Here is a 144,179-nt window from a genome sequence, read left to right as displayed (position 1 = left end):
CCCAAGAGTAAGGCAGACCTGTTAGCCTGCCAGGAGATTCCACTGCTGTAGTCTGGAGCCCATCAGGGAAAATGGAGCCCATCGATGCTTGCAGACTATTGCTGGACATTGACAAGAGATGCTCCATTTAATGAATACAAGAGACAAGCCAAGAAGAGCCGAGTAGACACTGAATAGGACTAAACTATGTACATAATAGTTTTTTGCCTTTTGTTTCATAATAAATTTTATTTCTATAACCCTTTTGCTGATTTTTAAAGTGTTACATAAATAGGACAGGTGAAATATTATCATGTAAAGCAACCATAAACACATGTATGATTAAAACTCTACTATCTACACAATATACATAGACATAAAACGTAAAAACTTAAATATCTTAGAAACAGCAGCCAATCAGTTGTTTTAATTGTCATGTTTGAATTCAGCACATCAAAATACATAATAAATATCACATTTTATCTCTGAAGCAGATGACTTCTCAAAAATTGTAGACCAGTGTAATTAACCCCCTGACACCTGGTTCATAGGGATGTAATGTATACACCACAATGCACAGAATCCTATCAGTTTAAAAATGTAGATTTCTAATGGAGTCAATGAGGGTGTCTGCCCTGCAATTCTGCCTTCCCAAACAGGTCAACTATGCACGCTTTTATTTACCTAGCAGTGATAGACATGCTGTAAATACTCAAATCATCTGGATTTGGCCTTTCTGAAGTAAACTATTATACTATTTTAGATTATAATGCATAACACTCACCAGACTGACAGATGTGCCCTATCTAGGGTAGCATACATACTTGCATATACCAGACTAACTACACAGAGTGTATATAAAGAGTTTGCTTTTTCATTTCAGCTGGAAAGGTGGCTTTATAAAGTTATTCATCAATTCCTCTAATCCCTTTCCAGTCAGGGTAGCAGCACATTGTTCCTATGTTTGAGAAGCATATATCTGAGCCATAACTGAGCTAGCATTACAGTAATACCAGATCCTTGAAATAGGCTTAAAAACCAAGAAAAATGTGGGGAAAAATTATATGTAAAGATGAAATACACAATGCAGACCTCTTGCAGTGAATTTATTAGGTTTTTAGAAAGAAATAGAAGATACAGGATAATAGATGGCCCCAGAGTGACTACAAAAGCAGTAATCCATATGAGGGGCTCTGCTGATGTCATGAACAGTGAAAGTGCAGGTCAAGGGGTTTATGGACAGTGTAGAGCTTTGCAAGTGAATTCAGCCACATAGCCATTCAAGCCAAGATCATCTAGTGGATTTTTCAAATTACATGCACTTATTTCTTTATGTGAACTATGCAGAGAAATCAGAACCATGAAGCAAGAGAAAAATGTACATAAAGAAATGTAATTAGAAAAAATGAAGCTGTTGTGCTATTCTCTTCTTTATCATTCAGATACACCATGATGCACATGTACCTTAGTGCCACAGCTTAGCAACTACTGTGTGGGAAATCAAAGCACTTGGCCATACTCCAGAAGCAAATCTATATGACCTGAGATACCTAAACAACCTCATTGACTTATATAATTTAGGACTGATTCATCCCTACTGGCATAAGGAGGTGGAATTTGCTAATAGTGGCTAGTGCAGATGGTGGGGGGGAAGTAAGTACTATTTATATTAAATTGTGTTTGAGGCTCCATAGCCCCACTATGGGAGGTGCCTGGGGATTCACTGAATCAGCACATCCTTGGACACACACACCCCACCCTCTAACCAGCACTCTTATGGCTGTGCTGATTGACTGCCCTGCTTCCTTCCTGTAAAAAGGAAGTCGTGGACATGTTACACAACTTCCCACTTTCTTTGGACAGACTTTGTCATCAAAAGCCCTTCCATTTGGGTTATCCAGCTTCTGCCAGAGTAACTTGGGGCTGCACCTAACCCACAGTTCTCTACATTAGGACCTTTAAAGTCACAGTTTTTAAAAGTCATGTGATATGCATGCCTATAGTTGGAGATACTCATCTAACTTGCATGCCTCTGTAGGAACACAACTGTAGCCTTCTTAGAGAAAAACCATTCCTCAGCTCATACCACAAGTGTATGGTATAAACACACCTAATACACTAACTCCAGCATGTTATCATACATTCCACCTGTAAAAGATATGGCAAGTACAGTAACAATTGCTGGCAGAAGCCAGTAATTTTAGTACCAGGAGATGGGTCCGTATGTTAAAATGCAAGACCCAATTCACTTCCTTGGAACTTGCAATCTACCTTGAGTAAGGAGCACAACAGAGACTGAATTTCACTCAGTCACAATTTAGTCTCTGGTTAGTGTAGTGTGGGGATGAAACCAAGGATCTGACCACTTCCTGAACGTGCCCACCTACTTTCCAGCCATCTGTGTGGAAGGGAAATAGTAGATAAATACCTGTGCAGAGGAGTCGGGCACCATATACTCTCTATGCAGGTGCATAGACTGGTTCATGAGTGAGCCCTTGTGTATCAGTGATCCACAAAAAATAGGCAGTAAACTTTATTTAGGGCTAGAATAAAAGAGAGTCTCATAAAAGATCTGACAGACAGGCATATACTGCGCTCTGTGCTCTATGTGCAGTTTCACATTTGGTGACCATTGGTTGATTTTGATCATCTGGACAGTTCAGCTGGTTGAAAAAACGCAAATGATTTAATCCAAAAAAATGTTAAAATTGTTTCCATTTTTCCAGGTTCAAAATGAACCCACTTGACATTTTTGCTACATTTTCTGAGATTTTTTTAAACCAAAACATTAAGATTCACCCTCCCCGGGCCATTTTTCTACTAAAACCTTTTGATCACAAAAAATTTTTACACACTACACCCCCTTGTGGGCAGGGAGTAGATTATTACTGTAGTGGTTGCAGTGCAATGTCTTTGTGACCTTACAAAAGCAGAGAGGGGTGGCAAAAAGTTTATCTACTCATAAGAAGCAATATTATCCTCACTTAGGAAAGGGAAAGGGGTTGGCTTATTATTGCCTTAATGCAGCAGTTTTATTACCAAATGTATGTACTTCTTTGGGAGACGTAAACACTGAGACTGAGCTTTTCATAACAGTCTAGGAGCTTTAGACAAGTATCTTCCCCTTAAATTAACAGAAAATGTCTGTTAATCACTTACTGCTTTGAAAAGTTCAGGCTGAAGCCATATCCATCTATCAGTCTTTTCATGCACATCTGAACACAATTGGAAGGTCATGATTTGGTGGATGTGAAGCACTTGTTTTAATGTATAACTATGTCAATATTTTTTGTAGTCAAGTGTCCCTCCCCCACCCACCCACACAAAGCCCCATGGTCGGAACAATGGAAGTATTAAAGTAGTGGAAGGAGGAACAGCCTGAAAGACACCCTCATTAGAACAATGGACTACAATACCATTCACTAATCAAAGTGTCCCAATAATCAAATCATGCACCAACACTGCAAAACATAAAAGATCACTGTATTAAACCAACACACCCACACAGCATTCACACTGCAAAACAAAACAAAACCCACCCACCATATTAAAAGTCTACTCCCACATGGATGAACATCCACCAAAGGTAATGCTGAAGGAATGTGTAGCAAAGTAAGAGGAGAACCAGGAGAAGACAGAGGCCAGAATCTCACACCAGCTGAGAATCTGTCCCAGATTCATGAAAGCTTGAGATCCTCTTTCTTAACAAGATATGTATGGTCAATCTCACATATAATAGAAAGTTCAAGGAGAATGTATGAAATTTTAGATTTGGTAAAGAAGCTATCATTAATGACTTTTGTAAGGGTAGTTTCAGTGGTATGGAAAGGGTGAAAGCCAGACTGGCGGGACCCAAAGAAATGGCTAGAGGTGAGGAAGTCTGGGCATTGGGATTAGAAACCACGCTCCAGGTGTTTGGAGACAAAGGGGTGGAAGGAGACAAGACAGTAAAGAGACATGGACTTCAGTGAGGAGTATTTTTCAGAATACAGCAAACAGTCGCATGTTTGAATGCAGAAAGGAAGAAGCCAGAGAAGAGGATGATTGATAACAGAAAGAGGAGGCATGAGGAAGGAAATAGAGGAAGCTGGGAGACATGAGGGAACCAGGGTCAAGTTGACAAGTGGAGAGACCAGAAGTTTGTAGACCGCAAAGTAGGTAACAGTGTTAGAGAACAAGATTGAAAAGTGTAGAGGATGATGGCAAAAGAGAGATGGGGTGAAGGGAGAAAAAAAGGAATTAAAAAAGGAAAATTTGAGGGTTTAAACAATGTTAAAAGTGGCAAAGAGTTTTTGAGGGTTAGAAGCCTGGGAACAGACAAATGAGGGGAAACAGAATGACTTGTCCAAGAATTGGGCAGCACTGAAGAAAGAAAGGTCAAACTTACATTTAAGAGAGTTGGCAAGATGTCACAGTGCACATCACTCATCACCAGACTGGCACTGCCTCCTGGTCATTCAGGGAATTAGCTCAAGACCAGCACTGCCACATTCTGCACACCATCATTCGATTTCTACCATCTACCTGCAGCCCTTCTTGCAGCCTCAGGAACCATAGCATCCTCTTCATGGCTCAGCCCTCCAGCTGTGTCACTATCTGTGGGAGTTTAGCTCCCAGTCCAGCCACTTCCCCAGCAGCAACTGTAGTCAATTATCCTATCACTGCCCCAGCAGCAAGTGGGGGCAGGACCAAGGCCCACCCATTACTCCACATCCCAGCCAAGGGATCCTCCAGAGTGCAGTCACTTACTACACTCCTTTGGCTCTACTATCGCTATATTTCCCTAGACCACTTCCCCATGGCAACAGCACCCTCCTCAGTCCCAGTAGCCCATCCAAAGCTCCCCCCTCTTCTCCCCAGGTTCCTATCTGCACTGCTTTTCCCAATGTGCTACATGATTACAGCCTATCCCACACACAGTCCTCCCTCCTCAAGCCCCAGACAGCTACTGACCCTGCTCTGCCCCCAAGATTATTTTTATATGGGCCGGTTGGGACCTGACTGGCCACTCCTCACAACCCCTCTTCTATTGGCTTCTTTTCCCCCAGCCTCCCTAGGGCTCTATTAACATGTTACTGGCCTGTGTGGAGTAGATGCCCCATCACACAAGGTCATAGGAGACTTCCTGAAGATGCAGCAGAGCAAGAACAGGAACAAATATAATGAAAGCCAGGAAAAAGTAAAGGATATTGATGCTCTAGGGAGCTCCCCTCCCCATCAGCCTACTATTCCCCAAGGACCTCTGGGGCTCCTGGGCGCTCAGGAGCCCTGCATTTTGCCCTCCTCCTCTCACTCTGGCAGTGGCAGCAGAGGAGCAATGGATGGTTCTGAGAAGAAGTTAAAAGGAAGTGGTCAGTGTGCTGTCTCTCTCCCCTACATACTAGACAGCTGCTGACTGGAAAGGAAAGAAACCAGTGAATATCCTCAGAGGTGGCAGGGGGGAGCCAGGGACTTCAAATTGTGAGGGTATATTCTTGTTCTGAAACCTTCAGTATTGTTTTTGTCTTGATAAGGCAATAATTAACAAATAATGTATTAATTATTAATTATTATTATTATTATTATTATTGTAGAAAGAATAACAAACATCAGAGCCCACTAAACTAGGCAAAGGGCACAAACCAGACATCAAGAACATAGGTCCTTGTGAGTAGCATCAGTCATCAGAAAAAGAAAAATCTTGTGTGTGTGATAACAGGGCATTAAGGCATGACCACTGCACTATATAGAGATTTTCAAAGAAACTCCCACAGAGCTCTGGCAGAAGGTCTTCCTCTCCCACACTAACAAGTTTTTCTTGGTTTGCTTCCTCAACAGTTGCAGAGGACTTTTTTTATAGGTATTACACTGTACATGAATAAAGAAAGCACCATGAAATCTTAAGAAAACTCCATCACCGTGTCAGTGTTAATTCTTAATCCTCAGAATTACTGTGTTCTGACACTGTAAGTGTAACCAGTCCTAAAAACCCTGGAATTCAAACATAATCTTCTGATCTGCCCTAGTGGGCCAGTTTTTGCTCAGCAGTTTGTGCCTTTATAAAAGTAATAAAAAGTGGCATGTTTTAATAACTATTGTAATGATGTGTGCTGCTGGGGAGATGAATCTATAGGTATCGATATCCACATTCTTGAGCTGATATTAGAGTAAACAGCAGAATTTTGGTCTTTTTTTATGTTATTCACTGGGGATGGCTGTTGACATTTTACAAACCAAACTCTAAATGTACTTAAACAGATGAGTAAAACATTAAAATTAAAAATCACCCCACTTTTTCTCCAATGCCTTTTCCAAATGGCACGGAGAACTTTACACAAGCTACAGGAACCTCTACATTTAATTCCTAAGGGCAATGATATTCATCAGTACGTCTAGCAGTCTGGTCAGGTATTGCTGAGTCAACCCAGTTCTGGGACTTTCCTTGCTTGCTAATACAGTGCACAAGCCTTGAGATGTCATTATTTCATTGTTATGATATGGCTTAAACTGCTGCTGGTTTATTGTAACTTGGAGAAAAGATTTAAAAATCCTTAGCATCATCTTCACTATTTTTAAAGTGCAAACCTGAAGTACCAATTCATTTGAGGAAGTAGCTTCCCTTTCATGGTGAGGTGTGTTTTTCTGTTTGATGTAGGCATTTTCAGTTATATAAGGATCCAAAGATACTGAATTTCATAAAACACTGAAATCTAATTTTGTTTTCTGCAGAGCAATTGCGCAGATAATCTCAAGCATGATATGCTGATATTTACCACCACCCATTTTCGAAAAATACCATGCTTATGTTGCAGAGGAATAAGATATACCTTACCACTTCAGCAAGTCTAGCATCCTGCCACCATCAGTAACCGATATTTGAATTTCCAGAAGATAGTGGAAAAAGCATCACCACCACTTGTATAATAATGTACCTTTTCAGTTGTGCAGTGTTGTATATTGGCAAGTAAATAGTAAACAGTTTGTAAAGAGTCATGTTTCCTGTTGTTGCCATAATCTGAATAGAACAGTCTGTATAATCAGTGTGATCCATCTCCTATTAAGACCAGCCACCCACCAGATAAATATTCTGAAGTTCTAGTCAACCCAGTTATACTACTTAGACCATGGACAGAACTCCCAGGGGGAGTGGAAGATGCGAGTGTGGACTGAGGGCAGTACGTGGCCCTGAGTGTCACCTGTTAGAGGTCATTATGCATTATCTCTTATCTTAAGTTCTCTGTCTCTTAATAATAAAGATTATTTTGTGTACATCTATGCAAATTTGACATCTATCTACAGAAATTACTTTCACACTGTAGTGATTGGAACTAGTCACTCCTAGATAACAGTTTCAAATATGCCTAAGTAACTTAGGAAGCTAACTTCTATTTTTACACAAAGTCCTATTGACTTTCAATAAGATTTAGGCTCAGCTACCTAAGTCCTTTTTGAAAATGGGACTTAGGCTCTTAAGTTAGAGAGGTGCTTTTGAAAAGTTTCCTTTGCAGTTTTTCAGAAGATAATTTGTTCTTGGATTTCTGGAACATATAAACAGAAAAGTCATTCTTTGTCTTTTTTGCAAAAAAATGGAATGCCTTTTCTTACTGATTTTTGATGAAACCAAGATAAGGAACTCTGTGTTACAAAGAATGGAATGCATCTGCTGTTCTAAAACCACCTCACCAAAATCATAGTTCATTTGACTCAAGCACTGAAAATAAGGGAAAGCCAAATCAGTTCAGAGCTGACCTGCAACATCACCCAAATGAAACCAAAGCTTTTAAGAAGCCCAGGAAATACAGGTCCATTTCCCCCCTCACCTTTTGATTGCAAGACCTGGCTCATGTGTTGCTAATGAACTCTGGTGCATCTGCAACAGTGATGCCTTTGGATGCACAGCTCTCTTGGGAATTTCCAAATCTCACACAGTTTAGGTCTCCCTAGATACACCGCGTGTTTTAAGGTATCACAGCTAGGAAGCTATAAAGCAAGATATTCAAAAGGAAAGAGAAATCTAGTACTACTGCTGCCTCCTGCTGCTCTTAAGCAAAGGCTGTGAAGCCTTCCTCCTCCCCACATAATAGTGCTGCAAAGGATGGCAAATCTCCCCAGGAGGACTTGTGAATTGTGGTGAAGGCTGTAATTTGCTACTGAAAATTGCTGCTACAATGGAAAGCCCCCCCCAAAACCAAATCCTTCCTATTCTTAATATGGAAGAGGAAGAAGAGGGGTACAGGAAAAGAAGGAACTCAGAAGGCTCTGGAGTCTATCTTTGTTCTGTCATAGATCCACTGTGTGACCTTGGTCAAATTTCTGTGCTCATTTTTCTGCATTGTCAAAGAGGGGTAAGAATATTTACCTCCCAGGATGGTAGATGTGAAAGTTAATTCACCCATGTTAATGTGATTCACTTAGAATTCTTGGGGGGAAGGGACTTATAGAAATGCAAAGATTGCACTGTATGGGGAGGTGAGGGACAGGGAGAGGGAACTTACTGTGGGAAGAAGAAGCAAGAATAACTTCACTGGGGTTTCCAATATCTTCACGCTGGCCCTTGCTTCCACTGTTTTCCTTAATCTTTTTTATTAGTTTCTAAATTATTTTCACATACAGTATTCTCTGCTATTCCCCCTGTGTTTTGTTCATCTAGAGCCACAAAGTGGTTGCTCCCCTGTCACCTCAGACTGCTAGTCTCCCTGGTTCAACAAGTTGATTGCCAGCTCCAATTCTTGCAGCTCTTAAGATCTAATCCTTGGTGTGTAAGGCAAATACGCCCTGTAGCTGTGTGCTTACCAAACCATCCATCATCTCTTGCTTTTTGAACACATAAAGTATAATTGGTGTGTTAGGGGGAAATTAATCTGGTGAAACGGGGGGGAGGTGTCAAGACCATTTCAGAAGAAATCTGCATGCAGATCCGTTCCCTGCAGCAGCAACAGCAACAGCATCCACCCTTTTTCCCCTTGCTCAGCAAGCCACATACTTGACCTTCCAGAGCATTTCAAGGATAGCAACTCTCTAGCTCCCTCCATTCCCTTCCAATAGAGCTGTGCGTTCCTCCTTCGGGGAAATCAGCTCTGGATGGAACCAGCGCTCCAAACCTCGCATGCTGAGACGGGCAGAAACAGGCAAAGGACGGAGGCGGTTTATGAGCATATGCATGACTTTCCTAACGCTGACCTAATCCAAAAGCAGCTGTGGCAAACAGAAAAGGAGACAGGGAGAGACGAGGGGGAGGAGGAGCAGAGGGGTGGGGCGCAGAAATCATGAGCTGAGAAGTGATTTGCATCCCCTCTGATGATTGGCTGCCGGGTGGGGGCGTGTGAGGGAGGTTTTGTCTGACTGGTTTGCGGGGGAAGAAAGGGTGTTAATTCAGCTAAAGAACCGAATGGTACGTGGGGAGGCGAGGGGGTGCACAGTGCTGGCCAGGCCCACTAGGGGGAGCGGTGCCCCATCTTTGCCCTGGATCTTTTTCCTCTCATCCTCCCCAAGCCTCGAGAGTGCCGAGAAACCTGTGATCCTCTCCACCGCGGTCATAACCCCCCTACTTCCTCTCTCCTCTGCCTTCATGGGGGATCCGCTCTTTTCATTACAGGGTATCACCTCAGTAAATATTCTGAGTTTAAAAATAAAAGCATTTCGGCAAAAGGAAGGGCAGGAATATAAGGCGAGTGCATGAAAGAGAATGTGTACGTGGAGAACACGCTTATACATATAGCCACAGACAGACGCACACTCACACCCCACCTGCAGTCACACACACAACATACTAGTCCAATCATATACTCTTCATTGGCAGGACAAGCTTTACAATTGTTCCTACTGTAAAAAAGACAGAATTCCCAGGCTCCTAAGCAGCGACAGTACATCAAGCTTCGTGATCCGGCTTGTCATGCACAACAGCCACACACAAATAGACATACACACACACACAGGCAGTCGGACACTACATTCGGGGCGCAGGTAAATTTGGGAAGAGATCAAAAATAGTATAAACTAATTCACCTCATATGAGCTGTAGCTGTTAAGGATGCTTTCCAGGATGCCCCAGAAAGCTTCACTTGAAAGGCAAAGAAGTCACTTTTTAAAAAAGATCCAGCTAATGTCATTTGGTAAAGAGGAAAGATTCGCTTTAAAAAAAAAAAAGTCTATATGTGCACTGTGGTATGTTTTCCTAGGTCTTTGGGATACACAACTCTTCAGAAGCCCCTCACTTAGCTTGCATGGATTGCACATAATAGGCATAATTAAATATTCTATATGAGAAAAGCTACCTCTGTATTTACTATTCTGTTCAAATATTTGATCTCTTTGCTTGTTGACATTTTAAGGTGGGGAAGGGATGAGGGACACTTTCTAGGAATTCAGTGAAAGAGGAGAACACGAGAGTGATGCTTTAGTTACCTGCCCTCTTTTATATTGCATGTTTCGTTTCGTTTGCTACAGTTAATGTATGAGATCATTAGTATTTATTATCATTATGACGATATCTTACAACTTTGTGTAGGAAAAACTGGTGGGTTTCTAGGTCACATTTTATTCTTTACATGCCAAAGAAATCACTTCCCAAAAGGCATCAAAAGCATTAAATCCGCCTTCACTTTTATTTTGTTCTCATAACTTATTTAATATTTATATTAAGGTCGTTTTCTTCCATTATTTCATCAACTATGGCTTTAGACATATGTTAGAGAAGTAGTAAAATACTAGTTATCTATGACATTTCAAAGCTTGATTTAGTCATTATTAAATTACAAAAATAACCTACCAAGGAATGAGTACTTTCTTTGAAGAGATCATTTGGAACAATTTGCGTACAAATAAAAATGCTTCACATTTTAAAAAGTGCTAATACGTGTGTGTGTAAAGTGCTTTTACGGTCCAACATAAATTAATAGTTCATAGCAGCATATCCATAATGTAGCAGAATTATTCTCACGCTCCCATCATTCCTTACAAACAATAAGCAAGCAATTGTCAAGAAGAACATGTATAAAACTGAAACTGACACCTAAAGTGAATAAGAAGTGTGACAAACTACCTATAAAGTGATTATGTCTGGTTGTTATCTTCAACGCTTTCAAGGAGAAAAGTACAGAATACATCAGACTCCTACCAAAAAAAGAAGAAACTAGATTTCTAAATTATTCCCTTAGGTGCTCTCTGGAATCCAGTTCCCTGATTTATATTATTTTAACGAGGTGCTATGTTTGTCCAGAACAGCCGATCTGGAGTTTAAAACGTGAGGATTTAAGAATATTTCCTTCTGTAGCCGCCCCTCTTCCTCTTCTAAAAAATTAAAGATAAAATTCCGGGCGGGTGGAGGGATCTACTGCTCTACTGACTAGGGGAAAATATAGCTCCAAGTAACAGGATTGCAGCCTGAGACCGCTTTCATTTGTTTTACTTTAGCAAAAACAAATCTCAGCAATCTTCTCTCCGATGTCTTGATTTACACAGATTCAGAGTCATCAGCCATCAAATGCCGCTGGCTATACACACAAGAAACCTCACTTGCACAATATGTAACACCCATGTCCTATAGTTTAAACATAGATTGCATTGCAGATTCCAAATGCATGGAAGTAATTGTAGTAATTTCTAAGGGAGTTGCACGTGACAAGAGCTCATCGTGAGGTGTGGTGTTTTGATGGAGTAATGCAGGTAGCTGTTTTCCATTCTGTGGTGCTGAAGTGAAATCATCACCGTTGCACCTAAACCTTGGGGCTGTTTGTCCCTCTTGCAGGTAAAAATCAAGGAACCTAATTACGGGTTAGGATTTCTCTCTTTAAAATTAACATTCTGCTTATTAGAACCTTATCCGCAGTGAAAGGGGAGAGAAATATAACAATGCAAGTGGTGCTTAAATAAAACATCATCCTGCGGAGGCAGAGGAAAGCGGTCATGAGCTCTCTTTCTTCCCTTAAAACAAACACCCTTCCCTCTATGTTTTGCGACTGCAGAAAAACACGCTGGGGTAATCGAGGACACTTCCCGAGTTCTGTGATACTTTCTCACGGCTCACTCAGATTCAAATTTAGCCACAGACATTTCGTTAAACCCTGCAAAAGAATGAAAGCTACTATCATGCGTCCGCTTCTCGTGCAAGGTTGTTGTAGCCAATTATAAGCAATTGAAGCAATCATCGTTGTTATAGGAGAGGGGGGAGGATTTCAAATAGGAATCCTACGGCTTTAGGACGCTAATTTGGGGAGATTGGGGGAGAAGCAATCTACCGAAGTTATACAAGGGAGAGGAGAGGAGAAATCTATAGCATCAATCCAACTTTGTTTTCAAACCCCCAAATGCAGTTTTGGTTACACCCGTCACATCAAATCCACTCCTTAATTTGTCCAGTGCAAGGTTAAAAATAAGGGCCAAAAGATCCACCCCCTAAAATAGGGGTCACCTGGAAGCTTCGTGGGGCTGGGGTTTTAACCACAGCTGCTAGTTTGCAATTGGAATGAGGCTTACTGGTGCCACGGCTCCAGCAGAGGGTTCGCCTGCTGTCTGTGTGGCGGGGAGGGCCACAGTTCTCAGAAGTGCTCGCTGGACTCCGACTGCTACTATTTTATGAAGTTCTATGTGCACAGTATCATGGAGCCGTAGTGTGTGTCAACGTATCAGACGAATAATGTGCCTACAATGGTAAAGAGGACGGTTTGCCCTTATTCTTCACTTCAGTTTCAGATCTGCTGGCAGGGGGAAGATATCAAAGCACTGACATGTTTCCCCCACACACTTTAAAAAGAAATCTTTTTAGCAAAGGGAAATTTGGAAGAGCGAGGAGGCGATGGCAGTTGTCACAGTATAGCTACAAACAGAACGTGAATTATGCAGAATCAAAACAAGCCAGATCAATATATTTCAATATGTTACCAAATCGCCACCATAGCGACCCCTGTCAACCTCTTCTTCCACTGCGTAGCTAAAGGTTGCAAGGCTTGTCCACAGCCATAGAAATTCCAAGCGTAATTCTCCACGCAAGTGGAACAATCTGCGCTGCATCTGTTCAGGGCCTGATCTGGTCCCATTGAAAACATGGCAGTCTCCTTTGACTTCAAGAAGATAAAGATTAGGCCAAACGTGCACTTAAGCCTTCTTTTTACCTCTCAAGAAAGCTTGTCTGACTCTGTGAAGCGTTTCTACGTCCTGCTGCATCCTCGACACAAAATCTAAGAAACGGTGATATCAGACAAGAGGAAGTTTGGAGAGATATTGTTTATCTGATCATTTAGCAGAACACTTAGGAGCTGATGGGGACGAAAAGCACCCAACAGCTGTGGGGGAAAAAACATTTCCTTGCTACTTCACTATACAGAGTGTGTTACATTACTAACATTTATGCTGCTAGAAGGGAAACAGCCAGTTTCCACAATGAGAAATTTACAGTGTTGGATAAAGAAATAACCTTTGGTTTCTGGGAAATAGTGCTTAACTCAAAGTATTTATGTTCCAAGCTAGCAAAGAAGTTTGGGCTTTAGTTCTGTGTTTTGGTGGGACTTAAACATACATTTAATTAATTCTAGACTGTGTACTAGCAGAGACTTGTCTATTAAATGGATACTTAGATATTTAAAATATTTTACCCTTATACAGTTCCAAAATGTACAAATTGACAGAAATCTGATTGTAAAAAGCTGGCACTAAAGTGTTCTGTTTGTTTTTCCAGCAAAGATATTTCACTGATAATTTTAAATTAAGTTAAAACAACTTTAAGTCTAACAAGCTGCACATTAAGGCTTTTTTTAAAAAAATGTGAAAGATCTTACTATCTGTAAACATGATCTATTTTACTTTATAGAGGAGTTTCTTACATAACTGGATTAAAATAGCTTGAAAAGTCTATGCATAGTGCCTGAATAATTTAACAGATATAACTGTGACACCCAGTGCAAAGTTGTGCTTTGCTGGGTGATATTTAACATCCATACCAAATCATGTTCATCTTGTTTTTCATAATTCTTTCAGTTTATGAATCCTGAAAACTGTCTGTTAGTCTGTAAGGTGCTACAGAATTCTTTGCTGCTTTTACAGATCCAGACTAACACGCCTACCCCTCTGATACCTGAAAACTGTGTAGCCCATAGTTAGTCCAATATTTGCTGTGCTATTGTAAAAAAGCTCACTACCAAATGCAAGGCTTGTAACAATAAATCTTGCAGCATTTATATCAATGAGATGATAAAGCCTGCAGTTTTCCCCTCATTCCATAAATTTTGAGACATCAATTCATTACATTTCAAAAGAAAAACAGATGTAAAAGAAATTATGGCTGATATAAACTTTCAGATAAAGCTGATCTGCTCCCCAAATCTCCTCCCCACACTGTCCTTCAACTATATAGTAAACACTATAATTATCATAATTATCAAACTTTTTCATATTAGATCACATTTCCAAACTGTGCAGCATAATAGACATACGAGCTACACATTTAGAAAGCTGCCAATAAAATGTTTAGCTTTATGATTGAAAATAATATTCCCAGAATAATTTGGAAAGTTTTTGAAGTACATAATAATTAGGTTGGCATAATAAACATTGTAATTTTTTAAAAAAGATGGTAGCAAAAGTACAGAATTTTTTGCAACAGTCACAGTTACAGGGCACAGGGTATATAGGATTGTAAATAGGACTGCAAACTTAGTATTCAGTATTGAAAATTGTTAGCATTGTTGTTGAAACTGCTATTCACAGATGAATTTCATAATCAATGCAATATTCAGAATAATCAGTGCTAAAGATGGTAAGCACAAATCTCCATTTAAATAAAAATGTGTCAAATATGCAGACATTTTGCCACAGTCACATAAAGCACAAAATATTCAGCGTATTTTGTTTTTGCAAAAGCTGTAATTGTTAATACAAAACAAATTAGAGTCTAGAGATTTTTGTTAGTTCTTATGTACCACTCATAACACGTAGATTTTGTGTGTCTGCTGTTAATCATTGTTTCTCTCATAAGTAAGATTTAACAAGCTAGTGTAGGGAAAGCTCTATTCACATCCAGCACTTCTAACAGGTATGGTAACTCCATCTCACATAGATGAAACACTTGATGGAAAAATTCTTTGTAGGACAACAGACACTGTGTGAACTAAAGGAGAGTTGTACTGGCTTCTCCATGCCATTGGAAACGTTTTGTTCCAGGAAACGTAAAGCTCATGGAAGTTCATGGGAAAGGTCTGCCATGTCAGAATCATGTGCTTTTGGTAATGGCCTGAAAGTATTCAGTCAAGGAATACATGGCTGGTTAAGTTGAGTGCATTAATACCATTCATTATTTTGTAATTTTCTCTTGAGAACAGATGGTTCATTTCACAAATAATGCAATCAAGGACTGTCGAAGATGTGGGCTATGATAGTATCATTGCTGTTGTCACTTTCCTCCTGTTGTCTCCATAACTATGAGATTCTTTTCACCCCTTCTTGCACACAGATCATTTAATCTGAGCGACATTTTTAGGTGTCATTTGATTACAATAAAGAACAGTTTGTTTTCACTTCAGCCAAAATTCTGATAAATTCATTCTCAGGTTACTAGGGACAAACATATCCCTTGACAATAATAGTGGCTCTTCTCCTCTCACAATATCTCAGAGTTCCATCATAGGAACCAGAAGATTATTTTCATCTAAAATAGAGCAGGAAATGAGTATACTGCCAGTCTGCCCATTGTTATTTCATCTGATTGCACAAGCTAACTGAAGTCAGGCCCAAGACGTAGCTGGATGGGAGCCTTCATAGACACCCCAGAAAGCTGCAGGAAGTAGTTTAGAGATTCAGTAGGAGGCACTCTGGAACAGTACTGAATTAATTCCCCCCAAATGATGTGGCAGATATTGTTTTGCAACTGAGACATCAAGTGAGGTCATTACTTGTGATCAGTAAAAATTCCATGGCATTTTTCAGGAAGTAAGGGCACATTCAAGTGAGAGTAATTACATTCTATCTAGTAACATTTCCTTTTGCATATGATTGTACTTCTGCAATAAACTGTTGCATACCGTGGCCATCAACTATTACAAAATTGTTGTGTCCCAACCCTGCAGTGGTTGTATTTTAGTGGTGATTCCTTCCTTTCATCCTATATAGTTTGTGAAGTGCTCTGGGTGAAGAGAGCTATAAAAATGTAATAAATACAAAACCCTCACAAAAATACTGAGGACCAGCTGCTTTGAGCTGCTCAGGTACCACAAAAGCTACTAGAAATGCTGCAGATGGCAATTTCCTTAGCATAGTTGAATTCCTTTGGTGGTAAAAGCTGGTGTGCCCAGCTCCAGGTCACCCATTCCCAGCCCACCCAGGCAAAAGAAGCATGTTAGGGATATGCTGAGACAGTAGGGGCCTGGCCAGTGGCCCGGCACTCTGGCAATCCCTGATTAGTCCAGGCTCCTCTAACTGACCCCTCCCTGTCCCACCAGGTGCCCCCATCTTGAGGAAGCAGAAAGATGGCATAGGGCCTGGGTTAAACATAGGTTGGTTGGGTCTAAGAATCAGACTTAGGATATTTGTCACAGATCTGGGAATGCAAACCCTGTGTGTCATTAGGGTTTTTTAATTCATTTATTATTATTATGACGGTGTTTCCAGTGGAAAGGGGCGTGGGGGAGCCTCTCTCTAGCACACCAGCGAATACAATACTAACAGGATACTTAACTATTAAACTTGGGACATTTTGGTGGAATGTTACTTGCAATAAACAGACACCAACATCAACATACAGTAAAAACTTTGTTATCCAGCATGTTGGGGAAATGGGGGATGCTGGTTAGTCAAAAATACTGAGTAAATAAGTTATACTTACCAATGGAATACCAATTTTCAAAGAATTAGAATACAATAAAATGAATAAAGTATAAAATAGTATGCAGGTACTCACCAATCCAGTGAAGTACTGCACTGCAAAGTGATTGATTTCTTGAAGTACTTAGGTGTATACAGGTAAAGTTTTCTATACAGTAGGTTATCTTATGACACTACATATCACTATGGGCAGTGCATGGCATACACCCAGACCACTAAATATACACTTAACTCTAAAACTATATTGAACATAATTTAATCTTTCTTTGATGATTAGGAAGACACTTCAGGATCTGGCAGTGCCTGTGTCATCATTATCAACATCAATTATAACTGTAGATGTAGAAGGTGTAGAAGATTGGGCTGAATCTGTAATGACCCTATGACACACCCTAGAAGATGCTTTTTTGAATAAATCCCTGATATCAGCTTGCTTACTTGTCTTCTGCCTCTTTTGCATAAAAGTACAATGCACAGTGTGCAATTGCATAACCTCCTGGGCAATATACTAGTCCTAGTTACTAGATTGTATTGGGAGATATCAGAAATGCTGGTTCATAGAACTTTCCGATTGATAAAGTGCCAGATAACGAAGGTTTTTGTGAATATAAATGTTGAAATGAATATAAATATACAGCTTTTGGTACTGTAACATCAGGGAATGAAGGTAGTTAGTCAGAACAAGTAAACAAAGACAGCATACTTAGCTGCTGGTGGCTATTAAAGAATGTTTACCACTCACATCAAAAGCTGCATCAAAGACTTGGCCAACACAATCTTGTGTTTGTTGTACAGGCCAAAACAGCTTGTAAGCATCTATTACTACTTGTCTGAGGCTCTCTTCATCCAGCTGTGAAAAGCAAAGAGCTTTTATAAATTGTCCCATTACAGGAGCACCGAAGTATGTGTAAGATCTTTTCTTTCTAATATTGTTTTATCTACAGTAAAAGAAAACTTCATTTTCCTTTAATGATCTGATCTTGAAGCATCTCTGAAATTGTCTGAAGTATTTCATTTGGCATAGTGTTACTCAGTGGCAATTTCAGAAGAGACAATGCTACTTTGCATTATATCACCTTATATTTTTTCATAGAGCCATAGCAGGGCACCCCAAGGACTTCTGGGGACCCTTTGTTAAATTTCCACAGGCAAATTGAAGGGAAGGTTAGGCTGAGTTCCCTGCTTCCAACGGAATTAAGCTCAACTCTGGACTCTGCTAAATAATCCTTGCTAGAGATTAGTTTTATTCCTGGGGTTATAAAAATACTTCAGAAGAACAAAATATTTTCCTTGGGCATACACAAGACTGCAAAAATGGCAAGTATTTTCTGAAAGATCTCCAGTCCCTTTCCCCCTGGCCATCCAAGTTCTCCTCATGGAACACCTCACAAATTCACTAGGCTTTTCTGGAACAAAGTAGAAATATTTCCAGCAAATGCACTTAATATAACCTGATTTGCCAGTTGGTGCTGCTGCTGCTCCCTTATATTATGGGTATGAGGAAGCATTTTTGTTTCAAGGGAAAACAAAAGAATACATTCCTCTGTCCCTCACTCCTCCACACAACAAGCACGTTCACTCTTACCACAGCCTAAGTGGGGAGAAGGAATTTTTGTGGGACCTACTAGTCCAAATATTGGCATCATATCATTGCCCTCCAGTTCTGAGTGGCCCTTTGTACATTATCCATTACTTTTTGTACAGCTCCTTAAGGGTCAAGTGCTTACAAAGACCAATTTATTTTTTTCAAATTAATTTAGTATTCGTGAAAGGTACTAGGACTGACAGCTCTGGATACTGAAACTGTTTATCCCCAGAATGGGTACACCACAGGCAGTGCAACATCCCCCCCACAGCCTACCACTATGCCTGTTTTTTTGACCTGGCAGGAGTACCTCCAGAGATGAGGAGGTAGTTTTAGACTCCATAGGCCAAATTCAATTGCTACTGAAGTTACAGAGCATTTCCATTTACTTGAAGTGGAGTTGGATCATGCCCCATGTCCATTCAGTTCTTAGCCTTTGGCTGAGACTTACATCAGTGCTAATTATTGCCAGATGTGGTATTCATTGTGATATGGTCCCCCATCTCCTAGGAAATGAACTGAGTTCAACCAATGGCCACTGAACAGACATCAGCTGGTGATAGCTGGGCTGCCATGGGTTGGATTTGCACAGACCATCTAGAGGCAAAAGGTGCTGTATTCTAATTCTCCAGGCCAACCAGTCACCTCACCATTCTGAGAGAATCTGGAAACAATCTGTTGTAGCCTAAATCATAATTGAAGGTGAGGGAAAAGGAAAACTTCTATGCCTACCTCTGCCTCATGGAGTAGTTGCAGCATTCAGAGTTCCTGAGCTTATTCATTCACTCACATTCCTGACACAGCTCTTAAAAAAAAACTTGCCACTTATTGCCTGACAGCAAATATGCCAACAGTTAGCTGATAAATAAGAACTTCTGTGAAGAGTGACAAGACACTAACCCTGTTGCAGATTGTCTGCCTGGCAGACAACAGTGAAGCATGTTTTCAGCCAGAGGAATTGGAAGATTTATTTACTTCTTGAAAATCATTCTTGCCTGGTTACCTCAATTCTGAACTAGAACACAGATTTGAAGGCTTTTTCCTAGTTAAGATTTTTATTGACTATCATTTTTAAAAGAACATAAATACATACATGGTACACTGTACTTGAAATTATAAAATTAAAAAACAAAAAGTTTTCTCCCCTGACAAATCATGTCCCAAATGTCCATTTGGTTAAATAGTACAACAATGGGAATAACTAGATCCTAATTATTTCATTGTATGCAAAAAAACCTTTGATCAGTTTGATGAGCAGATATGTATAAGACCATAATTCAGCCAGGTAGTTAGGCATATGCTTAACTGTAAGCATAAGAGTAATGTCATTGACTTCAGTGGGACTCATATGCATGTAAGTACCTTCCTAGAAATACAGGCTTTTATTCAGGAAGAAAAACTAGATGAAAAGCAGAGAGTTGATAATGGGAGATATGATAATTTTAAAATTGAGACTTGTCTAGTGGCTAGAACAGAAGAGTAGGGGTTATACCAACTGAAGATCTGACTCCAAGACTTAGAACTTTTCGTATCTACTTTTGGCTATGTGGCTGGCACACTTTAAAAAAAAGGTTTCTTAGGAAGAGATGTTTCAAAAGTGTAATCAGTTTTGGGGTGTCTAATTTTAGATATTCAGAGCCTGATTTTTCACTTGTAAATCTCATTGACTTTAGTTGCAGTTGTGAGTGTTTAACACCTCTAAAAATCAGATCCTGGGTATCTAAAGTTGGGCATCCAAATTAGAGGAGACTTTGAAAAGTTGTATTTTTTAAACACCTACCTGTACCCTCAGTTTATTCATCTGTAGATAAATAAACATTTCCTTTCAGAAATCCATCAACCGAGGGCTGTTACTGAGATAGGCACCTCAGAGTCCATTGCAGTAACTTGTTGAGTAGAATCTTTAGAATTTAAATTTCTTCCCCCAGCACGTGGCACAGATACAGGTCGCAAAAACTGGATTTGCTTTTTCCTCCAACATGAGTAATAGGATAGACTCAGTTTGGGAAAGAAACTGGGACCCAGCTCAATTGGAGCTAGGTGCCTTAATACTTCTGAGGATCTGAACCTTAGTCCTTATCTCATAATCACCTTTCTTCTCACTTCCACCTCTTCTGCCCCCCACCCCTAAAAATGCTGTTCTCTATATTTGCTCTTTATTTTTTGCATACTCCATTTCCAAAGTAACCTAGAAATAATGGTAATTAGCTGTATAACCAAGCCACAGTATTTTATCTGTAGATTCCATTGTTAAATATCTATTAGCTTGGCTCTTCGGATGAGTTATAGTGGACGGGTAGTTCTGAAAATAAGCATAAGTTTTTTCAGGGGGTGAGGAGTAGAGGGGGACTACTTCTGACTGATGCCACTTTGTAGCCTGATGCCCCATCTCCATGACGTAACGTGAGCAGAGTTACTGTACACTGGTAAACAGCTGCTGCATTCACGGCTGTCCTAAAGCATTGCCAGATCTATATGAAAAGTGAGATCTCTGACATGCTTGTGGATTTCAAGAGAGTCAGTCCTGATTTACGCTGATGTAAAGTGAAAAGCGAATCAGACCCATTATCTTCAATAGATAAGAAAGAAAATATTTTGTTTCAATTCCCATTCTAATAAAAAAATTCACTGCCGTGATTCAATAAAAAGAAGTTGTTACAACAATGTGTGTGAAAACAATTTCGCATCTTTTCTATAAATATGCTAGTTTATTGCATTGTTTGTCTCCATATCTTGGATCCGTGTGGATTGTGACATCAGTAGGCCCAGCTAAATACAAAGGTTATTTCTCCTCACTCCCCGTCCTCTTTTGCTCTCATTCTTGATATCATTGAAAAGTTTTCCTCTCTCCTCCTTTTGCTGCTATTTGTCCACAGCATTTGCTCCTGTTCAATTACTCTGGGTGGGGCTGGCAGGCTAAGGGAAAAGAACAAAAATAAGAGTTGACAATCTTGTGTCCAGGGCCAACATTAGGAATGAGTTAGCTGCTCTGTGACATACAAACCTTAACCCACCGTTCACAATCTTTTAAAATCAGATGGATGGGGGCTGCATGCATGGACTCACACAGGCATGGGGAGTAAGGATCATTAAATAATCTCAACTCCAAAACTGATAGCTTGAGCCTCATACAAGACGACATATTTATCATCTGGGCATCACCACTACCACATACATCAGTACTAAGAGACAAAATATTTGACAGTCTAGTCCTATCTATAAAGGCCACTGTGCCACTTTCCTCCAAAAGACTTCTAGAATGAGAAAAAAGTTAAGAGCAGAAAACGGGGTAAGTTACACAAAAAAAATACATTGGTTTCTCCTCTCAGTACTAGGAGAGTGGGAAGAGAGAGCTACAATAAAAGGTGAGTAACTTTCCTTGTTGGGCTTCTTCTTTTCCCCATCTGATCTATAGGGAAAGTCAATGGCAAACAGCAATACTTAGAGAAGGAAATATCTGATTGTATTGGAGAACCTTGCAACTGAAGAAGGCACTTGCCAAATGAGGGGCAGGCCTCAGGGGCATCACTAGACGAAATAGAGGTCTTTCAAATTCCAACAATAACGAAGGTACCCAATCCTGAGAGACTAGCATTTCTGCTGAAAGAAACCAGGAAATGGCAGGAAAAGTAAAGGACACCTATTGTGATGTGGGATACATTGGACAACAGGACAGGGAGAAAAAGACTGTTGATAGGAGAGAAAAGGTTTCCTCTAAGGAAGAGATAATGCCATCAGGCCAAAAGAAAAGACTTTAGGGGTTCAGAGTGTAGATGGACCTAGAGACTCAAATGAAGCTGAAAAATTGCTCTGACCCAGTGAAGGGAGGAAGCCGAACCAAAGATGTCTGATAGAATCTGAAAATTGTCAAGAGAGAAAAGGGCCTTTGCCATTCTGGTGTCCAGTATTATCCCCAGGTGTGAAAGGACCTGAAAAGGGAAGTAGATGGGAACTGTACTGATTGCAAAGGAAACTGGGATGCTTTATACTTCAGGATCTTGTCCTGTAACCATTTCAGCACATCTGGATCAGGATGTGGTTGCTTTAAGTAGGTCTACGCTTGTGGCAGTGTGTAGAATATAGACACTGCACACCCAGTTAGCATGGGTTTAAATAGTGTGGACCATGAGGCATGACTTAGGTGAGTAGAGCACTTTATTTGCCTGAACCCTAGGGCATATGCCCAATACAGTTCTCTATACTACTGTTTCCCCACTTCAGTTAAAGGCTCTGGCAGCAGGAAAAAGCTCTGACAGAGGGGAGTCATTGGGGAAAGATTTCTGCAACGGAGACCTGCTGGAGTCTCCCCCGTCACGGTATAATTCCCCACTCTGAACCTTAGCGTCCAAAAGATAGGGTACCAGCATGAATTCCTCTAAGCTTAATTACCAGCTTAGTACTTGTAGTGCTGCCACCAACCAGGAATTCCAGTGCCTGGTACACTCTGGTCCCCCCAAAACCTTGCCCAGGGACCCCCAAAACCCAGTCCCTCTGGATCTTAACACAAGGAAAGTAAATCCTTTCCCTCACCGTTGCCTCTCCCAAGCTTCCCCTCCCTGGGTTACCCTAAAAAATCACTGTGATTCAAACTCCTTGAATCTTAAAACAGAGAGGAAAATTCACCTTCTCCCCCTTCTCTCTCCCCCTCCCAGACTCTCCCTGAGAGAGAAAGTAATCCTAACACAGAGAGAAAATTAACCTCTCTCTCTCTCTCTTCCCTCCTTTCTCCCCACCAATTCCCTGGTGGATCCAGACCCAGTCCCCTGGGGTCTCACCAGAATAAAAAAACAATCAGGTTCTTAAAGAAGAAAAGCTTTTAATTAAAGAAAGAAAAAATAGTAAAAATTATCTTTGTAAATTTAAGATAGAATATGTTACAGGGTCTTTTAGCTATAGACACTGGGAATATCCTCCCAGCCTAAGTATACAAGTACAAATTAAAATCCTTTCAGCAAAATACAAATTTCAACTCCTTCCCACCAAATACACATTTGCAAATAAAGAAAACAAACATAAGCCTAACTCGCCTTATCTACCTAGTACTCACTATTTTGGACATATAAGACACTGTATCAAAGAGGTTGGAGAGAAACCCTGGTTGCATGTCTGGTCACTCTCAGAACCCAGAGAGAACCACCACCAAACACTAACAGCACACACAAAAACTTCCCTCCCTCAAGATTTGAAAGTATCCTGTCCCCGATTGGTCCTCTGGTCAGGTGACAGCCAGACTCACTGATCTTGTTAACCCTTTACAGTCAAAAGAGACATGAAATACTCCTGTTCTATTAACCCTTAACTGTCTGTTTATGACAGCCCCAACTGGAGCTTTTTGCTGCTGCATGTAGCTACACATTTCAGTGACGAGAGGATACAGCCTGCTTTTACTATGACCTGTAGCTACGAATGTAGTTCCTGTACCCTACATGCCACTATTTAAGTGTAAACAAGGTGTTAGGGAAAGAGATATATTACCCTCCCCACACTGATAAAGGTTGGCAACCAGAACCATTAGGACCTTCTTGAAGACAAGAAGGTCAGGCAAAAGATCGAAGGGAGTTATGACAATCTAGTAGTGCTGTTTGGAAAACATGGCAACAGCCAAGTGGATGGCGATGTCCTGAGCTCAGCTGAGGAAAGAAAGTTTCCTCATAAAATGGACAGGAGAATAAGTGCGAGGGATTCCATTTAAAAGCTGCATTTGCAGAAGTTCAGGAAACAGAGTTTGAGGATAGGCAAGTGTGTTATGGGGTACTGTGCCCTTAAGAGCTGAGCTTCTCAAAACAAGAAAATAGGCAGACCCCTATGAAGCTCATTATGCACAATTAATTGTAACCAGATAGAATAAAACAGCTCTCTTGGAAGCTCCATCAGTAATCATTGAGTAATCACTGCACACTCTGCTGTGCCCAAACTCGTCCTGCTTCAGTACCTTCCTTTCCCTGTACTCCACTCTAACCTGTATCTATCATGTTTCCCTGTACTCCACTCTAACCTTCCTGGGTTACTCATCAGTCTCAGCACACTCAGATATGATAAGACCCTACTTCAGGAAACAGCAGTACTCCCCTCCAGAAGCTAACTTTCCCCTAACCCCTTGGAACAAGCTGGGTCTGTCTTATACAGACCCCCATGCCCCTCCCACCTCCAGCAGCCTCAAGGGATCGTGGTTAATCAGAGCCAGGTGGCCTGCCTACAGTTGGTTGGGGCTTTTTGTTTGGTTGGTTGCGGGGTGGGGGGGGGGAGTTAAGGAGGGAAGAGGGAGGAAGGAGTTCCCCAACCCATGTGACAGTTCACTGTCACAGGACATATAACTGCCATTTGTGCCTTTGAAAATCTCCCCCCTAGTCAGGGATGAAAGTGAGCTGGTACTCCCCCGTACGCAGCCCACGTCCCTTCTCCTTTTGCCTCCCCCATCAGCGGACCTGCCCGTAGGGTCCATACTGGCAGGGCCGCCGACGGGGGGGTACAGGGGATGAAGGGATGTGGGAAAGGACTCTCCTTAAAGTGATGTAGTAGCTGGAGCTCTGGGCCCTTTTAAATCGCCGCTGGAGCCCTGGGAGGCAGGGGCCAGGCAGCGCGGATGGCTGACCCCCCAGCCCCACCTCTTCTGCTCTAAGCCCCACCCCTTCCAGGGGTCAGAGCCAGCGCCAGTACTGGTAAGAATTTATTACTACTTTCACCCCTACCCCTAGTTAGTCATTAAATGGCTCAATTTTCAGAAATACTTAGAACTGGCCATTCCTTTTCACTTCAGTAGAAGCTGGAGGTTCTCAGCATGTCTGAAAATCAGGCCATCAATGCTTTATTTCCAATATTTTAAAACTGTATAAAAAGTACAGTATACGAAGTATCTGTGATAATATATTCACTTATAAGGAATTCCTGATGAGTGCTCTGAAGAGATGACTGCATTAGATTCAATTATACGAAGAGCTGGGTGAATACTGATGCAAATTTATGCGAATATTGGTTCAACATTTAATGAACTTTCTTCAGCTATTTTCATGCCCTTTGTGGGAGATCCTGGCCCCATTGAAATAAATGGAGACAGGATTTCATTCTTTGTTTGCTTTCCTTGAATACTCATGCAAAGTGAATTTTAAGTACTCCCCCACAAATATTCACGCAAAATGAGTTTTAATTCCACTTACCACAAAGCTTCATGCCAGAAATTTGATTATAGTTACATTCATTCACTCAGAATACCATGTGATTTCGAACAGCAATCAGAGTAAATGATACTAATGACAAGCTGCTAAATAATTTTGAACAAATAAAATCTAAGAAAATTGCAATTTGTTTGCAGAAAATAGAAAATTTAGAATAAAATATTTGTTAGGGATATTCCCTCTTCTGCTCATGAGGAACATATACATGAACCGTAGTGTTTATGATATACTGTAGATAGGACATAGCTAACACTTCCTTCTTGTTTTGTGGAGAGGCGCTATTTATTTTACAATAGAAAATGTCACAATATCAATATAACCTTTCAACCAGTTCCTCCAATTTTGGCTTGACTTCCACTTCTTTTCCAGGATGGGCAGCCATTTGCTGTCACCACCAAATGGACTGAAGCGTTTTGAGAACTATTTTCATGTCACTTACAAAAAGGCAATAGAGATGGATAGCCAGGAAAAGAGCTTTGCACCAAAATCAAATAACTTTTGCCTAAATAACACAAGGACAAGCAAGTGATGGAGGAAGGTGGTCAGAGTTTCTAAAGAACATCTAAAATAGAGGATCAATATAAATTCACCAATTTATGCAATGCAGTGGTGATTTTATATAAAATATGTAAGGAAAAGTGAACTCATGTCCATGTGATTTAGCTGCTGCAAAGACTATGCATACTAAGGGGAGATGGACACTTTCAGGTGTCCTGACTCATTTTAGAGGCACAGACTTTTTCAACACTAGCCAACAAAATGCCTCAAAAAGCCTTTAAAAACATGATAATTAGCTTTTGGAATATCAAAAGTTTTCTTCCTCTCTGAAGGAAGTGAGGAAATGTTTTTAACCTGGTTAAACCAAACAAAATTAGGTTGACTTTATAATGATAGAGTTGGTATTTCCCCCGCCCCATCACCCCAGGCCAGAATGATACCTGTGCATCATGTAGGCACCCTGCATAGGTGATGTCTTGGCAAATGAATCTTATGGGCAGGAACATTCCAAGCCAGTGCATGTAGAGAAGACAAACTTGGGAAGATTAGGAGAGCATTTACAGGTTCTGCATATGACTGTAGTAAAAGCTCTGCTGAATTGCTATAGTGCTGTTTGAATCAGTAACAAATTGAAGCACTTTATAAAATTTGTAGCTCTTCAATAATTTTGAATCACTCTAAAGTGCTCGTACTGCAACCCATATACTCTTTCTTAACCACTGCAAATATATAAAAGGCACATGATCAAAATGACAGTAATCAGCCCATTCACTCTCAGGTGTGAAATTGTTCTGTATTCCCCCCCACACACCTTGTTTTTGTTGTTTACCATGTGCAAAAAATGGTCATAGAGACACAAAGGAAAGAAATCTATTTTTGACATCCTCATGTAAGCAAATTTCTAGAATGTTTTTAGAGAAAACCATTCTCAGCTATTTTATGCCAGGCTGGCTAAGCGATCATATGATGGCCTTTTAAACAGCCATCCCATGAACAAGAAGAGAAACAGGAATGGGGCTAAATGAATCTGCAGGTATATCCCCTTAACAGTACAAGTGTTTTGTGTTAATAGTGAGGGCAAAAGAAAAGGTATACATGGAACTGTAAAGTGATGTTGTGTGTACTAAGACATACTAGTATATATTAAATTAATCATTTTCCCATTACCCACACCACACAGTAGAGAGCAGTATTGAATTGTCTAGTACAGGGGTTCAAAACTGAAGTCCTTATACATTTCTGCAGGTGTATCCACCTTCTTTTGCATGCACAGTTACTGTGCGCATATGTGCAATTCTGTCCTTTGCAAATGTAAATGTTTGATTTAAAAGATTTGCATGTGCAGACGTGATGATTGTACATTACACAAAAAAGCTGATGAACCTCAGGCCTCAGTTTATGAACATCTAATTTTAATACAACTACCTTCCTTACACTGAAAATATATTCCTTTTCAAATTCATCAAAAACACCAGAATATAGGTGGTGCAATAGGTTAACGCTAGCACATTAATTTTGACACCAAAGTTCAAATTCAGATTTCTGTCACCAGTTGTAACAATCTATTCTCTGTAGGCCTGATCCCAAAAGCTACGAGTCTCTCACTGGCACACATCACAAAACCGCAACACAGTTTGCCATGCAAGTTTGTCTTTGCCCAGTAGCACTGAAATAGAGATGGTTACCAAGCTGCCTTGCCAGAATTGCAGAAGAAACTTCTGACATTGTTAAAGTAATCAGATAAACTAGGTCAGCAAAAATAAGCAAGGTGATCCAGTTGCAAACTAAGGGTATGGCTACACTGGAGAGTTGCAGCGCTGGTGGTGGGTTTACAGCACTGCAACTTACTCACCGTCCACACTTGCAAGGTACATACAGCGCTGCATCTCCCTGGCTGCAGCGCTGGCTGTACTCCTGCTCTACCTGGGAAATAACGATTGCAGTGCTAGTGATGCAGCGCTGCTCTGCCAGTGTGGCCACCAAAAGCACTGTTATTGGCCTCCAGAGTATTCGGAGATATCCCAGAATGCCTGTTCAGCCACTCTGCTCATCAGTTCGCACTCTACTGACCTGGCCTCAGGTGACCCACCCTTTAAATTCCCTGGGAATTTTAAAAATCCCCTTCCTGTTTGCTCAGCCAGGTGTGGAGTGCTATCAGAATTTTTGCAGGTGACCATGCCTCCATGCGCCAAACGAGCCCCAGCATGGAGCAATGGCAAGTTGCTGGACCTCATCAGTGTTTGGGGTGAGGAAGCTGTGCAGTCACTGCTGTGCTCCAGCCGTAGGAATTACGATACCTATGGGCAGATCTCAAGGGCCATGCGGAAAAGGGGCCATGACTGGGACGCGGTGCAGTGCAGGGTTAAAGTGAAGGAGCTGCAATGTGCCTATTGCAAATCCCACGAGGGAAACCGCCATTCCGGTGCTGCCCCCACGACCTGCTGTTTTTACAAGGAGCTGGACGCAATACTTGGGGGTGACCCAACTGCCAATCCAATGACCACGATGGACACTTCAGAGCAGGGGAGGAAGGGGAGGGGAAGGAAGGGGAAGGAAGGGGAGGAAACCGAGAGTGAGGGTACTGGGGTGGAGGAAGACACCCCAGAGTCCCAGGAGGCATGCAGCCAGGAGCTCTTCTTAAGTCAGGAGGAAGGTAGCCAGTCGCAGCAGCCGGTACTAGGTGAAGGACAAGCAGAGGAGCAGGTTCCCGGTATGCGGCTTTTATTTTCAGGATGGAAATGTTTCAGGAGAGAAGGGGGGCGTTAAGGCTGCATGCATGCATGCCTAGTTGTGGAATAGCCCATTGATGTGGTCTATCACGTCGCGGTAATCGGCCTCGGTAATCTCTTCAATAGTTTCAGCCAGAGTGTGGGCAATGCGCTTGCGCAAGTTTATAGGAAGAGCCACTGTGGTCCTTGTCCCAGTCAGGCTAACGCATCTGCGCCTCTGTGCCGCAAGGGGTGGGGGGACCGTTGCTGCACACAGGCAAGCTGCATAGGGGCCAGGGTGGAATCTGCATTGCTGTAGAAGACCCTCCCGCTCTTCCCAGGTGACCCGCAGCAGTGAGATATCTTCCAACATTTTCCACAGGAGTTAATCCTGGGAGACTGTTCAGTGTTGCTGCCCCCAGAAGCAGTTTGTTTTCCCCAATGCACAGAAACCCCTGGACATCCCTGAAGCAATCAGTCCTCCTTACTCAACTATTTTGTGGATCCTGTGAGTTATGTGCACTCTGTATAATATGGGAAAAGTATGCTAAAGTGAAGACTGTAAACTCCTTCACTGTGTGGGAATAACTTCCTGGGTGAGATTATAAACAATGCAACCTCTGTTAACTGTTGCAATTTTTGCCTTTTCAACATTGTCCTTGACTACTCAACTGCCTGTATCATCCACTGCTCAGAGGCTACAAAACCTCAGGAAGAAGCTACGAAAAAGCAGAGAAGACATGCTGAAAGCAGTTATGGATCAGTCTGCCAGAGAGAGTAAAAAACTGTAGAACTGGAGGGAAAGGGAAAGCAGGCTCTGCCAGAGAAACGCAGCGGCTAAGAAGAAAAGCACAAAACAGCTGATAAGCATCCTGGCACGCCAAGCAGACTCTGTCCAGTCACTCGCAGCCATGCAGGCAGAGCACTACCGTGCATCCCTGCCCCCATCCCAAAGCTCTTTCCCTTGTGCCCCAAAGTCAGCTCCAAACCCCCTTCCCCAGTATCCAGGTTCTTATCACCACCAGCTGCCCCCAACACCTGTACATTCACCAACCAGCCCTGAGAACTACGACCATTACCCTCCGCACTCAACCCCCATCACCATGCAGTATTTTCATCCTGAAGTGCAGCAGTCATTGCACAGCACTCCAGACAGGACATATTCAAACCTGTGACTGTACAGTTCACCACCCTACTCCCCTGCCCTTTTAGGTTCCCAAAATGTTGCGTCTGTCAAGAAAGTTATTTTCTTTTCAATAAATGAATTCTTGGCTTTGAAAACAGTCTTTATTATTGCAGAAAGTGAAAGATACCGTAGCCCAGAAAACAAACATGCACTGCAAATCATTTCAGGAAAAACAGATTCCTACTAACATTGTAACCACTGCACTTCACTTCACTCCCTTGCAAGGCACCAACATTAGTGTTGGTTTTCAGCCTCAAATTCCTCCCTCAAGGCATCCCTAATCCTTGTAGCCCTGTGCTGGGCCTCTGTAGTAGCCCTGCTCTCTGGCTGTGCAAATTCAGCCTCCAGGCGTTGAACCTCGGAGGTCCATTCCTGACTGAATGTTTCACCCTTCCCTTCACAAATATCATGGAGGGTACAGCACGCGTACATAACCACAGGGATGCTGCTTTCCCCCAAGTCTAGCTTCCCATACAGAGATCTCCAGTGCCCTTTTAAATGGCCAAAAGCACAATCCACAGTCATTCAGCACCAGTTCAGCCTGTAGTTGAACCGGTCCTTGCTCCTGTCAAGCTTCCCTGTATACGGTTTCATGAGCCAAGGCATTAACAGGTAAGTGGAGTCTCCAAGGATCACAATGGACATTTCGACGTCCCCTACTGTGATCTTCCAGTCTTGGAAAAGAGTCCCGGCCTGCATCTTCCTGAACAGGCCACTGTTCCGAAAGATTCGTGCATCATGCACCTTTCCAGGCCAGCCTGTGTCAATGTCAATGAAACGCCCATGGTGATCCATAAGCGCCTGGAGAACCATAGAGAAATACCTCTTCCGATTAATGTACTCGGATGCTAGATGGGATAGTGCCAGAATAGAAATATGCGTCCCATCTATCACCTCTCCACGGTTAGGGAAACCCATTTGTGCAAAGTCATCAGGAATGTCCTGCACGTTCCCCAGAATCATGTTTCTTCTTAGCAGGATGTGATTAATGGCCCTGCAAACTTCCATCAACACGATTCCAACGGTCGACTTTCCCACTCCAAACTGGTTCGCGACCGATCGGTAGCTGTCTGGAGTTGCCAGCTTCCAGATTGCAATAGCCATCCGCTTCTCCACTGGCAGGGTAGCTCTCAATCTCGTGTCCTTGCACTGCAGGGTGGGGGCGAGCTCAGCACATAGTCCCATGAAAGTGGCTTTTCTCATCCAAAAGTTCTGCAGCCACTGATTGTCATCCCAGACTTCCATGACGATGTGATCCCACCACACAGTGCTTGTTTCCTGAGCCCAAATGCGGCATTCCACGGTGCTGAGCATTTCCGTGAATGCCACAAGCAATTTAGTGTCATACGTGTCAGGCGAATCGATATCATCGTCGGACTCCTCACTGTCACTTTGGAGCTGAAGGAATAGCTTCACTGCCAAACATAATGTGCTGGCGACACTCATCAGCAAAGTCCTCAGCAGCTCGGGCTCCATTTCTCACAGAAATTGCACTGCACAGAAACCATTGGGAGACTCACAATGGAGCCAAACATGGATGGAAAAACAGTGACTGCTGGGATGTGAAGCGATGCATCATGAGGTCTTGGGACAGGAAGCGGAATGATCCGCACTCTTCCGTCCCCTTCCCACAACCCACGGTGCCAAAATGGGACGAGCTCTGTGAGATAGCTGCCCATAATTTACCCCCCCCAACAGCGCTGCAAATGTGGCCACACTCCAGCGCTGTCCCTGAACAGCTGTACGAAGACAGCTGTAACTCCCAGCGCTGCAACTCTCCAGTGTAGCCATACCCTTAATGGGCAAAACAGCAATAAGTAAGATAGCTTGGAGGGCATAGGCACAAGAGTTCAAATCTCTGGGGAACAGCTTCATGCAGCGCTAATCAATTTTTAAATGTTCTTACTTTCATTTTTTTGTAACTGAGTTCAAACCAAGTATTTCATACTAATTTTGTAACTATTTATTTGCATCAAAAGACACGATAAAGTTGTCACTAAATTGCCAACACTTCAATTAAGATTTCTCTTCCTTTATTAAAATTAATCCTTTTGATTCAAATGGGTCTATGCAGTCATGCATTGATGTGCATGCCTGAACTGCCTGTTTACATTACTGGGGTTCTGGGCACACAGCAGTAAGAGGGAAAATCTTAAGTGCCAGAGAGATAGCTGGAGTGAAAACTGGTTTCAGATCAGTGTTCACATTACTATAAATAAAAGTAAAAACAAAAAACAGGAGGAAGCAGGACCAGAATAGGTGGTCTGGGCAAGATGCTCTTAAACATGAGGACTGGCAGCCCAAGCAAATGACATTCCGCAGGCATCCCCAGACAGTTTAGCAGCATTATGAAAGAGGGGTCTGCACGTGTGAGTGCTCACCCATACTTTTCACAAGATTAAGGAATTGCAGTTCTCTCAAATCTGTGTAAAGAAAATCCCAACAGCATAGGAAAGGTAATGGGCAGAAAGGGGTTACTATGGTATAGAATAGCCATGCCCTCCCAATTCCAATAATTCTTTAACTAACTGGGTTAAGTATGAGCATTGTCCCAATGGAATGCATATATATTTGGAGAACATCTGGGAGAGAGGGGAGTGGTAGACTAGTGAAGAAGTCAACTGAAATTGAAATCAGCGAACATTGCATTTAGAGCCTGACTTCTCCTTCAGTCCAAGTCACTGGGGATGTGGCAAGTGAAAGAAAAAATTTGGAGGAGGAAGAATGTTCTCTGTTGCCTAAAATCAGTAGTTTTAATGCATTTGGAGACCACTGTTTAGAGCACTTCCTACCAAAGGATGCTTCTTCTGTGTTCAGCTTTAGAACATAGTGTTAATGTAAATAAATCCCATGTTAGTCCCAGAGGGACAGTTATCTGACTTGAGTTGCTATTTGTGTTAGCTTTTTTTTTTTTTTTTTTTTTGTGGTGGGTGGGAGGTGCGGGAACATTCATGTGTCTGTCTGTCTGTCTCCTTCATTTGGAACTCTAACATAAGCACATAAGAACTCTATGGGAGCTGCAACTGATCAGCACCTTTGAAGTTCAGGTTACTTTTATAGATGCCCAAATATGGATTTAGAGACTAATTTCAAATATCAAGGTTTGAAAACTTTGGCCTAAACCTCTCTTTATATGTTTCTCCAGCTATAAAATTGGATAATGATATTTACCCACAAACCTAACACTGTTTACATTTCTGATTCACGGCCAGTGCAATTCTGTCAGTTCAGCATTGGAAACTTAATTTTAAACATTTTTTTTTAATTTACAGACCTACTAGAAATACATTGAAGTGATTATTTTAAAACTTCTTGAAAAAAATTCATTTGCATAGTGATAACCTCTCATATACAACAGCACTAGTCTATTTTCAAAGCATTCACTTTCTACCATATTTTTTCTCCCTCATTTTCTTCCAGTTAACATTTTACACCAGCAACTAGTCAATTATGGTTAGTTATTGTGTGCTGTTCATCTTTAAAAGGACACTGTCAACATGAAATCTAGTCAATTTGTTTGAAACAAAGGTAAAAGGTTTCAGATATTACACATGCCCATGGGTTCCACTGCCAGTCTTTGAGTTAAAAAGAATTTCCTTTTCCACCTGACATGATATGAAATAGAGAGACAAGGTTGGTGACATAATATTTTTTATTGGAGCAACTCCTTTTGTTGAGAAAGACAAACTTTTGAGGTTATACAGATCTCTTCTTCAAGTCTGGGAATGGTACTCATTGAAGGAGAAACTGAGGAATCATCTGCACCTCTCATGCTCCAGAAGAGACCACCTCCAACTAGAACTAATCTCATACTCCCACACACTGGAAGGAAAAAAAAAATCTGGAAACCTACCTGAAGATCATGCAAGAAACCCAAAACAACTGTCAAAAACCCTAACCACAGCTATTCAACAAAAAAAACAAAAAGTGAAACCAACTACAACAACTCCACACCTATAGAATACCTCTGTGGAGAAACCATGACACAGGACCCACCACATGGACAGTACATGACACGCTAAAATCATCACTTCATCAAGACTACTCTCCAAGAGACTGAACTTCTGCCCTATCACAGAATCATATACCATACTAACATGTGGAGAACTAGAAGAATTATTTTGCTTACACAAAGAATTCTTTCACAATGATGACACCATTCACAGCTACCACATCCCCACTGACAATCATAAGAAAAAAAATCCTCTTACTGGACACCCCAGAGTGGACGAAACGACACATTTGATCATTAAATTGATTGATTCTGGAAAAAAGACTGAAATCCTTAAACACATCCACCACAGTCTCTTCACTTCCGAGAAGACAGCTATACAGTTCCTGAAATCCAACCACTAGATAGTGAAGAAACCAGTAGATAAATGGGTGCCATTGTAATCTTCAACCACGATGACTATGTCAATGAGGCCAGCCGACGATATATCTGAGATACAAAGACGATATTTTCATCCTCTGGACAGATGACCTGAACTCCCTCATAGATTTCCACAACTTCAACCACCACTCATCCAAACACTCCCTAGAACATTGTCCACTAACATCAATTTCCTGGACCCCACAATTTCAGCATTGGAACCTTACAGACAACTGTATGCAAGAAACCTTTAGAACATCACATCTCCTTTCACAAATCTAGTAACCACCCCAAACACCAAGAAATCTGTTCTCTCCAACCAGGCACTCAGATAACACAGAATATGCTCCAAGAAGAAAGTCTGGGACATACACCTTAACACACTTAAAATCACCTTCATCAAAAAAGGACACTCCACCAGAGAAGTAGATTGCATCATGGAACGGGCCACCCAAATACCCTGAGAGAACCTGCTTCAATAGAGAAACTCGCCTCCTCCCCCATAGTTGTCACCTACCCCACACTGGAACCCATATGGGGTATCATTAAACAACTACAAGCCAGACTCAGTGAGAACTATGTCCTGAAATCTTTTTTCCCTGAATCATCTCTTCTGGCCTTCAAACAACCTCCAAGCCTTGCCAAACTCATCAGCAGAAGCAAGTTCCTCACAGATGAGGACAAACCAACTCAAAGCATCACCAGACCCTTCCAAAACAACAGATGCAAAAGCCAGCACTCAAGTCAGTCAAACTGACAGGGCAGACAGGCCAGTGAGGGAGTCAAGAGCCCATCAAGGCTCATCCTTCATGTGAGCAGTGGCTGCCAGGGCAGATTAAAGCTGAGCAAAAGAAAATGTAGCAGGCCAGAGCTAAGCTGTGGGAAGAACAGAGGGCCAGAACCAGAGGTGCCAAAGAAGCAGTTCAGAGGCAGAGCTGAGCTGGAGGCAGAGAAGCTGCCCAGAGCCAAGGAGTTAGAGCCATGGAGACCAGCAGCATTGATGGTGAGCCAGGACTGAGCTACAGAGGGACCCGTGGGACCAGAGCTGGAATAGTGGAAGGCTGGCCACACCACAAGTAATGTTAGAGCTGAATGTGGTGAGCAACTGGGGACCCTGGGCAGAAATGGCCCAGTGCAGGGAGATGTCACCAGAGAAGAAAGCCCTGAAGGCCAGACTTGGAGGGATGGGGGTGCATGAACCTGCTGGTATGGTTGATATTGGGGAGAAGAGTCCTGCCACCTAGAACCTGGGGGCATGTAGCCACTACCAAAGCAAGTGTCTTCCCTGCAGTATCACTGCAACACAGCAGGTCCTGGGAAGGAGGCCTGGTATATATAAGGAGTAGACTGTAATTTTCTTAAGTTCCAGAGACTACTGTTCATGGTGTTCCCCATGCCCATAACGTGGGGTTCCTCCTTCTTTGAAGCTTTTCCATTTTCCTTTGTTTAGTTTGTGTTTTTAAAGTCGCTATTTAATAAATTCTATTTGGTTTAAACTCAGTGTAGTGATCACTTGGTCAGGGAAGTGGCCAGTGAGGAATGGGGACACCCTAGCCGCTGTCCTATGTGACCCATGATGAGATCAGGAATCCTGTTCCCAGCCTTACTGAGGTTATGAGGACTCTGCCACACAGGAGATTTGAAGAGGAGTCCTTGAGGTAAGCCAGGCATCTGGGTAAAGGGAGCTGGGATGGGGACTCAAATCCTTTTGCTATCTGATTACATCAGGGTAATATAGAACCCAAGAAAATTCCCCCACAATAGTGGGACCATTCTCCCACTTACATACACATGCCTATCACAACATGTGGTATACCTCATCCAGTGGACTAAATGCTCCAATTAAAACTATGTGGTTGAAACAAGACAATCATTATGTTCTTGAATGAACTCACACAGAAAAATGATAAAAGACAAGAACACCACATCACCCATGGGTGAACACTTTTCACAAAGTGATCATTCCATATCTGACCTTTCAGTCCTTATCCACAAAGGAAATCTGCACAACACCTTCAAAAGACGAGCTTGTATATTTATAGGACCAGACGTTGCTCCTACAAAATGATATTACTTCATCCACCTTGTCTCTCTAATGTCCTGGAACCAGGACATCTACAAAAACACTGCAAACAACTGGGTGAAATACCCACACAAAATCAAAAATGAATCTGACCAACTACACAGTATCGACCGACTGTACTGGGGGATACAGTGAAATGGACTGTACACTAATTGCTGTCAAATACACACCAAAGAAAAATCTAATCTTGCAGCTGCAGTAATCTTAAATATTACTTATTGCAATAGCAGTCACTGCACAGAACTAATTCCTTGTCTTACTATGTCCTTTAAATATAATATTTGGGTTGTTAAGAACATGATACGTAATTGTGAATTAAGGTATATCAGCTGTATATCACTGTGAAGCTGAGTGAGGCCTAGCTGGTGCTTGGATGGAAGACCTCCAGGAAAGGCCAAGGTGCCAGAGGGAGTAGAGTGTGATATTCAGTAGACAGCACTCTTCCCTTTGCGTAGGGTGAACAGACAGCAAATGTGAAAAATCGGGACAGAAAGTAGAGGGTAATAGGAGCCTGTATAAGAAAAAGACCCAAAAATCGGTACTGTCCCTATAAAAACTGGACATCTGGTCACCCTGCCTTTGGGTTACATTTGATGCTGGGGGAAAGTGTTGCTACCAGTGCAGGCTTCTAGAGGAGGTGTAAGACTGAGATCCTAACAACTTAGTCATTAAAAAGCTTTTGTTGCTTCCCATACAAATATGGGCATTCGGTTAGGATGATGGGGCTAATTCCTATTTAAGCATCTGCACTTTGTTCTACTTCTCCCTGCAGCTTCAATTACCTACATTCTTCTTCTTTACTTCTTGCTCTTCCGGGTTGTGCTGCTGTGCATTGTTCCATTCCAAAAACATATGCATTATCTTGTCGGGGGCATGATTCATATATGCACACACGGGTTACTGTTCTGGGATCCTTTGGGATTAAAGGCACTTTATAAATCTATACTATCGGACAGACTTATACAAGAGACAAAATACACAGTTTGGCACCAGTTTTCCAGTGACCCTGTTTATAACAGCAGACTTGTGAAGCTGTTATGTGTGTCTTGATGCAGTTTTATTGACTGTTGGGACTGACACTTAAGTGAAACCTTCTCCACATTATGGGGTTCTTTGTAGAAATAATTTTTTTTAATTTATTTATTTTTACAGATTATAGCTGAAGATAATGTGTAATAGCCAGTTATACTCCAGGCTCTCATTCAACAAGGTACTTGAGCACTTGACTAATTTTAAGCACAACTTCCATCCTCTCCCCAACTTTATCTGACATTTCCCCCCACACACACACACTCCCAACAGTGTTCAGGCTTTTACTACATTTAGCTTCCAACAATATTAGAACAATCTTGCTTGTTGCTGCCTCTCAAATTTTGAGACTGATGCTGTAGCTTGGCATTTTTATTTTTGAGTATAGAATATTAAACCATAAGTGAATAAATGCTTTAAATTTCACCATTCGCACTTTCATGTGCAGCAGACAAGCTTTAAAACAGATAACTGGCAGACAAGATTTCTTTCGGTATTTTGACAACTCTGTTTTTATTAAGTATATGGTAAACCTTTCAAATACAAATGTTTCATAGTTATTTTCTCAGGATTTGATAACCCTATCACACAGAACACAGAAATAAACCTTATACAATTTTTTACACTGTTGATTAAGAAGAATCAGAAGATAGACGAAAATTAGGATTCTTGAAACAAATCATCTATTGTCAAATTGAATTCCATGTAAGCACCACACTAGCATGTAGATGTCCTGACCATTTCAATACTTTTATTTCTCAATATTTCACAACTTCAGAAGCTTAACATGAACTAATTCAGATGTGAAAAGGTAAAAAAAGTAAATGAAAAAGTTCAACATGAAGGAAAACGTATGTGTCTGTAACTTTTCCAAAGTACCACTATTCCAAGCCACTTTCAATTTTCATGTTACAGAATCTCGTCACTTGCAGTTTATAAAAAATATTTGATATTTTTAAAGAGCTGAGTAATTAAGTGAACACAATAGATTCAGAACATTGCACAAAACAATCCATGCAGGCCAAGGAAAAAGACGGTTACTCACCTTTGTAACTGTTGTTCTTCGAGATGTGTTGCTCATATCCATTCCAGTTAGGTGTACGCGCCGCGCGTGCACATTCGTCGGAAAACTTTTACCCTAGCAACTCAGTGGGCCGGCAGGTCGCCCCCTAGAGTGGCGCCACCATGGCGCTCCATATATACTCCTGCCGGCCCACCCGCTCCTCAGTTCCTTCTTGCCGGCTACTCCGACAGTGGGGAAGGAGGGCGGGTGCGGAATGGATATGAGCAACACATCTCGAAGAACAACAGTTACAAAGGTGAGTAACCGTCTTTTCTTCTTCGAGTGATTGCTCATATCCATTCCAGTTAGGTGAATCCCAAGCCTTACAAAGGCGGTGGGGTCGGAGTGAAATGTGGCAGAATAAAACTGCCGAGCCAGAGGCTACAGCCTCTCTTGAACCAGGGCATACTGCGAAGCAAAGGTAAGGACCGAGGACCAATGGAGCTTCGCGACAGGTCTCGTGGGTAGAAACACGAGCCAGCAAGGCGGCAGATGAAGCCTGAGCCCTGGCAGAATGCACGGTGATGTGGCTTGGGGAAATATGAGCCAAATCATAACAAGTGGGGATGTCCGCCATCACCCAAGATGAGATTCTCTGAGAGGAAAACAAGCAAGCCCTCCCTTTGGCCCGCTACCGGGGCAGAGCTGGGGCACCTTAGGAAATGATTCTGTCAGCACAACATAATGCGAGCACTCCACAGATGTCCAAGGAGTGCAACGGTTATGCCCATTGCGTTGAGCTGTGGGTAACATGAAAGGCCAAAACACCTTAGGGAGGAAAGCCGGGTGCGGTCATAACTGCACCTTGTCTTTGTGGAACCTTCGTAAGAGCTCTGATCTCAGAGACCCGTCTGGCCAAGACTAGGTTGAGGCCCCAGGGCGGGGCTGGGCGGCGCACCCGAGGGTGCAAGCGCTCCAAGCCCTTGAGGGACCTCGAACCCATAGTGGGACACTGAACGTCCATCTTAGCCTGCTGGAAGGTAGGGATGGCTGCTGAGAGTATCCTCAGCGATGATACCGCCAGATCCTGCCGCTGAAGGCCAGAGGCAGGCCAAATAGAGGGGATCGAGACCTCAGCAGGAGCAAGATCGAGCGTACTGCAGCTGTAAAGGAAACGCTTCCACCTGGCTCGGTACGTTGACCAGGCGGAAGGCTGCCTGTCACCCCGACTCAGGTACGTGAGGCGAAGAGGCTGCAGGTCCAAGTGACGAAGCCTGTCATTGCCCTGAGTGATGAGGTCTGGGCTGACAGGCCGAGCAACGTGGTATGTCAGTGCTGCCTGGACCACTCTGGAGTGATCATGATGATGCACGCTCCGCCCCTGCGGAATTTGAGCAGGACGTAACGAACCAGTGGGAACAGCGGGAAGGCATAATGCAGTTGGCCGTTCCACGGCATCAGGAATGTGTCCAAGATCGATTCCGAGGAGAGACCTTGGAAGGAGCAGAACACCTGGCATTTCCTGCACTCGCGGTGAGCGAACAGGTCTGTGTGAGGAACCATTTCCACTTCCGGAAAGCGGGACGCCTCACATGGGGCAGAGTGATGACTCGTAAGACAGGAAAGACCTGCTGAGTCAAAGAGATAAGACGTTCCGAACGCCTGGGAGAAAGGACGTCGCCAGCTCCATCGAGTGGGCCATGCAAAAGACCCGGAAATGGATGGCCTCCTGACAAAAAAGGGGGGAGGACTATGTCCCCCCTGAATGCTTATGAAGCACCTGGCCATTGTGTTGGCTGTAAACACCGAGATACAACGGCCTCGCAGCTGCCGATGGAACCCCTGGCATGCCAGGCGGACTACTCTCATTTTTGGGGCATTAATGAGGAATGCCAGCTCCCTAGAAGACCGAAGGCCTTAAGCTCGGAGGTGACCATGAGCACTCGAGCAGAGAGATGATGCGTCCGCCGTCAGGGGCAGTGAGGGCTGGGGCGGATGAAACCGCATCCTGTCCACACCAAGGAGGGAGTTAGCCACCACTCTAGGGAGCCTAAGGCGTTCGAGGGAACGGTGACTACCATGACCATTGGCTCCCTGTCCAAGCGGTACGCCGAGGTGGGCCGGACTTGGAGAGGACGGAGGCGGAGCTTGGCGCGTTTGGTTACAAACTTGCGGGCAACCATGGACCCAGGAGACTGAGACAAGAACGAGCTGAGGTCGTTGGGAAAGCCTTCAGACCTCAGATGATTGATGCCATCGCCTAAAACCGCAGTTGCGATAAGCAGGCTCCGGCTAGGTAGGAGACCAAGATAGCCCCTAGGAAGCCCAACCTCTGCGTGGGAACCAGAGCGGATTGCTCTATTAGTAATCATCAGGCCTTGATCTGTGAATAAGACCGTGACGATGCCCACGGGCTGAGTGGTTTGTGTGTCAGAGTCTCCTCGGATAAGCGAATCGTCCCAATACGGAAAAACGCATATCCGACATAGCTACGGTAGGCGGCGACTATGGCCGTAAACCGGGAGTATTCACCGCTGGCTATAAAGCGGAGGCATCTCCCATGCGGAGGGAAGATGGCATTGCAAAAGTACGCGTCCTTCCTATCCAGGGCGGCATAGTAGCCCCCCGGAGGCAAGGATGGAATAATGGTTCCCAGGGATACCATGCAGAACTTCAACCTTATCCCAAACCGGTTGAGTCCATGCAGGACCAGGGAGGTCTGACCTGTGGTCGAGTGGGGGACTAGGGCATAACGGGAGTAAAACCCCTAGCCCCTTTCGTCCGCTGAAGGGGGACAGGGCTGGAGCAATTTTAAGGTGGTACCTATGCTCCACCGTGCGCAGGACCCAGCGATCTAAAAGTAACTGGGGCCATGCCAGGAGAAGCGGGATCAGGATCCCGTCCTGCGACTGGTACACCGCCCTCTGGCGAACCTTGGAAAACACGTATAACCATACAAATATATATATAAAAGTGTTATAACTGCATAATTATATACGAGAAAACGAGTAGCTAGGGAAGTGGAGGTCAGCTAAGCCGCGCTCCACTGTTCCAACGACCGACACGGGCGGTAAGAAGGAACTGAGGAGCGGGTGGGCCGGCAGGAGTATATATGGAGCGCCATGGTGGCGCCACTCTAGGGGGCGACCTGCCGGCCCACTGAGTTGCTAGGGTAAAAGTTTTCCGACGAATGTGCACGCGCGGCGCGTACACCTAACTGGAATGGATATGAGCAATCACTCGAAGAAGAACCGTCGTTCCTAAACTGCAAACTCCACAATTACATCCCAAGTATGAGGGGGAACAGCAGTTGGGGGTCTGATTTTCTTTTTTAATAAATTTTAGTTTAGTTAATAAGAATTGGCTGCAAGCATGTATTTGGGTAAGATATGAAATATTCATTAACCTAGGAGTTAATGTATCCAGTCCTTTGGAATTGGTAGAACTTTTTTACATGATGAATAAGATTTTCAGTAATTCTCATCATATTTGACTTGGGTGTCTGGGTGGAGCTTAAGGCTGGGTTACTTTAAGGGAACTGTGTTGTTGGCTTCTGGGTAACCTGTGAGGTATTATAGAAGCTGTTTTGTGCTGGCTTGGTAAATCTAAGTATTGGAACATTGATCAACTTTGAGGATTATCTGACCCATTCTTGGCAGGTCACCCTAACTGAGTGACCTTGGTTGGCTTCCCTGGGACTCCGGTCACACCCCAATACAAACAAATTAGTACTGCCCCTTTCACAGAGTTAGTTACTACCCCCTAAAATCGCTAGTTATCACCCATCATCTCATATATGTTGGTCCAATCAAAACATCTCTATTACATACTGTCATCCTGACTTTATCTTTTAGGAGCTGTCAGTGTTCTCCTATTATCCTTGGGGAATGGTTTTGTACCATCCTTAATATCAAAATGTTCTGGTACCACTTGATATCAGGATGTGTTTGTGTGCATACTCTGTGAGTAGTACTTCTTAGGGATGTGTATTTCTGCAATATCAGCCCTGTTTCTTGCCAGATTCTGTGAGCCTCATAGCAGGCCTCTGATACAACGGCTTATGTCTCAGGCTCTTTTCCTACTACAGTAGCTGTACTGCTTCACAGGGACTGCACCATCAATGAGACAAGATGCCTTTAGTAAAAAGGGGAAAAAACAGGTGCAGGTTTTAAGACACCTATTGCATGGACATGTTCCACCATCCAGAAAGAGCGTTGCCTCTGAAAATCTCTTGCCCCAAAATACCACCATGGAAGAAGGCTACAGAGTAACAAAATGGTGGGAAATGCCAATAATCTTGGAGAACCTGGTTCCTTCAGAACATCTTCCTTGAAAGAAAACATTCGTGTACTCTAAATCAAACAAGAGCTGAGATGGTAAAGTCTGGTAACAATATGACCAAATGAAAGCCAAGGAATGACCCCTACTGTGACTGTGGAGAGTCTAAGCAAACACTTGAACACTGTGTGATGTAGATGTAGTGCTCTGTCAACATCCTGTATGCCTAAGGAACTATCTGAGGTAGGTGAAAACAGCAGATCTTGGCTGTGGTTTTGGAGTGAAATCTATGATGATCTTGAATTGTACAACCCCCCTAATTCAGCCAGCTACAGGAGTACAACATATGTGCAAAGCTACAGTTCCAAGCGTCTCTTCTCCTGCAGCCTCAACTATCCCAAGCAGTACGTAGCCTTTGGAGGAGCAGGAAACAGGCAAAAGAAAAAAAAAGAGATGGAAAAAGAGAAGAGGTAAGATGGACAGAAAAGTTGCAACTGTGCCAAAACATGACATAAGACAGACAGAGGCACGTCTTCCAATCTATCTTTGGGGCCCCCAACTAAAAAAGGCTGAGAAACACTGCACTAGATTATCAGAATAATCTCTGAGCAAGTTAGAATACTTCAAGTGCCATTACCAAAATCCAGTTTTCAAGTATTGTATTAACAAATAGATGGAAGCAGGGACTCCACTAAGGAGACCTAGGCAGTGGCACAGAATTCTCCTAATGTATTCTGCAGCCACAAAAAAACAAAAACAGTCATCTCTAAAAATCCTGTTCGCTTTCTCACATAAGCCAAGGAGTTAATGTGTAATAAGAATTGAAATTTGTATAAAGAGGGCATGGAAAAAGAAATAAATAAGGGACTAAGAATAATTATATCTTAATTTCTGAGAATTTCAAAGAAGTCACAGTGGGTAATCTAGGTTCTGAATTTGGAGCTGCCATTCCAGACAATAGTTTGATACAGAGCCAGCACACAGAAAAGCATTTGCTAGAAACCAGATAGACTGATTCCTCATAACTTCAGCAATGTCTCCTTTCCTGTCAAAAACTTCCACTTGTTCTTAAAAAGGAGAAACTCAACAACAATCTTATGCAACCCAAACTAGCCCTATGACAGACTAATATCATGGACAAACCTTATGGAATTAAGATCACTGAATTAAGTGTAAGTTAAAACATATTGAATTTAATTTAATACCTTTGTGGTACATTGTATTAAAAATGCAATTGTGTATGTGTTGTCATAGAATTGTATGCAACTCCTCTAGAAGACTGGGGATGCTAATATAATTTTCTGTTATGAGCCCTTTGAAGCCACCTCCTGGACAGGATCGCATATACTAGTTCAAACTGGATTCTCCAGGGACCAACAGGATTTTGGATAAATAGTCTGTTTTTAAAAGGCTCACGGCCTTCTTCCTGATCACTAAATGAACAGGACCCCTAGTCCCTAGAAGGTCGCAATCCTTTGGGAAAGGTTGGAAGGACTGGTACTACTGAGGCCCCCTTAAATCATAAAAACAGCCATACTGGGTCAGATCAAAGGTCCGTCTAGCCCTGTATCTTGTCTTCCGACAATGGCCAATATCAGGTGTCCCAGAGGGAATGAACAGAACAGGTAATCATCAAGTGATCCCTGCCCTGTCACCAATTCTCAGCTTCTGGCAAACAGAGGCTAGGGACACCATCTTGGCTAATAGCCATTGATGGACCTATCTTCCATGAATTTATCTGGTTCTTTTTTTTTAACCCTTTTACAGTCTTGGCCTTCACAACATCCTCTGGCAAAGAGTTCCACAGGTTGACTGTGTGTAGTGTGAAGAAATACTTCCTATTAATTTCATTTGGTGACCTCTAGCTCTTGTGTTATGAGTATAGCACTTCCTTATTTACCTTCTCCACATCAGTAATGATTTTATAGACCTTTATCACATCCCCTCATAGTCATCTCTTTTCCAAGCTGAAAAATCCCAGTCTTAATAATCTCTCCTCATACAGAAGCTATTCCATACCCATAATCATTTTTATTGCCCTTTTCTGAACCTTTTCCAATTCCAGTACATCTTTTTTGAGATGAGGCAACCACATCTGCATGCAGTATTCAAGATGTGGATCTACCATGCATATATAGAGAGGCAATATATTATTTTCAAGCTTATCTATCCCTTTCTTAATGATTCCGAACATTCTGTTCGCTTTTTTGACTGCCCCTGCACATTGAGTGGATGTTTTCAGAAAACAATTCACTACTCCAAGATCTCTTTCTTGGGGTCAAATTAGCTGTTACCAGTCATCATTTTACATCTATAGTTGGGATTATGTTTTCCAATGTGCATTACTTTGCATTTTTCAAAACTGAATTTCAACTGCCATTTTGTTGCCAAGTCACCCAGTTTTGTGAGATCCTTTACTAGCTCTACACAATCTGTCTTGGACTTACCTATCTTGAGTAATTTTGTATTAGCTGAAAATTTTACCACCTCACTGTTTATTCTTTTTTCCAGATAATTTATGTATATGTTGAATAGGACTAGTCCCCATACAGACCCCTGGGGGACACGACTATTTACCTATCTCCATTTTGAAAACTGACCATTTATTCCTACCCTTTGTTTCCTATCTTTTAACCAGTTATCAATCCATCAGAGGATCTTCCCACTTATCCCTGACAGCTTACTTTGCTTAACAGCCTTTGGTGAGGGACCTTGCCAAAAGGTTTTATGAAAATGTAAATACACTCTCTCTACTGGATCCCTCTCGTCCACATGCTTGTTGACCCCTCAAATAATTATAGTAGATTTCTGAGGTATGATTTCCCTTTCCAAAAAGCATATTGCCTTTTCCCCAACAAATTATGTTAATCTATGTGTCTGACAATTTTGTTCTTTACGATAGTTTCAACTCATTTGCCCAGTACTGAAGTCAGGCTTATGGGCCTGTAATTACCAGGATCACCTTTGGAGCCCTTTTTAAATATTGGCACCACATTAGCTATCCTCCAGTCACTTGGTACAAAAGCTGATTTAAAGGATAGGTTAAATTGATAGATTTCATGAGGGATGTACCTGAATACTTGGATGCTAATATCTGAACTGTATCAGTATATTTCTTCACCTAAATTTAAGTTAGTGCTGATTATGTATTATATGTATTTTATGATCTTTAAACTAACCTTTGTACTTTAAATCTGTCCGAAGTTCCTTTGCTTTCATGCAGCATGGCTGCTGACCCTTGTGGTACCCCTTTACCTGCATTCACCATGCAATTTTTTCATAGATGTCCATGTTTCAACAGCTGATCCGTAGCTGTGGGTGCACAGCCTCTTCTCCCCACAGGCCCAGTTGATCCACTGACTCCTGGCTACTCTAGGCAGGAGAGCATCTAGGGTGTACTCAAAGTCTGAGTACTTGTTCTGATCAGAAATTGTGATGAACTTGAAACCCCAAGGAAACCCCTTGCATGAGTTTTGGAAGGACTGCACCAGCCACAGCCCAAGCTACAGTTGAGGTAATTTCTGGTAAGTTTATTAGCATGCATGTAGGCTCTTATTGTTTTTATGATTTCTCTCTAACATTTATCTTAACTGTGTAGTAATTTATAAGTATGTGCAAATATGCTGTTAACTGATTCAGAAAAGAAAGAAAGCAGTCCTGGTCAGGCAGACTGCCTGTTGCTGGGGATAACACAGTGAAGGCAGGAAAGGAAGAGATGCACATCTCCACCAGTGAGAGGTGAAGACCACAGACGCTGGAAGCCTGGGGGTATGTCTACACTATGAAATTAGGTCGAATTTATAGAAGTTGTTTTTATACAGTTGGTCCTGTGTGTCCCCACACAAAATGCTCAAAGTGTATTAAGTCGGTGGATTGCGTCCACAGTACTGAGGCTAGCATTGACTTCTGGAGCAGTGCACTGTGGGTAGCTATCCCGCAGTCTCTACCACCCACTGGAATTCTGGGTTGAGATCCCAATGAATGCCTGATGAGGCAAACACAGTGTCACGGGTGGTTCTGGGTAAATGTAATCAGGCCCCCTCCTGTGAAAGCACAATCAATCATTTTGCACCTTTTTTCCTGGGTTACCTGTGCAGACGCCATACCACGGCAAGCATGGAGCCTGCTCAGATCACCGTCACTGTATGTCTCCTGGGTGCTGGCAGATGTGGTACTGCATTGCTACACAGCAGCAGCTCATTGCCTTTTGGCAGCAGACGGTGCATTACAATTGGTAGCCATCGTCATCCTCCTGAGTGCTCTTTTAGCCGACTTCAGTGAGGTCGGTCGGGGCACCTGGGCAGACATGGGAGTGACTCAGCTAGGTCATTCCCTTTTCAAGTTTCATCTCATGGAGACCCAGTCCTGCCAGCACTGCACCATCTTCTGGTGAGGAGCCAGGAGATGACGATGGCTAGCAATCCTAATGCACTCTCTGCTGCCAGCCTAAGATGAATAAGATAGATGGAGTGAATCAAAACAAGAAATAGACCAGATTTGTTTTGTATTCATTTGCTCCACCTTCCCTCCCTCCCTCTGTAAAATCAATGGCCTGTTAATCCCAGGGTTTTGAGTTCAATCCTTGAGGGAGCCATTCTGTGACAGTTGTTTGTGTTTCTCCTTGATGCAAAGCCACCCCTTTTGTTGATTTTAATTCCCTGTAAACCATGTTGTCAGTCACTCCACCCTTCCTCAGAGCAATAGCCCAGAGTAATTGTTTCGTGCTTTTTTTCAGCACAGACACCTTAGCATTGAGAAAATGGAGCCCGCTCAGATCACGGCGGCAATTATGAGGACTGTAAATACCATACACATTATCCAGCAAGATATGCAGAACCAGAACCTGCAAAAGCAAAAACCAGGCGAGGAGGTGATGGGAGTAGTGACGAGAGTGATGAGGACATGTACGTAGACTTCTCACAATGTATGAACCCTGGCAGTGTGCATATCACGGTGTTAATTGGGCAGGTTCATGGCACGGAACGCTGATTCTGGGCCTGGGACACAAGCACAGACTGGTGGGACTGCATAGTGTCGTGGGACTGGGACGATTCCCAGTGGCTGCGAAACTTTCATATGCATAAGGGCATTTCCATGGAACATTGTGACTTGCTTTCCCCTGCCCTGAAGTGCCAGGATACCAAGATGAGAGCAGTCCTCACAGTTAAGAAGCGAGTAGCAATAGCCCTGTGGAAGCTTGCAATGCCAGACAGCTACCGGTCAGTCGGGCGTCAATTTGAAGTGGCCAAATCTACTGTGGGGGCTGCTGTGATCCAAGTAGCCAATGCAATCAAAGAGCTGCTGCTATCAAGGGTAGTGACTCGGGGAAATGCGCAGGGCATAGTGGATGGCTTTGCAGCAATGGGATTCCCTAATTGGGGTAGGGTGATAGCTGGAACCCATATCCCTATCTTGGCACCGGAGCACCAAGCCAATGAGTACATAAACAGAAAGGGGTACTTTTCAATGGTGCTGCAAGCACTGGTGGATCACAAGGGATGTTTCACCAACATCAGTGTGGGATGGCTAGGAAAGGTGCATGATGTTTGCATCTTCAGGAATGCTGGTCTGTTTCAAAAGCTGCAGGAAGGGACTTTCTTCCCAGAACAGAAAATAAACATTGGGGGTGTTGAAATGCCTATAGTTATCCTTGGGGACTCAGTCTACCCCTTAATGCCATGGCTCATGAAGCAGTACACAGGCAGCCTGGATAGTCGTCAGGAACTGTTCAACTATAGGTTGAGCAAGTGCAGAATGGTGGTAGAATATGCATTTGGATGTTTAAAAGCGTGCTGGCGCAGTTTACTGACTCGGACAGACCTCAGCGAAACCAGTATTCCCATTGTTGTTGTTATTGTTTGCTGTGCACTCCACAATATCTGTGAGAATAAGGGGGAGACATTTATGGCAGGGTGGGAGGTTGAGGCAAATCACCTGGCCGCTGATTATGCACAGCCAGACACCAAGGTGGTTAGAGAAGTACAGGAGGCCATGGTAAGCCACAGTCTTTTGGCTTCTTTTACCTTCATAACACATGGGAATGGTTTCAAACAGCAGCTCCCTCATTTCCCATACCAAGCAGCTGTTGAGTGGCCGTTTAAAATGGGTTGGCAATTTAAAAGGCGGGGCTGGGGTTTACAGGTTAACATGCAGCACAAATCCAACACCCCCCCCCAATTCTCTTGGATCATAGCCACGCGGTGGGGGGAGGGGGTGAAGCCAACAGCAGGGAACTTTTCTGTTCAGCCACAGGCAAACAGCCCAGCAGGAATGGGCACCTCTGGATGTCTGCTTAATAAAACCACCCTTTTCAACCAGGTGACCATGAATGATATCACTCTCCTGAGGATAACACATTAAGAACAGATGTTTGAATGCCAGCAAACACTGGGACCATACACTGCAGTGCTTTGTTCTGCAATGATTCCTGACTATGTGCTACTGGCCTGGCGTGGCAGTGTCCTACCATGGAGGATGGAATAAGGCTGCCCTTCCCAGAAACCTTTTTCAAAGGCTTTGGGAGTACATCCAGGAAAGCTTTATGGAGATGGCCCTAGAGGATTTCTGCTCCATCCCCAGACAGGTTAACAGACTTTTCCAGTAGCTGCACTGGCTGCGAATGCCAGGGCAAATTAATCATTGAACAAGCTTGCTTTAAAACTTGTATAATATTTACAAAGATACACTTACCAGAGGTCCCTTCTCCGCCTTCAGGATCCAGGAGCCCACCTTGGGGGAGTTTGGGGGGGGGGTACTGGCTCCAGGTCCAGGGTGAGAAAAAGATCCTGGCTGTTGGGGAAACTGGTTTCTCCACTTCCTTGCTGTGAGCTATCTCCAAAACCTGCTTCCGTGTTGCGTTCTACTCCATTGACGGAGTCAAAGCACAGGGTTGGGGTAGTGCCGGCTGCACCCCCTAGAATGGCATGCATCTCATCATAGAAGCGGCATGTTTGGGGCTGTGACCCGGAGCGGCTGTTTGCCTCTGGTTTTTTGGTAGGCTTTCCTGAGCTCCTTAATTTTCATGCGGCACTGCTGCGAGTCCCTCCGATAGCCTCCGTCCTTCATGCCCTTGGAGATTTCTTCAAATGTTTTGGCATTTCGTTTACTGGAACAGAATTCAGCTAGCACGGATTCATCTCCCCATAGAGCAATCAGATCATGCACCTCCCGTTCGGTCCAGGCTGGAGCTCTTTTGCAGTTCTGGGACTCCATGGTCACCTGTGCTGATCAGCTCGCCATGCTGGCCAAACAGGAAATGAAAATTCAAAATTTGCATGACTTTTCCTGTCTACCTGGTCAGTGCATCTGAGTTGAGAGCGCTGTGCAGCTCGGTCACAATGGAGAACTCTGGGATAGCTCCCAGAGGCCAATATTGTCAAATTGCATCCACACTACCCCAAATTTGACCCAGCAAGGCTGATTTCAGTGCTAATCCCCTAGTTGGGGGTGGAGTTAAGAAATAGATTTTAAGAGCCCTTTAAGTCAAAAAAGGGGCTTTGCATGTGGACAGGTGCAGGGTTAAATCAAGGTAACGCTGCTAAATAAGACCTAAAATCGTAGTGTAAACCAGGCCTGAGAGTGGGTGCCCTTGCTTGACCCACAGAGGATGAAGATAGGTGCAGTTGTCTGAACTGTGATGGTCATCCTCCTCTGGTGGCTAGTGAGCTACGAAGTTTGAGTCTGCTATTGTTTCTAATTAATGAGTTCAAGCTTAGTAGGAACAGAATTCAATTCCTACCATTGGCCCAGGGTAGGGGCATTGCTTAGTTATTTATTTTTAACAACCATAAAGTATTACAAAAATCATGATTTTAACACAACATAGAACAAAAGATCAAACCATGCTTAGGCCCCCAAGGCTATCAAAACAAACTAGTGAATAGATACTGGCAGTCACCCTCTGAAGGCATCGAAGGACAGGGATAGAGTCTTGTCCATATTGTTATCCTTGCAGGATAAGGGCCTTTGTTTGTACCTCTGAAGGCATCGAAGGACAGGGATAGAGTCTTGTCCATATTGTTATCCTTGCAGGATAAGGGCCTTTGTTTGTATTCTTATATTTTTAACCCTATACAAGAGAATCTAAAATGGGCTCGGGACCAATGGCTATAAATGACCAGGTAAAAATCTCTTGTTGGACTGGAAATGTCTTAAATTCCACATACAATGACACAAAGAACCGGTAAACTTTAAAAATAAGAGGAAACTCCAACATTTAAACTGAGAACTTGTTATCAATATTGTTCAAAATGTCACAAAAGCTACAAAGACAAGCATGGCTAGCATAGATTTTCTTCTGAAGTGTCACTGTGCCATTGTTTATGACCTCTTATTATAAGAGGGAACAAACCTTTGATTATACGCTTCCCTAACACCAGCTGTATGGCTGAAGTTGTTCTAGGAGCCCTGGCCCCTTTATAAGTCTTCAAAGGCGCACAAACACAAAAGTATTTATTTACAAAAAGTCTAGGGACAGACGGAAGCTAAAATATTAGTACGCTGAAGTTTCTCCTCTGACTTGTGGGCTGGATAGGAACATGCCAATACAACTACAGCTATTCCCCACTACTCAAAACTCATGGGCCAAGCCTCAGAAAATTACGAGTTATAATTAAAAAAACAAAAAACAACAGTGTGCTTGTTTCACTGTCTTCTGGTTCCTGAGCCTTTAGGTTACACTTCAGGTGTTTTAAGCTCTTCTGCATAACCAAAAGGGCTAGGGCTTAACAGAGGGGTAGCCATGTTAGTCTGGATCTGTAAAAGCAGCAAAGAGTCCTGTGGCACCTTATAGACTAACAGACGTTTTGGAGCATGAGCTTTCGTGGGTGAATACCCACTTTGTCAGATGCATGTGACAAGTGGGTATTCACCCATGAAAGCTCATGCTCCAAAAATGTCTGTTAGTCTATAAGGTGTCACAGGATTCTTTGCTGCTTTTATTTTCTTAACGTTATCACTGGACAACTGCAGTAGGTGGGGCCTTGAGAACCTCAAACTTCATAAGACCATGGGAGTTGGTAACACTAATTTTTATGGTCTAAAATGAACTAGGAAGCAACTGAATAGCAGCCTGGATCCTCTTAGGAGTTAATCTTACCTACATGAAAGATGGACAGTAGTGCCCAAGAAAGCTCTGTCAGCTCCAGCACTCTATTAGAAGAACTGATAGCAATTAAACACATCACTTTGAGGAACCAGCATTCAAAGTGCTCAAGACAACACAAGCGAAGTGTTGAGCACTGAAGATTGGAAGAAAGTTAATGTTGTGCGAAATCTTTAAAACGGGTAAAAGGGATGACGCAAACCATATAGGCCTGTCAGCCTGACATGGACCCTGGGCAAGATAATGCAGTGACTGATCTGGGACTCACTCAAAAGAATAAAAGGAGGATAATATAATGAATTGCAAATCAACATGAGTTTATGGAAAAATAGATCCTATCAAACTAATTTGATATTTTTTGATATTACAAATTTGGTTGATACAGGTAATCGTATTGGCGGAATATATTTAGACATCGCTAATGGGCTTGACTTGTTACACCACAACATTTTGATTAAAAAACTGGAACTATATAAAATTAACATGGGGCACATTAAATGGGTTAAAAATTGGTTAGCTGATAGGTCTCAAAATGTAATTGTAAATGGGGGAAACATAATCAGGCAAGCCTGTTTCCAGTGGGGGTCCCGCAACTATCTGTTCCTGGCCCTACTCTAACATTTTTATCAATGACATGGAACCAAAAAAACACCTCTGATAAAGTGTGCAAATGACAAATTGGGGGAGTGGTAAATAATTAAGAGGAGAAGTTATTGATTCAAAGTGATCTGGAACACCTGGTAAACTGGGCACAAGCAAATATTCATTTTAATACAGCTAAAAGTAAACTTGTACATCTAAAACCAATTAATGTAGGCCATACTTACAGGATGGGAGACTATCCATCATGACTCCCAAATCTTTTTCAGAATCATTGCTTCCCAAGATAGTCAGACAAATATGAGTATTCATTGCGATGCTGTGGCCATAACAGTTAATACAATCCTGGGATACATGAACAGGGAAATTTCAAGTAGCAGTACAGAGGTTATTTTACCTCTATATTTAGCACTGGTACAACTGCTGCTTGATTATTATATCCAGTTCTGGTGCCCACAATTCAAGAAAGATGTTGATAAATTGGAGAGGGTGTCAAGAAGAGCCATGAGAATGATTAAAGGATTAGAAAAACATACTTTAGAGAGAGATAGACTAAGGGCTTGTCTATACGTATGACTAAATCAGCACTGCTGCGATCAATGCAACAGTGTCAATTTAGTGGGTCTGGTGAAGATCTGCTAAACCGATGGGAGAGTGCTCTCCCATTGATGTCTGTACTCCAGCTCCCCGACAAGTGTAAGGTAAGTTGGTAGGAGAGTGTCTCCCATCAACACAGCATGGTGTAGATACCACTCCAAGGTGGACCTAAGTTACGTCGATTTCACTTATATAATTTACATAACTGAAGTAGCGTAAGTTAGGTCAATTTACAGCTTCAGTGTAGATTAGCCCTAAAGGAGATCAATCTATTTATCTTAACAAAGAAAAAGTTAAGAGTGACTTGATTACAGTCTATAAGTACCTACACAGGGAACAAATATGTAATAATGGGCTCTTCACTCTAGCAGAGAAAGGCATAAACACAATCCAATGGCTGAAAGTTGAATCTACACAAATTCAGACTGGAAATAAGGTGGAACAGTTTATCAAAGGTTGTGGTTGATTCTCCATCACTGACAATTTTGAAAACAAATTTTGGTGTTTTCCAGAAAGATATATTCTAGGAATTATTTAGGGGAACTTCTATTGCCTGTGCTATACAGAGGTCAGACTAGATGATCACAATGATCTCCTCCGATCTTGGAAACTACAAAAAAGTCTCTCCATGACCCCAATCCTGCAACTGGCTCTCTGGGGGCAGATCTTTGTAATTGCACGGAGCCAGTTGTAGGACTAGTATCAGAGGCGTAGTTGTGTTAGTCTGGATCTGTAAAAAGCAACGAAGAGTCCTGTGGCACCTTATAGACTAACAGACGTATTGGAGCATGAGCTTTCATGGGTGAATACCCACTTCATCAAACCATGAGTTGTAGGACTGTTACTCACATGACTAAAGCCTCATCTGCACATAAGACTTGTATTGCTTTCACTATACCAGCATAAAGCACTACAATCCCACCAGTGTGGATGCAGCTAGGATAGCTAATTCCCAAATAGGAAGTGGAAAAATACTATGCAGGTATAAGCACATTTATTCAGTTACAACTGGACCCACACTAGGTGTTGTATCAGTTTAACTATAATCGATTTAAAAAAAAATTACCCTAACCCCTTATACTGGAGCAAAAATTGTGCAGACCAGGCCTACGATGACCAATCAAGTCACAGAGTAGTAATTAACCCTCCCTCCTATGCACAAATTGAACTAAAACATTACAAGTCTGCTAAAATTTCTTCCTTTAAAGTTTCTAAAATGTTTTCAAAACACTAACAAGAAAATCAAGTTGCTTGTGGGATTTTTTTTTTTAAACAAAGCTAAATCAATGAAACATTTTGACTAGCTCTATTCAGTTAATTAGGTTGTCAAATAGTTCCTTGGAAGTCAGAGTTTTGCACAAATTTGCAGAACCAGTAGCTGCAGTATCATTTCAAGATTTATAAATATACAAAAATCAAATTTAGGAATAAAAACATTTGTAGATCTTTGGTTTTAAAAGTATTTCAGATTTGGGCAGCACTGTTTAAAATAATGGAAGTTATACTGCAGTCCAGTATATGTCATATAACATGTATATAACAAGTAGTGTCATTTACAAGGTCAGGTTGCACTGCATAAAAGCAAGACATTGCCAACTAAGATTAGAACACTACTATTACATTAAGCAATTTCTAAAACACCAGCATTGCATCAAACATTAAATCCCTCATTTGAATTAAAGCTTTAAATAGGCAAGCAGATTAAGAACATAAGAACGACCACAGTGGATCAGACTAATGGGTCCATCTAGCTCATGATCCTGTCTTCTAACAGTGGCTAGTGCCAGATGCTTCACAGGGAATATGAACATAACAGGGTAATTTATTGCATGAGACACAACCCCTGACATCCTCTCCCAGGTTTCTGGCAAAAACGTGGGGAAATAGATTCAATTAGTGTAATGGCACAACCGTTCCTAGTATCTGTTCAAACCTAAGGCCATGGTTACACTTAACAGCTGTACAGCGCTGGGAGTTACAGCTGTCTTCGTACAGCTGTGTAGGGAAAGTGCTGCAGTGTGGCCACACCGACAGCTACGAGCGCTGCAGTGTGGCCACATTTGCAGCGCTGTTGGGAGTGGTGCATTATGGGCAGCTATCCCAGCGTTCAAGTGGTTGCAACGTGCTTTTGAAAAGAGGGGGGTGAGGGGGAGCTTGGGGGAGAGAGAGTGAGAGTGGATTTTTGGAGCTGTCAGCTCCCTGCTTGCAAGTTCTAAGGACTGGAACATACAACATCACCAACCTGCAATCATTTAAAAAGATTTCGAGCCCTTCCCCCCACCCCTCTTATTCACTAAATGCAAATTATGCACTCCGAGCTCCAACATGGACTCCCCCTCCTCCCCTCCACCATGTGGCTTCTCTACTCAACAGCGGAACAGCTGTGGGAACATTTCCAAAGCAATTTCCCTGCCAGCCTCTTCTCGAGCAAACAGGAGCTGTGTTTGTTTTTTAGATAAGCAGCTCCGGGGAGCCTGGTCTTCCCGGTTTGTTGTGAACAGGCATTCTGGGATACCTCTAATTACAGCGCTTTTGGTGGCCACACTTGCGGAGCAGCGCTGCATCACCAGCGCTGCAATCGTTATTACCCAACCAGACCCAGGTGTACAGCCAGTGCTGCAGCCAGGTAGTTGGCCGCACGGGATGTGCCTTTCAGGTGTGGACGTTACTAAGTTGCAGCGCTGTAAACCACCACCAGCGCTGCGACTCTCCAGTGTAGCCAAGCCCTAAGATAATTGTATCTAATTTGCATATTAATTCAAGTCAGGAGTTTCTTTGGAGTCTGTTTTTGACTTTTTTTTTGTTGTAAAATTGCCACCTTCAGTCTGTCACTGAGTGGTTAGAAAGATTGAAGTGTGTCCCACTGGTTTTGAATGTTATGATTCCTGAGGTCAGATGTGGATCCATTTATTCTTTGGCGTAGAGACTGTCGGTCTGGCCAATGTATGGCAGAAGGGCATTGCTTGGCATGTGATGGCATAGATCACGTTGGTAGATGTGCAGGTGAACGAATCCCCTGATGACATGGCTGATATGAATTAGGTCCTATGATGGTGTCACTTGAATAGATATGTGGACAGAGTTGGCATCGGGCTTTGTTGCAGAGGATAGGGTTCCCTGGTTAGTGTTTATGTTGTAGGGTGTGCGCAGTTGCTGGTGAATTTTGCTTCAGGTTGGGAGGTTATCTGTAAGCGAGGACTGGTCCGTCTCCAAGATCTGTGCAAGTGAGGGATCATCTTTCAGGATAGGTTGTAGATCTTTGATGATGCACTGGAGAGGTTTTAGTTGGGGGCTGAAGGTGCGGCTAGTGGTGTTCTATTTTCTTTATTGGGCCTGTCCTGTAGTAGGTGACTTCTGGCTCTGTTTTTTCACTTCAGCAGGTGGGTATTGTAGTTTTAGGAATGCTTGATAGAGATCTTGTAGGTGTTTGCCTCTGTCTGAGGGACTGGAGCAAATGCAGTTGTATCTTAGAGCTTGGTTGTAGACAATGGACCATGTGGTGTGTCCTGGATGGACGCTAGAGGCATGCAGGGAAGTATAGTGGTCAGTAGGTTTCTGATATAGGGTGGTGTTTATGTGACCATCGCTTATTAGCATAGTAGTGTCTAGGAAATGGACCGCTTGTGTGGATTGGTCTAGGCTGAGATTGATTGGTGGAATGGAAAACTGTAATCCATGTGGACTTCTTCCAGGGCATTCTTTTCCATGGGTCCAGATGATGATGTCATTCAATGTAGTGCAAATAGAGTAGGGGCATTAGGGGATGAGAGCTAAGGAAGCATTGTTCTGAGTCAGCCATGAAATGGTTGGCACGCTGTGGGCCATGTGGGTACCATAGCAGTGCTGCTGACTTGAAGGTATATACTGTCCCCGAATGTGAAATAGTTGTGGTGAGGACAAAGTCACAAAGTTCAGCCACTAGGTTTGCTGTGATATTATCAGGGATACTATTCTTGATGGCTTGTTGTCCATCTTTGTGTGGATGTTGGTGTAGAGGGTTTCTACATCTATAGTGGCCAGGATGGTGTTTTTGGAAGATCACCAATGGATTGTAGTTTCCTCAGGAAGTCAGTGGTGCCTCAAGATAGCTGGGAGTGCTGGGAATGTACAGCCTGAGGAGGGAGTCCACATAGCCAGACAATCCTGCTGTTAGGGTGCCAATGCTTGAGATGATGGGGCGTCCAGGATTTCCAGGTTATGGATCTTGGGTAGCAAACCAGAATACCGCTGGTTGGGGTTCTAGGCATGTATCTGTAACAGATCTGCTCCTCTGCTTTTCAGGAGTTTTCTTGAGCAGATAGTATAGTTTCTTTGTTAATCATCAGTGGGATCAGAAGATAACGGCCTATAGAATATGGAGCTAGAGAGCTGCTTAGCAGCCTCTTGTTCATATTCCAACTTATTCATGATGACAACAGCATCTCCTTTGTCAGTCTTTTTTCATTATGTCAGAGTTGTTCCTGAGGCTGTTGATGGCATTGTGTTCAGCACAGCTTAGGTGATGGGGCAAGTGATGCTGCTTTTCCACAATTTCAGGCCCATGCACACTGATGGAAGCAATCTGTGTAGAAGTCCAAAACTGTTGTTTCAGCCTTCAGGAGGAGTCCACACAGAAGCCTTCTTTTTGTAGTGCTGGCAGGAAGGAATGGCAATTTTACAACAAAAAAACCTTCAAAAACAGGCTGCTGAACTTGAATAAAAATGCAAATTAGATACAATTAATTTAGGTTTGAACAGAGACTGGGAATGATTGGGCTATGACACTAAATGAATATTTCCCCATGTTAAGTCTCCTCACACCTTCTATGGGTCATCTATTATCACTTCAAAAGTTTTAGTTTTTTTTCCCTCCTGCTGATAGCAGCTCATCTCAATTGACTGGCCTCTTACAATTGGTATGGCTTCTTCCACCTTTTCATGTTCTCTGTATGTATAAATATCTTCTTGCTGTGTGCTCCAGTCTATGCATTCGATGAAATGGGCTGTAGCCCACGAAAGCTTATGCTCAAATAAATTTGTTAGTCTCTAAGGTGCCACAAGTACTCCTGTTCTTTTTGCAGATAAAGACTAACACGGCTGATACCCTGAAACCAGTTTCTGGCAGTCACACATCCACGAGCATGGGGTTATGTCCCTGACCATCTTGGTTAGCAGCCATTGATAGACCTATCCTCTATGAACTTAACCAATTTTTTTTTCAAATGCACTTACACTTTTGGCCTCACAATAGCCCTGGCAATGACGATCCAAATAAGATTGATGAGTGAGTTCCTGTACAACAATTTATCAACAGTTTTCCCCTCCAGTCACTGTGGCAACCCCCCACTAGTATTTTAACCAGTATACATTCTCTTTTATACATAATTAAATAAAATTATGTACTATCAACCACAAACCATATTATAATTTTCCACCCAACAATGACTGGGGAGCTCAAAAAGCATAATCTTTGTGTTTCACAGAATTTTATTAAATTAACATCAAAAACTTCAACGAGCTTTATTACTATTTTCATCAACATTAGGAAAATGCTGCCTGACACATGCTAACACTTTTCAAGCAAAACAGAAAGTTCTTCTTTAATTCTCCAGACAAACCATTAGCAGCACTAAGCAACAATTTCTTACACACAGTGTAAAAAGCTAATGTATAGTAGCTTACAGGAACAAGTTTTCCCCAAACCGTGTGCTATATACATTAAATATACTAATTGCTAAAGCCATTTTTAAGAGCTAAAAGCTCAACGCTCTATAAGGCTTCCTTTAAGGAGTGCTTCCTTTGGTACAAACTTAATTCAATGCAAACAGTTCAATTTACAAACTTTACATGTAACATGCAAAATAATTACCTCCAGACTAGGCATCTAATAATGTTTATTTCATCACTTTGTTTTCCTGCTGAATCAGACCAATCACGTTTGATAGATTTTTTTTAAATCTTAAAATTTAAAGCGTGCAAGTTCTTATAAAAAATAGTTAAAAGTCAAGCTGGCAGCCCACTGTCCTACCAAAAGCATTCAACAGTACATTAGGCTGCTATTAAAAAATACAAAATTTAAAAAACTGTACAACAGTTAACACTGGTCTCCTGTTTTGGATCCGTTATGTTCAGCCCCCTACGTCATGTAATTTCTGCTCTTTTGTATCCTAGATTTGACCTCATTAATGCTCAACTCATGCAGAAACTTCCACACTTGCTAAACTTTAAACTCATGAATAGTCCCATTGAGATCAAATTAAATACACAAGTCTTTGCAGGACTGGCGTGTAAACTACAAACCTGGAGCAAAGCAGTTGTTACAAACTTCTTTCAAAGTCAACCATTCCATTGCAGACAGTTCCAACATTATAGAATTGTAATTTCTTTAATCTCAAGTATGAAAAAAGTGTGAAAGTGTAGGAGGAACTGAGGTGTTCTTACAAATACTGTAAAGGGAAGGCAGAATTCTTGGAATATTTATATGATAAAAGCAAAATCAACTTATTGGAAATTCAAAGATATATATGGTTAAAATATTAGCCATGAGAATTTATTTTTCCACATTAATCATCTATACATACACACGTATATACACACACATATATAAATGAGTTAAAATTAAATTCCCATGGCAAGTTTTTAAGGTCTAGCTGATCTCCTTTTAAGAAAATGCAGGCTCTCTTCTAGGTATGCATATCTACCAAGAGAAGCACAAAGGCCTGTGCACAACTTTAGAAAATGTCTGTTTGACATGTCATTTCCTAGTATCTGCTCTAGAATGTGCAGGTCCAGGCACTTTAGTAACACCTCATGTGCACAGAAGATGGAGTTTGTTCTTTGTACAAAAGCAGTTGGTAATATTGTACCCTCATCCGCTGTTTTAATTTTTTTAAAAAATGATGTGGCTTTGCCAATACCAGTTGGGTTCCACTATGCTAGCAACTTTTGGAAGGCCTCTGCAGTACACCCTAGAAGGTGTGCCTGATTTTAAAGCACGACGTCATGCAACTTTGCTCATAGCAGGTCTAATCAATATAGTGTTTTAAAACAGTGATAACTGTAGACAATCAAATGAAGGTGCTCAATCTTGCCAAGATGGTGGAACTGAAAGTGTAAGTGGGAAATTTTTGAAAATCTACCCTAATCTAGAAAAAGAGGCTTGGAAGTTTCCCGTGAGATTTGACCTTTTCCATTGGCAAATACAGATTTTTCATCTCTTGTTCACAATCTGTTACTATGCCAGCATAGTTCTAAGAACAGAATGTGTTGATCTATGTACCCATTACTAACAAAAGCAATCTCAGTAGCAACAAGTGTGAGGTTATACATAACATTAATTTTAAAGTTCCCAGTAACAATGATAGATTTAAAAATATTTACAGTCTGGAGACATGTACAGTTTGCAATAATTTACAGTTTACAAGAATTTTAACTTGAGTGAAATTCTGGGTCTAAACAACTTAATAGTATTTTTAAGTACAATATTTGCTTATACTTAAAAGGGAATGATACACTAGGATAAAAGCAGGTTTTCCCCCCCTATTTCTGCCACAGATGTTTTCCCACTCTTGTTCTTGAAAATGTTTATCTACTCAAATTATGCAAGATAGTTAACAATGCAAGATAACTAAAGTGGAATATGGGCACGATTTAAGATAGGAAAACCAGAAACAGGAGAAATAAAGTTTTTGTCGGCACACCATGTTTACACATGTAAGAATCAGATTTACAAAATGGAATTTTTGGTACACTTTTGTTTTATCTTTTATGAAAAATATTGTAAATACCCATCTGCTTTTGAAATACATAGGACAACAAGACATAATAGGTAAACAAAGTTACAAAGAATACTGAAAATTAGGGAATAGCATTTTATAAGCATAAAACATAAATCAAGTTTAAAAAATACAGCAAAACTATCACACAAAGTAATTGCAAATGGACAACCAGTAAGATTATTCAAAAATATGCTTCTTTAAATGCTACAGTGGTTTACTACTTGTGCTCCTGGGGGAATTCTGCATCACTGTGCACATGTACAATTCACATCCCCTACAAAAATGTTTTGCTTTCCTGCAGAAAAATGACTTTTTACAGGGAAACAAAGGGAAGCTGCAAGAGCAGTCACACATCCCTCTCAGGCAGCCTGGGCACATTGGCTTGAGTGCCTAGAGCAGCCAGTGGAGACGTAAGTCACTGCAGGGGGGAGGGGGGAGAGAAGAAGAGGGGCTGGGTGTGCAGACATGCAAGCAAAAGAGACTCTGTCCCTCTCACTCCCTATTGTGGTGAATCCCATGTGGAGGGTTAGGGCTTCTGGGGATTTGGAGGTATGTGTGAGGTAGACTCTGTCCCTTCAGGCAGAGCAGAATGTAGCAGCCTGCTGGCTAAGTTGTTCCCATAGTTGTTAGTGAACTGTTCCCATTCTTAGTGAATTCCCCCTGGGAGGATAAGACAGGCATAAAAGTTTTAAGGCTCCTTTACATTGCCAGAATGGTTTCAAAGAGTCTTATTATAAATGACAGTGACCTTATCAATGCTTATAGTGCTTTAGTGATTAGAACTGGTCTAAATTTTTGGACTGAAAAATTTTCCTATCAAAATGTGCTCCAAGAACTGTTTACTGTCAGCCTTTCTGGAAATGGTCAATAGCAAATATAAAATTGACAGTTTGACCTCCCAGTTTTACAGTTTTACCTTGCCCTTCAGTTGCCTATGATGATATTGAGCATATGGATGCATATATTTGTTGACTAATAACTAGAAATAAAGGGTCAAATAGCTACATTACAATCAGACAAGAGAATTTGGGGATTTCCTCCAGAACTCCCCACTCCCATGCTCCATGCATTGTATTGTAGTTTAAATAAATTACCAAAATAATTGAAACTGGCAATGGTTATATGGCATTATTTTTTACAAAATATGAGGAATTTAAAATATTCTGCACAGAATTTTTAATTTTTTAGCGCAGAATTCACCTAGGAGCGTACAAAAGTCATGAACATACTGTGTTAACAGAGATTGCGGATCTCAACTTCTTCCGTTCCTTGATTTTGAATAATGGGAATCTTAACCGAAGGAACTGTTTGTATTTACAGACTGAAAACAAGCTTGTACTTCTTATAAATTATACTTAATATATATTAAGTTATATACTTATTAAGTATATATTTATGCTTATTAAGCATATACTTGTTACAAATTCAATCTGGGCTTCAAGTTTAAAAAAGCATCAACATGTAGAAACATCTGATCTAACTGGAGGCACTGACATGAATAAACAGGAAGACATGTTCCATGGCATCAGCATTACAAAAAAATTTAATTTGCATTAAAACACTGTTACAACAAAAGATATAAAATACATATATACTGGTTCTCAAAACAGTGACCGGTACATCATTATTCTCCTGACACCAATAATGGGAGATTCCAAAAGGACTTGGGCTGTGGTTTACTTTTCTCTGGCTTCAGCAAATAGCCTGAAAAGTTACACACTTTGTGGAAAAGTGAAACAAACTTCCTTGTAAAAAATGTTAAGCAGACTGCAGTAAGGAAGCCTTAGACTAAATCCTGATTGGTGCAATGTGGGTATGCAAGTGAGTAAGACCCTGAGGGAGCTTTTCCCATCCACCCCTCCCCACAGCAGCAGGTGGTCATTCTAACCTCATGCTGGGAATGATGACTAGGTACCGCACCACAATGTTGCCACTACTGGCGAGCATGCTGATGCTTTTCAAAGGAGAAGTAACATGCATGTCACTGTACAGCATGACTGGCTGCCCTGAGCCATCTTGACCAACAACAAGACAGTGTATCTAATATTTCTGTAACACTTGTACTCTCCAGAGTAAGTCTTTATCAGAGAGGCCAAGATTTTGCCCTTAATACTTATTTTGGGGATTTAAGCTGTAGATTAAAACAACAGTCTTACCTATTTGTTATTTTACAGTAAATGTTCACTTTACCATTTAGAACACTAGTAATCTGCTGTCTTTCTTTTATTAAGATCCCGCTCTGACCTAGGAACATTTCCTTAATATAGAACACTTCAGCTCCTTTTGCCTGAGTATTTTCATTCATGATTTCTATTTTTATTGTGGACATTGTTCTTCAAGCTCGAGTAAAATGTTTAATAGCTTTGTGGAGGAAAAAACCAATGGCAATAGGCTATGTGTAGTAGTAAATTTGGGGGCTATTTGGCTGACATAACACAAAGTTCCTCTATGGAAAGCAAGCTAAGACTTAAAAAGGAAAAGTGTAACACTAAGGTCTTTGAGAATAAAAAGTATAAAATCTTCCATTTTACAGCATCACTAACTTCACAATATTGTATCTATGAGGACAAACAATTTTCATGGTCAGATAAGTTTACTTATAAAAATATTAAACCTAAGACATCAATTAACAGTGGTGAATTCTGCACCCAGAGGTGGCTGACAAAGACAAAGAGCTGTTTGGATGAGATTAGCTGGGATTTTCTGAATACAATAACCATATTATATGCTCAGAAGTTGAGTGTTGTGGTTTAGACCTCTAACGTATCTTCATGTCACAGTGCTTGCTTCTAGGTAAGTTTGACTTTACAATTAGAACATAAGTGGCTCCCTGTTCACAAGTTCGCCATCTCCTTAGAATAAAGAATAGATGTTATGTAACACCGGGTTTGAGCAATGAATCCTCCAAGGCAGCTCTTCTTCCATATAATGCTTGTCGTTCTCTCTCTCGGATACCACATGCCTTTTTCCTTTGTTGTACTGGTTGATTCTCATGTAAGAAAGAGGTTTAAAAAAAATGATACAGAATTTGTGGTTGCAAACAACTGCAAACTTTTAGGCAGCTGGGAAATCCTGAAGACCTCTATAATTACTGAAGTATCTACATGCTGATAGTACAGCCCAAAAGGCACTCCAAGGTGCCCTGCAAAGTGAAAAATACTGGTTTATGACCTTTTCTCCTTTCCTATGATGTATAAAAAACATTTGTAAGCTTAAAAATAGTTTCTATCAGGAATTCATGGCTGGTCTTCCCTACTTTTTGATGACAACTCAGAGGTCTCAAGCCTGGTCTAGACACAGATTCCTACTGATTTAATTAAAAAGATGTTATTTTAAACCAGTTTAGTTAAACTGATGCAAGTTCATGGTTTGCTATTCTTATTTCAGTTTAGTTTAAATTTGTTAAAAATACACAGATCAAGTTAAACTGAAATAAGCCACTCAAATTCAGTTAAAACACAAACTCCAATTTAGGTCAACTAGTAGGTTTAAAAATCACACTCTTTAGTCAAGGCCTTAGGCTCACAAGCCACATCTTCTTAACGGAATGGACAGGGCTGTTGAATCTTTACTAAAGACATCTTATCTCCCAGTTCTTTTTCTCAGAAAGAGATAATTCATGAAGAAGGCCACACAACATTTTAAGCAGCCTGACTAAAAACTGCTTTCCCAGTCAGGTTTCACTTGCTTTATATTTCTGAAACCCATTAGTTTTCTGCAGCTGTCCATATAATCCTCCAAAAGAAACTAAGAAAACCTTATTTTTGTAATGTAAAAAAGGAGAACGCCTGCCAAAAGTACATACCTGATAAGCCTTCTGTATACATAATAAAGATGCAACAACTACAAAAAAAAAAAAGCACAAACCTACTTTTTCTTTGCAGGTTACTGATGAGAATGGCAGACAGATACACGAGGGTAAAAGATAACTACAAATCACTTAAGATGAAGCACAAGACGGGTTATTCATTTGCTCATGAAGGTGCCATTCAGCTATAAGTCAACAGATGTGTTTTATACCATACTCATCACTATAATGTTTTTTTTCCTTAAAAAAACCACTTTTCTCCACTTCCCCTACGTCAGAAAGATTTTCTGACCTACATAGGTTTTGTACAAGAAGTCCTCTAGATTCTAAATCAATGAAAGTCACTGAAGGGTTGCAACCTGCAACCTGCAGAACCACAGAGCTGGATGCAACATTCAAGAGGCAATGGCTAGAAATGGTAATCAGAACAAAGATAGAAAGATAATCAAGCTGTTTCTTGATGTATCAATGTCAGTTCTCCATGTGTATCAGTTTGATCAGTGTTATTTCTGAAGAGTAAGACATCTGACACTTGTTAACAGCTCTATAAAGCCCAACCATATTAATAATTGTCATATAAGACACACACATCTTTTTATAAAAAAAAGTCTTATACAATCACTTAATTTTCAGTTAGGAGTGGTGGCAACAAATCTATGGGGATGGAAATTCTATTCATGTACAGAAATGCAGGTCTTCTCATCGATTAATTATCCTTCAAGAATCTAAATTTCATTGCTACTCTTCAAGTTGCAACGATAAGCTTCTTAAACAGATTGATTCAACTTCGCAAGCTGAGTCTGCAGTCAGAATGAAACAACACTAAGAGACTTTTCCCCCCTAAAGGGAGCATTAACAGGACCCTACCAAATTCACGGCCATGAAAAATGCATCACAGACCATGAAATCTGGTCTTTTGTACGCTTATACCCTATACTGTACACATTTCACAGGGGAGACCAGCATTTCTCAAATGGGGTCCGGACCCAAAAGGGAGTTGCGGGGAGGCACAAGGTTATTTTAGGAGAGTTGTGGTATTGCCACCCTTACTTCTGCGCTGCCTTCAGATCTGGGCAGCAGCTATTAGCCAGACACCCAATTCTGAAAGCAGTGCACTGCCAGCAGCAGCACAAAAGTAAAAGGTGGCAATACCATCCTTACTTCTGCACTACTGCTGGCAGCGGCTCTGCCTTCAGAGCTGGGCTCCTAGCTAGCAGCCACCAGTCTCCAACTGCCCAGCTCTGAAAGCGGTGCCACTGCCAGTAGCAGCGCAGAAGGGTAACAGTACTACAACCCCGCCCCACAACTCCTTCATGAGTCAGGACCCCTACAATTACAACATCATGAAATTTCAGATTTAAACTTTGAAACCATGAAATTTACGATTTTTAAAATCCTATGACTCTGAAATTGACCAAAACGGACTGTGAATTTGGCCCTAAGCAGTAACTTAGGAAATCTAATTGTAACCACTTAAAGGCTACCTTATTCTTTCCATTGCTAATCATATACAACACTCACCCACAAATGGGACTGTCCAGTATTGCTGGACCTGTCAATCAATCTGAAAGGGCATTTCTCATAGGAATGTTGCAAGTATTGAAATTATGAAGTCAAATATTCTTTAGGCCATTCAGGTAGTGGATGCCACTGTCACTTTTAAAAATTAGGGTATAAGTGAAGTTTACAGCACTGTTAGTTATAAAGTACTATACTCCTACAGTAATTGGCAGGATCTTAAGAGGTTTTTCAGGATATTTAAGAGGGAGTGTGCGCACAGCGGGGGATGCAGGTGAGAGGTGGCGGTATATAAAACTTATTAAGGTAACAGCAAATGAGCTAAAATATTTTTGAATGCTTTCAAAGCCATTTGATGGAGAGACAGGAATTGATAACTATCTCAAATCCTTAATTTTCAGTATTCTTTGAAGCTTTGTTTTCTCATACCACAGATTTACAACATTTAAATTAAGCATTTTTTAACAGTCTTTTCATTTCTGTTTACTATATTCCGAGCTTTACACAAATAATTCAAAGAAACTCAAAAGCGTTACCCATATTTTCTATGTCTGGCTAATATTACTTCCTCATACAAAACCACATCTTTTTGCAGTACACTTTTTTTTTAAAGTAAAATACTTTTAAAAAATAAATTCCCAATCCTGCATTTCTGATTACAGTATACAGAAAACAACAACTGAAAAAAAAAAAAGTCATTCTAATTTGTTCTCAAAGTATTCAACTTAGGATCTGTCATTCAAACTAAACAAAACTTGTCAAATTCTTACTTTTCTCCTCCTTACTATACATTTTAAAATTAAGGTACAGAAAATACATTTCTGAGACTAAAAGATGTTCAATACTTCTACATCAGCAGGATAACCTCACATTAGACTAACAAATGAAGATCACAGAGAGCAGAAAAGATAAGAGTAATAACTTCTGGGTGAATCTCTTTCAACAAAATTGCAAAGGTTCTTTATTAAAGTTAAGTACCTTTGTAGAGGCACCAAAAATGAATAGCCCTTTCAGCTGAACTTTCAAAAAAAATTTAATTTTCATTCAAAAAGAGATCTTGAACTCATTAGGTACATATATGTCCCTATCCCACTGCCCTGTAACTTACATTCAGCAACTTAAAGATTCAATATTTATTTTTATAGACTCCATATATATTATATATCTAATATATAATATATATTTATATATATATACACACACTTACAGATACATGCACACTCAGCAGGATTATAGGTATCCTTTTTTAACAGTTTGATCAGTGTTGATAATCTATTCCTTTTATTTTGTGAATTGAATGTAATTTATCTATTATCTGGAAAAATTAAATTTTAAAGACCCAAATGGAATTTGTGGATCAATAGTAGCACCAATACTGTACTTGTGAGGGTTTATATGGCCATTACTTTAAAATGACTGCAGGGATTGAGACAATATATATTTTTCTAATATTCTTCTTAGAGCATGAGCATTCCTGCACTTCTTAGGCAGCAATATTTGCTGAGTCCATGCATTTGTTCCTACCCTAAATTCAAATATTACATAGCCTTCTTTACTGTAATATACAGTATTTCTTCTGTCCTGTTGGATTTTTTTGCTTTTCACACAGAAAAGTGATCAATATCGTTCCAACAGAAATTATTCTCTCCCCATTGTATGGCTCAGTTTCAAGATGTTTAACTAGACAGCCACCGTTAGTGTTACCTGTACCTCAATACCACTAAGAGTCATCAGTCAACGACTGAAGTAATATACAAAGTTTTCAGGGCAGCTTACTATTAATGGAAAGCAAGGTACTCACAGGCGCTACCCTTTTAATTAGCCCTCCAATACCAGCCACACAAGAAGGTTAGTCACAGTTCCAATACCATAATTCAGCAGTTACCTACCTACCTACCATTTGGTAACAAAAGTTAAACCCACTTGTGATTTGAAGCAACAATATTCACCCTGAGAATACAGAGGAAGCATTTAAGAATAAAATCTGATATGTGTTTTTTCTTCACGTATGCATTCTTCCATTTTTTCTTCAGCCCCTCTGGGGTACATGGGTTTGAACTGAGAAGTTAACTTCAGATATTTCCTTTGTGAGCTGATTATTCATGCCACAGTCAGATACTGGTGATAGAAAAGCCCAAAAAGGCTTGTGAAGAAGAGACAAGCAGCAATCCACCAGGTGAGAAAAGACAGGAGTCCTCGGAACAGAAGAGGAGTGAAAATGTTCTTTAGGCTGCCCAATGCCATTGTTATTTGTACTACAGTTACCTCCATCTTCCCATCAGCAGGTGGAGACTCAGAATAAACTGAATTGGGGAGTGGATTGTTCTCCACTGGAAAGTCAGAGCTAGATTCTGGATAGATGCCCCAAGAATAATTACCTGTTAAAAGTAAGATAATAAATGAAGCAACTAGATTCCATCTCCTTTTACTTCGGTCAAGTCTATAAATATAGCAGCAGTACCCATGACATATTAGAAATAGAAAATTCTTTCTAAATAACTTCCTAAATATAAAATTGCAAAATGCCTGATGTCAACTCCCTAATTACACTACAGTAGATCTGGTAAGACAGTGTAAGACATATCCTTCATGATGGTCTGGTGTTGCTCTATTCTTCTATTAATACTAGAAGAAAATCCATGCCTCATTTACAAATAGGGTCAAGAAGTCCATGCAGTTTTAAAGATAAGACCTGAACTAATATTAGAAAATGTCATTAACAGATTTCCATAAAATGATACATGTAAAAAGCATAATTGATATAGTAGTTTTACATTTTATAAACAGAAAGATCCATGTTTCAATATACATAAAACATCACAATTTGTTTGTTATACTAAATAGTTTGCCTGTTGGATTAATAATCACAAATAGGAATTAACATCTGGTTAACAGGTGTCTTAATCAGAAAGAAGACAGAATAGTCTTAAAGCCACTACTTTAAATGACAAGAAAACATTTTCGTATATTATTGGTTACACATGATTTCTTTTAATGAACAGATATAAAAAGATAAAAGCCTTTCATAATAGGATAACAAAATTTTTTAGTAAACATATGCACTGTTTTCCTTTATCAAATTTTGCTTACCTAATGTTTTCAAAAGCAGAGTTGTATGAAGCAGCATTACCAAAGGTGCCACATACTGCAGTGCAATTACACAAAGGTAATAAAATACTCGGGCCACCTGAAATCAACAAAATCCTTATGAGTGACTTAGTGTGCAAAAAAAATCTCAACACAGCTGACATGTTATGAATGATCATAGCTAACATTTAAATACAACTGTCAGGAAAACGAGCAGCTTAAAGAAATGTGATCCTTATGAGAGAAGCTAAATTCTAAAGATTTTTCCCATCAGATTTTTAGTGTCTAAAAATACTGTCTTCAAAAACACTTTTCATGAAAAATTTCAGACTTAATAAAAGTTTCATAATACTTAAAGAGCTCATTACTTTACTAGTTACTTCCTTACAAAAGGCAGAGTTAAAAAAAAATCCATTCATCTCACTTTTTCTAAAAAATCCTATCCAATGATCTGCATTTCTATACACTAGAAGTTTGTTAAAAAGCAGTCTGAAAGTTAATGTACTTTGGATAAAAATTTTCAAAAGTGCTGGAGTGACTCAGAAGCCTAAGTCTCATTTTCAAAAGTGACTTAGGCAAATGCTTAAGTCCCACTGTCTTTCAATAAGACTTTGGCTCCTAAGGGTCTAAGTCAGGGGTGGGCAAATTTTATGGCCTCAGGACTACATCTGGGTATGGTAATTGTATGGCGGGCCATGAATGCCCAGTGGAGGAGTAATATGGGGGGCTCTATAAGGGATGTTACCGAGGAGGGGAGGGGAGCATTCATGGGGTGTGGAGTGGAGGGGAGAGGGCTCTACTGGGGCAGCACTGGGGACTACTAGGGGCCCTGCAGTGACACCAAGACAGCCATACCAGGCATCACCACAGACAGTGTCACTCTAGCTGGGATGGTTGTGGCCCCTGGGCGGTTTGAGGCTCCTAAGGATGGGGCCACGACCGGGAAGGGATCAGGCACACTGCTGCATAGGGGCAGGGTGAAGACGTGCCTGCAGAGTGTGGCTCTGCCTGCCGGAGGATGGTGCTCAAGGGAATTGAGAGTCGGGGACTGGAGAGCAGCAGGCAGGCTGAGCAGGGCAAGCCCCTGCTCCTGCTCCCTGGCAGGAGCTAGAGAGCTCAGTAAAAATGCTTGATGGGCCAGAAGCTGCCCGTGGGCCACAGTTTGCCCACCCTTGGTCTAAGTCCCTTTTGGAAAATGGGACTTAGGTGCTTTTGTTTAACAGTGTAAGATATTAGTAAATGAAAATGGTCAGAAAAATGAGAAATACAAATAGAAGCTCCATGGTTAATTTAACTAGTTAACAGAATTCACTTAAAGAATCTTCACTTCAGATTTAGATTATATTTTATTGGACTCCACTTTTAAATTATTTTATTTCTTCACAAGGAGTGGGTCCTCCTCTCCTAATCACTAATGTTATATTACATATTTATACACAACAGTTGACCCAAAGGGCTGGAGGAAAAATAAGAGGACAAAGTAAAAAAACAAAATCAGCAATGAAAAAATCAACTCCACATCTTAAGTAAGAACAAAATATTGGCCTTGTCTAAAGGATGAAAAGGCATAGAATTCTTTAAAATAGCACTAAAAAGAGGGAAGGGTTTTGAGATGAAAATGTGTCAAAAAGACAGTATGGGGAAGAGTTCCAAAACACTGGGTACTGAAGAGGAAGTATGACAACCGTGGAACCAAAGCATAAGATGACTGTTCCCGCCTTTGACAGAATATGCTCAAACAGAAAAATAGCAACCAATAAAGGAAAAGGATTGGAAGGATCATTTCCTGATTACAGCAACGAAGACCAAAAAGAGTGGAGGCGATACATAAAGATAAAACAAAAATTGATTTTGTTCAGTGGCTTTGGACTGACTGAAAAGGAGGATTTTGGAAGACTGAAGTAGAGGGCAATGTATGGAACAGGCTTTTGCTATATGAAAATTACAAAAAACTTATACACCTCTACCCCGATATAACACTGTCCTCGGGAGCCAAAAAAATCTTACCACGTTATAGGTGAAACTGCGTTATATCGAACTTGCTTTGATCCAGAGTGCACAGCCCCACCCCCAGAGCACTGCTTTATCATGTTATATTTGAATTCTTGTTATATCGGGTCATGTTATATCAGGTAGAGGTGTAGTTAACTGAGATATTTAGGTTTCAGAGCAGCACCCGTATGAGTATGGGTACTTCCACCTTTTCATGTTCTCTGCATGCATAAATATCTGCTTACTGTATGTTCCATTCTATGCATCCGATGAAGTGGGCTGTAGCCCACAAAAGCTTATGCTCAAATAAATTTGTTAGTCTCCAAGGTGCCACAAGTACTCCTGTTCTTTGAGATGTTCAAAAGATGTTGCATTTTCCAGATAACATGAGAAATATGAGTGCAGAAAGATTCTGATTAAAGAACTCCGAGGTTCCTAGCAGCAACAACTGGACTGATTCTGGTATTGATGATCGTGAGAAGAGCCCTGTGAATAAACCTATCTTAATCCTGAAACTCCACATTAGTCATCATGCTTCTGACTAAAAATTATGGGCTAGAAATCTCCTTCAAAGCCCTTTTGCGGCCATTGCTTAATATTTTGCGGGTGACACAGATACTACACTGTCGTGCAGAACACAATGCCATCCACAGCCTCAAACCACCCTGACATTATAATCAAAGAGGCTGATAAAGAAGGTGCTGCTGTCATCATGAACAGGTCTGACTACCAAAAGGAGGCCACTAGACAAGTCTCCAATATCAAATTCTATAGGCCACTTCCCTCAGACCCCACTGAGGAATACACTAAGAAACTGCACCATCTACTCAGGACATTCCCTACACTAACACTGGAACAAATCAACATACCTTTAGAGCCCCGACCAGGGTTATTCTATCTACTACCCAAGATCCACAAACCCGGAAATCCTGGACGCCCCATCATCTCGGGCATTGGAACTCTCACTGAAGGACTGTATGGATATGTGGACTCTCTATTGAGATCCTATGCCACCAGCACTCCCAGCTATCTCTGTGACACCACTGATTTCCTGAGGAAACTATAATGCATTGGTGACCTTCCAGAAAACACCATCCTAGCCACCATGGATGTAGAGGCTCTTTACACAAATATCCCACACACAGATGGAACATAAGCTGTCAGGAACAGTATCCCTGATGATGCCACAGCACAGGTGGTTGCTGAGCTCTGTGCCTTTATCCTCACACACAACTGTTTCAAATTTGATGACAATATATATCTCCAGATCAGTGGCACTGCTATGGGCACCCGCATGGCCCCACAATATGCCAATATTTTTATGGCCGACCTGGAACAACGCTTCCTCAGCTCTCATCCACTCACGCCCCTTCTCTACCTATGCTACACTGATGACATCTTCATCATCTGGACCCATGGGAAGGAGATTCTGGAAAAATTCCACCATGATTTCAACAGTTTCCACCCCTCCATCAACCTCAGCCTGGACCAATCTACACAGGAGGTCCACTTCCTAGACACCACGGTGCAAATAAGTGATGGTCACATTAACACCACCCTATACCGAAAACCTGTTGATCGCTATGCCTACCTTCATGCCTCCAGCTTCCATCCCGGGCACACTACACAATCCATTGTCTACAGCCAAGCACTGAGGTACAACCGCATCTGCTCTAACTCCTCAGACAGAGACCAACACCTACAACATCTCCACCAAGCATTCTCAAAACTACAATACCCGCACGAGGAAATAAGGAAACAGACCAACAGAGCCAGACGTGTACCCAGAAGCCTCCTACTGCAAGACAAACCCAAGAAAGAAACCAACAGGACTCCACTGGCCATCACATACAGTCCTCAGCTAAAACCCCTCCAACGCATCATCAACCCATCCTGGACAACGATCCCACACTTTCACAGACCTTGGGTGGCAGGCCAGTCCTCACCCACAGACAACCTGCCAGCCTGAAGCACATTCTCACCAGTAACTGCACACTGCACCGTAGTAACTCTAGCTCAGGAATCAATCCATGCAACAAACCTCGATGCCAACTTTGCCCACATATCTACACCAGCGACGCCATCACAGGACCTAACCATATCAGCCACACCATCACCGGTTCATTCACCTGTATGTCCACCAATGTAATATACGCCATCATATGACAGCAATGCCCCTCTACTATGTACATTGGCCAAACTGGACTGTCTCTACGGAAAAGGATAAATGGACACAAATCAGATATTAAGAATGGCAATATACAAAAACCTGTAGGAGAACACTTCAACCTCCCTGGCAACACTATAGCAGATCTTAAGGTGGCCATCCTGCAGCAAAAAAACTTCAGGACCAGACTTCAAAGAGAAACTGCTGAGCTTCAGCTCATCTGCAAATTTGTCACCATCAGCTCAGGATTAAATAAAGACTGTGAATGGCTTGCCAACTACAAAACCAGTTTCTCCTCCCTTGGTTTTCACACCTCAACTGCTAGAACAGGGCCTCATCCTCCCTGATTGAGCTAACCTCGCTATCTCTAGCTTGCTTCTTGCTTGCATATATATACCTGCCCCTGGAAATTTCCACTACATGCATCCGACGAAGTGGGTATTTACCCATGAAAGCTCATGCTCCAAAACGTCTGTTAGTCTATAAGGTGCCACAGGATTCTTTGCTGCTTTTACAGATCCAGACTAACATGGCTACCCCTCTGATACTAGATACTACACTAATAGTCATAGTGATAAGTACTATTATTGAAAAACCTAAAACAGACAAGTACATTTTTGTGCTATATGACACCACTTTCCAGATCACATCTCCCATGGGACTGACTAACATGTTGCACTCAGTACTTCTCTGCAAAATGAGCCTATCCCTCTCAAACTGTTGCATAGTGGCCTTACAAATTTCTATCCACCCATTTGGCCATAGTAATTTGACTGCTAAAAGAAATAATTATTCAGTGTTATCATGGTAACAAGATGGACAAGTACTTGTACATCCAGGCTAGTACATTTTTGTGATACTTTTACAAAATTGCCCTATCATTCAGCTCTTTATATTAAAAAAAAAGTTCTTCCATTTTATGCTATATATTTGTATATAGTTCCTTTCACAGTTCAAGGATCTTTGCACATTTAGCACACTATACAGCCATACAACCTTACCTTTGCCTCTGAAAGTGGGAATATAACCACACCCTTGTTTCTCCTAACAAAGCCAACCATTGCCTCTGTGCCCACCATAAGTCTAAATCACCACTCATTCATACACTCCACAGACCTTTGCAGAAGTCTGTGTCCCATTAATCTGGGAAATACAGCAGCTGATTGCCAGAGATTATGCTGGACAAAAAGGCTGTGATAGGTACAGTTCTGTGATTGCCTGTAGGGACTCCTTAGGACATGGAGCAAAGGAAGCAGAGTTTAGCTGTGTGGCTGTGGTGTGTGGAAAATATTAGTCAACTCTGCATTTCCTGGATTTGAGGGGGTTTCCCCTTGCAATGGGAGTCTTCTTGTAAAAAAACAAAACAAAACAACACTCAAGAAACCTCCCAGTTTACAATTTTTGGATGTGAATTCTGAACCTGTGGAAAGGTACAAGGACAGGGCAATGCATTGTGCCTAACAAGCTATGTTAAATCATTTCAAACATTTACCATTTTTGTTCCATTCTACTTACCATTTTCTGCAGATCAACCATACTTATTCTGCCAGCCTCCTTTTTCATCTGATCCACACATTTCTGTGCTAAATTAAGGTAGGCTTGCAGGTTTTTGCGCATCATGGCCAACCGTAAAGCGCACAATAGGATAACTATCCACAGTCGTACCGTATCAAATGTTGCTTCTGACATTCTGTGGATCAAAACAGCCTAGTAATATTCTCCAAAAGTCATTCCTATATATACTTAATGCTATGTATCTGTTTACATTATATTATCTGCACAAAAAACCTGACGTGTCTTGAAGGTAATATTTAATATAATTATTTACATAGCTCCTGTTCAAGCAATATACAATTTTCCCTTCTCCCTCAGTTCCTTACACTTCCCATTCATGCCATAGCACTAGGCCTATATAAATATCCAAGTAACTGCAATGGGAAAACCTGGGAAGTTCTGTCAGTATTGAAGATTTCAAGCAATCTGGAATAATAAATGAGAACTATGCATTCCAAATGCTTTAAGATTTGGAATCTTCACTATACAGCTGTAAAATATCAACGGAAGTAAAGCCTAATTATATCTTTGGCCCTCTAGCCAGGTTAAATGCCAAGTCACTGCAATAGTTTTTCTAGTTAAAAAAAACATTAAAGTACAAAAACTCAAATTGTAATTATATTGAGTTCACTGCCAATGCAACTTCCTTTGGCATACAAAGTGGTCACAACAATTAGCTTTTATTTCTAGAAACAAAACAGTAAAAAAAACCTCCAAACTTATTTTTACTGTGATAGTTATTATTTTAATTTTTTCAAAAAAATTACTTAGTGTCATAAACAGATAGTTAAGGGTTAATAGAACAGAAGTACTTCATGTCTCTTTTGCCTGTAAAGAGTTAACAAGTTCAGTGAGCCTGGCTGTCACCTGACCAGAGTACCAATCAGGGGACAGGATACTTTCAAATCTTGAGGGAGGGAAGTTTTTGTGTGTGCTGTTAGTGTTTGGTGGTTGTTCTCTCTGGGTTCTGAGAGTGACCAGACATGCAACCAGGTTTCTCTCCAACCTCTTTGATACAGTGTCTTATATGTCCAGAATAGTGAGTACTAGGTAGATAAGGCGAGTTAGGCTTATGTTTGTTTTCTTTATTTGCAAATGTGTATTTGGCTGGAAGGAGTTCAAATTTGTATTTTGCTGAAAGGATTTTAATTTGTACTTGTATACTTAGACACTGGGAATACCCTCCCAGCCTATAGCTGAAAGACCCTGTAACATATTCCATCTTAAATTTACAAAGATAATTTTTACTGTTTTTTCCTTTCTTTAATTAAAAGCTTTTCTTGTTTAAGAACCTGATTGTTTTTTTATTCTGGTGAGACTCCAGGGGACTGGGTCTGGATTCACCAGGGAATTGGTGGGGAGAAAGGAGGGAAGGGGGACAGAGAGGTTAATTTTCTCTGTGTTAGGATTACTCTCTCTCTCAGGGAGAGTCTGGGGGGGCGGGGGGGGGGAGGTGAATTTTCCTCTCTGTTTTTAGATTCAAGGAGTTTGAATCACAGTGATCTTCCAGGGTAACCCAGGGAGGGGAATGTCTGGGAGAGGCAATGGTGAGGGAAAGGGTTTACCTTCCTTGTGTTAAGATCCAGAGGGTCTGGGTCTTGGGGGTCCCTGGGTAAGGTTTTGGGGGAACCAGAGTGTACCAGGCACTGGAATTCCTGGTTGGTGGCAGCGCTACAAGTACTAAGCTGGTAATTGAGCTTACAGGAATTCATGCTGGTACCCCATCTTTTGGACGCTAAGGTTCAGAGTGGGGAATTTTACCATAACACTTAGCTTCAATAAATAAAGTGACACTGCAGCCTCTCTCCAATACACAAATCAGGAAACATGTAGGGTATGTTTACCATGGAGACTACAGCAGTATAACCTCCTCTCCAAATAAAGTTAGCTACTCTACTGACCACACTGCAAGATAACACCCCACCTAGAAAGAGTGATTTGATTAGCAGCACAGCAATTCTATTAGAGTGACTGGATTAGTAGCTGATGAACTATGTTAACTCAGATGCTGCATCACCACTACATTATTAGCTCTCAGGTGTCAGCAGCAGCACTTGAGCTTCAACACACATCCCGTAATAGGCCAGCTTGTTCAAACTTAAAGCACCACTTATAACTCAAGCTAGACACCCGTGTGTGCACAGAGATGGGACAACTCTAGTTATAGCTTGAGAAATATTGCAGAGAAAAACAAGCCTGGCCTATGCTACAGCACCTCTTAGGGATATGGTGGAATCTCTGCAGGGCCTATGCCAAGTATTCCTTCCATGGTCAGAAACAGGGATTTTAAGGCCCCTTTATGTCACTTCAGCCCTTTTACCTGGCATAAATGGAACAGAATGGGGGTGAAGAATCTGATTCTAAGACTTCAGAACAAATGTTAAAAAGGAACCTTACAAAGGTATGCTCTCTTTGCCCAGAGGTGGGTTCATAATGTAGTCCTTGGTGATTGGTTTTACCCACAATAAGACCATAAGTAACGGTGCCAAGAAGTTTATATGCAGCAATGTTCTGGAAGGAAAGAAAAAAGGAAAATATATTTAATACATACGATCATTACACTAGCAATCCAGATTTTCATACCTCCAAATTGTTGAAAGTAATGAGGCTTGGCAGAATTTGTTTTAATATATTTGGCTGACAATATCATTGTTTAATTATAAGCTTTTTTTTCAATTTTTATAGATTTAAATTTTCACAGTGGCAGGAATTTATGAAGCGAGTCAGATAATTATTTAATGCCAGTAGTCATTCAGTGTCAAAAAGTTAAAGCTTGATAACTGTAAAATACAAAGTTGTAAATATCACATGTAAAAATATATAAAGTAAATATCCTTAAATAAAACAAACTTAGGAAGCACTTCTCTGACTCTGCCTATCAGTAAATTTCAAACAATCATTGACGGAAGTATCTTTTCTTCAGTTTGTATGTATGCTGAAATAAATGTTTACTGACATACCGTATATACTCTTTCATAAGCTGAATATTTTTGGTAAAAAAATGACGCATCAAAGAAAGGGGCTGTACACCAAAATTTGATGATTTTAAACTCTATGGCAGGATTCGGCAATCTATGGCATGCATGCCAAAGGTGGCAAACAAGGTGATTTACTGTGGCACGCTGCTGCCAGCCTGGTGTCCCAGCCACCAGCTCCTGGCTGGCAGGGGCCGGCAGACAGAACCCCCAACTGACAGCGGGCTGAGCGGTTCAGCCCGCTGCCAGCCAAGGTCCCAGCCACTGGCCCCACTCAGCCTGCTGCCAGTCTGGGGTTCCATCTGCCAGCCCCTGTAAACGTAAAATGTATTACTGGCAAGTGACACCTTAAACTACTGCAAATAAATGAAGACTTGGCATACCACCTCTGAAAAGTTGCCAACCTTTGCTCTATGGAATCATTGAAACTAATACACTATAGTTTTGTTTACCTGGAGCATCTGCAGGCATGGAGCCCCTCAGCTTCCTGTGGCCACAATTCACCGTTCCCAGCCAATGGGAGCTGCAGGAAGTGGCGCCATGCCTGCAGACGCTCCAAGTGAACAAAACGTCCCGACCCGCCAGCAGCTTACCCTGACAGGCCAGGAGCCAAAGTTTTCCACCCCCTGAAATACAGGTTCGGCTTTTGAAAGGGTCATACAGTTTTTGCTATTTTTACCCATCCATTTTGGGAGGTTGGCTTATAAACGAACGGGCTAATGAACGAGTATATACCAATAAAAATCAAATCCTTCCAAGACTAAAAATAATGTGGGAGTTTCTCAATAAAACTGTGAGAAAGTGGTGGAAATAGGGAATTTTTCTTTTCTTCAGCATGCTTACGGGATTTTAACAACAAAAGAATTAGCCACGCAATTTCATGATAATTAATGATTAGATACTGTGGTGAAAGGTGCGCAACTCTGAATAAACTCCTATTTCAGTGTATTCTAATGAACCATAAGGAACCACATGTTACACAGCAACATGGTTAGTGACAGCTGTTGTAAATATCTACATTGGTATAATCTATGTTTAATCTAAGAACTCAGTATCTCAAACTGATAATTATGGAAAATATTCAATTCCATTAGTGGAAAGTGAGATTAGTAACATGAATATTTTTGTACTATTGAAAAGATTAGGTTGTTATTCACACAGAATCAGGGAAACATTTTATCATTTCTGGCAAGTCAAATCTGCCAATTTTGTATAGATTTTCTTAATTGGGAACCTTGACTAACTCAAAGTGAAATTTGATACTTGCATACAATTATAGCTGCTCAGAGAGAAAACATTGTAAGAAAGATAGATCATTTCTAGAATAGTTACTTTTAAAAGTACTGGATTCACAGCAAATTAAACTGGATGGTTAAAATAAAAACCAAGTTGTGGGAATGCAAAACAAGAATGAACTTTTTTTTTTTTAAATGAACCTAAGGCCTGTGAAGATAAAGCCCATGCTCAGCTCCTCTCAGAAAGCTAATATCAGTACAATCTCAAAAGGGCTTGATTGTGCCCCCATTAAAGTCAATGGAAATATTTCCATTGACTTCAGTGGGTATAGAATTAAGTGCAACATTGCAATATTAGCTGAGCCAGACTGCCCATACTCCCATATCTAAAGAAAGTGCTACAATACTATAGGGGAGTCAACCAGGTGAATAAAAATTTATCCTAAAAGTATCAGATGTCATTCAATTAAAACACTATTAAGACTCTTAAAACCATCTGTATTTGTATTTTCAGAAGCATCTCATCATGCAGTCTGAGTAAACCACTGGTTCAGGAATAAAAAAGCAGTGCTAGTGATGCAGTGTTGCTAGGGAACACCACAGCATCAAGGAGCAGCTCAAAGCAGTTCAGTAGCTTGTGAACGGCTTTTACCTACTCTTTTGCTTATTTAAGTCACATCATTAGATCAGTGGACTAGAACGTGTAAAGGGGTGGCAAGAATCCATGTGTGTCCATTGGAGCAGTGTGAAAAAGGCTGAAAGTACTCAAAGCAACCTATGGAAAAGGGGTGGATGGGTAACTACAGAAAAAAAAACCACACACACACGGTGCTGCTGAAAGAAAATTAAGAGGATTATCAAAATTAAACATTAAAAATAGCCACACCAACAAGATTTTTTATTCTATATAGTATGTCACCAAGAACAAGTATAATTAAATATTAGGATATTACAGTCCAGGATTGTCAGTGGGGATTAGGTACTCAGAAAACCCTGAAGGGAAATTTAAAATGTATTAAAACAAAACATGTCTGAATTTGGGCCTCTAACTAGGTAAGAAGCTAGATTTGAAAATGTGGCTTTAATCTAGTGTCAACTCCCACTCCTCAATTAAATACCTTTGATTATATAAATAGCATGATAAGTAACAGCCACTTACCTATTCAACCTTATTGAAAATGACACTTGCATTTTATTCTTTAGCATTTTAAAAGATGCTTCTCTATGCCTGCTGCAGTTAGAATTTGCTCTTCCTACATAGTTTCCTAATTGCAATGTGGCCTTGGCTACACTGGCGCTTTACAGCACTGCAACTTTCTCGCTCAAGGATGTGAAAAAAAACACCTCCCTGAGCGCAGCAAGTTACAGAGCTGCAAAGCGCCAGTGTAAACAGTGCCCCAGCGCTGGGAGCGCGGCTCCCAGCGCTGCAAGCTAATCCCCTCGGGGAGGTGGAGTACCTGCAGCACTGGGAGAGCTCTCTCCCAGCGCTGGCGCTGCGACCACACTCGCACTTCAAAGCGCTGCCGCGGGAGCGCTCCTGCAGCAGCGCTTTGGAAGTTTGAGTTGTAGCCAAGCCCGTGTATTTAATGTGTAACAAATATAAAATGAAGTTGCCAAGTTTCAGTCACACGATTAAAAGAGACAAAGACAATTAGGGGCTATTTTTTTCTGCTTGGTTTTGTTTTGCTTTCTTTACTGCTCTCCTGAAACCACTTCACTCCACACTAGTCTCTTTCTGTATTCTGCCCCTAATCCTACAAGCAGCCAGCGAACAGTGCACATCAGAAACTGGCAGCTGTGACTCTCTCCTTCATCATCATTTCCTAATCTGCCTAAAAATGTGACCAAAGTAGAGAATGAGAGCCAATCAGTGTGATGCTCCTATACAAGGAGAGAAAAGAACATTCTTTTATCGGGTCTCCAGTCATCTAGTGAAGGACGGTGGTAGGTATGGATGGTGCAAAGGAAACTAGCACGCCTGTTGGAAGACTAGAGAAAGCAGGTGGGAAATGGGGGAGGAAGTCCTAGTGAATCACTAGTTTCTCATTGGAAATGAATTGTATTACTTCTTTGTACATAAAAAAAATATCAAAACACTGAACAGCATTTATCTATGTATATATATTTTCTCTTACTGTGTTATTTTTCCTGTTGCTAAATTCAGAGCATCCAGATGCATTTGAGCCAGTCGTAAGCCAGGGAATGTCAAAAAAGCACCAATAAGTGAACAAAGAACAGCCAGGAACAGTTTGAAAGTTAGTTTAGACACGGGACCCCTAAAAAAAAAAGAGGGGGTGGTTAAATTTTAAAGGTTTTTTCCCCCTCAACACTTCATCCTATCTATCCAATAATTAACTATTAAAAAAGGGCAAATAGCAAAAAGGAATTCATTCAAGATTTTGAAGAAAGCAGTTTAACTCCATCTTGCTAGGATGCCAAGACTGGCTGAGCCTACAAATTACTAGCAATAGATTTGGCAACATCGAATAAAAACTGAGTAAGCCCATGTAGACTGTACATTTAAAAAAAGGCCAGAAAAAACTTCTATGCAGAAAATAGAAACAATCTTCCAAGAAACATATTTTGTACGTTTGGCACTACATAGAAAATAACCTGTAAAAGAGACATTAATTGTAAAAAACAAAAAATAATCCTTCAATAAAATTGAAGTCAAGGGAAGGTCAAGGAATAAAAACAGCTAGCAGAAATATTTAACAAATAATGTCAACATATTATGCCTGCATTCAACCTTTACCCAATAAGTAGCTCTCCAGTATCTTAAACTATTGTTACTCTAGTTACCTATCACCATTACATAAATGGATAATTCTAATTCACTTATCTTCCAAGATGATGACTTTTTAAATTATTGAACCATGCAATATTTTCATAAATGTAAAATGGACTTAAAAAACTAGAATCAAGTATTTGAACTTTTTGCACCCCCGTCTTCAGGATTATGCAAGCATCAAAGACCTAAATGATGCAATACAAATAGAGATTACTATTAATAGGGGGCAACAAATAGAGTCTAGGGACCCATACAAGAGAATTTCAGTAGATGCATTCATAATCCATCTCATTCAACTCCCAAGAGATACCATGACCATGCAGTCACTGCCTGTAAATTTCCAAGATACTGCAGTGAAGTTCAAAAGGGAACGAGGACAGACAGGCACTAACTGGAAAATTAATTAAAAAGTTAGCAAAGCACGATCAGAATAATTTACAAAGAGGACAGATTGCAGGTTAGGAAATGCAAAATGTTCAGTAGAGGTTATTTTTAAGGTTGATTTAGTTAATACCCAGAGTCCTCAGAACCCCTTCCCAAAATTATATTAAATTAATATGCTAGTTTAGAATTAACACCCAAAAGAAATTCCATCATGTTCCCATAGCCATCACAATTCACTTCATATAAGGGTAAGTATTACTGACATTCTCTAAATATTTTATAGCATAGATTAACAAAACAGATATAATTTAAAATATTACTTGCAAAAGGGAATATTTATAGTTATTGTTATAGCCTATGTGAGCAACATCACTTTAATTATAGGATATGCCTCTGTCAGTCACATAAAACTTGGGGGTCCTGAGGCAGATGGATCATATTTCCACAAGAGGCAGTATAAAATAACAGCCTGAACACAGAACTAGGAGCCAAAACTGACTTCTACTCTCAACTCTACCACAGGCTCCACCTGTAACCTTTGGCAAAGCATTTCACCTCTCAGCCCTCTTATCTATACAGTGAGGACAATACTTATCCTCAGAGGTGTCCAGATTTATGTAATATGAAGATGAAGCGGTTATATAAAAAGTAGAAGAAGAAAAATGCTTGTAATTTTGAACTGTATTTAATAATTTAATCTAACATTTGATTTTTTTTAAAAACTTAACAAAAAGCATTACACCAAGCAAGACGTCAAGTAATTTGAAAGTAGAGCATTGATCCAACTCTTTCACATTAATAAACACAGTACAAGAGCAAAGTACATGAGTGAATAATCAAGAGACTCACTACCAAAAAACAAGTGGTAGGGTAAAAAGATATATATATATATATTAATGTAAAGCACATGGGTGTATTTTTCAGAAACTTACTGGGATTCCAAACCTTGCTTTTCAAGAAACTGCACAGCACTTTCTGAAAAATTTGAAAACCCTGCAGAGAAAGATTTTATTTTTTAAAAAATCATGGTGCAAACATGGAATATCTCTTGAAAGAAAATACTACAAAACAGAACATCTTTTAAATAAGTTTTCATATGTCTGGTTTAGCTCTTTCATGTGCTAATTAGTATGCCACAATGCAAAAAAACTTGGTTATTAGCAGGAGCAGTCTTTGAAAACATCCCTTTGATATTTGTGCACTCTATGAACATGAATAAAATTTACATTAATTCTTTAAGAATGTAAGTATTTTTTCAGTATCAGAGGAGCCTCACTTAACTGTCTGAGGTTAAAAATAAAAAAGGTAAACAAAGAGTTAACAAAAAACAAAACCTACACAGAAAAATACTCTAAAGTAAAGCAAGGCAATTACACAAGATGTACTTTTAATAAAAGATGTTTGGGAATGCAGATTCAAAAATGTCTCTAAAATAGAATTTGTTTTAAAACAGATACTCTAAAAAAGATATCTGACGGTATAATATTGATACATGACATTAAAGTAAACAGAGCTCATAAATATTGTCATAAAATTACCTGATTCAAGTCCAAATTCTAGATAATTTTCAGTAACAATAAGGATTGCCATGGCTTTGACAAAGAAAAAAAAGCCAAAGGTGACACAGACAGATCTTTCACCTCCATCTTCTACTTTGAAGTAGTGAGTGGTCAATGAGAACAGTATCTTGCTATATAAGAAAAGTCAAGGAAAAATAATTTGTAGAATAAAAAGAATTATACCTTAAGCTGACTAAGAAGCTATTCCATACATTTTGCTCTAGACGTGCAAATTGCAAATAATGCAATATTTTTATTAGACCAAATACAGACAGAATTATGCTTCATAATGTTGGAACATTTATTATGCAACTGACATTACATGACAAAATGGGATTTTGGAAAGATGCCATTTAGAATTTTTTTGTTTTGACTTATGACCATAAATATCCAGAATATTCAATCATTTTACAAAAATTAGAATATTGTTCTACATTAAAAAACTTGTTACAAGTTAATACTTCTAGGAAAAATGGAAGCTTACAAGCCAATACACATTTCCAAAAAACAATTGCACAATATTTATCAAATGCTATAATTTGATATAATATATTTAACTCTAATATTAAAAATAGCCAAGGTTACATCTATAAAGCAGCAAATGAATACATGCAATTCTAACTCCCAGTGGTAGCTGCACATCCCAGTGTCAAAGTTTCTTAATTATGAAAATCTTAAATAGCAAAATCCTGAGTACTGAAGTCAACGACAAACTACCATTGCCTTCAACAGGGTCAAGACGATTTATGGGAAGGAAATGGATTTGTGCCCACTTTTTACTGCTTCTTTATATAGGAAAAAACCTCAAAAGTTTTACTTATCTCTTGCTTGTTTTTTACTTCAGAGAAATCAGGATGTCTAGTTTAGTCATCCCTCTTTTCCTGAAGGCTTTTTGAGGACTCAGAGGTATGGATTGGGAGCTCTCCCTATCCTTAACTGAAAAGAGAAACATTGAATATTTAGCACAAAAGCTTTTCCTCAGATGTTTGTTAAGCCTTTGGAGCTACACACGTGTTAAAAAAGTTCAAGGAGTCTTAGTTAAAAAAAAATAAATCATATCCCTTCTCAATCAGGCTTCACTTTCTTGGTACTTACGAGAACAAACCCTAGTTATTTCCAATAATTTACTTTACTCATTTCATAAAAATGGAAATTCTATAAAAATGTAGTGACCTATATATAGCCTTCTTGAAAAAAAATCAGGGTAAACAAGAAATATTTTTTGAGAAAACTTTTTGGTATTTTAAAAAACGCTGACCACCTGGACTGTACAGGAGTAAGCACTTATTACTATGCAGTTTATTATCATGTGTTTGGGAGTTATCAACTATAGAAGTTAATTATAAGCAAACTAAAAACAAATCAGTAATACCTAGAAGGGAATTTCAAAAGGGAGAGGTAGAGATTCTACATACCTTATGCACTCTGGTAAAGTTCTTTCATATAACCAACCCGCCACAAATATGAACATCTGAGAGGTCGCCTGATCTTTTATCAAGCACTTTTTAAACTTTCATTGACTACTCCTCCTTTTAAATTCATTTCTAAATATAATTAGATCCATAACTGCACAACAGATTAAGATCAATTTTTCACTATATACTTTCAGCTCTTATTACTACAAGCTGCAGTCTGCTGTAACTGAATTTATTTTTAAAGTGCAGGAGATCAAATCCATATTCAAATAAAATAGTTGTCAATGAGACCACACTACCCATTTAGAACAGAAAAAGGCCATAGACAAAACATGAAATAAATGTAAGCCATAACCTATTATTCCATTACACAACACCATAAACATTTATATTAGTACAATATTTTTAAGATTATAAAAGCATTTTAAGAACAATCTATTTTACTTAATTCATTTTAGTGAAAACTTTTGAATAGCATATGCGCTTCTGGGTGAAGATACACACTTTTTCACAACAGAATATGGAGGATTCAGTGAGGTGTTGCATTTCATTACTCTTATCTCAGTGCATGTTTCCCTGAATTTCACTAACATGTATATAACTAGAACAATATACCCTTTAACAAGTAGTTTTCTAAGGGATCTTAAAATTTCACCAATAGATAAAATAAACGTTTGGTGAAATTTTAAGATCACTTGTATCTGTGTGCGTGTGAATACATTATAGGAGAAGTACATAAATAAAAAAAATTCTCTTGAAATTTAAAATTTCAAAAGTCACACCTACTGGATTGTTATATAACACTTAATACCTATATGGTGGCATTTACCTACACATTTTAAAGTGCTTTATGTAGACTGGTAAGTGTCATTGACATTTTATAGACTGGAAAACTGAGGCATAGTGTGATGAAGTAGTAAATGGCAGACTCATGAATCAAACCCAAACCACCTGACTCTGTCTTCCATACTCAAGTCACTGAATGACAAATGGTGATATCCCACAACGTATCAGTCACTTGTGGCAATTTGCATTTTCTTCATTTTGTGCAGTTTGGATAAGATTTTTTTTAATTACTTAGTTTAGGTCACACGGGGTATTAAAAACTTGTAAAAACTGTGCAAAATACTCTATTAAAGTAAGCCTGAAGGGGCTAAAGTAAATAGCAATTCAGAAATTCCTTCACACTAACTTAGTACATTGCTATGATACCAAGGTTAATCAATACCTTACACAGAACACAAAAATACATTTATTTGCTGAAATATCTGCACATGTACTCTAAAATGAAAAATAGAAGAGAAAACTAGTCACTGCATCCTATTTCTATTCTGAAAGAGCTTCTTGCCGAAAGAGTAAATTTGATGCCAATCACCTCTCACAGACCTTAATTATGTTTTAACTGAAGTTTACCCATTCCACCACTCAGTCAAGTTAAGGAGACAACAGAAGAGAAAAAACATATGAAAAGTAACGAGTCACCAGTCTCGCTCCTGAGTTCTCATAGCATGATAGGCTGCCCCCAACAAGACATTTTTGGAAGGGAAATGATTTTTCTTAAAGGATTAGGAAACTTAAAGTTACTTAAAAGGCCATGTTTTTATGGTTGTACAGATGAAGACAAGCTGCTTCCAAAATGCAAAATATCTATTTTTGACCAAACAGCTAACTACCATTGCAACAGTCAGGATCACTTGTGGGACCCCATTTAAAATCATGTTCACCAGGGAAAAACAAAACACATGCTAACATAACATGCATATTGTAAAAAACTTCGTCTTAAAATGTCCCAATCAGTTCTTACCATATCAGATTTTTTTAGGGAATTTCCTCATTAATTTTAAATTGAAACACATTCACTGTCCCAATAGATGCTATTGCTGAAAGATCATTTCTCCAATTTTCTTCCTCTCTTGTGCCACTCCCCAACCCATTGCTAGGGATTCAGTTTTAAGTTTGTAGGATCTGTAAGCATGTTGGCTATTAATTGCTACGTCTAAATTGTCAGTGAGTGTCTAGCCTGGGGTTTTTCTTTACTTCTTTTTTAAAGGCAGTATGAACAGCACTCTTCAGAATCATGAAATTTATCACTCTACAAGTAACCAGTTATCCTAACCTACAACCAGTTGTATGCCAAGATTTGAAAACAATACAGTAACAAAAACATACTACTCAAAATATATTGAGTTTTGACAAAGATAAAAATGTTACTGCTTACAATGAATCCTGCATCCTCTCAAAAATATTAAATGCTAGTGTGATACGGGCCAGGTGGTACAGCAGGCCTTCTAACTGCTGCCTCCAAGGTACATACTGTCATTGAATCTTCCTCAGTCTATCTGGAGATTAAAAGCTTCATTTTTCCATTCAGCTAAGAGGCAACAAAAGATCTTCCTGTACTGAAACTCTTAATCTCGGTTGCCAATTGTGTGATAACTTACTGGGGATGTCTGTCATTATACTTAAAACTTTTGAAATGTATTGTTCATTCAAGACTAAGTTCCCGTTGAGAAACCAGAAGTATACATGGAATGGTTTGCTGTTCAGAACTTTATACTATATATCTATTCCACCAATATATAAAAAGCTACTATTTGCTTGTTGCACTGAATCACAACTCATATAACAAATAACTGGAAAGCTCTCAGATCAGTCATCACCTCCAATTTCCATAGGATTCTGTTGGCATCTTTGATCCATAGTAAAATATAACATCAAAACAGGGGTAAAAGCATCTATCATCAAAACAAAAGCCGTCCTGGAATTAACCCCTTATTGGCCATGTTGCCTTTTGTTGATTTTACGCAGTTCAGAATATCAATTTGGGGGGCATATTTATAAAACCTGACAACTTAACTCTTTGGGCCAGAGCTGTTGACAGTGTGTTCCCTGGTCATGGGGCCATTCTGTACCGGCACTGGCCCCTCAGATAAACTGGAGTGGAATTATACTATATTCTGGCTGCCAGAGGCATGGCCCTGCTGGCAAGTAGGGATCACTGCTGCAATCTGGCCATGCACCCTCCAGATGCAGAAAGCAGTGGTGGTGCTGATGTGGGAACCTAGAGCCCCACCCCACTTAGTGAATACTCTCAATGCACGGGGAACCCTCTAGCTTCAATTAAATCAGATTCAAATTTTCGTTGTGCTACAGCATACTTAAGGTGGGGTAAAGGATTTTAGGGGGTCTAAGGAAGCTTGTTTTAACTGCTTGTTTCCTTTGTGCATAAATTATACAGTTATTAAATGAAGTGGCAACACCCAGTTCTAGGAGCCCAGTATGGTTTACTCATTATTCCTTCTTGCCACGAGACATCAGACTACACCCAATTAATACACTTGTGGGATTTTTTAAAAAAATTACTATTTATTTTAACAAAACCAGAATTTAGAATTAATCAAGAACTTGAAAATTCATTCAAAACAAGAAGTTTGGCTATCTGTAAAAGTTTAGATATTTGCAATTATTGGATTACAGAATTTAACAACTTCAATTTCATTTGTGGAGCGTTCGTCTAAGACAAAAGGCCACAGAGTCAGGGTTTTCATGTTAAAATTAGAGCTGTTTTTTTCTTCTACATTATTAATTTCACTAGTCTCATGCTGCAAATTGCACTCTAATGAAGAGGATCTTATTAATAGATTTTCATAAATGCACACACAGAAAAGTACTGATGCAAACAATCATTTTTTACTCCTCTAATAGGTTTTCCCCCCTTCTTTTAACCCACAGTAGCAGTCAACGCAGACCTCCTGCTGTAAGTGCTAATTCATTTTGTCTTACAGTGCAAACTTTCAAAGTCCTGGAACCAAGAAAATATGAGGTCTTAAAAATCCTTTCTGGGGCAAGATCTGTTATTACTCTAATTCACTATTGCTATTTTTGGCAACAAAGTCCCACATATAAATCTGCTAATTACAAGAGAAGAAACCTAAAGTCAAATTTTAGTGGACATTTATACAAGTATTTTTCTAGAAATCTTAGCTATTTATCTATGTGAATAAATCTTTTCACTTGGTCAGTAGCTGGTATTTACATGTAACAATGTCCAGTGGAGGGAGAGGTGGGAGATCAGTGAGCTCTTGAAGTTAACCTATATCTGTTGTATACATTACAATATACTCCAATTTGATTTAATATAGCAGCAGGAAGGTTCAATAGCTGACAATTTTGGGTATGAACAAGTGGTTAACTTGAAGTTATTCTATCCATTCATGGTGAACTTCAGAGAGCTCTAAGGTCTCTCACACACACTAATTTATGTAAGGTTGCATGCTTGTATTACAAAGCTTTACTCCTGGGGGAATTCTGCGCCACTGCACATGCACAGAATTTATGTCCCTGAAGATTTCTTTGCTTCCTTGCAGAAAAAATGACTTTTTGACAGGGAAGCAAAGGGAAGCCACAAAAGCAGTCATGCAACCTTCCCTGGCAATATGTTTTGGGTGCCCCTGGCAGCCAGAAGAGAGGTATATCACTGTAGGGCAAGGGACGGGACCGGTGGCTCCTACTCTGTGCTGGGATCAGCAGCTAGTCCCAGCTGGGCTGGGGAGGACGGGGACTTCTTCTTCCCCTGCATGGCATCTGGGGCTGGGTCAGACCCACCTCCAGATTTCTCCCCCAGCTGCAGGAAGCTCTGCAAACTCTCTCCATCACTCCTCAGCTGCAGGGGGAGGAATCTCTGTACAGGGAGCTGCTCTCCCATCTGCCCAACCCTCGTGCATCCATTCCCAGAGCCTCACACTCCCCTGCAGCCAGAACTCACCCATTCCCCCTGCACCTGGACCACCCCGCTGAGCCACTCGGAGTCCAACCTCACTGAGCCCCAACTAGTTGGTACATTAAACACACACACTCTTTGGAAAACACAAGAAAGAACAGTTAAGACAGTAGTTCTCAACCTGCGACCTGTAGGTCGCCTGCGGCCCATGTGACATCCTCATAGCCATCCAGGTAGTATATATATTGTGTGGATGCAGCTCACAGGACACACAGGAAGCTGCATATGAGACCCACAAAGGTAAATAGGTTGAGAAACACTGAGTTAAGGTAAAAACTGATTCTGATCCCACACTATCCATTCACTGTCCATCCAAATTTAAGAGACAGCCTTACTCTTGAACACTACATCTTCAGCAGTGACAGTGAGCCCTCACTAAAATATGTCTACCCGATATATGTACATCATAAGATATATACACAGCTCTCCAAATTCATCCTAGTTAGAGACAAGTTGTTGGTGTTGCTTTCTTGTCTTAGAATTCATTTGCACACTAAACACCTACGCAAAACTCAATCCACCTTCTCAACATATTTCAGAGTGGTAGTCATGTTAGTCTATATCAGCAAAAACGATGAGCAGTCCCTGTGGCACCTTAGGCCTGGTCTGCACTGGGAGGATCAACCTAAGATATGCAAATTCAGCTACGAGAATAGCGTAGCTGAAGTCGATGTTATCTTAGGTCAACTTACCTCATGTCCTCATGCCGCGGGGTCGATTGCCGCCACTTCCCCGTTGACTCCGCTTCTGCCTCTCGCCACGGTGGAGTACAGGAGTCGACAGCAGAGCGACTGGGGATCGATTTATCACGTCTACACTAGAGATCTATCACTTTCTGCAGATCCGGCGGATAGTGTAGACGTACCCTTAGAGACTAACAAATTTATTTGGGCATAAGCTTTCATGGGCTAAAACCCACTCTGTGCTAAAACCCACTCTGTGCATCTGATGAAGTGGGTTTTAGCCCACGAAAGCTTATGAGGTGCCATAAGGACTCCTTGTTTTTATTTCTCAACATAGTTCCTTTATCAGTGGTTCTCAAACTTATGTGAATGAGCCCCACTTCTTTGTGTCTGTAGTCATTTATGTCCCTACAAGTACATATGCTGCTACCTAGTTCCGAAGGCAGCACCGCACCAGCAGCATCACAGAAGTGATATTAGTCACTTAGTGCTCCATTGGCACCCTTACTTCTGTGCTGCTGCTGCCACTCCAGGGCTGACAGCCAGAGTCCCACCACCTCCTGGTGAGGGATTGGGGAAGGGGAAGCCTCCCAGTGGGGGAATGAGGGTGGGGCAGAGAGGGAAGAGAGCCTAAGTGAGGGCTGCCTCTTGGTGAGTGATTGGGGAGGTTGAGGGAAGAAAAGACTGTTACTCACCTTTGTAACTGTTGTTCTTCGAGATGTGTTGCTCATATCCATTCCAGTTAGGTGTGCGCGCACCGCGTGCAAGTTCGTCGGAAGATTTTTACTCTAGCAGCACTCGGTGGGTCGGCTGGGAAGCCCCCTGGAGTGGCGCCAGATATACACCCCTGCCGAAGCAACTGCTCCTCAGTTCCTTCTTGCCAGCTACTCCGACAGTGGGGAAGGAGGGCGGGTTTGGAATAGATATGAGCAACACATCTCGAAGAACAACAGTTACAAAGGTGAGTAACCGTCTTCTCTTCTTCGAATGCTTGCTCATATCCATTCCAGTTAGGTGATTCCCACGCCCTACCTAGGCGGTGCAGTCGGAGTGAGATGTCGCAGAGTGTAATACTGCGGAGTCAAAGGCTGCATCATCTCTGGACTGCTGAACCAGGGCATAGTGAGAGGCGAAGGTATGGACCGAAGACCAGGTAGCTGCACGACATATCTCGTGGATGGGCACGTGAGCCAGGAAGGCAGCAGATGAAGCGTGAGCCCTGGTAGAGTGTGCAGTGATGTGGCTTGAGGGGACATGAGCCAAGTCGTAACAGGTGCGGATGCACGATGTCACCAAGGATGAAATCCTTTGTGAGGAAACAAGTAGGCCCTTCATACGCTCTGCCACCGCGATGAAGAGTTGAGTTGAGGTGTTCTGCGGAAGGGCTTTGTCCGTTGGATATAAAAAGCGAGTGCTCTACAGACATCTAGGGAGTGCAATTGCTGCTCCCTGCGCGATGAATGTGGCTTCGGGAAGAAGACTGGAAGGAAGATTTCCTGGCTAACATGGAAGGCCAATACCACTTTGGGGAGAAAGGCAGGATGTAGTCGCAACTGCACCCTGTCCTTGTGGAACACAGTATACGAAGGGTCCACCGTGAGAGCCCGAAGCTCGGAAACTTGTCATGCCGATGTGATGGCCACAAGGAAAGCGGTTTTCCAGGACAGGTACAGAAGGGAGCAAGTTGCTAATGGCTCGAATGGGGCTGACATAAGTCTGGTAAGAAACAGGTTGAGGTCCCAGGTTGGGGCAGGGGGGCATACCTGGGGGTACAGGCGCTTCAGTCCCTTGAGGAATCGAGATACCATAGGATGTGAAAACACTGAGCGGCCATTCTCCCCTGGGTGGAAGGTAGAGACGGCCGCCAAGTGTACCCTCAATGATGATACTGCTAGGCCTTGCTGTTTAAGAGACCAGAGGTAGTCCAAGATGGCGGGGATCGAGACCTCGGCAGGAAGAACGTTCTGCTCTCCGCACCAGCATGAGAAACGCTTCCACATGGCCAGATATGTTGATCTAGTGGAAGGCTTTCTGCTACCCAAGAGTACTTGTTGCACTGGGGCAGAGCAACGCAACTCAGACTGGGTCAACCACTTAGGAGCCACGCCGTGAGATGGAGGGACTGTAGGTCTGGGTGGTGAAGTCTGCCATGGTCCTGAGTAATCAGGTCCAGGTGAAGAGGTAGAGGGATGGGGCTGGCTATTGACAGGTCGAGCAACATGGTGTACCAGTACAGCCTGGGCCACGCTGGAGCAATCATGATCAAGTGGGCTCTGTCCCTGCGTACTTTCAGCAGGACCCTGTGGACAAGCGGGAACGGTGGAAAAGTGTAGAGCAGGTGAGTCATCCATGGTACCAGGAAAGCGTCCAGTATCGAACCCTGGGAGAGGCCTTGAAAGGAACAGAATATCTGGCATTTCCTGTTCTCATGGGACGCGAAGAGGTCTACACGGGGAAATCCCCACTTCCGGAAGACCGAAAGAAAAACATCCAAGCAAAGTGACCACTCGTAAGAAAGGAAAGATCTGCTGAGGCGATTCGCCAGAGTGTTTCGAAACCCCAGGAGAAAGGACGCTATGAAGTCTATAGAGTGGGCTATACAAAAATCCCAGAGTCGTATGGCTTCCTGACAAAGGGTCGAGGACCTTGCCCCGGCCTGTTTGTTTATATAGTACATGGCTGTTGCGTTGTCTGTGAATATTGACACACAATGGCCTTGCAAGTGCTGCTGAAACGCCTGGCAAGCAAGTGGACTGCTCTCAGCTCCCGGACATTGATGTGCAAGGCCAGCTCCTGAGATGACCAAAGGCCTTGAGTGCGTAGATGTCCGAGGTGAGCACCCCAGTCGAGAGATGATGCGTCCGTCGTCAGGGGCATTGAGGGCTGGGGCGGATGGAATGGCAGCCCTGAACACACCAGAGAGGGGGTCAGCCACCATTCGAAGGAGCCTAGGATGCTCGGGGGAATGGTGACTATCATGTCTATGGCATCTCTGCCTGGTCGGTACAGTGAATTGAGCCACGATTGGAGGGGACGGAGGTGCAGTCTGGCGTGTTTCATCACAAACGTGCAGGCCGCCATGTGACCCAGGAGACCGAGGCAAGTGCGAACCGAAGTCAACGGAACAGCTTGCAGGCTCTGGATGATGGCCACCATTGCCTAGAACCGGGGAAGCGGTAAGCAGGCTCTGGCGAGATTGGAGTCCAGGGTGGCGCCAATAAAGTCTATCCACTTAGTGGGAATCAGAGTGGATTTTTCCACATTGATCATCAGGCCTAGATGTAGGAAAAGGTCCTTGACAATGCCGACATGATGTGTGACTTGTGCCTCGGAGGTCCCTCGGACGAGCCAGTTGTCTAGATACGAAAAACGTGTATCCAACAGCGGCGGAGGTGGGCGACGACTACAGCCATGCATTTCGTAAATACTCTTGGGGCTGTAGAGAGGCCGAATGGTAGGACTGCGAACTGAAAATGTTGGTGGTTAGCTACGAACTGGAGGTACCTCCTATGAGGAGGGTAGATGGCTATGTGAAAATATGTATCTTTCATGTCGAGGTCGGCATACCAGTCTCCGGGATCCAGAGATGGGATGATGGTCCCCAGGGATACCATGCGGAACTTCAACTTTATCATGAATTTGTTGAGTTCCCGCAGATCCAGGATAGGTCTGAGACCCCCCTTTGCCTTGGGGATTAGGAAGTAGAGGGAGTAAAACCCTGTGCCCCTTTTGTGTTTTGGTACCTCCTCTATGGCTCCTTTGGCAAGGAGCATCTGCACCTCCTGAAGGAGGAATTGCTCGTGAGAGGGGTCCCTGAAGAGGGACGAGGAAGGGGGGTGGAAGGAGGGGCGTGAAATAAATTGGAGGTGGTACCCAAATTCCAGCATGCGTAAGACCCAGCGATCTGACGTTAGCTGGGACTATGCAGGGAGGAAAAGGGAGAGGCGGTTGGAGAAAGGAGGGAACGGAGCCTTTAACGAAACTGGTACGTTGTCCTTGGGCGCACCTTCAAAAGGTGGGTTTTGGCCCTGTGGGTGGTTTGGAGGGACCTTGGTTCTGGCCCCCTTGGGTGTCTGATTGCCTCCGACGACCGGTTCTACCCCGCCTTCTGGCAAAGTCCTGCCTCTGTCTAGGCTGAGGGTAAGAGCAGTGTGGCTGGGGGCGGAAGGGCCTGCGCTAAGTCACTGGCGTGTGCAGGCCTAGTGAGCGCATAATGACCCTGTTATCTTTTAGGCTTTGCAGCCTAGGGTCTGTCTTTTCAGAGAAGTGGCCTTGCCCTTCAAAGGGGAGGTCCTGGATTGTATGCTGGAGCTCCAGGGGAAGGCCTGAGACTTGCAGCCATGAGATACGTCTCATAGTAACTCCAGAGGCTAGGGTCCTGGCTGCAGAGTGCGCTGCGTCCAAGGAAGCCTGGAGGGAAGTTCTAGCCACCTTTTTTCCTTCGTCTAGGAGGGACACAAATTCCTGCCGGGAGTCTTGTGGGAGCAACTCCTTAAACTTGTGTGCTGCCGCCCAGGTATTATAGTTATAGCAGCTAAGGAGGGCTTGCTGATTAGCTACACAGAGTTGGAGTGCCCCTGCAGAGTAGACTTTGCGCCCCAGCAAGTCCATGCGCCTCGCATCATTTGATTTTGGGGCTGGGGCCTGCTGGCCATGGCGTTCTCTCTCAGGCTGGACAATGAGGGAGCAGGGAGGAGGATGGATGTATAAGTATTCGTAGCCCTTGGAGGGCACCATATATTTACGTTCCACTCCCCAGGCAGCAGGTGGGATAGAGGCTGGAGACTGCCAGATTGTGTTGGCATTGGCCTGGATCGTCCGGATAAAGGGGAGGGCCACTCTCGTGGGGGCATCAGATGATAAAATGTCCACCACTGGGTCTGCTACCTGCGGGACCTCCTCGACTTGCAAGTTTATATTTAGTGCCACATGCCTGAGGAAGTCCTGGTGGGCCCTCAGGTCAACTGGCAGAGGGCTTACAGATGATGTTCCAGCTACCGCCTCGTCAGGGGAGGAGGATGAGGATAGACCAAGGACAAGCGGGTCAGTTGAGGTCTCTTCTTGGTGGCCAGCCTCTGTCTCCCTTGGGATCTGGGAGTCTTGTGGCTGGACAGGCACTTCCTCTGAAGTAGGAGGAGGAGGAGGGCAGCTTATAGTGGCTTCCGGCACCCGGTGCTCCGATGTGGCAGAGTGAGATGGGCCTGGATGTGCACCTTGGGCCTGATGATATGCCCATGGTGTCCAGAATGCCCACTGGTGAGGGCCATGATCTTGGGACTGGGGCTCGTGGAATATCCTGGCAGGCACATCGGAGTCTCTGTCCTGGGTGTACAAACTGTCCACCTGCGAAGACACGGACAGGTGCCGGGACAGCCAGGGAGGGGCTGAAAGATCCTGGTAAGAGTCCTCCTCTCTCGCCGTTGCTGATCTCCTCAGCACCGGGGATCAGTACCTGGAGCCATATCGATATCGAGAACGAGATCGGGGCCTGCGACCTGCACGGTGCCGGGAGGTCGACCTGGATCTCAAAGGTCTGCGTTGGGAAAGGCTGCGAGAGTCCCGGTGCTGGGAGCTGGAGCGGTACCACAAGTATCAAGCCGGAGGCCGAGACGTCGATCTATGCTGCGAGTACGACCGGTACCGAAGAGGCAAGCGATGCCGGGACTGCGAGCGGCGTCGGGACCGTGATCGTCGATGGGACCACGAACTGCGCCGGGACCTGGATCGTGATTGGTGACGATCTGCTGGGTCGACTGAAGGCAGTCTCATTAGGGCTGGTTGCCTTTTGAGTGTAATACCCGCACCAGCAGTGCCGAGGGTTGAGGCAGGACAGACTCCGTCATAGCTATGAGGTCCCTGACTGTGGAGAATGTCTCTGGTGTAGAGGGGACTGTAAGCTCAACCACAGGCCTCAGCAGGGAGCTCTCAGGGACCAGACTCGACGGCCCCCGCGGGACTGGAGTCAACGGTACCGCAGCAGTCAGTGCCGCGGCACGTGTAGGTGCCAGGCAGTCCGAATGAGGCTGCGTCTGCAGCGCAGAAGGCACAGAGGTAGTGGAGGACTTCAACCTCCTCAGTTTCGGGGAGAGATCCGTGCCGAGCACTTCCCTGCGCCGGAGATGGCCAGTGCCGCGGCGTCTTAGCGGTGCTGGCACAGTCCGGTGCCGGAGGAGCGCTTCTAGCAGAGTGCTCAGCGCTCGGTGACGAGGGTGGAGGGTTCAGAGCTGCCTCCACGAGGAGATTCTTTAGGCGAAAGTCTCTCTTTTTCTTTGTCCTTGGCTTCAATGCCTTGCAAATACGGCACTTATCTGTAATGTGCGATTCCCCGAGGCACTTGAGACAGGAGTCATGGGGATCTCCTGTAGGCATCGTCTTGTGGCAGGCCGAGCAAGGTTTGAATCCCGGTGAAACGGGCATGGGCCCCGGGCACCAGGCGCGGGGAAGCAGCTAATGCCCAAATCCCGCTTAACTATATACGCTAACTATCTAAAAAACTATCAAACTAACTGTAATTATATAAATTCCAACTATATACAACAAAGATATCGAAGAAACTACGAGTAGCTAGGGAAGTGGAGGACAGCTAAGCCATGCTCCACTGTTCCAACAACCGACACGGGCGGTAAGAAGGAACTGAGGAACGGTTGGGTCGGCAGGGTATATATCCGGTGCCATGGTGGCGCCATTCCAGGGGGCGACCCAGCCGACCCAACGAGTGTTGCTAGGGTAAAAATCTTCCAACAAACGTGCACGCAGCGCGCGCACACCTAACTTGAATGGATATGAGCAAGCACTCGAAGAAGAGTGGGTGGGCTATGGCTGTTCCCTTTATCCCCACCTTCCAGGTGTTTACGGCCCCTCTGCATGAGCCCTTTTTAAAAGAAAAGAAAGCACACGGCTCACACCTCCCTTGGGAGGCTTACCCCATAGTTTGTGAACTGCTGCCTTACGTCATATAAACCAGTTACCTTTACTATCTCCAAAGGTCAGGTTTCCTGTAGCTACAGACATTAATCCTTGTAATACCCTTGTGCACTGGATATTTACCATGCTACATAAACTACAGTGGCCATATTTCTATGTCTGCAAGCTGCTGCAGATTTCTTAAGGTGTATATGCAAACTTCAAGAATATATGGGATTTAACATGCGTCTATATATCAAGATGGATGGATGAACTGCCAGACATACTCGCTTAAGAAGGACATTTGAAAATACTTTGCACACGTAGGTATGCCATATATGATGGAATACATGTTCAATGGTAGGTCAAAGCTAAAATACCACCCCAAGTAACTTTAATGTTTCTATTATTTCCAGTATTTAAACTGTTTCCCCCGATCCCATACAGGATTTGCTTTTGTTTTAAAAGTTTTACCTTAACTTAAAACTTTATGACTTTTTTCTTCTTCTTAGACTACAACATTAAAAAATTTTCTTTATAGCCAATACACAACCACTAAAAAGAGGTGAGCAAATGATAATTTGGGACCATCTATAAAATTATTACAGAAAGCAATCAGCAATTTTACACTTTTTCCCACCCACTAGTCCAAATAAAAATACTTCTCCAGATTCTCTTTCTGAAAGCAAACTCTGCAGATAAGCAGAGCCATGCACATGCTAAGATCTTTCAAAAAGGAAGAGAAGAGATAGAGAACTATATATAGTCTACTCCTCAACTGTAATGGTTGACTGCAGATGTATAATTGTAACAGTGCACACAGGAGTTCCATTTAATGGACTCCAGTCATATGCTGATTTCCACATTATATTTAAATGTGTAGAGACGACTTATAGCATTCAAAAATATTCATTGCACATAATTTTCTTATGTATCAAAACAACAGTCCCTTAAAGTGTATATTGCAGTATGTTAAGAGGATATGATCACATGTAGATGTATGGTATAAAAAAAACCTAGATAAAGGGGAAAAGTATAGCTAAACTAAAAAAATTTCAATACCATACCCACTACAACCCAAACCCCCTAGGGTCAGCAGTTTTGTTTTACAATTTACAATCTTCCTAAAGCACAGCTTGCTTGTATAAAACAATGTGGCTTATAAGCAGATCATCATCACCTTAGGAATCTGATATAAGACGACAACCATATATTAAACATTTTAAAACTTCATTTGTGTCTTGGAGTTTCATGCAACTGTGGTATAATTATTTCCATCAAATATTCTCTTTTGAAAGCTTGTCACGATATTTTACAACATCTCACATAGTCAGAGAGGGACTAGAATTTGGCTTTTTTGCCTGGTTAAGTTACTTATTTTTTTTTAAATAGTTGAGCAGCATGGCACTGAGTTATTGCTGGCAACGTTTTCCAGTGTGATGGGGGTGCTTTTCACCGGATCTGGATATCTGTGATCGGGAAAAAGCAAGAGTATTAGTACGCGTCGTATTTCCCTAAATTCTGATGTAGGGTCAGGTGAGATTCAGCATGACAATGTCATGTGGAGGATAGTAAAAAAATTATGAGGACAACTTTACCCTGGCCAGGGAAATTTTTTTTTAAAATGTGGATTTCATCAGGAATTAGAGTCGTAGCTTTAAGGCAGCTTTCAACAGATGGGTTTCTGGGTCAATCTGGGGGTGAGGTATTATTTGGTGGACTCTGTTCAGGGTCCAGCATCGGATGGTGATCACTTCCAATAGCCTTTGTACTCTGCCTTGGAGGTGTTTAGGTATCCCTAAATTCTAACTAGCAGAAGCTGGGATTGGACAGTGAGGGATGGATCACTTAAAATTGCTCTTTTCTGTTCATTCTCTGAAGCAATTGGCACTAGCCGCTGTCAGACAGAGGAAAGTGGTTTAGCTGGACCATTGGTCTGACCCAGAATAGCCGTTCTTATATGCTGGTGTAGAGCAGCATTCCTTCAGTGACCACCGTAGACAAGCCAAGAGGGTAGCAAAGCTGTCAGATGATGAGAGCTATGGAAGTTTGTAGAAATAGAATTTAATTACAAGGCCTTTAAATCCTTGGTCCCTTTGTTTGTTAGTAAAGGAAAACAAGCTAGGAGAAGATTTAAATCTAGAAATCTAGATTGAAATATCTAATCTTAGTGTCATTTGTTTTGTTTTTTATTACTTGGGTGGATATAATGAAAGATAAAGACTGCATTCAATAATATGAAACAAAGAATACTAAGTCAGTGGCGAAGCACTGAAAAAACATGGTATTTTAAGAATAAGAACACAGAGCCTTTCATGTATAACAAACTCGGCTAGATGACAAACGCTGTCCAATTCTGACATAGCTAGCTTCTGCTGGCTAGTCAGTGCAGCATGATCTGAAGGTGGGTAGTTGACGAGGTTGTGCAGCTCTGCTTTTCACATCCCACCTAAAAATCTAGGGATTCTCCTACTCTAGAGCTAGAGCTGATAGACATAGTATTTAGTATGAGAGCTGAAGTAAGTTTATGTTGGGCTAATTGTGTAGTCCAACTATCCTAGCAGTGCAAATTCCCTGAGAGGATGACGTTCTTCACTACTTCAGCAAGGGAGCCTCTATATGCTCAGTGACTAAAGACATAGGTCTTCCGAGTTGGCTGAGGATTTTATATCCATCGCTGTGACCACGGAATTGTTTTAGGTGGCTCACCCTTGGGCTCAAGTGGGGATCTATTTTTTTTTTTTTAAAAAAGATTAGACATTGAAGGGCGAGATATTATAGATATTCCATAGAACAAATGAGGTTGTGGTTCACTGCTCTTGTCAGGGCAAGTGATCCATTTTGGTGGTCCACCCTCACAGACTGAAAGCTGTCTCCATTCTATTGCTAATGACAATCTCTCCCAAAGCAAGGGAATTTCATGATACTTTTCAGGTAATACCAAATGGATTTGGATCAATCTGCATCCATGGAGGGGAAGGGGCAAATGGCCAGCATTCTCTGGAAGCCAGTAGGGAAGTACTGAGTCCTTTACTAGTGGACATGCTCATTCCCTTTTTGGGAAGCATGTGTGCAGTTTATACTTAAAAAAAACTTCACACTATCTTCCCAGTCGCACATAACTGGGAAGATATGTGACTTTTTGCTTAAGTTTGTAAAAGATGCGTCAACTCACAGTATCTTGATTCCTTGGACTTTGACCTGTGTCAATCTTGATTTGGTTATGGCACAGAGTGTGATCAGAAGGACCAAAGATCTCCCCTGGGAAGTAGATAAAGACCAGGTGTTCATGCTGATATTAGATTTATCACCACCTTCAATTCCACTAACCCTGAAGTTATTAAATCACTTGTAGATCTTCATGGGACTGGAAGGTGCTGTCTGTTACTGGTTTCACTCCTTCCTCTTAAAGGAAACCCAGAGAGTAATAGCTCTTCTGCCTCATGAGCTTTAGCATACAGGTCCTGGAAAGTTTCTTCTATGCCACACTTCTTGTTGTGTTTGAGGTCTTTTAGGAAGCCTACTGAGGAAATCTGGGCTAAGGCACTCAATATGCTGATGATGCCAGCTCTTCATTTCCATCGCATCCAATCTGGAGTGCAATTAGAGCATCTCTTTCAGTGCTTGAGTGAGTCTGAATCCAGATAAAACTTAGAAATGTTGGGGTAAATATCCAGCAGCTAGAGTAATGGCCATGCATCCGACGAAGTAGGTATTCATCCACAAAAGCTCATGCTCCAATATGTCTGTTAGTCTATAAGGTGCCACAGGAGACACTGCTGCTTTAACAGATCCACACTAACACGGCTACCTCTCTGATACTTGAGTAATGGTTGTGTGCACCTTTAAGACTGAAAATATGCATGTCCATCATTTGTTTCCCATAAATGCAACTTGCGGTTTTTGTTGGCTTTACACTTGTTCATAGATGGAATGGAAGTTGCAACCATGTCTGTGTTTTATCACCTGCATCTGAACAGAAGGTTGCAACCACTTATCTCAAATGCCATCATAATCCACACCTCCATCACCTATGACTTCTCCAATATACATACATGGACTACTCCTTAAAACTATCTGGAAAAATGAAGCTAGTCCAGAATGTAGCCACCTACATGTTAAGGGGTGTATCTTTGCCCAAGCACCTGAAACCTTTTTTTTTTTTTTTAAACACTAACTACATTGGTGTCCAGATACAGTTTAAGGTGTTGGTTTTGACCAATAAGGGCCAAAATGGGGAAGGCAGGCAGGGATAGGCAGGTCACACAATACTTTCACAATTATGGTCAGCAGAAAAGTATGAGCTGGTGCTCCCTTTGAAAGAGGAGCTTGTCACAGGACATTCTATCTGAAAGCTCCTCAAGTTCTGAAATCCACTACCCCTTCAACTTACAATAGCTCAAATATAACAAGCCTTACGGAGGTGCTGTAAACCCTGTGTTTTTGGTTAAGGTATTGAGAAGGATGAGGTCTATGGAGCAAAGAGGTCATTGAAGAATTAGGGATATGATTAGTTGTGTTACCTTCGCTGGATAAGGGTTGGGTTACATGTGTAGTGATGTTATTTTTTCTCCATTTTCTTCTATCACAGATTTTTTATTTATTTATTTATTTATTTTTTAATACTCAGGGCACCTATAGCCTGGGATATGCATATTCTGTATACTTTAAACCAGGGGTCGGCAACCTTTCAGAAGTGGTGTGCCGAGACTTCATTTATTCACCCTAATTTAAGGTTTTGTGTCCCAGTAATACCTTTTAACATTTTTAGAAGGTGACTTTCTGTAAGTCTACAATATACAACTAAACTATTACTGTATGTAAAATAAATAAGGTTTTTAAAATGTTTAAGAAGCTTCATTTAAAATTAAATTAAAATGTAGAGGACCCTGGACCGGTGGCCAGGACCTGGGCAGTGTGAGTGCCCCTGAAAATCAGCTCGCGTGTTGCCTTTGGCACAAATGCTATAGGTTGCCTACCCCTGCTTTAAACTGAATCATTAATATAAATAACAGTTATATTAAGATTTACATCCAAATTATTTATAAAAATCAAAGTAAAGACTTACTATCCTAGCTACAGCATCATTAAAGTTGCATGACGACTAGACATTGCTTTCTAATTACTTTCTAGTAAGACAGTACCATGCCTTGGACAGTGTGAAAGCCAGTGGAGAAAAGTCTTTGAAGTGGACTGCTGCCACTTTCCATTCTTTCATAATGTGCCCAAACGCAGATTATTCTTCCTCACCTCTGCTCTCCCAGTTGAGGTAAGGTATATACAACTAGTTTCCCCTCTTCTTCCTTCCCTAAAAACCAGGGAAATGGTTTCATATTTCTAGTGCACATGTGGCCAAGAAACAAGCAAGGTAATTTTGCCTATTTTAAAACCTGCATAAATATGCATTAGACCTAAACTGGATAAGTCAAATATTGATATTTTATGGTACAACAAAATGAGATTGCATCATCTTTACATTAATTGAATCCCTGCTTTACAAGTACTATGCTAACAAAGCAAGCTCCTCCAAGGATGACAATCCAGCTAGTAACTGACTGCAAATGTTTTCTGGATCTCATCTGTTTTTCAGGCTATATTGGGTAACTTATCAGTACAATCAAGGCATACATTCTATTAACAGACATAGATAAGCAGAACCTATACAGATGCAAAGGTTGTGCCAGCTCATTAACAGGGCTCCAAAGTTTTACTTGACACCTATTAGCTGGCACTGATACCAAGGATGGGTCACAACAGGAACTCCCATGGAGTATCCATCTGGTATTAATCCTACCATAGCAGCTTTCAATATCTGGCTAGTAGATGTTGGAACAGCAAGGAAGTCATTCAGTTTGCCTCCTAACTCACCTCTGGCTCTGTTCCCTTCATAATCAGGCTCTCACGCAAGTCAGGTGCTTCGTCACCTTCCATCTCTAAAGTCAACTGTTTCCTCTCCATTCCCTAGAAGTAAAAACCTGGTCATTTCTCACTGGCTATTGCAACTACCTACCTCATGCATTCCTGTCTCTTACATTCACCTGCTCCAGCATAACCAAATAGTTAGCTACCTCTCTAGCTGTTCTGACATTATATGCCTCTGCATAGTTTTCACTATACTTCTATATAATGTTCAATTCTTCATCTCTGAAGTTCTGTACAATATCATACCCACTGCTCTCATCTGTCTACACTCCTTCTCACTTCCTAATCTATTACCTCTCAAATGACTCCCTATGATGACTCAAATGACTGATTCCTATTCTCAACATTACATTCTCCTTCAAACCTGCCTCCAGCAGCAATTAATAGACTTGTTTATATGGCAGCTGGACATATCGTTCTGCTCATATTAACACTAAGATTTTTGCTGCCATCTTTTTTGTACCTTTTCTCCTTGATTGTATAGTTCAGCAAAACAAAGTTAGTTCAGAAATACTACAACATTGTGACAAGGCTGATATTGCAGGTTTACAAGTCAGCATTAACATTTCCCTTTTATCAAAAAATGAAGTAAAAGTCACACACTCATGAACACAATCTGGTATTAGGACAAACTATTGAACGCAGAATGCACAGATAATGTCACTGGCATCCAGGATCCTTTTCCAAATGTTAATTCTGCAATAAACAATCCACTATTACCATCTGCAAATTACAGGGGATACAAGTTATCATTTGAAAAATAGTAAATAAAATGATTTAGGAACACCGCAAAGGATACATGGCAAAAGCCAAAACAAGCAGACACCAGACTATGCTAATATTCATTTCCTGCGAGGGCTTCATCAAACTGTAGTAGGCTTCAGTTACCAAGTACACCACTGTAGCTGAAACTGTGAAATCCACCAACCACTGATATTCAGGAAAATAATGCAATGCTGAAAAATAAAGGTTTTCAGGAACCAAAAGCATAAGTGAAATGTTTTAAGGCAAGCAATGACAAAATGAAAGAGGGATCATGTGATTAAAAGAAAATATTCTTAAAGTTTCTTTAACATATAGCAGATCTAACATATTCAAGTAGCAAAAGCAGCAGCAAAACAGTGCTTTTGCTCTTCTGTACTTGGTAATTTATCCAGGCCTTTTTCACTTCTGGACTGGATTATTGTAACACAAAGTACACAGGGTTAACACGTGAATTCCATTTAGAGACCTCATCTAATGCAGAAAGTTCAAGTATTATGAAGTATTATTTAGTATGCAGGTTTTATGCACTGCTTGCTTAGTGATGCTTTCTGAAAGGAGAGTCCTGCACTTAAATTCCAAATATGAAATGACTTCCAATTTATTTCCAGCTGCAATTCAAGACAAAGTAGCAAATATTTTGGGTTCTATCTACATTAATTTTGTCATCTAAGTGCTTAACAATTTAACTGTAAAGTATGCTTAACATTGTGTGTGGAATTGCTCCTCACTCTTCTAAAAATCAAAAGATTCTTCCAGATTTTGATGGTCTCTGCTGGTTTGCAAAATAATCTGAAATTATTTGGCTAGAAACCACTGGTATGCCATGCCTCCTCATAATAGGTGGTTTACACAGAGAAAACTTCTCTCCTGTCAACTTCAGCAACTGCATCGAAGTGAAACTCCTAACTCTAAAATTTAAGAAATGCACATTAATCTTCTCTAACCCTTTCACACCTTACAACTTCAGAGACTAAGTCAAAGGCTTCTGGCAAAGCACTTGTCTTAATTGAACTGTAATCAAAACAACTAAATTGGTTGTAATTCTGTTATTTCAATGCATGATAATTTAATCCTTTTTTTAAATGATACAGTATAAAGTCTGCAGATGTGCTAATCACCACCTTTTTCTAGCAGAACTTTGCTTTGCTGTCAGGAAGGCTCTTTAGAGAAATAGTCATCTTATTTCGTACTTACTGACATTTGTAAATTCTTTCCTTGCTCACAAGCTAGTTACAAACATTGTGTCTTTCTGGTTTTGATTAAACATTTTAATCACTGTAATGGCCAACTTAAGCTCTGTGGGGGTTCTCCTTCTCAACACAACACATGTCTTATTAATAATAGCTATGTGTCATGGTCCTGATATTTTAGGGACATAACTTAAGTTCCTGGGATGGAGGTTATTTGCATCTGCTTGTTTCCTCTTGCATCTCCTTGTGGTTTCTAAATATTTTACTTTAGAATGTCAGATATCTGAGATGTTTAGGTTTCCCCACCACCACAGCGCCCTTGTACTTCTACTGGTTTTATCTGTAAAGAAAATTTATTTTCCACATCCACCAAGTATCTCATCTTCCTACACTAGCATATGACCATATACTGTCACGTTTTCAAGTACGCTGTGTATGATCTGATCCTTTCCAGTGTCCACTTACATTGCTAGAGATGTCTGTTGTAGCAATATATATCTGTTATGCTGGATTTCTCTTATTCATTCTTCTCTTTAATGCAGATAGTAAGCAAGGAACAAGAGAAGAGTTCTACTTCTTGCTTTTCAGCTAATTTCCTTCTTTGTAATAAACTCTGTTTTTACGCTCTCATTAGCCATAAAAATATTCCAGTATATATCACAAATAATATGTACTTGATGGAAAAAAACATATTGTAATCACAGAATATATTTGGGATAACATTCAACCAATTGTAAAAATTTATCTTACCTAAAGTGTCCACTTCAGTAATTGACTTCGTTTCCAGATGAAGATCAATATCCTTAGGAATGGTTAGGGGTTTATTTTCAATATGACCGTTATATTTTCTGTAAAATCCATGCACACAACTAATCAAAAATCTATTCACTATTATAAATTTACCTTGATTTCCATAGTAAGCTCTTTAAAAGTTGTTATATGATGAACATTTTTCATATTTGAAGTTTTTATATATAAAAATGTAATTTGAGTTAAATTCTACACACATCAAGATAATAACTGAGATGAGGGTGTTTATTAGCTTTACCGTGTCAAAGTCTGAAATACTATTCTGATTGTACATGCGCATCTAAATTAACAAGGAATGCCAATCTGAGGCTTTGAAGCTGAGGCTCAGGCATCTCAGCTGGAGACTGACAGAAAGCAATGTTAAAATCATGTGAGAGAATACCACCTGTCATCAGCTGGAGTTTGTAAGTTGCTGAGAAATATTTACTGGAATTAATTATCAGTTATCCAGCTTTGAAGATAACTGGTGTTGTTGGAAGAGAGGGTGGATCAGCAGCACAGGACATAGGGGCTGTAGCTCAATAAGAAAAGAGGCAACATTTGGTTTCAACAGTATTAATATCTGAACAAAACACAAACACTGACTGGGACCATGGCTCTCTGCAGTCTTGAAGCCTGAGAGGGTATGTCTACACTGCAAAAAAACAAAAAACAAAACACAAAAAAACAAACAAAACCCACAACCTTGCAGCAGCAAATCTCAGAGCCCAGGTCTACAGCACTAAACAGTAGTGTAGATGTTCCTGCTCGTGCTGGAGTTCAGGCTCTGATATCTGGCAAGCAGACTGAGCCTCAGAGCCTAAGGGTGAATGTCTGCCCTGCTATTTTTAGCGCCATAACACAAGCTTGAATCTGTAGACCCAGGCTCTGAGACTCGCTGCCTGGGTTGTTTGTTTTTTCCCCCCCCAACATAGACATACCCCCTTTAGAATACAACAGCCTGTTATGCTGCAATAGTTGGCAAGTACAATCCAGCTCAGGAGTCTCAAACTTGCGGCTCATGGACCATCTGCGGCCCACGAACCTCCTCAATGTGGCCCGTTGGGCTCCACCAGTTCCAGGGCCTGGTCTCTCCCTTGGCCCCACCTGATGCCCCCAGGTGCCCCCCCATCCCCAGGCGATTTACAATGGCCCGGAGTCCCGGCAGCACAGCAGAGCTGAGCAGCATCTCTCTGCTCACTCCACATGTCTGCCAGCCCCTCCCTGCAGCCCTGGGGTGGGGCTGTGCCTCTATGCGCTGCCCCTGCCCTGAGCGCCCCTGCGATAAATGGGAAGCTGCAGGGATGATGCCTGGGGGCAGCAACATGCTGAGGCCCCCCAGCCCACCCCACCTTGGAACTCCAGGTAAGTGTTGCACCCCCCGAACCTCCTCCCAGAGCTTGCACCCCCTCCCCACACACCCCCAGCCCCAAAACTCCATCCCAGAGCCTGCACTCCCACACACACATCCCAGCCCGCACACTCCCTCCCAGTGCCTGCACCCCTCCCCTTCCTCCTGTACCCCCACCACCTGCCCCAGCCCAGAGCCAGCAACCAGCACCCAAATGCCCTTCTAGAACCTGCACCCCAGACCCCCTCCCCCACCCAAACTCCCTCCCAGAGCCCCTCTCATCCCTTTTGTACCCAAACTCTCTCCCAGAACCCAAATCTCCTCCCCCCTCCAAACTCCCTTCCAGAGCCTTAGACAGGTGGAGGGTAGAGTTTTTTGTGGGGGCAGAGTTTTGGGGGGTGGGTTCTGGGGGGCATGAGTGATATTATTGGCCCTATGGGGGGATCTGAGGATTGGCACTGGCCCTAAGGTAAATTGAGTTTGAGACTCCTGATCCAGCTTGTCAGATGATGTAGATCCCTGCCACACCAGTTCTCCTGTTAACCACCAAATAAAAACAAGTTTAAGCCATTTTTCTACTCCTCTAAACTGTTCTATACTCAGAGTCACACATGCGGCCACATTTATTGGTTATATATTCATATGTTCTGATGATTATTATAAGGTTGGTGTGATTTTCATAAGTTATACAGTATGTCAATTTTATTAGTGTGTAAATACGATAGGCACATGTCAAGTTTCAAACGGTGACTGCAAGATGTTTTTTCCATGTTTCAAAAAATTGAGACTAGGTGAACTGTGTTACTGATTGCTACTAAATTCAGTAGCAATTTTTATATAGAAAAAAACTGAAGTTTGTACATATGCACATAATGGTGTATTGTATTTCCTGTCAGGGCTGAAACCACATGATGACTTCTAAATGAGAGAAATATGCAGGCTGGGGATGGTAGAAGGTAGTTCAGGTTGAGAAAGACTACTAATGATTGGACAGTAGTTGGTTATTGCATGACTTAGCTGCTTTTTGTCTTGCTTTTTATGGTTTGCATTGGTGAGAGATACAGTTCAGCAATATTAATTCAAACCTTGAAAGTTTTGGTGTAGGAATTTTACAGATTACTAGTAAGTCTGTATCAATGATTGATAGGTATTCATATGAATACCTATCAAGATTGATATATTACTAGTTTACACGTTTAGTTATTTTTGCGCTAATTTGTTATAACAAAATGAGAGAAAGACTTATTGATGACAGAAGTTTAAACATTAGAGCTGTAAAAGTTGAAAGAAATATTGTATAAATTGTTAATCTTCATTTTCAAACTTCTGCGTGAGCAACAGATTTTCAAGTTGAATGTCAACACAAGTCAGAAAGTTAAGCTAAGCAATAATACAGAAAGACTGCTTTCACATCTGGTGAACAGACCACAGATGTAGTTTGTGAATGATTATAAGATAATAGGTCTCGTAACAAAATATTAAAATGAGTTTCCTTTTAGTTACTAGAGAATATCTCAATCTCCAAATTCAGTACATAGTTGCAGCAAACAAAGTAAACAGAATGTTGAAATGCAACAAGAAATTTGAGACTGATACTATGAGGAAAAGATGTGTTGACAGAATTCCTTTTTTAAAAAAAGGAAAATTTGAGTTTTTTTTAAACTAAAGACTGAACCAAACACTTTCCAGGTTCATTAAATATAAATTTTAAGTAGGTTAAAAACAGAAGTAGAGGGCAAATGGCAACACACCTTGCACTCAAGCAATGCCCTACACATTATATTACAAAATAATTATAACCTAGCACAGAAAAGAATGTCTTGGCAAAATCAGGTGGCAAATAAGTCATTGCATGCAGTATGTGAAAGTGCTTAAGATTATTAAATAAAACATTTACCTATCTTTTTTGCTTCTCCCCCTTTGTTGCTTCCCTGCAAGAATTCGTAATTCTTCTTCAGTGGGATGTTGATACCATCGTAAACTAAAACAGAAATTTTAAGTTAAAACACAAAATGAAGAAGAGCAATTAAACTCTCATATTTAAGTGAGAGTTGTAAGTTACAGATTAAAGCATCTGCTCCTTGCTGTTTTTCAAGGAAATACTTTACCTCTGTGTTTGGGAGAGGGGGAGTGGCAGGAAACTGAACCCTGAAATAGCTAAACCTTCATTTCTTTTTGAGGGGAACAGAAAAAACTTTCCAAACAAACACAAGTATTTAAGTTGCTCAGATCCTCGAGTTAGTAAGAGAATGCATTGACAGTCTTAAATTTTACAAGAAAAGCTCCATTACACATTAAAACACTGAACTGGTTTAAATTGACATTACAAATATAGCAATAAAGACCTCATCTAAAGGGAGGAAATTGGAATAGCTATGTCTGTCATTAGAGAAGATGGAGCTGGCCAAATCCTCATGTGGATCCTCACCCCTATCTTCTGTGCCAGATAGGATGTAACTGCCTAGAACCCTGGGTCCTTCAGTTCCAGAAACAAGGAAGTTTACACAAGAGTTCCTTCTCAGTCAGGTGGGGATCTGATACAGCAGCCACATTTTCATTCTGAAATGTTGAGGCTTTGGGGGTGGGGGAGGAGCAGGAGAGCCTAAGTATTAAAGAAAACACCACAATGGAAAAATGTATCTGCACTTGCTTTAAAGTTTCTTTTCTTAAAGTAGTAAGATCCACAGATCTGTTACTCCAGACTGACTGTAATTAGGAGTCAGAATCAGATCGGTTGGTCAGTGACAGCAAGGGAATAGGATGTCAATTTCCATCTTTATTCTGGATGATGCAATTTGTCTACAGGGCAGGCCAGATCTGTGGACCTCATTACTTGAAAGAAAAAAAAAATGGACAATTTTTCCTATTCTTTATTGTGCTCAGGTCCGCAGATCCATTACAATGGGATTTTCATAGCTATGTGCCTGCAGGGTGGGAAGCAGAAGCATCCTTTAAATACGGACACCTAAAACAAAGTATATTATATAGATATTCCATCTTTCCTGGGGCACTACAGCCCTGACTTCTGCCAGAAAAAAATGGCCAAGGTTAAAATAACCAATATATAAAATATGGGTGAATGTATATATCAATACTCATGCAGCTTCCTGGCAAATCTCAATACAAGAAACATGACTTCTCTTCCCTAAGACTGTCAGAGCTCCTCAAGACTGGACTTTGCTGATTGACAGAAGGAAGGATATTTCTTGAATTTACTTTAGGAACGAATACTATGACAATTAACTGCAGTGCTGTTGTAGCTATGTTGTTTCTAGGATATTAGAGAAATGAGGAGGGTAAGGAAGTATCTTTTATTGGACCAATCTCTGTTGATGAAAGAGAAATTTTCACACCATCTGTGAAAGGTACTCATTGTCACAACTAAATGCAAGGTGGAACAGATTGTCTACCATACGGAGATAAAATGATGTAAAAGACCATTCAAGATGAAATGGGCAGTTAATACTTATGCAATCATAGGAAAAAGGAGGGTTAGGAGATTCTAGATTGTTGTATTGAGCCATAAATCCAGTGAGTTTATTGAGTCCATGATTTTTGGTATCTAGCAGTTAATTTATGTTCCCAGGCTCATCTTTTGAAGGTGTTGTATAGGTTTCCTTTGAGGATGAAGACTGAGAAGTCAGATACAAAGTGAATATTTTGTGAAAAGTATTCACTCACAGGTGAAAGTTTGTTGGTCTTTTATCATTTATCTGTAGTAGTTAATTCAAGAGTGTAGTGATTGTCTGGTTTCACCCAGACAGTTGTTACTGGGGCATTTAGTGCACTGGATGACATACACCCAACCAATTCAAAGCAGCATCAGACTACACCATAAATTCAAAAGCTGCACACACATCTCCACTGGGACAGTTATCAATACCCGCTACAACAAACCTCTCAAGATCCATGGGTCCTACACATGCCTATCAGCACGTGGTGGGAGCTGGACTTCACACCCATATGTTGCCCTTGGAATTCCATATGGGACTTTTATAGCAGTAATTAACTAAAAGCTGAAAAAAATCAATTCCTGTTCAAATATTACATTAAATCTACAAGTATATTATTTATGTAAACAGTTAAGCTTAACTATCTTTTAGTCAGAACTTTTTTCCTGATATTAACTTTGGTAAACATGGAGAACAACTGACCACCATTCTCTTTATGATGACCTTTTACATATTTGAAGACTTATGTCCTGTCCCCACCTCAGTCTTTTCTTCTCTAAACTTTTTTCAACCTTTCCTCATAGATCAGGTTCTCTAAACCTCTATTTTTGTTCCTCTCCTCTAGACTCTCTCCAATGTTTCCGCATCTTTCTTATGGTTTGGTACCCAGTACAAGATGGACGCACACAGACACACACCATCTAATGCCTCCCAGCATTCAGGAGAGACAAATGGTTATCTCCCAGTTAACATACAACAGAAATGACTTTTGCTTTATTTGCAACAGCACCATATTGATGACTCATTCTCTTTGTGATCCACTAGAAATGCCCGGATCCTTTTCTGCAGTACTACCACCTAGCCAGCTATTCCCCATTTTGTACTTGTGCATCGGATTTTTCCTTCCTAAGTGTACTACTTTGCAAAACACATTCCTTTCAGACCAACTCTCCAACTTATCAAAATCATTTTGCAATCCATCCCAGCTTCATGCCATCCACAAATTTAGTAAGTGTATTCTCCACTCTGCACTTCAAGTCATGAATGAAAATACTGAGTAGTACCAGATAAATGGCAGTTTTCTGTGGGACCCCCACTTAAAGTGTCCTCCCTGTTTGAAATGAATCACTGATAACTATTCTGTGAGAATGGTTTTTCAGCAGTTGTACACCTATCTTATAGCAATTTCATCTAGACCACATTTCCCTAGTTTGCTTATGGGAATGTCATGTGCGACTGCCTCAAAAGCCTTACTAAAATCAACATATATCATACCTATAGCTTCCCCCTTATCCAGTAGGCCAGTAACCCTGGCCAAGAAGAAAACTAGGTTGATTTGGCATGATTTGTTCTTGACAAATCCATGTGGTCTATTAATTTTCACCAATTATCTTCTTGGTACTTACAAACTGATTGTTTAATAATTTGTTCTGGTATCTTTATGGGTATCAGTTTGACTGGTCTATAATTTCCCAGTCCTCCTCTTTCCCCTTTTTAAAGATAGGTACGTTTGCCCTTCTCCAATCCTCTGGGACCTCACCCATCTTTCCTGAGCTCTTAAAAATCATCGCTAATGGTTCTTAGATTGCTTATTGTCCTTAAGTACTCTAGGGTGAATTTCATCAAGTGCTGCTGTCCTGAATACATTAATTTATTGAAATATTCTTTAACCTGTTCTTTCCCTAATTTGGCCTATGTTCCTTCCCCTTGGTTAATATTAATTGTGTTAAGCATCTGGTCACAGTTAACCTTTTCAGTGAAGACTGACTCAAAATAGGCATTTAACACTTCAGCCTTCTTTGCATCATCCATTTTTAGTCTCTTTCCCCATTAACTAATGGACAGAGACTATTCTTTGCCTTTCTCTTACCTCTAATGTATTTATAGAGCATCTTCTTACTTCCATTTACATCCCTTACTAGCTGAACTCTTTGTGCCTTAGCCTTTCTGATTTTTGTCATGCTACTCTTTTATTCTCATCCTTGCCAATTTGTCCTTGTTGTCACTTTTTGATTTTCTGGTCATGACAGAGCTACAGCTATATTGGTCTCTGAGGCTAGGTCTACACTGGGGGGAAGGGGAGACGACCTAAGATACGCAACTTCAGCTATACAAATAGCGTAGCTGAAGTTGGCATATTTTAGGTCGATTTACCTGGCCGGGAGGAGGCAGCGAGTCGGCTGCTGCCGCTTCCCCGTCGACTCCGCTTCCACCTCTCGCCACAGTGGAGTCCCAGAGTCAATGGCAGAGCGATTTGGGATCAATTTTATCGCATCTACACTAGACACAATAAATCAATCCCCAATAGATTGATCACTACCCGCTGGATCAGCACATAGTGTAGACATACCCTTACTGTTCTTCCTGTCTTTTCTCTGCATTGGTACAGTTTGCTATTGTGCCTTTAATACTGTCTCTCAAATTGTCATCTCTCCTGAACTCCCTTTCTCCTTAGATTTCCTTACTGTGGGACCCATGTCAAAGTCTGCTTTTCTGAAGTCCATTGTCCTTATTCTGCTGTTCTCACTCCTTCCTTTACCTAGAATCATTAACTATCATTTTGACATCACTGTCACCCAAGTAGCCTTCCACCCTCAGATTCTCAACCAATTCCTCCACATTAGTCAGAATCATCTCAAAGCTGAGCTCCTGTTATTTTTTCCACTTTCTTAAATAAAATGTTGTCCCAAATACATTCCAACTACACCTCTACCCCGATATAACGTGACTGAATATAACACGAATGGAGATATGCATGGCAAAGCAGTGCTCAACGGGGGGGGGGGGGGGGAGAAGAGGTGCAAGGGCTGTGCACTCCGGCGGATCAAAGCAAGTTCAGTATGACGCGGTTTCACCTATAACGTGGTAAGATCTTTTGGCTCCTGAGGACAGAGTTATATCGAGGTAGAGGTGTACTTGTTGGACAGTGTGTTTTGCACATTACTTTCCAATTAATATATGGGTAGTTAAAGATCCCTCGTTACCACCAAGTCTTGTGTTTTGGACACTTATTTTGTTCTAGAAATCCCCACTCATCTCCTTCTGCATTTGTATTTTGTTTTTCACGGGAACATAGGAAAAGGAAGAAAAGAATGCCATTTGAAAGCCTCAAAACTCAAAAAACTCAGCACACTGGCAATTCCTTTTTCAAGTGAAGATGGAAGAGTTCATTAATTATTTTTAGAGCACTCAAATCTGTGCTGCTCTAGTGCTTAATATGCTGCCGATAACACCTAGCAGTGAGAGACCTTGCACAGACAAAAGTTTAGTAGTTCCATTCAAATTTAGGTTATCTACCTGCAAATTACCATCATTCCCCTCTCTTCCTTGAAACTCAGCAGCTCCCAATAAGCATACAAGCTAAACAGGCCATTCTCAAATATCAATAAATAAATATGTACACTTTTGGACCTCTAGTTATTTTTCAAGGACAGAGCTGGCACCAACCTTATGCTCAAATAACTGCTACCCTTATCAATTCCCACAACTCCACCTTGTAACAGGATGGGAGTGGAGTTTTTTTACTGCAGAAGAAAATAGTAGTGGAAAATCATGTAGAAATGCTGGTAAGATGCTTGGAGAACACACACATAATCCAAGTATACTTCCTCAGAAATCATTGAAAAAAAGTGATTTGGGACTTCACTAGTAACTTAAAAGTTTATTGTTAAAATCTGGAAAATGCCCTCTATGAGAAACAGTACAGCATTTTCTAATGATGTAGAGTTTCTTTGGAAGAATAAGCCAACTACAGTTTTCTAAAATTTAAGATAAAGATTTACATTCACAATAGCTGCTGGTTTTAGTTATTATGGAAACAATCATACTGGGAATGCTCCCTTTGCAACCCATTGTGTCTGTTTGATCTATTGTTGCGAGGGAGCAGTATATTGAAATTTACACAAATCTCACCCTATGAAGTAGTAAGAAAATAGAATTTTTGGTAAATTTCTAAATACTGCTTATATGAAAGGCAACGCAAGAGTGGAATCGTTAGGCACACTGTCATTGCAGAGAAAAGTTGATCACTGTGGGAGAGCAAGAACTAAGCTGTACTTTAATATTAGAAAGTATTGTACAGCTCATCTCTCAAAGAAAAAACTGTCAGCCAACTAACAGCACGCTTAACTGTATAACAACCTTAACACAGTCCCTTTACAATGAGAATTTCACTATATTATAATATTGATGTTATAATATTATGACATCAATATTATAATATTATGACATCAATATTATAATATTATGATCTTCTACATCAGGTACAAATAATGCAAGTGGCTGCATTCTGCTGGAAATGGTTGAAACTTTTCCTGCGTAGTTTAATTTTCCAATTTCTAGACTCTATAACAAGCGTCACCACATCCGTATATACTGTAGCAATTAGTTGTTTATCTTACCTGCCACTACAGAGAAGCCAACGAGCTAGAGAATAGTGAGGTATGATCTTCTGAATGACACTAGCCATCACCATGGTAACCACAAGCTGTACACCTATCACACCCTGTGGAGGAATAAGTGAAATCAATATATGTAAAAATGCTGAAGTCCAGACTTTTTATATTTTAAAAGTAACCTTTCATAGGAAGTATAAGGAATGGATTTTTTGTTTTGTTTTGTTTTTTAAAAACGAGAGCCTTACTACATCAGTTTCATTAAATGCTCTGAGACTTGCTATACTCAGTCCTAGACCTATTCTAAAAAAGGTACTGCTAGGCCATGGGACCAGTAATAAATGTAACTGTCTGACAGCTCATGAATCCTTAGCAGTGGCGGATTTAGAATTAGTGAAGCCCTGTGCGCAGCTTAATTTTCAAGCCCCCCTCACCACCCCCAGGACCCAAAGAGAAAGAACACTCTCTTATCTCCCCAACCCCCCCCGTTTTTCATTCTTTTTTTTTCCTTCATCCTCCTCCAATATTATAAGTAACAGGAAGTAAATGGCAATACAGTGAATACCTTGATTGGGGCGGAGGTTGGGGTGTGGTGGGTTGGGCTCTGGGAGGGAGTTTAGGTGCAGGCTCTGGGCTGGGGCAAGGGGTTGGGGTATGGGATGGGATGAGGGGTGCAAGCTCTGGGAGGAAGTTTGGGTGTGGGATGTGGGCTCTGAGCTAGGGTGCAGGAGGGGTCAGCGGACAGCACTTACCTTGGGTGGCACAGTTCCCAAAACAACTGGCATGCCCCTGTGGCAGTAGCTCCTAGGCAGGGGGAAGGTGGCAGGTGGTGTTGGCACATCACTGCCCACAGTCACCAGCCCCGCAGCTCCCATTGCTCCATCTCCCGGACAATGGGAGCTGCAGAGTCAGCGACTGGGGTGGGGGCAATGCGTGGAGACACACACACCCCGCCAGGGGCCGCAGGGACATGCCAGCCACTTCCCTGAGTGGCACAGAGGGAGGCAATGCGGGCAGGGAGCCACTTTAGCCTTGCTGCTGGCACTTCACTGCACACCCCTTGGGGGGAGGGAGGGGCAACAGGTCTCTGTGCACTGCCTGAGGCGGGGCAGCATGCGGAGCCACCGCCCCCCAGCCAGGGGGCATGCAGAGATGTGCTAGCAGCCGTTGGCTTCCAGAAGCGGCATGGGGCCACCGGCCACAGAATGCAGGCAGCCTGCCTGCCTGAAACCTGCTGCGCCGCCAGCAGGAACTCAAGGGCAGGTTGTCAGATGAGATATGTCCTGCATTTTGGGGGTTCCCCACCATTGGGGGGCCCATGCCACCACACTGTTTCGTGGTAAATCCGCCTCTGATCCTTAGTACTAGAAATCCAAGAATGCAGGGATTTTTCCACTTTCTAGTGGTACAAGCCATTTATTTCTGATTATGGCATTTCACAAGATACCAGACCTTAAAATTATGTCACAGATTACCATCTTGGGTTTTGTGCTTTCTTCAATTCAGACATGATTTTAACAACTGATAGCTCTAGCAGGTTTGTGAAGTAATTTATAGTATCTGTAAGAAAGCTGGAATTCCAGGTTTCAAGCAGCATAAAGCAGTTTTTCCCAACTTTAATGATTCAAGGGATAAAAAAAATCATGTTGGAATTTTGACAACTGACGGTGTAGGTGGAGAAAGGAAAGAAAAAGCAAGATGTTAATCAGGGTGGCACAACTTTAAAGTCTAAAACTTTGACCACATAGCCTGTAACTCTTTGGCAAGACTAATAATGCCTTCTTATCTCTTGTCCCTGACCAAGTTTTGATCCCTTGCTATTTGAACAAAAATTCACATAAGATCACAAAAGCTTTTTTAAATTAAAATTTCACTCTACGTAACTTTCATGCTATATAACTTTTCCTTAAAGTTCTACACTAAAAATTTAAATGCTTTACAAACTGTAATTCCAGTTTTGTTCTTGAATATGCAGCAGCACACCCAATAACTTGTAAAATAAAATATTAATGAGTTCAATATTATGATACGAGTATATCAATTTGCTTATTTAGGATTTGCACATTTGCTGAGCCAACCAATAGTGTTCTTAGTAGCCAGATGGAGCCCTGAGAGACCACGGGCTGAATCTGATTACTCATCGATCATGTGTATAATGGTTTGATCTGCGCCACAGCTTGGATTCCTCGAAGATCTCAACGGTGCTTGCTGGTACACAGCAGCCTTGCCCAGTCCAGAATTGGCTATAAAGAACCCACTAAAGACATGGCAGGTCAAAGCTGGGCAGGTAAGCAGTAGGGTCTGTGATGAGGAACTGATTGACGAATAATGTTAAGCATCAGTTTTCCTGTCACAAGGACTGTCACATCATGGTGTGGCAGCCTCAACCACAGTGGGTGTTGTAATGAAAGACATGCAGCTGATGGACCTAAAAGATCATTGAACAAGGGCAAACTTGGGTTGGTACATACCTTCTCAAGTAGTTGGCCAACTGCCACCTCCCTCATGATGTAAAGGGGAGCAATGAAAGATAGAAGCCATGAAAGATGAGTTGGTCGGAATGTTCTTATGACGATGCAGATTGTTGAGTTGAGTTTGGTGTCAGTCGGCACACACATAGTATTCGGCTATTGAATTCAAGATGGCAAGGACTGAGGTCCATAGGGTTGGTGCATCTGCTCCCCATGAACGAACCTGCCAGTTGGCTGTAAAGATTGTTGCATGTATTGACCTTTGCTACTGCCTTGTTCAGGTGACTTTTGTAAGTAGCATTCAGTCAAGGGTCACGCCTAAGTAAACAGGGTACACTTCATGCTTCAGCTTCTGTCCATTCATTATGATGTTTAGTTTCCTCTTAGCAGTGGCTTGGTGGAGGTAGAATGTGCTAAAGACTGTCTTGTTGGTGCTAGGCTGAAGGCGCCATGTCTTGCAAAAGTTGGCCAGCTTTGCAGCATCATCTCCTGGGGTTTTCTCCAGCGCAGAGGAAGTCTGAGCCTGGTAGCCCGCAGCATGTTGTCTGCAGAGATGAGCTTCCGCACCTGGGTTGGTGGCAGATCACTGATGTATAGATTTTAAAAGGTTGGGGCTAGGACAGATCCCTTGCATAACCCGTTCATCCGTTTTCTTCAAAGAACTTGTTTTCTCACCCACATGCACCCTGAACCATCTGTCTCATAAGAGCAGTTCCCTGGCATCAGTAACCCAGGGTGGGGGAAACTCTTGATGTTTTAACAAGCAGACCTGTGTGCCACACTATAACATATGTGGCAGTGAGGTCAAGGAAAATAAATGCCCATTTTCAGATTTCTTTGAAAACAGTTTTTGATTAATGTGGTTAGAGCAAGTACTTGATTGCATGTGCTTACTGAAAGACTGCTTGCTCATCACTCAAGATGCTCTCCACCTCTAGTGTTATTCACTGTAAAATTAGGTACTCTAGAACCCTGAGAGACAGAGAAAGCAACAATATCAGGAGATAGCTTGATGCCAGGTTAGGGTTTTTACCAGGTTTTGGGAGGTCAACAACTTTTGACATGTACCAGATTTTCAGCTGTCTTCCTTCATTGGTGACCCTTGTGAAGAATTAAGCCAGCCAAGAGCACATGGGCCAAGATGTTTCAGGAACTCTAGAAGGATGTTGTCATAGCCAGCAGTGGTGCCAGATGTTATATAGCCCTCCGGAACTGCAAAAAGTTCAGGGACAGATCTGGATTTCTGCTGCTGCGTAAGACCTTTCACTCACTCTGGACTCAACTATTCATTTATTTTTCCATGTGTGTCTTTCCCCAGGTGAAGCAGGTGAATGGCCACTCTCAGATGATCAGCTTGGTTTTGGTGATTTCCAGGCTACTCCAAAGCGACAAAGTAAAACTCCAGCATTTCTGGCTGGAACAAGAAAAGTTCAGGTACTTCATCTTTTCCTTTAATCTGGCTCAACAAGCAGCTCAAAGCTTCAGATAAGTCCAGGTCATCAGTTGATTTGTACTCCTTGAATAGACTGGCAGTGGATCAGTAGTCTTGTCATACCACCTATCAGTACCTGGTACAATCTGGAAAAGCTAATGATCCTCCTAGAAAACTGAATTCTGCAGGCTTATACTTGAAGAACCCTGGTATCAACACTCCTGCTAACCCTAAGAATGTGCAATCCCACAGCTTCCACATCATCGGGCCCACACTCCAAGTCTTCCAACTGAACGTTGAGAGTTTATCTACAGCCAAGCGGCACTGAATCAGAGCTCTTGCTCAATATATTAACTATGTTAGAGTCATATATATATAAAAAGTATACATTACTTTTAATATGATTTAAGCATCTTAAAACAAATAGGTTAAGATACTATAAAAATATTAGGTGAGATGAAGGGAAGAAATCAGTTTAATAAATGTGGAACTAAAAAAATTCTACTTTAACAAAAGGAGGACTGAACAACATACTTCCTCTGAATACTCAGTGACTGAGGCTCCCTTTAGCTTAGTTGCAAATAAAACCTTCTCTGAAATCAAGTCCCTGCTCTGAACATTTCCTAGTGGGCCTGACAACTTCCCATTGTGCAAAAAATCCCCTATCCTCATCTGCTTATTAAGTCCCGCATCCTTTGAATTTGTTACTATCTTGAGGAGAAGTTCCATCAGCATTTCCACAAGAGTGTTTTATCAGGATATCATAGAATCACAGGACTGGAAGGGACTTCAAGAGGTCATCTAGTCCAGTTCCTTGCATGCATGGCAGGACTAAGTATTATCAAACCATTCCTGACAAGTGTCACTTTTCTCCCCCACGCCGTCACAGGCTCAAGGACTCCCTCCCTCAGGGGGTCCCACGGGGAGACAGATCAGCATCATATATTGCTAAGGCAGCTGTAAGCATCACAAGGCTTTTAGGGGTGGTGATCAAAGGTATAAGTGCGGAATGGAATATTCCCTTGAAAGGAGCAAGAGGGGGAAAAGCAAAGAGCAAAGAATGGGCTAACTCAACACTCCAGCTCGCTCAGTCAAAAAATACTCCGACTCCAGCCCAAGGCTGCAGCTCACAGCCGATGTTCAGCTGCCTGACAAGAAAGAGTGGGGCTTGAATTCCCCCTCCCTCGCCCCGTCCCCCAACCAACCGTAAGAAAGAAGGATCCAGCTGAACAGACCTGCTGAGGCGGCCCAAAACAAACAAAACAGCAAAGGCCAACACGGGGGAAAACAAAGTTCCACTGGTGTGTCTAGAGCCGGTGTGATTTAAAGAAGTTGAGAAAACCACAGAAAGCCATTTGGTCTGGTACAAAGAGCAACAGGAGCAGAAGTCCCTGAACAAAACACCCCCAAAGGGAACCCAGGACTTAAAACCCTCCTGAGAGCTGGAGCAACTCGGAAATTACAGCAGACCCCGGACAACCTGGGCCCAGGACAGAACTCCCGTCCACCCCTTCCCCTCGTCTTCTTACGTTACACCCGGATTTGGCCAGCTGTGGTTAGAGCGACTGTGAATATGAAAGCGAGTTAGGGCTTGAGGCACGAATGCGTTCTTCCTTCCGCTGTTATTTTATTAATAAAGCTTTAAAATTTAAATCCTTGGTATATTTTGTCATCTCCCCCACAAATGATCCTGTGGCCTCAGCCTAACCACCTGACACCTCAGGCAGATTGGTAACTGAAATCTGTCTCACGCACACACACCCATTGCCTCTGAGGCCTTTTCCTAACTGGGGAAAAAAGGCAGATTTTCAACCCAAATTAGCTAACACAAGCTAACTAATATGAGGTAAAATCCTCATGAAAACAAGGCAGTTTGTAGTTTTCACATAACATACCAGGTCCAGTGGGTGGCCTTAGGTCCTTATAAGGCATCTGTATATTTGGACGTCGGTTCTCACATCCACACAAATTCTTCTCCTTAGTCAAGTTATTGTTAAGGGACATCACCAAACTTACCAAGGTTATGAGAATCCATTAAGCACATGATCAGGAGGAGTTGTCACTGACTGTCCAAATGGAGTTCCTCTTTCCTCAGAACTCACCAAAACACCTTCCATACCAGATTAACGCTTTGTTTCTCAAAACGGAAAAAAACTACAAAGAAACATCCTATATCAAGTCTCACCATTGCATGGTGCGTTTTTGGGCATTAAAAGTAACTATGTGGTTCATAGGTTTCAAAGTGGTAGAGTTTCAGGTGTCAGACTCCAAATTTAAATTTTCTTTTATATTCTGGATTATCTGCGTAAAATACAATAAAGCAAAGGCTTACATAATACCCTCACGCAACTTGGCTAGCAAATAGTTCCTGTATGTGTCACTATTCAGCACGGTATAACATGACTGTCTTGATCTAATTTGCGGACAGTGCGCCTAACTATTTTATAAAGTCCCGTGGTGTGGTTTGAGAGCCTCCCAAAATGATGTGTATGCATAAAGGTATATGTTTGTTTTTCCTTTGCTCCTGATTTTTTTCTAGAGAAAGAAGTGTATTTTATTTATTTTGAAAAAAGCTTTGCAGGCAACCTTTACACATCACAAAATCCAAAAGGATATACATCCTATTTAAAAACAAACCCTTTACCAGTCACCTTTTAAAGCCTTTTTTTTTTTTAAACAGATTGAGAATAGTCATGGGTTATGGCCTTTCAAGTTCCACCTTTGCCAGTCTGGCATGAGAGAGAGAGAGAGAGAGTGTGTGTGTAAATAAATACAAAACTATAACTTATATAATTCATTCTTCACTCGGGTTGTTGCATTTGAGCTAAGCTTTTTCACCATTGCAATCTTGGTAAAGATATGTAACGTACAAAGGCTATCAGCAATCAGAGGGTGACTTTCAATCTTGGGCACCATATCATACCAGACATTTTCCCATGATTTATTATGGGTAAGATGTTATTACTTGCAACCATTTTTTAATCTTAAGATTTTACTCTGCATTACCCAAAAATACAAAGTTTGTGACTTTAATGTCACATTGCCAAACAGATTGCAGTTTACTTCTCACCATTTCACAATACCACTACTAGTGACACTGCATTCAGTGGTTTAACTTAAAGATTCATGTTTCAATATGTTGAAAAAAAATCCTGATATTTCAATAAAGAAGCCATGAGGCCCTTGACAATTACTCGAAAGGCATTCCCCTTTGAATCTGAAGAAGCATAACACAAGCACAACAGGGAGAACTTATATAGAACTTTGTATATCTTACCATTCTACTTTTGCCAATTTTGGGTAAGACCGTAAACCATATTAATTGGTAATTGAAGGTGTTAAAGTAAGCACATAGTGAAATTATCTGAGTAAAAATCCTTTACTCTCAATTGTTTCTTTCACTGACTTGGGATGTTGTTTTACTGGCTCTCCAGTCATCACAGGATTTATCTTCTACCCCAACAAAATGTTTAAGTCTCTCTTTACAGGTAAAAACTATATTGTAGTCAGGATGCTGGCATTTTTAAGCACTGATACAGAAAAAAAAATGTACATTTTATCAGAAAAGATGTTCCCTAAAGTCTACTGGGGCAGACAAGATCTGAATTTCTAATACAAAAAAGCTAAGAAAAATAAAAAACATTCCAAGTCTCATTTACGGATAAAGAAACATTATTTTTCCCTTTTAAGTCCAATGCGGAAGCTAGCACAGCCATTATGTAGCACTTCACTCTAATCTTTGTGACCTTTCTGCAATATAATTGTGGTACATTTTACATACAAGCCAACCACTCAATAGTTGAAAGACAAGCTATGACGTTATTTACATTTTATTCCATAAATATACATAACCCCCCAATAAACTGCATGTGTGCCATACAAGCAAACAAATACAATAAATAAAAATGTGCAAAATTCAGAAGCAGTATCAATTTCTGAAAGGTAAGAACATTTGGCAAGTAAAATTCTATATAAATAGAGACCTTACACTATAATAATCCTTTTTTCAGAAAACTACATGTAGATTCAGAATTGGTCAACAAAAAACACTGCTTCAATACTAATTTACATCTGAGCTCTCTCTCTCTCTCTCTCCTCCCCCCTCCCCCCAGGTATTTGAACATCATGCCCACAGAGCCTTTCACCTTCACAGCACCGATATAAAACCAGACCAGGTCAATGATGACAGAACGTTGTTAACATATTACAGCTGTTCCAAAGCATATGTTAAATGAGTCAACCAGGTATCCAGCAAACAGAACCCAAATCACAAAACTGCCACCACAATTAGCAGGCAGCAGAGAGAACAAAGATTGAATAGGAAAGGATACAGAACTACTCTTTTAGCCAAAAAATCAGATTTAAGGCACCATGGAAGGGTAGAGTGGGAAAGTTTACAGTCCCACTATGAGTATTGTACCTGTTCTCTAGATCATTCAAGTATCAGATATTTGGACTATTTTTCATACAAATCATACACCACTTTTCACCTTACTAAATTTGTATTGCTCCTTATTCCCAACTTAGAAAGCCAATGTTCTAAAATTAGATGTCATCAACTGTTGTGAACCATGTAGCCAAGAACAATAAAGTCTCTGTTGCTTGCACAGGATATAGCACACCTTTCATTAACAGTCCCTTTAATGGAATTTCGCTGGGAAAATGTGTGTGTGTGTTTCAGTGCTAGTGCTGTCAACTATGTTAAGTTGCAGGGTAGACAGGCATGGGAATTTTTACCACATTGTCTTAGAGTTTAAAATGCTAGCAGCTGCCAGTGCATTATTTACACAAGTGCTCTTAGCAATGAAGCTGAACTCATGTGGGCAAGAGTAGGATGTTTTAGTAAAACATAGTTCTAGCACAGACAAGATGCTTCAAAGGTTCCTGATGGGGTCTCCTATCCTTGAAGGACCTCTAAAGTTGGGGGGTGGAATGAAAAGGGAACGTAGAACAAAGTGTATTCCAGAGATCATGACTTTCACATCATTACTACTGTAAAAGGTACATAGAACTTTGATAAGTTAAAAACAAAGTGAACAGAAGTAAAGAATGAATAATTCAGATAAAGCTGCAACACACACATATCACTTATCTCAGATACGTAATTGTGCTATGTTTACAAATGAAATAAAATGTTATAAATACTTACCTAACACACAAGTTCTCAAAGTAATTCTCTCAAAAGGATATTTCAATATTCTTATTTTATAGTGTGCAGTTGGATTAAATAAGAATTAAATCCAAGCATACCAAGTAAAGATCACCAAAGTTAATAGTTGTATGCCAAGGCTCCATTTCAACATCTCTATATTGGACTTTGTTCAAGGTCATTTTCGACACGAGAACAATCCAGGATTTTTTCCTTTTGATATCAAACATACATGTTTAGCTTTGTACCTAAAGACCAGATCCTGCAAACACTTAACTTTAAACACAGGCAATTCTATTGAAGTCAGTGAACTACTTACATGCTTAAAATGAAGCTCATACATAATTGTTTGCAAGATCAGGACCTTGACTGAGAATTCACATGGATACCCACAGACTGTCAAACAAGAAGACCTGGGAAATCGGCTAGTGGGATCCACAGCAAACTAGTGTCATTCCTAGAAATGCAACTTCAGCAAGAAACTCTTTGTAAATCCACAAGTCTCAGAAATAAGATTCTAAAGCAAATGCACAAAAGTCTTCTTTGAAGTTTAATTCAGAACATACATTTACTTTAACTATACTTGCAAACCCACACAAAAAAAAGCTGAAAAACTTTCAAGTAGTAAATAATACAAATATTGTGCTGCATTTTCAATGTCACCAAGGCTCTTAGTAGAATGTAGTGCAATATCCTATATTTTTCCCCACCCCAACTATGCAACAATATTTACAGAGGACAGAGGTTACATGTGCTTTGTGTGTGGGGGGGGGGGGGGGGGGCGCCACGACCTGAAATGCCATCTGACCAGGGATCGGACGTTTCCTTTCAGAAGCAGTGTGCCGAGTCTTCATTTATTCACTCTCATTTAAGGTTTTGCATGTCAGTAACACATTTTAACAACGTTTTTAGAGGGTCTCTTTCTATACGTCAATAATATATAACTAAACTATTGTTGTATGTAAAGTAAATAAGTTTTTTAAAATGTTTAAGCAGCTTCATTTAAAATTAAATTAAAATGGAGAGCCCCCCAGGACCAGTGGCCAGAACCCAGGCAGTGTGAGTGCCACTGAAAATCAGCTCGTGTGCTGATTTGGAATGCAGTAACCAGCTTTGGATAGCTGTAGCCTCTTCTGCATATTCTCTTCATTTCAGTTTACTCAACTAGTTCATTTCAATGATGAGTTCTTTCAAAGTTAAGAAATCAACTGGGAGCTGAAAAAGCAGAAAAAAGTTTGTTTTCTTCTTCTAATCTATGATAAGAAGTAGTTATGAAAAGATGAGATCTACTAGTTCTAAAGTCCTGAAGGACATGGTGACCAGAAACAATCAGTTCAATTCACTAACTATAGCTAAGGCTTCCTTCATTTGATAAATCAGTTTTAAAACAAAAGCAAGTTTGATATGAAAAAAGTTGATCAAAAAGTTTATGTATCCAGGGATTTAAGGTAGTTTTATTTAACTAATAAAGCAATTTTAAATTGATGTTTTAGTGCATTTTTAATTGGATTCAGTTTCCATCCAGATAAATCTTGACACAAATCACAAGTTAAGAATTTATCATCCAGTAAATAAGAAATGCATCATTCATCATTTTCTAACAATAAAAAATGCAAAATTTAAGAATCTAAATAAATGTAAGTTAAGCTATATAATTGCTTAAATAAATGCGTATAAGTATAGTGCATGCATCTGGTTAGCAAAAAGAAGCCACAGATTTAGTGTAAAAGCTAAACTGAAGTTGCAAATCAACATGTTTTAATGGTTACCAGGGAATGAAAATTAAATGTGTCAAAAATGGCATTACCTGTTTCCAAGTCACTGATAACTCGGAAGAAAATTATCTTGAATGCTTATGGATCAATGTCCTAACAGATAAAGCACAAGATGGTGTCGGCATCGAAAGTACGCTTATTAAGTTTGCAGACGATACCAAACTGGGAGGGATTGCAACTGCTTTGGAGGACAGGGTCATAATTCAAAATGATCTGGACAAATTGGAGAAATGGTCTGAGGTAAACAGGATGAAGTTCAATAAAGACAAATGCAAAGTGCTCCACTTAGGAAGGAACAATCAGTTTCATACATACAGAATGGGAAGAGACTGTCTACGAAGGAGTATGGCAGAAAGAGATCTAGGGGTCATAGTGGACCACAAGCTTAATATGAGTCAACAGTGTGATACGGTTGCAAAAAAAGCAAACGTGATTCTGGGATGCATTAAGAGGTGTGTTGTAAACAAGACACGAGAAGTCATTCTTCCGCTTTACTCTGCGCTGGTTAGGCCTCAACTGGAGTATTGTGTCCAGTTCTGGGCACCGCATTTCAAGAAAGATGTGGAGAAATTGGAGAGGGTCCAGAGAAGAGCAACAAGAATGATTAAAGGTCTTGAGAACATGACCTATGAAGGAAGGCTGAAGGAATTGGGTTTGTTTAGTTTGGAAAAGAGAAGAATGAGAGGGGACATGACAGCAGTTTTCAGGTATCTAAAAGGGAGTCATCAGGAGGAGCGAGAAAACTTGTTCACCTTAGCCTCTAATGATAGAACAAGAAGCAATGGGCTTAAACTGCAGCAAGGGAGATTTAGGTTGGACATTAGGAAAAAGTTCCTAACTGTCAGGGTAGTTAAACACTGGAATAGATTGCCTAGGGAAGTTGTGGAATCTCCATCTCTGGAGATATTTAAGAGTAGGTTAGATAAATGTCTATTAGGGATGGTCTAGACAGTATTTGGTCCTGCCATGAGGGCAGGGGACTGGACTCGATGACCTCTCGAGATCCCTTCCAGTCCTAGAGTCTATGAGCCGTCTGCTAGAGTATCAGAGGGTAGCCGTGTTAGTCTGGATCTGTAAAAGCAGCAAAGAATCCTGTGGCACCTTATAGACTAGTCTGCTAGAGATCACCAAATCACAGCGGTGAACAGAATGACCACCTCCTTACTAATCTGTCTACAATGCCTAGGAAAAAACTGCATAATCATGGGGGACTTCAGCTGGAGTGACATACGCTGGAAGTCTCATGCTGCAAGAAATAAAACATCCTTGGACTTTCTAAACATTATAGAGGACAATTTCCTAATTCAATAAGTGCTGTAGACAATATAGGAGAATTCTTTATTACAGCTAGTCCTAACAGATAAAGAAAAACTGATCACAGAACTAAGCGTTAATGGTAGTTTAGATACAAGCGATCATGACTTGATCATGATGTGCAAGCACAATAAAGTCCAGAACAGTAATATACACACTTGTTGCTTTAATAGGGCCAATTTCACAAAGTTTAAAACAATTATGAGTAAAACCAGCTGGGATGAAAATTTGTATCGGAAAAATCTGAATGATAATTCGAAATCATTTAAGAACACTTTACTAAGTGCCCAAAGAGTCAATCCCACATTTCAGAAAGAAGGCTTTGCTGGTTAGTTAGTTAGTTATTAATAAATAAATAAATAAATAAAGCTGAACGAGTTTAGAAGGGAAGTGAAGGCAACTATAAAAAATAATATTTAACAAATGGAAGAAAGGGGAAATAGACAGTAATGTTTATAAATCAGAAGTTAGGAACTACAGAAAATTGAGAAGGGAAGCCCAAAGACACAAGGAGAAGTCTACAGCCAACACAGTTAAAGACAATAAAAGAGTTTTTAAAATATATTAAGAACAAAAAGAATACTAAACAATGGCATTCCATTACTAGATGGAAATGGTAGCATTATCAATGAACTCTTCATTATTAATAAATATTTCAGTTCTGTATTTGAGGAAACAAATGATATAATCTCATCCTATGGTGATAACACACTTTCTATTCCCCTAGTAACTTTGGAGGACGTTAAATAGAAGTTACTGAAGTCAGACATTCTTAAATCAGTAAGTCCAGATAATTTGCATCCAAGAGTTTTTTAAAAAGGGGCTGAGGAGCTTGCTGGACCATTAATGTTGATTTGCAATAAGTTCTGAAACACAGGCGAAGTTCCACATGATGGGAAGAAAGAACGCTGTGCCAAGTTTTAAAAAAAGTAAACAGGATGACCTGAGTAATTATAGGCCTGTCATCAATCCCAGGCAGGATAATGGAACATCTGATACATGACTTGATTAATAAGGAATTAAAGGGGGGTAGTATAATGCCAATCAACATGGGTATATGGAAAACAGATTCTGTCAAACTAACCTGCGACCCTTTTTAGATGAGATTATAAATTTGGTTGATAAAGGTAATAGTATTGATGTAATATACCTAGCTTTCTGTAAGGTGTTTGACTTGGTACCATGCAACATTTGATTAAAAACAAAATATAAAATTAACATGGCAAACACTAAACAGAATAAAAACTGGCTGATTCTTTACAATGATATTTTGAGATTTAACAATCATCATCAAGCGGGTGTGTTTTCAACGGGGTCCCACAAGGATTGGTTCTTGGCCCTATGCTATTTAACATTTTTATCAATGACCTTGAAGAAAACATCATCTTCACTGATAACGTCTACAGATGACACCAAAATTGGTGGAGTGGTAAACAATGAAGCGTGGACTGGTCACTGACTCAGAGCCATCTGTATTGCTTAGTCAACTGGGCACAAGCAAACAATACGCATTTTAGTAGGACTAAATGGAAATACACATGTAAGAACAAAAGATGAGGACTCTATCTTGGAAAGCAGTGACTGAAAAATATTTGGTTGCCATGGTGGATAATTAGATGAACATGAGCTCCCAGTGTGATGCTGTGGCCAAATGAGCTAACACGATCCTGGGATACATGAACAAGGGAAGCCACAGTGGAACAGAGAGGCTATTTTACCTCTATATGTGGCACTGGTGCAACCACTGCTTGAGTATTGTGTCCAGTTCTGGTGGCCACAATTAAAGAAAGACGTTCATAATTGCAAATGATTTAGAGAAGAGCCATGAGCATCATTAAAAAGGGTTAGAAAACATGCCTTACAGTGATAAGCTAAATAGATTGAGCTCTTTTAGTCTAACAAAGAGAAGATTAAGGGGTGACGATTACAGCCTATAAGTATCTACATGGGGAACAAATATTTAATAATGGATTCTTCATTCTATCAGAGCAAGCTATACTACAATCCACAGGCTGAGAACTGAAACTAGACAAATTCAGGCTGGAAATAGGGTACATACTTTTTACAGTGAGGGTAATTAGCCACTTTTTACAGTGAGGGTAATTAGCCACTGGAACATTTTATCAAGGGTTATGGTGGAATCTCCATCACTAAATTTTTAAAACAAGGTTGGATGTTTTTAAATGATATGCTCCAGGAGTTATTTTGGCGTGTATTATACAGGAAGTCACATTCTGGCCTTGGAATCTATGAAAAACTTCTCTTTGGGAATCAGGGTGGATTTGATTTAAATCAAACTGATTTAAATCACTAGTCAGGAAGACTCTATTTAACCGGTTTTCTACATAAAAGTGCATTCTTATTGGTTGTTATAACCTTAATACATATTCTTCCAACTCAGAGATAGACGCAGGTTTCCCTTTTAGAAGGTATACACTATACATTTTTAAACATTATTTTGAAAACTTTTCAGATTAGTTTTACAGCTATATCAAAAATGAACAATTGTTTGGTTATTTCATTTACCAAAGGTAACTGAAGCAGCTATTTATGAAGTCATTAGGAGGTAAGCATCTCCAATTCAACAGGTTAATCATTAATATTTGGAGGATTATCTTACTATGCTGGGGGAGATCGCCACTGGACATTTAAATTGTTTTATTAAACTAAAACAACAACGTTATATAATCTGGATTTTTTTCTGCAACAGCAAACATATAATATTTTAACAAAACAAGGATATGTCCCTTGCTTCTTACATTTATCTCCAGACATCTTCTCCTAGTCCAGATCTATTCCGCCCCAAACAATCTTCCATTCACTGAACTTTTTAAAACTTCGCACTTTTAGAGAGAGAAAAGGGATTGACTCTGTGTACGCAAATTTGCAGAGGGACAATAGAGTTGAGGTCTGTTATTTCTCACCTCTATATATTATTTTATTTAAAAACATTTTTGCTGTTAACGAGCATGTTACCTCTGGAGAACAAATCCACAGTCTGAGAACTGCAAAATTAAGCATCTCTGATGGTATCTTCTAGACTGAGCACTGAGTCCCACTGGGTAAATAGAAAGATTAATCTATACAGAAGCCTCTGGAACCCATACGATTGGGTTTCTAATCCATGAACTGTTGGAACTCATCTACAGAACTTTTCTTAAACATTATATGCACATGTTTTTAAATCGTTGATTTTTATTCACTCTGTTAAGAACCCCATGCCCATTCCACCAAGCCACCATTTTTGCCAGACACACACTCCATTGACGACCATGAGCTCCTTTGAGTATCTGGGAGATGGGGTTGAATATTAAACTGTTCTCCAAGGCCTGGTTTACATGAGAAAATTAAGTCGACTTAACTACATCATTCAAGGATATGAAAAATCCATACCCTTGAGCAAAGTAGTTAAGCCGACCTAACCTCCAGGGTAGACAGCACAGGGTCAATGGAAGAATTCTTCCCTTCATCTAGCCACTGCTTCCCAGTGAGGTGGATTACCTATGCCAATGTAAGAACTCTTTCTGTTAGTGAAGGTAGTGTCTACAGTGAAGCATACAGCAGTGCAGCTGTGGCGCTGTAGCATTTTATTATGGGCAGACATGCCCCAAGTTTATCATACAAATGGCAAGCGATCCTCCCCCGGCCACCAAGAGAGGTTATTGTTCTGGACTTTTGTATCAGACCCTGAATGCTTTTATATTCTCCTAGACTCGCAGGTGATTCTTAATTTACTAAAAAGAACAGGAGTACTTGTGGCACTTTAGAGACGAACAAATTTATTTCAGCATAAGCTTTCGTGGGCTACAGGTCACTTTTTCGGATGCATAGAATGGAACACACAGACAGGAGACATTTATACATACAGAGAACATGAAAAGGTGAAAGTATGCATACCAACTGTAAGAGGCCAATCAATTGACATGAGCTATTGTCAGCAGGAGAAAAAAAAACCATTAAAGTGATAACTGAGATGACCCATGGAAGGTGCAGTTTTTCCACAATTCTATTTATAAATAGGCTGTCTATTATAAGAAATAGAGTTTTGCTCTAGATGTAACTCAAGGCCATGTGAGCATACAGACAACCTGACTATTTGGTGAAATAAACGCTCTCTTGCAAAAGCGGATGCTGGCAATTAAGTGGACTCTGTGGTTATCCTCTGGCCAGAGCTGAAGTACTTTCTATTATACAAGTGGCATCATCACTGAAGCGACTACCCGGTGAGCACTGGAAGGACCCTCAAACACTAACACATAGTACAATGCAATATGGAATCACCTGCCACAGAGAGAACTTGCCTAGAAAGCCTAACCCATCTACAATGGAAAGAAACCAGATTAAGTTTTGACATTTAGTAATTAAATCTAAAGTGCCCACTCACTCATGCTAAATGAAAGGAAAAGGTCATCCCCAGTGAATATGTGGATGGGGATGGTTGAAGCTATCAATTTCCAAAGTATTTAAAGCTTTCACTTTATTAAAAAGGTAAATTTCTAGTCTTTGTGATTACAAAGATCTCTTTCAAAACATGAATGGGGCACTATCTTCCCACTTCTGTGGGCAAATCTCTAGTACCTCTGCTATACAACTCTCAACACTCAGACTATGCCTACACTAGGACTTTTGCACAGTCTGTTAAGCACAAGTAGAGGCATTATTAGATAGCCCGGCTCTACACCAGTGCTTTCCATTGTTGCAGCTGCATTGATACTAGACTAGACAAACTATGCAAAGAGTTCTTGAGTGACACACCCTAGAAAAGTAAAGCTAGCAAAAAACTGTTTCGCTGATGCTATTCAGAGCCCTAAGAGCAAAAGTGAAACCGTCAAGCATCAAATAAATTTAACTCTCCTTCTAGACATTCAAACTGGGAAGTACAACCCAAAAAACATAGGAAAAAGGTATCATAGGGTGAGAAACCTCTCAGGCAGGTGGCTTTGAGGTGCCGGGAAAGTGAGAGAAAGTTGCTCCTCCTCCATTCCAGCAGCTGGGACAGGAAGTGGCTCCCAATCTCCCAAATTACTCAGACATTGACCATCTTGGATGATGATATGAAACACTAAGTTTTCAAGCAGAGTCCAAGGACAGCATCCTCTGATCTTTGCAGCTGCGAGGTGTGAAAAATGGGACATACTGGGCTTTTCACTACACTGGACATCACAGCCAGACCTCCTTCCCCTGCATCTTTCATAGTGACCTCTGGCTTTAGTGTTCTGTTTAACAGACATCCGGTAAAAGTTTTTCAGCTTCTAGATTGGGTAACAACCACATGGCCAGGGTTATAAAACCAACAAATTCTTCCTGCCCGCATGGACAAAAAATACAACTATATTGGATTCCCTACCAAGTTTCCTTAACATGACTATGGCTATGTCTTTGTTCATTTTTACATTGATAACTAACTCATTTTTGATGAATTTGAACAAAAGATGACAATGATAATGGCACAATGTGTGTTGACCGCACCATATGTTTTAATAGCTAGCAGCACCACAGTAAAACTTACGCTCAAGTTCTACGATCTAGGATCTTTGTACTGGATAACATATCTAGAGGAGCAGCAAAGAATCCTGTGGCACCTTATAGACTAACAGACGTTTTGGAGCATTGCATTTAATTCTTACATCAAAAAGGCAGCCAGCACTTTCAACCAACTTATCAAGCATATGTGGGATAAAAGAAAGTCAGCACTGAGCATCAAGATTTGGGTGTACCAGACATTCATTTTGTGCACACTGTGGAGAGACTCAGACCACCTACATCAGAGGTAAGAAAAAGCTAGACACCTTCCACACCCGCTGTCTTTGCTGTATTCTAAATGTCATGTGGGAAACCAAAGTTCTAACACTGAAGTATTTAAGAAAGCAAAATTACCAAGTCTCAAACACAGACAACTCCTTGGCTTGATAATCTGCACTCAGTGGACATGATGGACACATTCCAAAGGGCTCCTGTATGGAGAACTTGCAGATGCTCCAACGCCATTGGGACAACCTCGGTTCAGAGTCAAGGATGGTTGCAAGAGAAACTTGAATACCTTCAGTGTCAACACTGCAAGCTAGGAAGACTACTCTTGGGGAAATTCTGCGCTACTGTAGCGCAGCAGAAAAATGCACCCCTCTGCAGATTTTTTTTGCGTTCTTGCAGAAAATGGTTTCTATGGGGAAGCAAAGAGAAGCTGCACCAGTACTCAACTCACTGCTTCTCGGCAGCTCAGACATATCTGTTCGGGCAGCTGGGGGAAAGGTAAAAATCACTAGGGTAAGGAGTCTGGGGATGCCCCAGCCACCCGGGGACATTAGTCCCAGCTGGGGCAGCAAGGGGGGGGATGCAGAGGGAAGGGGAGGACAGAGACCGAGTGCCCCCTTCCCTGCACAGAGCAGCCGGGAATCACACCATTTTCAATTATTTTGGTAATGTACTTCAAAATACTTTTCAGGAAATCACCGAAAATGGTGTGATTATATTGTTACAGTGTGTGTGTTATTTTGACAATTAAAATATGCAGAATTTTACAGAATTTTAGAATATTGTGTACAGAATTTCTCATTTTTTGGTGCAGAATTACCAGATAAGCAACAGGCTACAACAGAGGACTATACTGCACCAGAAAGTCATCTACGCTGAAGAGATAGCTGACAGAGAAGAAAATGGAGAGATGAGAAATGTAGCAGGCTTCAAGCACTAGTAGCATATCAGCTTCTTCTTCTGGCCCCAAGTTATGCCTACATTATCTGTGGCAAACTGCTATCACTTCAGAATTGGACTTTTTAAGTGTTTGCAATGCTTACACCATTGTCTTTTAAGATGGACGGTTGCCATTCCATCACACAGCTAACTCAGTGTAAAATCTTAGGGGAGACAAAATTATAGTTTTTACCTAGTCAAAGTCAACCCTACACATTCCCATCTGAGGTTGATCCTGCCTACCTATACCAAGGTAAAAGTACAGAGTGAAATAACTAACATTCATTATCTCATTGTAAACACACACTTTCAGCAAGGAAGGCATAGCCTTAGCCTTACATTAGGGACCTGTCTTCACCAGACTTTTGACTGACAATTAACTCCGGGTAATTAACATTTGTGAAGGCTTGCATGGACATATCTCCCAACTGTGAAACAAGTGATCCAGTCACTCAAGGCACAAAAGTATAGTGTAAACATACCCTAAGGGTCTCTATACAACTGAAAACACTATGTGTGGGGGGGAGAGGGGCGGGATTAAGTTTACCTTGAAATACTAAACTGCAATACCCTACAACAATGATACTCAACCAGTGACTAACTCATGATGTATTTGTCTCTCTTAGCTGCAGCTCTCTTTTTGGGCTATGAAAAATTTTCAAATTATATCAGATTTTTGAGCTGCTAAAACTATAATGTTGAATATGCATAAAATTGATTATAAAAATTGTTACTCCCCTCTTGGCAATATTAAGATCTCGGCTACCAATCTTGATTCAAAGATCTGAATTCTCAAAGCAAGTATTCCAAAATTATTTCAGAAGTCTCATGTTCAGTAAGTTAACAAACCCACAGGTTTTTATAAGCTATTTCTTGTGACCCATAGAATAATGAAAATAGTAGTAATAAAGTAATGATATTTTTCCGCACATCATTTACCAGATTACTCTACAGTAGGGGTTCTCAATATTTTTCTTTCTGAGCCCCCTCTGCCTCCCAATACGCTATAAAAACTCCACAGCCCTCCTGTACCGTAACAACCACTTTTCTGCATATAAAAGCCAGGGCCTGCATTAGGGGGAGCCAGCAGGGCAACTGCATGAGGCCCCACAAAGCTAAGCTGTTAAGGCTTTGGCTTCAACCATTGGGCGCGGGGCTCAGGTCAGCATGGCTTCAGCACTCTGCCCTAAACCCTGATGGGTCTAATGCCAGCCCTGCTTGGCAGACCCCCTGAAATCTGCTTGCAGCCCCACAGGAGGCCCTGGACACCTGGTTGAGAACTACTGCTTTACAGCTTGCAACTATTTAATAGAAATCCTTATGTCTGGGATCTGTAAGCTGAATGGTTTAAGTCTGCTTACATATCATTGTTTTTTTCTTGAATCTTTACAATTAATAAAAAAATCAGTTTCTGTATAAAAATGTTTTAGATTCCTCTCTCCAAACAAATATCAAAATACTTACTGTATTCATTTTCAGTCCTGGTCTTTAAATGAGAAGTTGCACTTGTGTAACTTAATTGATTTTAAATACCACTAGTTACACAGGTGCAAACAGGTAGCATATTCCTTATTTACAGTTTAAGTTTACTTATAGGAACGCACTAACAGAACTAGATCAATTCTGAATCAATTTAGTTTGTTTTCAAGCCCCCATGCCTATCCATTCTTTTACTTGACCACACCTGCTATTACTTTTAAGTCTAAGAAACAAAACCTAATGTGTATTACATTGAAGCTGAATAAACTTGGGCACTCCATTAGTTACTCACAGTGGATGAAGAAAAGCGAGCGAGATCATAGGCCAGCTCCCAGAAATTCATTAGCATGTTAGGGTAAATCCTGGCCAACAAGAGTTAACTTGATGCTCCCCCCACGCCGAAGAGTTGCAGGCACAGATGTCGAGACCACGTCCGGGTAAAACCCTCAAACCCCAGAAGGAAATGCGCAGCGGTAGTGAAGAAAATCACTTCTCCCTTGGCTCGGAGGCGGAATCCTGAGCTACCTACCGACCATTTCTGCCCCACGCTCGGGAACTAGGCTGAGGGGGACCCTGTCAAACCCAAAGGGAAACACAGACCGAGGAGCCTCTCACTCCCACCCTTCCCACTGACAGGCTGCGGGACCCGCGACGGACACAAGCCTCCTTCCCCGCGTACGCCACGAGCCCACCCGCACAAGACACTGCGGCCCACAGGAGTCAATAGCCGAACCCCCGGGCCGGGCACCGCGGCGCCCGCTACCCCATTGCGCTACCCGAACGGAACCCCCATGTCCCATGCACGCCCAGCGGGGCCTGACCTCCCCAGTGCCCTCTCCACCGCTCACCATGTTGCTGCCGCCTCCTGCTGCCACTCCAGCCGCCCGGCCTCTCCCAGCTCCCAGCACATAAATCCGCGCGTGCCCCGCACAGGCAGCGGCCGAAAGGGGGGGGGGGGGGGGGGGATCGGCGCGCGTTAAGCGAGGAACCTCGGCGGGCACCGGCTTCTGCCCGGCTCACACCTCACAAAGGTCACGGCAGGACCCCACCTCCCAAGGACCTTTAGAGCAGCTAAGACAATTGCCTGCACAAACTGGAGCCCGCACTGCAGCCCGCACCAGATCCACTGACTCTCTCGCCTCGCCGGGCGGCTAACAACACGCAGGCAGGCAGGACAGCCGCCTGCCCAGGGTAACAACAGTATCTCTGCCAGCTTCTTTCCGTCAGGCGAGACCGGGGCAGCCTATACCGCAGAATGCTCGGGGCGGCGGCAGCAGGACCCCATTCACGTGACACGGAAGGTCACCACCAGAGACCTTTTGTCCCATGCCGGGAGGGACAAAATGATCTAGGGCGCCCACCTGAGTTCCCAACCCCTTCTACGCCGCTACCCTCCCACCCCTGGCCGGCGGGCCCTGCGAGGGACGGGCTGGGGAGTGAGCGCAGGTGGCTAAGAGGGGCCGGCGGCCCTGGGAGGCCAGATCGGGAGAGGAGGTGTAGGGGGCGGAGCCTGGGCCGCCTGCTCGGATCGTTCTCCGGGGGGAGGGTCGTGACCGAGACAGGGGCTGCTGAGCCTGACGCACTGCGGTCGCTGGTACAAACAAACCGCGACTCGCAGAACGGGGTGGGTGGGGGAAGAAAGATGCCTCGTGCGCTTGCGCCGCCGTGACTCCTGGCGGCCTTTCCCTTGAGCAAGCGCGCTAAGAGCAGCAGACATCTTGTGAGCGCCGCTGAACCCGGAAGTGGTGTGGATGGTGTTGGATGAGAGAAGCGCTTGCGCGGCCCCTCTGGGGCGGGCTTCGGGTCCGCTGCGGCGGGGACCTGCAACTGCTGGACCCCGCGGCTCCTCCCTGCCTCACGCCGGCTCTTGCGGCTGCAGCCCTCCGCTTGTGGCAGCCTGTGAGCCCTGCTCGGGGAGGCAGCTGCATGTTGTTCCCAGGGAGCCGGGAACGCCGCTACAACACCCCTGGGGCGCCGCCCTGTCTTTACGTCACGCTTGTGGCCGCCCTCCCAACCAACCGGTCTGCTCTCCACGCCAGCCCCAGAGGGACGCGCAGGCCTAACCACGCCACATTCCCCTTGCACCTCTGTAGCGATCTGCTCCGGCATGGGAACGTGCTAATCTGGGGTGATCCAGCATCATGCCCATCACCACAGCACCTGCTAATTCTGGCCGTCAGCACGATCGCCTTCACAGCTGCTAGGGTCACGTTCATCGTCTCCCTGGCATGTACCCACTTCTATTTGTGGCCCCCAAGAATCCATGCCCCTCGTCTTGAAGTCCATCTACGCACCACAAGCGCCCACTCCTGTGAGGATGTGTGATCTTCTCAGCCACCCTGTATTAGGACAATCCTCTTGGTGGTCATTGCAGGTGATGCTTCAGAACAGGGAGTTTTTACACCTGTTGACTGGAAAGAGTGGTTTTGGGAGCAGAATATTTTGTGATGGTTGGAAATTGGTGTTAGTATATAATATCTTTCCTCAACAGAACTATGAGAGCTTTAGCCTCTCACACTCATCCAGCCTGGAAGCAGGCCTATCTCACACACACGAGAACATGCACCATCTGCCATTCAGTCTGGAAGCAGTTGTATAGTGCACATGAGAGAATGAACTCACCAACCACGTTTCAGTCTGGAAACAACCCTATTACCCAGACATAAGAGTGCATGAGATGCCTACTACTAGACCCCCTCCCACACACACAAGCAAGTGTGCCTACCACCACCTGATCTGGAAATGTCACCTTGACACACATACAAGGCAGCTCACTCCTTGGCCTGGAAGTAGCCTCTTCCACATATTCCCAATACAAAGTGTTCATGGCCACCACCCTCTTGTCTGGAAATAGCTGCACCAAGATGGCATTCAAGTTCACCACCAGCACCACCCAGCCTGAAAGCTTCCCACACATACCTGAGAAAGAGAACATGTGCCTATTGTATTGTATCCTGGAGTTTCCTCATCCCACCCCTACACACACAAGAGACTACATGCACTCTGCTATCTGCCCTGGAGGCAGCCTACATGCACCAACCTCACTTCTATCTTAAACCAGCCCTAGAAGACAGCATGGGTTCACTTTGTTCTTGTTCACTCAGCTTAGCCAACCAGATTGATGTGTGCTCCCTTTGCTTCTGTGCTGTCCCAACAGAACATGCCTTCACACCAACACCTGGCTCCAAGAAACCCTTCCCAGGAGAGCACACCCATTTTGACAAACTGTAATTGAAATAAGGGGGAAATAATTACCTCTCATCCTGCTTCTTTGATTCCATGACATGGGATTCCCACTCTTGAAGCTGTGAATCAAGAATGTGAATTCTGCATGAATGGTGTCTTTAAAGAAAACATCTTCTGTTTATGTACATCTGTCTGTATAAAAACTAACGTAAATTGCTTGCAGAGAATCCCAAAAGTGGGGAACAACAGCAAGATATTTCAAAAACTCAAATTCTCGCATATATCAAAAAATGTAGTGACATTCTAGCAATCATCATCGAGAGTCAAACAGACATTCTCAATTTTTTTTTTTAAAACACACACCAACCAAAAAAACCCAAACTCAACATTATGAAAAGATTTCATTGGAACGTCATTCAAATGGTTCTGGCATATTTAAATTATGTTAGTAACTTTTGGATAACAAATTTGTTAAAAGTTACTTAAATTATGCATTGCAACAGACTTAAAATGGTAAAACCACTGACAGTGACACTGACAGGTTGTGACATTTTAAAATAATTTAACTCAAAGCATTAATCAAAAAAGGGAGGAGGAAAAAGACCTCAAATTACCAAAATACAAAAGGTATGCACTAACTGAAAAGATACAAATCTCATTCACAATATAAAAAGCATTAAATTGAAAAGCAACAAATTTGAAACTGCTAAAGTATTTTTTAACAAAATGCATAATTAATTTATGGAACTCTCTGCCACAAGATCTCGCTGGTAAGAGCTTGTGATGATTTAAGAAAAGAGTAGGCATTGATAATGAGACCATGCATAGTTACATTAGACAAAACTAAAAATGTCTTAGAGGTTGGTTTATACTCTAAAACATGAGGATTTATATTCCTTCTAAAATATTTGTATTTCAATTAATGGTGATTAAAGGATGTAGAACAACAGGCAACACACAGACACACAATTTGACTATAGTCAATGTAAGCACCACGTGGAAGTTGTCTTTAAGAGGGACTTAAATATGGACTGAATAGGGACTTTGCAAGTGAGCTCAGGAAGATTGTGCCATGGAGTATTAAATTACATTGGAAAAAGCACCTATGTTCTGTCTATACTAGTGTTTTCTCTAAAACCTGTAGAGTTGTCTCACTGGGAAATTGTCAGAATCATGCTAGGGTAGACAAGCCCTAAGTGCCTAGGATTAGGAAATAACATCCTTTAAGGTCACTTATCTTTCACTTTTTTCTGAAACATCTGGTATCAATCATTACTGGAAACTAGATACCAAATTACATAAATCACACCTGATCCTGTATGGGAATTTCTATGTTCCTATTATCCATTTCAAACAATAACGAGTCCTTAGTTTTGCGGAGTATGACTACATATCACAAAAAATCCTAAGGTTTTCTGTGGTGGCTCAGATCCATTCTTACTTCTCAGCCTCTTCTTTCACTTCCGTCAGTTCTGTTTCTTCCATAGTGTTAAACTTATTCCTCTAGGTCTTCTTTTCTGGTCTACACAGGAAAAAACAAACCTTGAATAATATGTCTAGGACACAACTGTATTCCAGTGGGACTGTTCCAACCTAGAACTAGGCCTCAAAGGAACCTTATCATGTACTATGATCCAATTTGACCTAGCAAGCCTATGACATAACAAAACCATGACATAACATGGTGTGACATTATCTGATTAAAATATGACCATATAGATCATTATTGCAACCACTGTTATATATTTGCAGCAAATTTTGTATAAAGGTTGTCAAATGCGGTGTCTATGAAAAAGTTATGATTTGCTGGTGGTGATTATGCTATCTGTATGCATGTATCATTTTTGTATTTTTAATAGTAAATATTGACTCTATAGCTGGATTTCAAATGTTGGCTGCTGGGGTAGCTAGCCAGCACATATTGGAGGGACTATTCAAATTAAGTGATTCATCAAGAAACACTTGGTTGATGACAGACTGTCTGAGATGCCCATCTACACTGAGTGGACTGTTCTGTAAACATGCTGTCTGGAGTGTAGGTAATGGCTTCCTGCAATGACCAGGGCTGGCTCTAAGCACCAGCATTCCAAGCTTGGGATGGCCCTTTTTTCAAGGGGCAGCATTCCGGCTCATTGGGGACAGCACTTTTCAAGTGCAGCACTCCGTGCCCCCTCGCTTTTTTTCGCTTGGGGCAGCAAAAGACCTGGAGCCGACTCTGGCAATGACTGAAGGAAATTGGCCATGAACATGTGACTTGCCCATATGACTCCAAACTCTATCTTGTTGCTGTAATTTTCCACAGTAATAACAATGAGATGCCTTCCACGTGGCGAAAGCTATAAAAGGACCTGAAAACTCCTCCATTTTGTCTTCAGTCCTGCTTCGTTCCTCTGGAGGAACTTTGCTACAAACTGAAGCTCTGAACAAAGGACTAAATGACCCATCCAAGCTGTGGATGTATTCCAGAGACTTGACTTAAGCCAGCAGTTTATTCCATCACTGCTACAAGCGTGAACCAAGAACTTTGCCAATACAGTATGTAATTGGTTCCTTTAAACAATTTTAACTCTCACTTTTCATTCTTTTTCTTTCTTTGCATAAATAAACCCAGGGGCGGCTCCAGGCCCCAGCATGCCAAGAGCGTGCTTGGGGCGGCAAGCCACGAGGGGTGCTCCGCTGGTGCCGTGAGGGCGGCAGGCAGACTGCCTCCGGTGGCTTACCTGCGGAGGGTCCACTGGTCCCGCGGCTTCGGAGGACCTCCCGCAGCTGTGCCTGCGGAGGGGCCACTGGTCCTGCGGCTTTGGCACGCCTGCTGGAGGTCCGCCGAAGCCGTGGGACCAGTGGACCCTCTGCAGGCACGCCTGCGGGAGGCAGCCTGCCTGCCATGCTTGGGATGGCAAAATCCCTAGAGCCGCCCCTGAATAAACCTTTAGATTTTAGATACTAAAAGATTGGCATCAGCGTGATTTTTGAGTAAGATCAAAGTAATATATTGACCTGGATGTGTGACTGGTCCTTTGGGATCAGAAGAACCTTTTATTTGATGAGACTGGTTGTAAAGAACCACTCATCTCTGAATCCAGTGTTTTTGGTGGTGATATAAGAACTGGAATGCCTGAGGAAACTGCCTTTATGTTTTCTTGTTAGCCAGTGTGGTAAAAGAGTTTTAATTTTGTGGCTGGTTTGGTATATCTTATAAAAGAATAACCACCAGTTTTGGGTTGTGTTTGACCTGTTTCTCAGCAGTTCATCCTGAACGTAGCATCCTCAGTTGTGACCCACTAAGGCACAGTTACACATGGTTAGCACATAACTATTTTGTAACTGGGTATTCTGATATGTTTGCTGTGTAGATAGGGTATCAATGGTACAGAAAGGAAGGAAACTGCTTCTAGTAAGAAGAATGTTGTTGCACCAGTTAGCTGCCATGGAAGACAAAATCTCAGCAATATTACAATATTCTTTCTAGAAGCAGCAAAGAATCCTGTGGCACCTTATAGACTAACAGATGTTTTGGAGCATGAGCTTTCGTGGGTGAATACCCACTTCCTCAGATGCATGTAATGGAAATATCCAGGGGCAGGTATATATATGTGTGCTAGCAAGCAAGCTAGAGATAACGAGGTCGCTGTCCCTTGCCCACAGACAACCTGCCAACCTGAAACATATTCTCACCAGTAACTGCACACCACACCATAATAACTCTAGCTCAGGAACCAATCCATGCAACAAACCTCGATGCCAACTCTGCCCACATATCTACACCAGCGACACCATCACAGGACCTAACCAGATCAGCCACACCATCACTGGTTCATTCACCTGCACATCCACCAATGTAATATACGCCATCATATGCCAGCAATGCCCCTCTGCTATGTACATCGGCCAAACTGGACAGTCTCTACGGAAAAGGATAAATGGACACAAATCAGACATTAGGAATGGCAATATACAAAAACCTGTAGGAGAGCACTTCAACCTCCCTGGCCACACTATAGCAGACCTTCAGGTGGCCATCCTACAGCAAAAAAACTTCAGGACCAGACTTCAAAGAGAAACTGCTGAGCTTCAGTTCATCTGCAAATTTGACACCATCAGCTCAGGATTGAACAAAGACTGTGAATGTCTTGCCAATTACAGAACCAGTTTCTCCTCTCTTGGTTTTCACACCTCAGCTGCTAGAACAGGGCCTCATCCTCCCTGATTGAACTGACCTCGTTATCTCTAGCTTGCTTGCTAGCACACATATATATACCTGCCCCTGGATATTTCCATTACATGCATCTGAGGAAGTGGGTATTCACCCACGAAAGCTCATGCTCCAAAACGTCTGTTAGTCTATAAGGTGCCACAGGATTCTTTGCTGCTTTTACAGATCCAGACTAACACGGCTACCCTCTGATACTTTCTAGAAGCAGTTGGCAGATTTGGGCACGTTCCACTCCACTTCCTAGCTGACAAATTTTATAACCTTATTTGGAAGATCCTGTTTATATTGTCTCCCAAGTAACATCAAAATGTCCCAGAAATTTTCAAATGGAAAATTCTAATGAAAATTTGTATGGATAATAGCTTGAGAAATCCAAAGAAGACCACAATATAAGGTTAATATACAGCAGTTGAAGCCATTGGAGTAGTGATAGAGAAATATGCATTCTATGACAAACCCATCTATGCTGCTTAGAGCACTTGATTGACAAAGGATATGAGGCAGATCCAGAAAAAGTCAAGGCTATAGTTAAAATGCCAGCACTAAAAATAATGTAGTTCCTTGGTATGATAAAACATTGGGGGAAAATTGCAGGATGACATATTGGAAAGAATCTGAGAGATCCCCAGTCTTTCAAAATGCTGGGTGTGAGCCTGGATGTTGATGTAGTAGTCTAGCCTAGGATAAGACCTATCACAGAATATGAAATCATGCAAGTCTTGTAGAATACACAGAAGGACAACTTAAGACCCTCTCATCATACCCAGAGCTATGTTCATTATGCCTGTGAAAAGATAGT

The 144,179-nt window shown here is 41.6% G+C and overlaps 1 protein-coding gene across 5 annotated transcripts; it reads right to left on the bottom strand.

Moving 5' to 3' along the window:
* Positions 1 to 58,442: 58,442 nt before the first annotated feature.
* TMEM161B (transmembrane protein 161B) lies at positions 58,443 to 141,580 on the bottom strand. 5 transcript variants are annotated; one of them, XM_030565864.1, is made up of 12 exons: positions 136,830 to 141,580; positions 115,678 to 115,781; positions 109,504 to 109,587; positions 106,217 to 106,314; positions 104,311 to 104,467; positions 83,788 to 83,939; positions 83,182 to 83,242; positions 81,210 to 81,350; positions 77,262 to 77,375; positions 74,826 to 75,000; positions 69,155 to 69,251; positions 58,443 to 68,442 (listed from the first exon to the last, which is right to left on the bottom strand). In XM_030565864.1, the coding sequence occupies exons 1-12, from the start codon at positions 136,830 to 136,832 to the stop codon at positions 68,165 to 68,167; spliced, it is 1,464 nt and encodes a 487-aa protein (XP_030421724.1). In that variant the 5' UTR covers positions 136,833 to 141,580; the 3' UTR covers positions 58,443 to 68,164. The 5 variants fall into 5 exon arrangements, with proteins under 5 accessions (XP_030421724.1, XP_030421723.1, XP_030421722.1 ...); XM_030565863.1 differs by lacking the exon at positions 136,830 to 141,580 and adding an exon at positions 136,274 to 136,774; XM_030565862.1 differs by lacking the exon at positions 136,830 to 141,580 and adding an exon at positions 118,143 to 119,926.
* Between the last annotated feature and the right edge of the window lie 2,599 nt (positions 141,581 to 144,179).

This window comes from Gopherus evgoodei, chromosome 6 (genome assembly GCF_007399415.2).
Source record: "Gopherus evgoodei ecotype Sinaloan lineage chromosome 6, rGopEvg1_v1.p, whole genome shotgun sequence".
In the NCBI taxonomy this organism is placed as follows: Eukaryota; Metazoa; Chordata; order Testudines; family Testudinidae; genus Gopherus; species Gopherus evgoodei.
The sequence above is the reverse complement of the archived record's forward strand: the minus strand, read 5'-3'. Positions and strand labels throughout refer to the sequence as shown.

Bases quoted from the DNA above. Each gene is read 5' to 3' on its own strand.
- TMEM161B (XM_030565862.1), bottom strand. From the start codon at position 118,289: ATGTGTGTGCCGACTGACACCAAACTCAACTCAACAATCTGCATCGTC. The intron at 104,468-106,216 runs GTAAGATAAATT...TTTATTTTTCAG, and splicing joins TACTGAAGTGGACACTTTAG to CATTGCATTATTTTCCTGAA. The intron at 81,351-83,181 runs GTAAGTTTCTGA...TTTTTTTTTTAG, and splicing joins AAGCAAGGTTTGGAATCCCA to GGGTCCCGTGTCTAAACTAA.